Here is a 144,179-nt window from a genome sequence, read left to right on the forward strand (position 1 = left end):
TCTCTTTATCTCTATTTCTATCTCTATCTCCCTATGTCTATATATTTTGTATTGGTTCTGCTTCTCTGGAAAGTTCCATGAATACATTGATCTTATGTTATGTACGCGAAAATCTAGAAACCTGGGGAACTGATATATTATACACATATTTTTTACATTCTTTTTTGTTTTGACCACACCTCAAGGCATGTGGTATCCTAGTTCCCCCACCAGCCAAGGAGGCCTTGTGGAGTCTTAACCACTGGAACACCCAGGGCAGTCTGAGAGCTGATATTTTAAATCATTGCACATGTAATATAGTCACTGTAAAAAGTTCTGAACAGGAAGCATATGTGGAATAAAAAGTAAAACTCACTCTCTCACTTACCTCTACTCAAAATTCTTTTCTTTGTCTAAAGGTTATCATCACCAATATTTTTTCCCCCAGGCATGTTTCCCTACATTTATAACCATTCAGAGAACATAAATATACATACATTTGTTTTGTCTGCCTAAACAGAATTATATTATGCAGATGGTTTTGTGAGTGTCTTAGAGCTCTTTTCATATGAATATGTAGACATTTATTTTACTCTTTCTTTTTTTTGTTTTTAATTGAAGGATAATTGCTTTACAGTATTGTGTTCGTTTCTGCCAAACATCAACATGAATCAGCCATAGGCATATATATGTTCCCTCCCCCTTGAACCTCCCTGCCACCTCCTTCCACACCCTACCTCTTGAAGTTCTTACAGAGTTTACTCTTTTAAAAGGTTTTTTAATATACTATAATATAGAATGAATATACCATATTTATAAAATTGTTCCCTATGATTAACATATAGATTATTTGATTTTTTACTTAACAATGCCATAAGGAAGAACCTTTGAGCATTTGTGAAGATATTTTCATGCATTAATGACAATATATCTGTGGATAAACTCAAAGAGTGGGTATTGCTAGTTGAAAGGGCCGCTTTTTCGTTTTTGGCTGTGTTTGTTGCCGTGCACAGGCTCTTCATTGCTGTGCACGGATTTTCTCTCGTCTTGGTGAGCAGGGGCTACTCTCTAGTTGTGGTGCATGGGCCTCTCATTGAGTTTGGTTCTCTTTGGTTCTCTTTTCGTGGAACACAGGCTCTAGGGCTTCAGCAGTTGTAGCATGCGGGCTCTAGAATATGGGCTCAATACTTGTGGTGCACTGGCGTAATTGCCCCATGGCATGTGAGATCTTACAGACTGAATCTGTGTCCCCTGCATTGGCAGGCAGACTCCCAACTACTGAACCACCAGGGAAGTCCCAGAGCATATATATTTAACACGGTGATGATTTCTGTTAAATTGCCTTCTAGTAAATTATCAAAATTGAAGGTAGTCTTAGGGATCCCAAATTTACAATTAGTCTCAGAACTGGGACTATTCCATCTTTCATGGGAGGAAATTTGTCCTTCCTACTGTATCATGCCTTGAGCACCATGTCAAGGTCAGGGGCACAGCCAGATCAACTCTGAGGAAACTTCCCAGGGCTAAAGGGCTGCCTCTTGGGAGGGGAAAAAAGAAAGAAGAGATGATAACCATTAGATCAACAGGAAAAATCTATATAGGTCTACATTAAAAAAAATAAACAAAACTTTATTGTTCAGAGTTTTTAATATTCATTCTGCATTAAAAAAATAAACAAAACTTTATTGTTCAGAGTTTTTAATATGCATACTCTCAGGTACAGTTTTTAATTTGATTCTTTTTTAAAAATACATTTGTTTGTGTAATATGCATATACATATCAAAATAACTTGTTAACCTGCTTGTTTCTCATAACTTCAATTAATGGAGATTATACATCTAATCTGATTTTGAAAACTACCTTGTGAGGGATGAGAGCCAAGTGCTGCTGGGAGCCAAGTGTTGGCCCCACAGGCTCAGAAAATAATTTGGTCAGGATCACACAGGCTGTGAGTTGCTGAACAGGAACTCAAGTCTACATGTGTGTGTGTGCCAAGTCACTTCAGTCATGTCCAACTCTGTGTGACTCTATGGACAGTAGCCTGCCAGGCTCCTCTGTGCAAGGGATTCTCCAGGCAAGAATATTGACCTCCTCCAGGGGATCTTCCCTACCCATGGATCAAACTTGTGTCTCTTAGGTCTCCTGCATTGGCAGGCGGAATCTTTACCACTAGTGCCACCTGGGAATCCTACATTCTTGACTGCAAATCCAGTGTTTGACCCAGAAAATCATTGCTGCCTTTTTTTTTTTTTTTGGCAGGCAAGTCTTGCATTCTGCCTCCCTTCAGCCCGACTTCAGACACAGTGACTGGAAATGGATCAACAGATGGAAAAGGAGAAGAAGGGCTGAACTGAAGGGAACTGAAAGTATTTTCTGCTGAGGGGAAAGCAGAAGAAAAAGAAGGGCAAAGAACTCTGGGTGCGACCTCAAAGCTATTGAGTTCTGGGGAAAGTGGGATGCCTCTACCCCTCCATGGCAGTGTGAAGAGTCAAAGGCTGCCTGGCCTTTCTGGAGAGTGGGATCAAAGTATGTGTTGGGGGGCAGCAAAAATGGGTCTACATGCTGTTTGGGTGAGAGAAGCTGAGAAGAAAGAACTATTTCAGGAAAGTAGATAAAGAGGAAGGGAAGGAATTTAAAAGTACATCGGAAACTAGGCAAAAGGATATTATTATGGAAACATTTTAATTTGGATGTGCTTAAGGTTGAAACTTTGGTATCAACCTTCAGAAAATCCCAGGCCTGCTAGATTTTTCTAGTGCCTTCACTTGTCTTCTTCGGCATTTCACCTATTTGTCTAGTGATCCACTTTTCAATCTACATCCTTCCCAAACCCTCTCCTTCACCTTCACAATGTCTGTTGGGATTGGACAGGCTTACATAATGGCTGTTTGGTCCCCATATAGTTTTCTCTATATTGCCAGTAGGATGCAGAGAATTGGAAACTTTCTTGGGCATCTGTCCTTTAAACAAAGCAGCTGGGCTGGGGCAGAGCTCAGGACAAGATTTCTAAGTTGGTTTTGTGAGTCACTGTGTATTCTGAGCATCCGCCCACTTGAGGCGAACTTCGCAAGTTTAGCTTGTGGGAACTATCAGACCAGGTCCAGGGACTGGGGCTTCCTCAACAACCCTGCTAGCGTTCAGCTGATGAGAACATCCTTAAGCTGAGGAAATTGTGGCTGAAGCCCGACAGAGTTCTGCTCCCTGTCACCCTTCTGCTGATGGGCGGCTGCTGAGCTTGTGCAGGGCAGAGTATCTGGTGGGAGGGGAACTGGCTTGACCCCTCTGTCAGCTTCTTGCATCTGTTCTATGGGCATGCTGGGGCAAGTGCTTGCCCTCACACTCCTCCTGCTCATCAAGGGACATCAAGGCCAAGGTAAGGAGGCCCAGCCTGGTAGGGGTGGGCTGGCATGGACCAGGTGCTGTGGCCTTCAGGGAAATCAGGATGTGAGCCTCCGGATTGTGCTGCTTACCTGGTCACCTGGACCTGTGACTTGGAGCAGCTCCCTGCAGCTCTGGGCAGGCTGGGTCAGACAGCAAAGGCTGGCAGTGGGTTGGGAGGTCCTTGAGAAGTGTGCATCTGGCCATGCCATCAGCAGTCCAGGCCACCTTGGCAAGGTGAGTCCTTCGCACCGGCTTCAGTTTTCCTTTCTGTCTGGGGGGAGAAAGTGTCCTCTCTGCTGGCTGTAAGAATGAAATATCCTCTCATTTGGTGCAGTTGCCAAAAGAGAGAAGAAGCGGCCATGAACTTGGGTTTCTCAAAGGAAGTCGAGTGGTTCTGGAGCTCAGAGACTGACAGATTATTCTCTGAGGCAGGAAAGTTGAGCCCTGGCAAGCGATAAGCGATAGGCGGTGTGGAGTGGGGGAGGGGGATAGGAGGCATGAGATGAAGGCCCGAACAGAGGCTTTATTTGCAAGGGCTGGTCCCTCTCCATCAACTCTGTCAGCAGCCCAGAGGCCAAGGGAGCCTGAGAATTATTAGGGAAATGTTGGCTGGGGGCTTTCCTAGTGGCTCAGATGGTGAAGAATCTGCCCGCAATGAGGGAGACTGGGGTTCGATTCCTGGGTTGGGAAGATCCTCAAGAGAAGGGAATGGCTACCTACTCCAGTATTCTTGCCTGCAGAGTTTTGTGCACAGAGGGGCCTGGCAGGCAGAAGTCCCTGGGATCACCAAGAGTTGAACATGACTGAGTGACTAACACTTTCACTTTGGCTGGGGGCAGGGGGCGGGGAAGGGAAGAGAAGGAGACACTATTAGGAAGTTCCATCGCAAACTGAAAACTCTCAGCTGGGCCCTGAGCCAACAAATGAGGGGTCAGGGAATCTCAGTGAGGAGTGCTCCCCCTTTCTCTCCAACCTTGTCTAGGATGCTCTGAAACTTGGAGCCTGCATTTTAAATCATTAACTCTTTGCGGGGCATGGTGAATGCAGGTGGAATGAGAGGAAGGCATGCTTGGTTGCAAAGGGAGGAAACTGAGGCACAGGGAGGTGTTTGTTTAGGGCCTGTTACAAGCTGTCCCTGGGTACCCAGTTCAATCACTGAGCCCCTGGCACTCAGATATCCTTCAAGAAGATACAGTCTAGGCTCCAGCATTTGTATGAGTATAGGTGGAGTAGGGCATGGTGTGATGAGGAACAGGGAGCAGAGAGAGAAGTCTGGAGCCTGGGGATCATGTATGTGGGCTAAGGGGGATCCAAAGATACAGGATCCCAGGCAAGAAAGCTAGATTAGAACCTTGAAAGCAGAGGTAGGACCCACAGGGCTTGATGCCTGGCTTTGGGAGTGCAGGAACAGGACGTCCGGGCTGACTCTGAGATCATGAAGCCTGCATGATGCTCCCTCCATCCTTGTGGCACTGTCTCTGGGCGCGGCCACACCAAAGCCATTGCAGGGGGAAGCCAGGTAGTGATTCTTTGAGCACTGGAAAGGATAGACTTGGGCCTTATGGAACTTTTCTCTCTTCTTGCTATACACTGTGTCTGTGGGGCTGGCCTTGTGTAAGTTGACTGAAACTGCTATAGTTATTTGTTTCAATTTTTAAACTTCTTAGTTTAAAATAATTTTGACATTTCAGGGAAGTTGCAAGAATAGTACAAAGAATTCTTGTATTTCCTTCATCTAGATTCACCAGTTGTTAACGTTTTATCACATTTGCTGTATTTCTCTTTCTCTCCAAATATATGCATGTGTGAATAGCTGTATAATAATAATTATTTTTTGTGGAATATTCAAGGGTAAATTGCAGACATCACCCCCTTTTACTCTTAACTATTTTAGCACAAACCTTCAAAAAACAAGAATGTCCCCATATCATGATATCAGCACAGTTATAAAATTTAGTAAATTTAACATCAATGCAATCAAATATATAATACATATTTAAATATTACCAAACGTCCCCCCAGTGCTGTGTGCATGCTTGCTAAGTTGCTTAAGTCATGTCCTACTCTGTGTGACCCTATAGACGTAGCCTATTGGGTTTGTCTGTCCATGAGATTCTCCAGGCAAGAATACTGGAGTGGGTTGCCATGCCCTCCTTCAGGGGATCTTCCCAACCTAGGGGTTGAACCCACATCTTTTTTTCCCATCCAGAATCCAACCAGGATCATGTATTGCATTATTATGTCTGTTTTTAAAATTATTTGTTTATTTGGCTGTATTGAGTCTTACTTGTGGTGCAAAGGATCTTCTTCGCTTCACGTGGCTCTTTCATTGCAGTGCATGAACTAAACTCTCTACTAGCAGTTGGGTCTCTCGGGCTTCAGTATCTGAGACATGCAGGCTTAGTTGCTCTAAGGTACGTGGTATCTTAGTTCCTCAAGGATCACACCTACGTCACCTGCATTGCAAGGCAGATTCTTAACCACTGGACCAGGAAAGTTCCAGTTGCTGTGTCTTTGGTCATCTTTAATCTACAGTCATTCCCTAAACTTTCTGCATATTTTATAACATCAACACTTTTGGAGTACAAGTCAGTTGTTTTCCAGAGAGTTCTACAATCTGAGTTTGTCTGACGTTCGGTCATAAGATTCAGGTCATGCATTTTTGGCAGGAATACCACAAAAGTGACAGCATGTCTTTTTCAGTGCATACAATCTGGAGACACAATGAGAGTGAAACATTTTTTTCTAAAACTTGGTTTACTGAAGAATTCAGTATGCATCACATATGTGTAAGAAGTTCATATTATGCTTTGCACAAGTCTTCCAAAGCTCTTTCACTTCTCACAGAGGAAAAGCCATACATTATACTGTGGTGCGTGTGATCCAGCCTCCCCGGCCATTGCCTCTCCTCTGCTCCTCTCACTGTGTTTCAGTCTCGCTGACCTGTGGCCCTCACGCTTGTTTCACTGGGCCTTTGCACTGTTTTCTGCATGGAATGCTGGTTCCTCCTCATTTTCTGTGAGGTTCGCTTCCTTATTCTGCTCAGGTTACTACCTCCGCAATGATATCTTTTCCATTAAGAATAGCCCCTCCATCTTGCACCTCCTTGTCTCCCTCTTGGCTCATTTCTCTCTGGATGCTCGTCTCCATTTTACATACTATATGTTTATTTTTGTTTTATTTTCTGTCTCCCAGTTTCCACTTGACCTTATTACAATGTAAGATCCGTGAAGGCAGAGCTTTTGTTTTGTTTACTCCTGTATCTCCAGCATCTTGAGCAGTATCTGGCACAAGTATATCCTCAATAAATATTTATTAAATGAGTGAATACATAGAATCCATAGAATAAAGTGAGTTTATCGGAACACTGTTTAAATTTTAAAGCATGTACTATCTCTGTGGCCTTGAGGAAGTTAACCAACCTCTTGTTTCTCAATTTTTCATTCAAATTGTGAAATTAACAGTGGTGTCTGCTTCCGAGGGGATGCGTGAGGATTAGATGAGATATAGTATATAAAGTGCTTAGAGAAATGTTGAGTTATTACAAGAACTCCAAACTGAAAGTTCATGTTATTCAGCTCTTTGGAAGCAGGGCATATATTTCATTTAGTTTTGTAGTCAGAGTGAAGAAGAGATTATTTGGTAATCCTTTGTTGAACTCTAATTGAATAGAAAGTGAGTTAGAGCATGTTGAGATAAGATGATAAAATTTTAAGTGTGACCCTTTTCTGAGGGTTTCTTGTTGTCATAACCAAGATCTGAGGGAGACGTCAACATTTTTTCTTTTACTATTGGTATATGAAAATATTTTTGACATAAAGATCTTTGAATTAGATGGATAGATTGATATTGCATAGTCTTAAAAGAACTTTTATGTTTTATTTTATTAAAACAAGTATTTATTAAAGCTTGAGTTTTCATCGAAAAAACACACAGATAAGTGGTGCACAGGCATTTGTTATTCAAAAAATGACTAATGCATTTATTTCTCATGGAGCCCTGTGTATATAATTTCATATGCAGGTATGCTCTGTAAATTTGTGTTTTTATTCTCTTAAAGTTTCTGACAATTTATCAATTTTATATGCCTCTAGATGGCTACCATGTTGAATTTTTTTAGAAAATGTTTTAGCAATTCGTGTCACTTGCTTCTCTCTTTGACTTTTTTAAAATTGGAAGATAGTTTCTTTACAATGTGTTAGTTTCTGCTGTACAACTTGAATCAGTTATAAGGATACATATATAGATGTCAACATTTTAATCTTAAGGCAACTTGTATTCAAGACATTGAAGCACGTGATTATACTGTATTGTAAAACAGTCTGTTTTCACAATAGCATCTTCCCTCTCTATTCCCATTCCTTCCCTGGATATGCTTTGAACAGCTCTGCACCAGGTGCTGGGCTAGAAACTGAGGATTCAGATGTGAATAAGCACACAACTCCTTCGTTCACAGAGCCTGCACCATTTACGTCAATTAACATACAATTACAGCTGTGGTTAGCGCACAACAAAGTGCCTAACAGAGCAAGTGCTCAAAACATGTTAGTTGAGAAAATGAATGAATTATTTTCAGACATCTTAGAGGACGATTGGGATGATTTGGGGGTCAGATGTGTTGGGGAGCAAGGAACTTCAAATCACCGCTCTTAAGAGTGGACTTGAGCCCTAAAGTTCACTTTGGACCCTAAATTCAGATTTTGGCTATGCATTCTGAGGAAACTCCAAAGGACACACCAGAGACTCAAAGCCCAGGAGCTGCAGGGTTTGGGTTGAGATGTGCTGGACAAAAAAATAAATAAATAAGGGCAGGGACAGCATCTTACAGACAGCTCTGAAGGCTGCAGACTATTCCTGTAGGTTGTGTTGAAACTTTCACTTCTCAGGTGGGAGTCACTGATTGCAAATGCTTTGGCTGGGATCCAGGTAAGTTCTAAGAAGACTGGATTCATTTTTGTCCATCTTTTCCTCTTTGTACTTCCCCTCAAACAAAGCATGAACAATGAAGTTCCTGTGTATAGGAGAGAGATGAGGACTCAGGAAACTCAGGGCTGCAGCACTCCCAGAGGGAACCAGTTCTGTAGAAATATCTCCAGAGGTAGCTGGACCATTGTCTTCATGATATGTGTGCAGAGAAGTGCACAAAACTATAAACATACATGGTAATGAGTTATTGTTAAGTGAATACACCCATGTATCTACCACATGCTCTCTCCCTTTGTTATCTCCTCTGTCTTCCACAAATATAACTACTCTTTTGACTTCTAACATCATAGGTTAGTTTTGCCTGTATATAAATGGAATCATAATTATGTACTCTTGCATTTGGCTTCTTTTGCTCAACATCTGATGAGATTTATCCCTGTTTTCACTTGTAGCTGGTTGTTTTCATGGCTGTACAATAGTTTATTCATGTATTCTACTATTGATGAACCTTTGGGTTGTTCCCAAAGTATTTTCCCTATTATAATCACACTGCTATGAGCCATTTTTCTTTCTTCTTTCTTTGGCTGTGCTGTGTGGAACCCAGGATCTTAGTTCTTGACCAGGGATCAAATTTGTACCTTCAATGGAAGTACAAAGTCTAAACTGCTGGACAGCCAGGGAAGTCCCCTATGGGCCTTTTTGTGCATGCATGTCTGTTGGGTGTATCTCTGGGGGTAGACTCCCTGGGTATGTATATATACATCTAGCAGATGCTGCCAAACTCTTTTCCAAAGTGGCTGAACCAAGCAGTGTGTGAGAGTTCCAAGTAGCTTCAGGGTCACCGCCTTTGTGTTCTCTAGACCTGCAAATGGGAAATGAAAGCGCAGGGCTGTGACGCCTGAAAGGTGAAAGTCAAAGCCAGGGGAACCAAATATCTGTGGCTTCCCTGGTATTCTGCATGAAATTCCTACAAAGAATCATTTCTGGGAACTGAATTTAATTAATTATTTAATCAACTGAACATTTCATTAAACCCTTCCTATGTTCCAAGAACTATGTAAGATTTTGTAGAGGAAACAAAGATGAAACACAATTTGGTTCCATCCTTAAGAATCTTTCAGACAGAAGAAAATAGGCCTGTATAATATCAACTCTAAGGGAAGACAGAAAATACTACGTGTCACTGACAGGAAGATTAATCTCAAGCACAAAGGGTGCAAAGAAGATGGAAATTCCTTCTAGGTAGGGATACTGGGGAAGTGGCCTTGAAGGATAAGCAAGAGTTCAGGATGAGACTTCTCTGGTGGTCCTGTGGTTAAGAGTTTGCCTTGAAATGCAAGAGACACAAGTTCGATTCCTGGTCCGGGAAGATCCCACATGACACAGAGCAACCAAGGTCCTGTGCCACAACTACTGAAGCCCGAGCTCCTAGAGCTCATGATCTGCAATAGGAGAAGCCGCTGCAGTGAGAAGCCTGGATTCTACAATAGAGAGCGGCCCACCCTCAATGCAGCTAGAAAAAGCCTGAGCATAGGAACAAAGACCCAGCACAGCCAAAGATAAATAAATAAATAATAATAATAAGAAGAAAAAGAGTTCAGGAGAGAGTAAGGAAGAAGGACAAGATAAGCAGAGGGAAGAGCCAAAACAGAAGGAGGGAAAACACAGATTTGAACAAGGAAACATGAGAAGCAAACACACGTTTATCTTGGAGAAAGACAGTATTACAAATGGCATGAATCAGTTAACTGATACGAAGAGTGGGACCTAGGCTAGGTAAATTTGACTGGGGTGGGGGTGCGGTGAGGGTGGGGTGGGGAGGAGAAGTTGCTTTATCTGAGAGGAGCAGTCAGTAGGAAGCTCCCAAGGGTGGGGCTAGGCTGAGAAGAAGAGAGGTGATAAAGTGGGTTGTGGACCTGGAGGATATTTTGTGTACTTTATAATTTTGCCTTGACTAGAGCCAGACCTGCCCCAGCGCTTTGGGGAACTCACTGAGCTTTATCCACTCAGTCCACATCAGGAACCCCTTCTGTTGCCTCACCCCAAGCCTGGTGTCATAACTCAGAACTGAGAAAACCTCAACATCCTTTGCTGGGTAGGGGAAGTTATACTTTTCTGAAAGTTGTATTTTCTCTCTCCTGCCCCCTCTCCCGGGGCTCAAGCCACACCCTTCCTCCCGCCTCCCCTTCCTCAGATCAGGACGTCCACATCAGAGGAAGCTGCGCTGACTGTGGACACTGCGTGGCTCTGGAGGCAGCAGCTCTGCCCTCCCTTTGCAGAACTGTTTTCTTTCTTAACCACCGGAAAAGGGGCCTCAAAGCTGCTGAGCACTAACAGCGGGGGCGGCTGCAGCCCCGGGGCCTCCTCTGGCCACCGGAACCTGCTGCGGCCTCTCCCCTCCGAACACCCCGTCACTTGTCACGACCACCTCTACCTCTCACTAAGCAAGTGAGAACTTCTGTTGAGTTACCTTTCTGCACTGGCATTTATTGTCTCTCTCTTTGGCACGCACGGCCCTCAGGGACAGGGACCAGGTCTTTCTGCATCAATTACACTCCCACTCACCTTATTGCTGTATCCCTCCATGGCAACCTCACCCTATCTGCCTCCCAGTCCAGCCCTGCCTCACCCTGAAATATCTTCCTTTCCCCCACACTGGGCTGTTGAGGGCTGCAGAAGAATATTCAACAACAAAGAGCAGCTACAGACTGAGAGTCTTCAATTTCAGCTGGATCCACAGGTGTCCTGGGAATCCTTGTTTCTGATCTAAAGCTTTCCCCATTCTCCAGAGGGCTGATTCCGAACCTTCACTGTCTCTTCAAGATCCTGTTCCATCATCACAGCCTCTATTGGCCTACACTCTCCTTCTCCAAGGAAATGGAGATCCCAGTTAGGGATTCTGCCAACCCCATCAACAATCCCTTAATGTTAGCTGACCTCACCTTATCTCCTTTAGGTGACCACACTCGCCTCTGCTCCGTGTTAGGGAGCTCTCCTCCCGTCCTTGGTCAGTCCCTGTGCTCTGGACATCATGCCTTCTTCTGGGAGGCCATCTGGGACCTGCCCAGTCCATGATATCTCTGATCTTTCTTCAACTGCTCCTTTTCTATTGGTTCTCTGCTCTTAGTTCATTATCCTGCCATTTGAAAATCTGTGTTGGAACGCCACCCAGCTTTCCTCTCCTGTGTTTTTCTTTCCCAAGTGTCTCTTTTACTACTCATACAGGACACTTTCCTTCTGGTACCTCTGGTCACTGAATGTGTTTGTGATTTTTTTTCCCCACACCAAGGCATTTTGTGTGACACCAGCTGTGTGTCCTACAATTTGACTCAGTTCTGACACCATCTGCCCAGAGACAGAGTTAGAGCTCACAGGTGAAGGGCTCTGTTTCCACAAGATTGCCTCCTCCTGATGTTTCAGACACCAGTCTCAAGCCCAGGTTGTAGATCAGAGTTTCCCGTGACCTTGGACTCTGGTTCAATTAATTTGCTAGAGCAGTTCATAGGACTCAAGGAAACATATTTCCCAGTTTATTAAATAATATGAAAAAAGGTACAGATGAACAGCCAGATGAAGAGATACACAGGGCAAGGTCTGAAAGGGAGCTTCTGTTCCCTTGGAGTTGAGGTTCACCAAGCTGGAAGCTCCACTAAACTCATTCTATTGGGATTTTGTGAGGCCTTCTTCACTTAGATGTGATCAGTTATTAACTATTAGCTCCTATTAACTCCATTTCCATTCTCTGTCCCTCCTCTGAAGGATGGGGAATGTGGCTGAAAATTTCAAGCTTTTCATCATGGCTTGGCCTTGTTTTTTGCCCAGCCCCTCCCACTTGAGTCCACCCTGAGTCACCTTTGACATTTTTAAAAAAAATTATTTATTTAACTTACTTTTTGGCTGCACTGGGTCTTCATTGCTACCTGCAGGCTTTTCTCTAGCTGTGGAGAGTGGAGGATGCTCTCTAGTTGCAGTATGAGGCTTCTCACTGCAGTGCCTTCTCTTGTTGCAGAGCATGGGGTCTAGAGTGTGTGGGCCTCTGTAGTTGTTGCACATGGCCTTAGTTGTCCTGCAGCATGTGAGATCTTACCTGAGTAGGGGTTGATCTGTGCCCACTGCATTGGCAGGTGGATTCTTAACCACTGGACCACCAGGGAAGTCCCTAGAGTCATTTTAATAAAATAAAGGATGTTCCTGGTGCTCTTCTTACTAAGGAATTTACAAAGGTTTTAGGACCCCTGTGTCAGGGATGGGGTCAAAGACTAAATGCTAAAGCAAAAGATGCCTTTATCACTGGGAAATTACAAGGATCAGAAACTCTGTGCCAGGAATAGGGAGTGGAGAGAGACTTTTATGTATATAAAAATGACACATATATGTGGATATAAATATACATACTGTCCATATGTGTATATTTCCATTACCTCAGAAAAACCAAACCAACAAAGCAAAATAACACCTGATGTTCTTCCTCTGGTAGTTTCTTTCCTAGCCCCTTTTTATTTGGAGACAGACTCTTTGTAAGTGTACAAACTGGTGCAATTCACATGAAGGTAAAAGAAAATAGAATAGTGTAATTTAAAATGACCACAAAGGCAGCATAGTATCAGAAGTGTAGATCACACATTCGATTCCTTAAGTATTTAACAGTCTAGTCTATAGCTTAATCACTCCTTGTGTACTTTCTATTCAATTTTGTCACAATGAAGGAGAACTAGAATGAAGGCTCTATTTCGTTAATTTATTTTATTTTTGACTTGCACACACTGTCAAACACATTTATTTATTTATTTTACATTTATTTTATTTTTTCATTTTTGGCTGCGCTGGCTCTTCTTTGAGCTTGTGGGCTTTCTCTAACTGTGCAGGGTGGGGGCTATTCTCTAGTTTCGGTATGCGGGCTTCCCATTGTGGTGGCTTCTCTTGTTGCAGAGCATGGGCTGTAGGAGCACAGGCTTCAGCAGTTGCAGAACGCCGGCTCAGTAGCTGCGACTTGCTGGTTTGGGGGCATGTGGGCTTCAGGAGTTGTGGCGCAGGGTCTCAGCTGTGGCTCACGGGCCCTAGAGCTTGCAAGCTTCAGTAGCTGTGGTGCACCGGCTCGGTTGCTCCTCATCATGCGGGATCTTCCAGGATCTGGGATCAGACCTGTGTCCCCTGCATTGGCAGGTGAACTCTTATCCCACTGTGCAACCAGGGAAGTCCTGAAGACTCTATGTTTTGATCTGGTGGTGATTATACAGGAATTTATAATTATTCATTATATTATGTTTATATCTTAGGCACACTTTGATGTTTGTGCTACCTCTCAACTTTAAAAAAGGTAAAAGTAAAATAAAACCATTACAACCCTCTAAAATTAAACTCATGTTCTATCACTCCACTCTCCAAACCTGTTGGAGACAGCTTTTGGCCCATCCTTAGCAGATCTGTAAGTCAGAGACATGGGTGTCCTCACATATGTGGCTGCTCTGTCTCTGATGCCCTATTCTATACACCTTTTGCTATCTCCCTGGCCGGTGTGGATGCCCTAGGCAACAGCTAGGTCACCTCCTCTGGGAAGCCATTCTTAATGCCCCAGGGAAAAATAATGCACGCTTTCCTTATACTTGTGTCATGCCTTGGGCATACCCTCATGGCACAGCTCACATCAAGTCTTTGGTTCTTTTAGGTCTATGTTCCTCTAGACTGTATGCATAGGAAAACAGAGATTGTAACTTTTATGTCTTTTCCCAGTGCCCTTAACAATCCTATTCTCTAAAATAGGAGTGATATTGCAAATATCTACTTGCAGATATGATATGAGCAACAGTAATCATAACAGATGCCAATCTGAGCAACCTGGAGAGCTTTCTTTTGTGTATTGGCTGAACTTCTTCCCTGCCTTTGGGCCAGTAAGATGCCTCCATGCATGCACTAGCAACTGTGGGTCTTCACAGCTTCCATATTATCCGTACATGCTGCTGTTTTGGTCCTGTTCTCTTCTTACTATTTGGCTTTCATTCCTTATTTAAAATCATGCCCTGCCCTACAAATTTTGGTTTTGATTCAAGGACTTCTGGCACCCCTCCTTGAGAGCCCTTGAACTTGTTTTTTTCTTTTTTGGCTGCATCGGGTCTCAGTTGAGGTATGTGAGACCCCTCCTTGTGGCTCCCGGGCTTCTCTAGTTGTGGCCCATGGGCTTAGTTGCCCCATGGTGTGTGCGATCTTAGTTCCCTCACCAGGGATCAGACCCACATTCCCTGCACTGGACAGCTAACTCTTAACCACTGGACCTCCAGGAATGTCCCAAACTTGGCTTTTATTATTGCTCTTGGAGTTACCACCCATGGAATACTCAGGAGCCATCTGCAGCCTGAGCTCTTCACTGCCTTGCATGTGTCCTCAGTCACTTCAGTCATGTCTGACTCTCCGTGACTCTCTGGACTGGAGCCTGCCAGCTTGCTCTGTCCATGGGACTCTCCAGACAAGAATACTGGAGTGGGTTGCCGTGCCCTCCTTCAGGGGATCTTCCCCACCCAGGGGTCAAACCCGGGGCTCTTCTGTCTCCTGCATTGGCAGATGGATTCCTTACCACTAGCGCCAGCTGGGAAGCCCTTTACTGCCTTAGGTGGGGTGGAAATTTGGATACCCATTACTTAGCCCAGTGCCTGGCCAGTAAAATGTGTATCCATTGATGTGGTTCCCTCTCCACTGGGTCTTACCCTTTACCCTTCATTTGACGGATACTACTGCTGTCAGTTAACCAGTCTGGGGAGTTCCATATCTTCCTTTGTGCACGTGTGTGTGTACTCAGTCATGTCTACTTCTTTGCAACCTCATGGACTATGGCCTCCCAGGCTCCTCTGTCCATGGGATTTTTTTAGGCAAGAATACCGGAGTGGGTTGTCATTTCCTCCTCCAGAAGATCTTCCTGACCCAGGGACTGAACTCACATCTCCTGCATTGGCAGGAGGATTCTTTACCACTGAGCCACCCGGGCAGCCCTTCCTTTAGCACTTGCTTGTGATGTACCGGGGGCATTTCCATCTTTCCCTGTACCATTCTATTCACAATTCTCCCCAACTCTGCTTGCCTGGGCTAATGTCTTGGATGTAATTTTATAAAAAAATTGTCTCCTGTTTCCATAGTCTGTGAAGGTGATATCCTGTTTCTAGAAAATTAAGACTTATGATATATATGTATTTCCATCTCTCTTAACTCTATCTCTAATATTCTGCCTAAGGGCTGGACCCTCTGCTTTATTCCCTGTCCCCAGAGGGCCCTTGAAGCTGTGGTTCCCCCTACTTGGAATGCTTTTTCTATAGTTCTCCTCCTGACTGAATTCTTCACACCTTTCATTTCTTAGCTCAATGTCACTTTCTCTGGCCATGAATCTACCAATCACTCCATTACATTATCTTTTAAAACTACTTTCATGGCACTTATGCTTCTCTGAAAGGACCTTGTTTCATTTTTCTCTTATTTATGGTGTGTAACTGAAGTGTAAGCTTCACAAGTGCAGGGATCTTGTCTCTCTTGCTCACTTTTCTAGTTCAATGCCCTTGTACAGTGGGTCTCAATTTTGCCCCCCAAAGAACAATTGGAAATGTCGAGAATATTTTTTTGTTGTTGCTGTTGTCATGACTGGGGTAGGGGTGCTGGCATCTAGTGGGCAGATGCCGGGGATGATATTACATATCCTTATGATTCACAGGCCATCTCCCCTGTCCCCTGCAACAGGGAATTAACAGGCCTCAAAGATCAACTGTTGAGATTAACATATCTTCCCTAGAACAATGTCTGACTCGTAGAGAATATTCAGTAAATACTTGTTGAGTACAGAAGTGAATAGTCTTCTCATTGCCTCAAAGGAGCTTGCTGATTCTTATAGATGTACCATGGGTTTAGGAAATCTTCATCAATCTGCAAATTTACCTAGCCTACTTTCTAGTCTGTTTTACTTGTGAGTTTCCGATCCACTGATTTCTGGTTGTCATTTGAGTTAAGTATCAGGAAGACTTTTCTAATAATTAGCTAAAAGGAGATTTAGAAATCTATTTTTCCACTCTTGCTCTGGTAATGTTTCCACAAGTGGCAATATCACACTTTGCTTTTATCAAAGTACATATTAAATGTACTTTGATAAGAGCTTGTACATATTACAAACCTACTTTGATAAGAACTTGTACATAACTTGCACATATTTTTTTTTTAACTTGCACATATTAAATGTACAAGTTAAATGATCAAAAGAGCTCTCTGAAGGGTAGTAATTACTCTTTTTTAATATTTAATCAAAATATAAGATATAGTAATATACAAAAAGTTTAAGCAAACAGCTTGATGAACTTAAAAAAAATTTATATTACAATGTTATATTATTTTCTGCTGTGCGGCAAAGTGAATCAGCCATAAGGATATATTTACCCTCCTCCTTTATTTAATTTCCTTCCCATTTGGTCACCACAGACACTAAGAAGAGTTCCCTGTGCTATACAGTAGGCTCTCATTAGTTATCTGTTTTATACATAACACAGTAGTGTCTGTATGTCAATCCTGATCTCCCAATTCATTCCTCTCTCCCTTTCCCTGCTTAGTGTCCCTACATTTGTTCTCTACGTCTGTGCCTCTTTCTGCTTTGAAAATAGGTTCATCTGTGTAATTTTTCTAGATTTCACATATATGTGAAACATGTTAGTATGTGTGTTAGTGTATGATATTTGTTTTTTTCTTTCCGACTCACTTCACTCTGTATGACAGTCTCTAGGTCCATCCACATCTGTGCCGTCTGTCCAAATGGCACAATTTCATTCCTTTTTATGGCTGAGTAATACGGCATTGTATATACATGCCTCATCTTCTTTATCCATTGCTCTGTTGATGGACATTTAGTTTGCTTCCATATCCTGACTATTGTAAACAGTGCTTCAATAAACATTGGGTGCATGTGTCTTTTGGAATTATGGTTTACTCAGGTATATGCACAGAAGTGATATTGCTGGGTCACATGGCAGCTCTATTGAGAACCTCCATACCATTCTTCATAGTGGCTACACCAAACCACCTTCCCACCAACAGTGTAAAAGGATTCCCTCTTCTCCACATCCTCTCTAGCATTTATTGTTTGTAGATATTTTGATGATGGCCATTTTGATCAGTGTGAGTTGGTAACTCATTATAGTTTTGATTTGTGTTTCTCTAATAATTAATAATGTTGAGCATCTTTTCACGTGTTTATTGTCCATCTATATGTTTTCTTTGGAGAAATGTCTAGTTAGGTCTTCCACCCATTATTGATTGGATTTTTTTTTATATTAAGCAGTGTTTTTATGTTTTGGAGATTAATCCCTTGTCAGTTGCTTCATTTGAAAATATTTTCTCCCATCCTGAGGATTTTCATTTGTCTTGTTTATGGTTTCCTTTGCTGTGCAAAAACTTTTAAGTTTGGTTGGCTCTCATTTGTTTATTTTTATTTTATATATTCATTACTTTAGGTGGTGGGTAAAAAAAGATTTTGCTGTGATTTATGTCAGCAAGTGTTCTTCCTGTGTTATCCTCTGAGTTTTATAATGTCTGGCCTTACATTTAGATCTTTAATCCATTTTGAGTTTCTTTTTATGTATGGTGTTAGGGAGTATTCTAATTTCATTCTTTTACATGTAGATGAGCTTTTACATATATATGTACATGTAACCACCACCCATCTCAAGAAGTAAAACATTTCTTTATTAATAACAATGTTGATAAGATCCATCCACATTTTTGCTTGTAGAGTAGTTTATTCTTTTTCATTGCTGCATAATTTTTCATTATATGAATATAACATGATTTATTTACTAAGCTAATGATGACTGGTATTTGGGATTTTCCCCCTTCTTGAATTATTATGAATAAAGCCATTATGAGCTTTCTTGTATACATTTTCTTGAGTATTCACAAGAAATACTCTTGTGGGCCATAGGGCATATGTAACTTTAGTTTTAAAAGATACTGTTAGTTTTCCAAAGTGATTGTGCCAATTTGGACTCTCCCTAGCAATGAATGAGAGCCTCAGTTGCATCTCATCCCTGCCAACATTTGGAATTTTCAGTCTTTTAGCCATTTTTGTGCAGATATAGTAGTCTCATCATTTTCTGATCCCCAACAATGTTGGGGACCTTTTAGCTTCTTGTTTGCCAATTGAGTATCAGAGTTTTGTCAAGTACCTGCCTGCCAGTCTTCTGCCATTTTTTGTTGGGTTGTCAGTTACAAACGGCATACCTTGTTTTATTGAACTTCATGTTATTGCATTTTGCAGTCACTGAGTTTTTTATAAATTGAAGGTTTACATCAACTCTGTGTCACAGAAGTCTATTGGCTCCATTTTCCCAACAGCAGCATTTGCTCACTTTGTGTCTCCTTGTCACATTTGGGTAATTCCCTCAATATTTCAGATGTTTTCATTATTATTATATTTGTAATGATGAAGTGTGGTCAGTGATCTTTGATGTCATTATTGCAATTGTTTTGGGTTGCCACAGACTGCATTCATAAGAGATGGTGAACGCAATCAATTGTTAAAACGACAGCAAAAGATTCAGAATATTACATAAATTTAGTTGATAAAGAAGCAGCAGGGTTTGAATGGACTGACTTCAATTTTGGAAGAAGTTCTACTGTGGTTAAAATGCTATCGAACAGCCTTGCCTGCTACAGAAAAATTATTTGTTAAAGGAAGAGTCAATCCATGTGGCAAAGCCTGACTCCCATTCTCTAACCTGCTAACCCCTGAGTGGAGACTACTCTGATGTGCATGGCAGTGTGAAGGTGTGTTCTAACATCATTGATTTGTATTCAACTGTCAAAATTTCCCAGTACCACTTACTGAAGAAGCTGTCTTTTTCCTGTTCTATATTCTTGCCTTCTTTGTTGAAGATTAATTGACTGAAGATATGTAGGTTTATTTCTGGACTTTCTAGTCTGTTCCATTGATCCATATGTCTGTTTTTGTGCCAATACCACACTGTTCTGATTACTGTAGCTTTGTAGTGTTTATCTGAAGTGTGGGAGGGTTTTGCCTCTTGCTTTGTTCTTTTTCTTGAGTATTGCTTTGGCTATTCTGGGTCTTTTATGATTCCATATAAATTTTAAGATTATTTGTTCTAGTTTGGTGAAAAGTGTCATGAGTAATTTGGTAGAGACTGTATTTAATCTGTAGATTGCTTTGGGTAATATGGCCAATTTAACAATAATTAATATTTTAAATTAATTAATCCAAGAGTATGAGACATCTTTCCATTTCTTTGAATTATCTTTAATTTCCTTTATTAAAGTTTTATAGTTCTCAGCATATAAGTCTTTTACCTCGTTGGTCAGGTTTATTCCTAAGTATTTTGTGTGTGTGTGTGTGTGGGGGGGTGATTTTAACAGGTATTTTTTTTTTTTTACATTCCCTTTCTGGTATTTCATTGTTAGTGTAAAGAAATGTAACTGATTTCTGTGTATTAATCTTATATTCTGTTACCTTGCTGAATTCATCTGTTAGTTCTAATTGTTTTTGTGTGTCTATATTTCTGTATTTTGTCATCTGCTAACAATTTTACATCTTTCTTTCCAATTTGGATACCTTTTATTTCTTTTTCTTGTTGGATTGCTGTGTCTAGAACTTCCAATACTATATTGAATAGAAGTGCGGAAAATCAGAATTCTTTCCTATCCCAAATTTTAGTGGGAAGACTTTCAGCTTTTCACCATTGAGTATTATGTTGACTATGGCATTGTCATAAATGACTTTTATTATGTTGAGATACGTTCCCTCTATAACCAGTTTGGTAAGGGTTTTTTTTTTTTTTTTTTAAATATCGTGAGTGGACGTTGAATTTTGTCAAATGCATTTCCTGTGTCTATTGAGATAATCATGTTTTATCTTTCCTTGTGTGAATGTGGTGTATTACATTGATTGATTTATGTATGTTCAACCATCCTCGTGACCCTGGAATGAAAGCAACTTGGTCATAGTGTATGATCCCTTTTTATGTAATGTTGGACTCAGTTTGCAATATTTTATTAAGGATTTTTGCATCTACATTCATTAAAGATATTGTCTTGTAATTTTCTTTTGTTGTGTCTTGGTTTTGTTGTTATCTGGTTTTGGTATCAGGATTATGGTGGCTTTGTAGAATAAATTTGGAAGTGTTTCCTCCTCTTAAATATTTTGGAATAGTTGAGAAGGATAAGTAGAAGTTCTTTTTGGTATGTTCAGTAGAATTCCTTAGTAAAGCTGTCCAGTCTTGGATTTTTGTTTGCAGGGAGTTTTGTTAAATTACAGATTCTATTTCACTTGTAGTGTTCAGTCTGTTTAAATGGTCTGTTTCTTCTTGACTCAGTTTTAGCTGGCTATATGTTTCTAGAAACTTGTTAATTTCTTCCAGGTTGTCCAACTTGCTTGCATATAACTATTCACTGTGTTCTCAGTTTAAAAAAAATTTTTTTTTGTGTGTGTGTGTGTGTGGTTTCAGTGGTTAAAATGTCTTCTCTTACATTTCTTATTTTGTTTATTTGGGTCCTCTCTCTTTTCTTCTTGGTGAGCCTGGCTAGAGATTTGTTGATTTTGTTCACCTTTTCAAAAAATTAATTCTTGGACTTATTGGTCTTTTCTATTGTTTTTTGATCTCTATTTTCTTCTGATCTTAATTATTTTCTTCCTTATGCTGACTTTGTGTTTTGTTTGTTCTTTTTATAATTCTTTTAGGCTATAGGTAGCTTGTTTGAGATTTTTCTTATTTTTTGAGGTGGGCCTATATTGCTATGAACTTCCCTCTTAGAACTGCTTTTGCTGCATAAGTTTGTTAACTCATAAGGTTATAATATCATTATCTTTGATAACTCATAAGGTTATCTCATGAGGTTATAATCTTTGTTATAAAATGTAGTCTAAGACTATGTTTTCATTTTCATTTATCTACGGGCTTTTTCTGATTTCTTTTTTGATTTCATTGCTGACCCATTGGCTTTTTAGGAGCACAATGTTTAGTCTCCATATGTTTGTTCTTTTCTCATTTTTCTTTCTGTGAAAAAAGAAACAGTTTTCATACTGTTACAGTTTCGAACAGTTTCATACTGTTGTAATCAGAAAAGTTCTCAGTTGAGTTAATTTTTCAGTTATTTTATGTTTTATTTCTATAATTTTCATTTTTGCTGTTGTTCAATCACTCAGTCACGTCCAGCTCTTTGTAACCCCATGGACTGCAGCCCATCAGGCTTCCCTGTCCTTCACCATCTCTCAGAGCTGCTCAGACTCCTGTCCATTGAGTCAATGATGCCATCCAACCATCTTGTCCCCTGTCATCCCCTTCTCCTCCTGCCTTCAATACTTCCCAGCATCAAGGTCTTTTCTAACGAGTTGGCTCATTTTCATTTGGCTCTCAGATCTTAGGCTTAGAACTAACAGAACCTAAAAAATTTCATTTTTTCAGGTAATTATTGCTGTACAATGAAGCACCTCCAATCTTAGCAGTTTAAAACAACCACCACTTATTTAGTCAATGAATCCAGTAGTTGGCAATTTGGGCAGAGGTCAACTGAGTTATTCTTTTCATTTCAGCTTGCACCATTTAGGCAAATATGGTCAGCTGCCAGATTGGCTGGGGATGGTGGATCTAAGATGGCCTTAGCTTGCCCCATGTGAGCTCTCATCCTCTAGAAGGCTATCTGAGTCTTGATTGTATGCCATCCATACAGGTTTCAAGAGAACGTGTAAAGGCACATTCCAAGAGGCATGTGCAATGCCTCTGTAGATTTAGGCTTAGAACTAACAGAACCTAATTTTTGCTGCATTCTCTTCAGAAGGCCAGCCTGGTTACAGAGATGGGAAAGGGAACTCTATCTCTTGATGATGGAAGGAGCTATAAAGTCACACTGCAGAGAGCATGGCCGCTTTTGCTTTCTATCACACTTGTTCTTTGCTATAATTCTCAAGCATATTTTATTTCCTTAAACATGTTAAACAAAATTACTTTAAAGCTTATGACTGATAACATTATTATTTAAATGTCCCTTGGGCCTAGTTCTCTTGGTTTATAGACATGTTTCTACGTCTGTTTATTTATTTCATTTTGGACATTGTTGTATGAAAAATTTTAGAAATATTTAATGTGCTGGCTTTTGTTATTTTCCTACAAGAATAATTTATATTTGTCTCTAATAGGCAGCTAGATTAGTAACACTGGAGATTTTTTATAATGTTAATCCAATCCAGGGTTGAGATTATTCAAAATTGGGCTTTAATTTCTACAAGAGCTGGCCTATTCCTTACTCATCCTTACTTTTACTGTGTACCTCTTTGTGGTACCAACCCCAAATATGATGAATTTTAGGTGCACCCACTTCTTAGCAAGATATTCCTGAACTCCATGTTCTTTTAGGTCCTTGAGTTTAGTGTAAACTCTGCTCAAATTCTCAGCTTTTCAGCTGCTTTTTATGGACTCAGAAGATGCCTCTAAGGAGCAGGAGTCAAAAATGCTGGTCTCACTTCTCTGAATTTCCTTCTTACAGATCTTGGACATATAACTTTATATGACTTTATTAGCTCTCTCATGTTGTTAACAACATATTTTTATATTTTGCTCATTTTTCTAGTTATTTTCAGTGGAAGTATTGGCTGTATGTCTTAGACTAGTCTTCCATTATTGGAATTAGAATTGCTTAGATGATTATTTATCTCAATGTTGAAGTGTGTGCTGCAGAATGAAAACATGTTCTATTTCCAGATCACAAATTCTCTAGAATCAAGAATTATATCTTATTCATGAAGACGCTCTGTCTTTTTAGGGCCCTGGGTAAAGGCTGCATAATTGGTGAGTACAGTGCATGTCCTTTTCGTAGGTTTAGTAATTATTTTATTGTTCACCCTTGTTCTCAAGATCTTTAGATAGGGGAAGGATCTCAAGAGACAGTCACAGAGGCGTATAGCACAGTCTCTGCTTTTGGTCTGGTAATGAGCAGAGCCAGTTCAAGTCATAAGAATATGAATAGGAACTCCATGTGTTTTACTTTTAGGAGCGTCAAATCAGAGAAACATATTATCTCCACCAAATAGTAATTACAAGTCCTTTAATTATTTACTTAGTCTCTTGAGAAAATGCCAGTGTGAATGTATGGTTAGGAATGAATGTTTATAATGCATGTGGACATCTAGAAATCTCTGTCCATTGCTCTATTCTCAATGTTCTCCATTTGAAAAAATATGTTTGTATAACTACCTCCATCTTCTGTTCTCTCCTCCAGATTCTCCCTGACCCTTTTCAGCCCACTCAAACAGGCATCCACCTGTCTCTGCATTCACTGGGCCATGCGGCATAGCTTCCCTGACAAAAATGGCCACAGAAATTTCCACTTGTTTACGTTGATTGCAGTGGGGTGCTCTAGCGTAGGCAATGACAAGCAGCTCTAGGTCACATTCCTATGTTCATTAGTCACCTTCTTTGTCCTTTGAGAGTGATGTACTGGGATATGCTTTGGAAGTATAGTTTTATTTTTCTCTCTTGATTTGTTTTCTATGGAACAATCCTGTGGATAATTTCTGGTAACTAAAAAATTGGCAAACCTTAAAGAATAAGGATCACAGTCCTAAAATGAACACTTTAAGTGCTAAAAGAAAGGATTATGAATCTAGTTCTAGTTCTATGGGAGGACAGATGAGGGAGCCATGAGTTCAGCTTGAGGAGTTAACCTTACTGGGTCTGGTCATATGAAACCATGATTGAAAAAGACACATGTACACATACTCACTGCAGCCCTATTTACAATAACTAGGACATGGGAGCAACCTAGATGTCCATCAGCACATAAATGGGTAAAGAAGTTGTGGTGCATATATACAATGGAATATTCAGTTCAGTTCAGTTCAGTCGCTCAGTCATGTCCGACTCTTTGCGACCCCATGAATTGCAGCACGTCAGGCCTCCCTCTCTATCACCAACTCCCGGAGTTCACTCAGACTCGCACCCATCGAGTCAGTGATGTTATCCAGCCATCTCATCCTCTGTTGTCCCCTTCTCCTCCTGCCTCCAATACCTCCCAGCATCAGAGTCTTTTCCAATGAGTCAACCCTTCGCATGAGGTGGCCAAAGTACTGGAGCTTCAGCTTTAGCATCATTCCTTCCAAAGAAATCCCAGGGCTGATCTCCTTCAGAATGGACTGGTTGGATCTCCTTGCAGTCCAAGGGACCCTCAAGAGTCTTCTCCAACACCACAGTTCAAAAGCATCAATTCTTCGGCACTCAGCCTTTTTCATAGTCCAACTTTCACATCCATACATGACTACTGGAAAAACCATAGCCTTGACTAGATGGACCTTAGTCGGCATAAGTAATATCTCTGCTTTTGAATATGCTATCTAGGTTGGTCATGACTTTTCTTCCAAGGAGTAAGCGTCTTTTAATTTCAATGGCTGCAGTCACCATCTGCAGTGATTTTGGAGCCCCAGAATATAAAGTCTGACACTGTTTCCACTGTTTCCCCATCTATTTCCCATGAAGTGGTGGGACCAGATGCCATGATTTTTGTTTTCTGAATGTCGAGCTTTAAGCCAACATTTTCACTCTTCTCTTTCACTTTCATCAAGAGGCTCTTTAGTTCCTCTTCACTTTCTGACATAAGGGTGGTGTCATCTGCATATCTGAGGTTATTAATATTTCTCCCGGCAATCTTGACTCCAGCTTGTACTCAGCCATAAAAAAGAACACATCTGAGTCAATGTTAATGAACCTAGAGCCTATTTTTACAGAGTTAAGTAGGTCAGAAAGAGAAAAACACATATTAACATATGTGTATGAAATCTAGAAACATGAAACCGATGAACCTATTTGCAGAGCGTCAATGGAGATGCAGACATAGAGAACAGCTTATGGACACAGTGGGGGACAGAGCAGGAGATTAATTGAAAAAGAGTAACATTAAAACATGTACGTTACCATATGTAAAATAGATTATGGGAATTTGCTGTATGAGGCAAAGAGCTCAACCTTGGTTCTCTGTAACAACTTAGAGAGGTGAGATGGGGTGGGAGATGGGAGGGAGGTTCAAGAGGAAGGGGACATGTAAGTATACCTATGACTGATACATGTTGATACATGGCAGAAACCAACACAGTATTGTAAAGCAATTATCCTCCAATTAAAACTAAAAATTAAAAAATAAAAAGAATTTCCGGTAGTCACTGCTGGCCACTGTTGTTTACCTCAGCACTACAGGGAAAGAGAGACTTCATATACGATATTTAAAACATATTGGTTAAAGATTTGTCCTCTAAAGCCAAACTGACTGGATTTTAGATTCATCTTTCTCTGTGTAACTTGGTCCAATTACTTTTAAGTTCTTTCTAACTCAGTTTCCTCATCTCTAAAATGGGGCTAAGACCATTTTTGAGTCATTGTAAAGTGAAAAAGTAAAAAATATGTCAAGTGTTTAAAATCTTCCTGTCCCATAATAGGCACTCAAGAGATTTTCACTGTTGTTACTGGTTTGTGGGCTCTTCTGATGAGGGCACAGAGCATGGGGTAGGGGAGGCAGATAAGGGAGATAGACTTTCAGGTTTTCTTAGACTCCGGGCTCTTCATATGCATTTCCATCCTCTTGGTTTAAGGAAGCTCACATTCAACAACCCACATTGCTCAGGCTTGATACCCTTCCTTCCAGCTCCAGCATGGGTTCTCTTTCCTGTAATTCCTAGGTTCTGCTGATCATGTGGTTGGAATCTCAGGAGAGACTGTGCGGTTACGCGCCCCCAGCTTACAAACAAATATATACTCTGTTAAATGGAAGATGCCCTCATACTCAAATTCAAGTAATAATTTTATATTGCCTTGGAAGAATGGTTCTGACGGGATTGAAGAAAGGGGAACTTTGATTCAGACTTTAAATCATTTCAACCAAAGATTCAGTGTTACAAGCAAGGACTTCACTCTTCTCATCAAGGCAGCTCGGCCACAGGACAGTGGCTTCTACGTCCTGGAGGTCACCGACCACTCTGGGAAATATTGGGAACACAAGTTCCAGGTTTCTATATTTGGTGAGTCCTCAGGACAGCTCATCTTGCCCCTGTAACTCTTGCAGGGCTTGTATTTCCAGCATCTTTCTGATCAGAATCTCTGCTTCTAGATCGTGTTGAGAAGCCCCACCTGGTGGAGAAGTGGAAGGTCCTGGATGGGGGCGTTTGTCAAGTGACTCTGTCCTGCTCAGTCACCAGAGGTGGTGATGTGAGCTATGCTTGGTATAAAGGGAGTAATCTGATCCAGATACCTGGGAACATCACAGAACTGGTGGAGAACGTTGATGTCAATAGTTCGCACTTATATACCTGCAATGTCAGCAATCTAGTCAGTTGGGCAAACCACAGCCTCCAGCTAACACAGGGCTGTCAGAGAGACCACCAAGGTAAGTGGAGCACTTTGGGATATAAGAGGGGCTGAAGGTGTGGAGCCCCACAGCCAGGCTCATTGCAAAGAAGACTTGATAAGAGATCCCCTGACTGACTCCCACAGAGCTTTGCAGCCCTTCCCCAGGTAAGCCTTGGCCTCTAGGCATACAGTCCCTATAAAACCAGGGCTGTCTTGGTCAGGGAAGAATTTTATCCCATAAAGAACTTTCTTTCGGGAGATGTGAGTTTCTCCTTCGTATAGGGAATGCTTAGTTGTTTGATGAGTCACTGCCCTGACGTGGGTGCTGATCATTACATTCTTTTTCTGAGAGACTGATGGAGACCTCCTTCCTCCTCCTGAGAGATAACTTCCCCAAGCCATATAGTTTCCCAAGAGGTAACTATGCTGTACACTGTGCCCTGGGTCATGTGGTCATCAGGATCATCTTGGGGGTACTTAGAGGAGTTCTTGTTTTTTTTTTCTCTTTTTGCTTATGTTCATTCTAAGAGTTATCCTAAGTTGTTTTTTTTTTTTTTCTGAGTTAAGTTTACATCACTTTTCATTATATAAACAAAGACTTAATGTGCCATCAGCATAGGTATCAGCATAGGGGACACAGGAAAAAACCTGCTGTCCCCATCCTCAAGGAACTTCTAACCAAACACAGCAGCAAACTAAACACTCGTGAGCAAAAAAGAAACAAGCTGAAGGAATATGGAATGACAAGGACACTGGAGTTTTGTTCATGCCAGCCGTGGCTTCATCATTCACCAGCTCTCAGATCCCAAGCTGATTCATTACCTCTCTGAACCTCAGCTTTTCTTTTGACTAAACTAGGGATGATAATAATAAGTATCTCACAGGAGTGCTGCTAAGATTAAGATTATGTTTGTAAAAAGCCTAGTCAGCTGGCACCTGGAACATTAATTCATCTCCCTTCTCCCCATGTTGGTTGGGTTATGTATCAGGCTTCATTTGTGACACAAATGTTAACGTTTGAATGAAGAAGAGCAGTGAAGGCAGGAATAACAGAAGGTGAAGTGGAAGACTTGCCTGGCACATAGTAGGTGCCCAACAAATGTTTGTTGAGTTAAAAACAAAAGAATGAATGGATGTAACATTTGCTGTGCCAGATGTTTTACATATATTAAAGTCATAATTAACCCCCATGTGTAGATAACACTATCTCCTTTCTCTAAGTGAGAAAACAGGCTCAGAGAGGTTAAGGACATTATCCAAGAGCACAGAGTCTATAGAATTAGAATCGAGCCAGGTCTGTGAGATACTAATACCCATGGGATCTTAGCATCACTCAAGGGAGGTCACCCAAATGACCAGGGAGGTGACTTTGATGGTGAATTCACATGGTGGGAGGAGACCAGCCGTCTGAGAGGGGAGTGTGGTTCTGAAACAGATTCTGCAGCAGACGGATGGGAAGGGAGGAGAGAGGGCTTAGCACTCAAGGCTCGTGTCTTCCATATTCCTCAGGTTTCCCCTTTCTGTTCATTTTGGTGAGCATCGTGATTCTCCTCGTGGCACTGTTCCTGGGCACCCTCACCTGCTTCTGTGTGTGGAGGAGGAAGAGGAAACAGTCACGTAAGTGCAGAATCCCTAGATGTGTCGCCCGATTTGACATCCCCAGTGGCATGTGCCTGGGCCCCCAGTAAATTGAGCAGTGGGTGGTGTGTGTGTGTGTGTGTGTGTGTGTGTGTGTGTGTATGGTTGGTGGAGGGGTGGCAGTGGCCACTGGGCCCTCTTTCTGTTCTTGCCCTCTGGGGTAGCTGCTGGATGCCTACAGCCCATTCCCCAACGTGTAAATGTGCCTGCAGTCTGCCTGGCCTGATAGAATGGGTATGTCAGGCAAGGTTGCTGCCACTGTGCTCTTCAGGTATCTTGGGAAAAACAGTAACCTGCCTCCTTTCTAGAACTTTCCTCAGGGTCTGAGTCTTATGGGATGGAGATGGGGATGCCGGAAGTGGAAGCCTGGATGGAACATCTTCTGGAGATCTCTGCAGCTCTTTTCTTTGCTTCCCTCCTCTAACAGGGACAATCCCAGAAGTTCTGACAATCTATGAAGATGTCAACACCGTGCGAACCAGGAGGAATCAAGTATGACATGCTAGGGGCTGGGATTTCTCTCAGCTAATCTGAGAGATATTTTTTGTAGGACGGCCATTCTGGGCATGGGGAGAGTGAGGACCAGATAATTGTCCTCAGTTCTCTCCATGTATCTTCTCTCCGTTAGCCTCTTAGCTCTGGCCATGGAGGAGAAGAGGAAAATCAAGGGGCAGAGAAGACAAAGGAAGCAGAAGGGGATCTTGGTGCAGAATTTTACCTGCTGGGAAGGGATGGTGCCCTGGTATCCTCATTTTTGCCAGGTCTCACCAGCCAAGATAAGCTCCAGGAAGAGTCCAACCTGCTTGCATTTTGTGTCTGACCACAAATTCTTCAGTTCAGTTCAGTTCAGTCATTCAGTTGTGTCTGACTCTTTGAGACCCCGTGAATCACAGCACGCCAGGCCTCCCTGTCCATCACCAACTCCTGGAGTTCACTCAAACTCACGATAGGTCCTTGCAAATCCGAGTTTATTTTTGTGGGTCCCTTAGTCATTGCCCAGGCTGGGAAGGATGCCAGCCTGACTAGACAAAGCATAGCAGTTTCATAGCTGGCTCCGTCACCTATGCTCATGGTATTTTCAGAAGAAGATGCCTGAGTCTGGCTGAGATGCTAAACAGTAACCAGGTTGGGGCAAAGGTTAGTTCCTCAGGGAACCTCTCTGGCCAGTCAGTATCTGCAGGCTGTGGCCAACTCCGCCTGTCGTCCAGGGGTGTCAGAGAGGAGGAAACCACAGGGGGCTGCGCTGCCCCTGAGCAGGGCAGGATGTGGGGACAGGCCCTGGGGAAAGGCAGTGCCCAGCTGAAATGCAGGAGGGAAGGGTGATGGGTGTAGGGAGGAAGGGCCCTCTTCCCACTCCCATTCCTGATGCTTCACTTCAGGAGGAAGTCACAGCAGTGGGGCTCCTCTTGGTGACCAGTGTGAGGCCTTGTGAGGCCTCACAGAACAGAGAAGCAGCTTCCTAAAGGTCTAGCCTTTGGAATTAGGGAATTGGGAATTAGAGCAGCTCCCCTGGCCTCTTTCCTCGGAATAATGGGGCATGAAAAACTGAAGGAGACTTTGTCTCTCCCATCACTACTGGGTGCTGGTACAGTTCCTGGGAGCAAGTGCATCTTCCAACAGTCACTGATGCCCAAATACTCAGTAAAAATAGCCTTTCCTCCCCAGCAGAATAAAGATGACTTTAAATTAGGTAAAAGGAGAACACAGGGGAAAGTAACTATTTAGTGTAAAAGAGACCTGTTGGGGATTGAAGTCTGTTACTCTGCTTCTGACTCAGGTCTTCCTCCTTCTGTGGCCCCATCTCTCCACGGCCTGTCCCTAGAGTCCCCAGGGTTCTGCTTGAAGGCTTATATCTCAAGCTTCACGTGGTCCTGGCTTTGACCTTTCTGGAGATACTTCAGTCAGGTCTGGGCAGAAGAAAAAACATAAACTTCTGTTTCTTGCCAGATGCCCTGAGTCTAGCCTCCGAGGATGGCTGTTTCCTGCTTCTCTCAGTGCCGTCCTGCTTCCGGGGAGCTCAGCTTGTTCCTTGTCTAGTGGACTGTAATGCGCTCCATGGGCTCTCCCCGGGCCAGACCTGGCAGTGTGTACTCAGGGATCATGAAATGCCACAAGCCCCAGTCTCCTGTGGGGTAGGGCTGAAGAGGGGAGCAGGGAGGCAGTGTGCTCCCTGCCCTGGGCCTTGGCCGGGGCTCCACTCAGCACCACAGCTGCATGGGGCTGGATTGAGGCCAAGGGCAAACCAGCCACCAAAGCTGGGTCTAGAGAGGGGGATTTGGAACAATTAGGGTCCCCAAATTTGTGTCCTTTGGAGTGGGTTGCCATTTTCTTCTATAGGGGATCTTCCTGACCCAGGGATCGAACTCCGGTCTCCCTCATTGTAGGCAGATTATTTATTGTCTGAGCCACCAGGGAAGCCCCTTTTTAATAGGTAACGCTCAGATTAGAGCCCCACCCAAAGCTCAGCCCATTGTCACTAATTACACTGCAAATTTAATCAGAATGTCAGCAAAGGCAGGTTTCTAAGTTACCAAAGTAAAGCAAGTTACAGGAGACTCCTTTGGGCAGGGTCATTTGGTGCGATTCTTTCACATCTGGGTGGTTTCTCACTCCTGACACTAACTGCTGCATGGTGAGTATCTGTCCCCATCCTGAGATGTGCAAGGACCACTTCCTTCCCATGCTCCCCGGAGTCCCTTTTCTTATCCTGTTTCTCCCCAAGTCAATTCAAGTCCAGACAGACACAGCTGTCTGCTCACGTCACCTTATGTCCCTTTACTATCTTTTGTGCAGGAGCAGAAAGCCCCTGGAGAACAGAATACCATCTACTCCATGGTCCAGTCCCAGGTACCACTCTGGTTTTTAGAATCCATTCCATGCCATTAGGGTTTCCTAATGCCACCCTAGAAATTCACACCCTTGAATGGCAGAGTAAGACCTTGGTGCTCCTGGAGTCTGGAAGACAGCTTGGCCTCAGTTGCGTTACATTGTTTGTATAGATGAGTGCAGTTCTGGAATGTCTTGACAGCTGAGCAGGACTGGAAAGTCGGACACAGACATTCTTTTCTTTTCCATGCTTGGTAGCAAGGGTGGTCCAGTGGGAGGGGGAAACTTCTCAGGGGACTCAACTTCTGTTTTCTCTTCCTGATGCTCCCCGTACTTGGGGACTTTGTACTTTTCATTCTTGCCCTTAACTATACCTGTTTTTAGGAGAGAATGCATCTGTGTTGTTCTTTTATCTAATTATGACTTAATAATAACATTTACTAAGCACGTAACATGCCATTTTCTTATTGAATCCCACAAAACAACCTCATGAAATAGGTCTAATAGGAACCTCATTTCGTAGATGAGGAAACAGACTCAAAGTCTAACTAAACGTACTCAAGGCCACATAGCTCTGCTGTGACAAAGCTGAGCCAAATGATTTTCGAGTCTTCTCTCTACCTCTACCTACTTCATCTTTAACATTTTGGGACTGTAGGACTTCGTTCATAGACTAGAGAAGCAACCTCTAAAATTGACTGCTAAAGTGACTATTGATAACCCAGATTGGGGGCATCTTTTTCAAAAGAAATGCTGCCTCCTGGTGGCCAGTGATGAAAATTTCTGGTAAAAATGACTTTTTTTTACGCTAAGACTTCAAGCAACAAACTCTCTAGCTTTGTGGCTAGGCTGCAGGGCAAAGAAAACTCTTAGGGAATGGTGATAAGCTTCCGAGGAAGATCAAGAAAAGAAGGAAGAGAAGAAAGGGAAGGGGAAGAGGACAAGGAGAGGCAATCCAAGGAGAGAAAGAGAGGAGAGAAATGGAAAAGAAAGAGGAAAGGAGGGAGGGAGGCACCCAACCACTCAGAGCCATTCTGGAATTCCCAAGCTGGGTGTTGCTTTCTCTTGTTCCCCTTAAGATGATGTGATTTGCTGGGTCAGAGTGTGTCAAAGAGAGATATAAGGACAATTTCTGGCTTCAGCCACTCTGAATTATAACAAGAGGAATTTAAATAAATGCAAGAGAAGAGCTCCTCTCAGACTGAGATGCTGGTGAGAATGAGCTTTCTTCTCTGAGCAAAAAGAGGGTGGTTACCTGCCTTTGAGAACACCTGGTTCAGGTCCAGAGAGGGAAGGCGTGATGTCAAAGGGAGCTACTGAGTTGTTGAAGAGAGAATCTTGGAGAGTCTGAGGTTTAAATTCTGCTTCTACTGTGAGCACACTGTCTGACTTGGGTTATTTACCCTTTTGGAGTATCATCTGTAGAATGGAGTGAATTTTGATCGTTCTTATTTTGTAGGCTTGTTATAAGGGTTAGGGGAGGATGCACATACAGAGTAAGCACTCAGCAACTAGCAGCTATCTTTAATGGCAAAGCAGGACTAGCATTCAGGTTGTCTGACCTCCCAAATAGTCTGGGGTTCTTTTCACGAACATCTCGAGCTTCCATCTGGGGAAGATTAGGGCGAGGAATGGAGGAGATAGATGCCTGCCTCCCTAGGATTGTGCTGGCTGTTGCTTCTGAAATGGCTTTGTTTCTGTTCTGTTTAGGCTTCTGCTTCCATGTCACAAGATAACGCAAATACACTGTATTCATTGGTACAGACTCCCTGCAAGGTAAGTCTTCTCCATGGGCGGCATGCATATGCAGATGTGTGTTTGCAGAGGGTGTGTTGTGTGTCTGCGTGGGTGTACTTCTAAGTGAGTTGTCTTCCACTGTGTGTATCTGAGTAGCTTGTGTGAAATGACTGTTTAAATGTTAATGGATCAACTAGAAATGCCTTTCTGGTTCTGTTTGGAGAAAAAGAACAGCTCTGAGATTAGGAGGAGAGTTGGATTCTCTGTGAGTTTCTGTGAGAGGCAGTAGATCATCAAAGACAGAGAGGAGGTGCTTTGTGCAGAAGGACCAAGGAGTCCTCATTAGGCCAGCTGAGGCTATGCTGAGAGATCCTGGAGAGGTTTTCAAGGCAGGGGCATATAATCTACAGCTGGAGGAGTAGACTGGGCCAAGAGAGACACAGTGTTGACTTTCAGACGAAGGTTCTGCCCAGTCATCTGCTGCTGGAGGCCTCTAGACTGAGGTAACTCATCACAGTCCCCTTGAAACCTGCTCCAAGCTGAGCTCATGGCTGTTACCTGTGCCTGGGACCATAAAGTAGGGCATCTTAATGCCCCTGGTCATATTTCTACCTTGGAAGAAAGGGGGTGGGAAGAATGTTAAGTCCAAGGCTGGAGTCACAGTATGAAGTCAAAACCTTGCCACTGTAGTGTGGAAGTTAGGAATCTGCCAAACTGTGGGAGTGTTGCACTCATATGGGCCAAGGCTCCTGTGTTTGTGTCCAATGGAGGAGAGGGTTTGGGAAGATCTTTAGATTTTTCATTCACTCCTGTTCTAATAAGTCTTTAAGTCAACTTGGATTTTACCATGCATGTGTACTAAGTTGTTTCAGGCCTGTCTGACTCTGTGACCCTATGGACTACAGGGTCCTCTGACCATGGGATTCTCCAGGCAAGAATACTGGAGTGGGTTGCCATGCCCTCCTTCAAGGGATCTTCTCGACCCAGGGATTGAACCTGCATCTCTGATGTCTTCTGTATTGGCAGGTTCTCTACCACTAGTGGCACCTGGGAAGCCCAGATTTCATGAGAGATATTTATATTTAAATTATGTTGTTGTTGTTTTCTTGTTAAATCATGCCTGACTCTTTTGTGACCCCAAGAACTGTAGCCCACCAGGCTCATCTGTCCATGGGACTTATCAGGCAAGAATACTGGAATGGGTTGCCATTTCCTTCTCCAGGGGATCTTCCCAATCCAGGGATCAAATCCTCATCTCCTGCATTGGCAAGCGGGTTCTTCACTGCTGAGCCATGAGGGAAGCCCATATTTAAATTATACACTGTAGTTTATGAACATACAGTCACAGACATCGTGATCATATGCTTTGGTATTAGGTTTTGAAAGCTCTGTATACTGCTGAGAAAGCTTCTGAGTTCCCATGTCTCCAGTGTTTCTCCGTGTTCAGAGTATGTGCTAAGACTGGTACTTAAGTGTGTGGCAGAATTGTTTACGTGAACCGTGTGTATGTATGTTATGTGTTGAAAAGATACACAGTTTGAGGCAGTATTTGAATTAGATTTGTCTGAAGGGTGTGTGTCTGTGTGGGTGCTGGGAATATGTGTATGCGTGGGAATATGTGTATGCGTGGATTTCAGGGGTATGTGAGTGTGGTTGACTTTGGTTCAGAAATATCATATCATAGGCAAGTGTGTCTTGTGCCTTCTTTGGAAACCATGAGCACCATTGTTTACTCCCAGGGTAGAAAATTCTAGACAATTCTGGGTGAGAAAACTTCAGGGACTTTGTGGGTTCTGAGTCTCCTTTGGGACCTCTCACATCAGTTAAAAGTAAGACATTTCTTAACTTGAAGTTAAGCACTCTTTCCCCTCTGAAATTTCAGACTGGATCCAAGAAGAAGAAACAAAGCCCGTCCTTCAGTAAAACTATCTATGAAGAGGTAAGATTCTGGAATTCTTTCTGAATGGGTTTAGTGCTCACAGCATAGCCCTGAAATCACACGTGAGAAAAGTCATCCATAGCATCTCAGAGGTGGAGGGATTTCAAGGATCTTCTCGGAGAAGGCAATGGCAGCCCACTCCAGTACTCTTGCCTGGAAAAAATTCCATGGACGGAGGAGCCTGGAAGGCTGCAGTCCATGGGGTCGTTGAGGGTCGGACATGACTGAGCGACTTCACTTTCACTTTTCACTTTCATGCATTGGAGAAGGAAATGGCAACCCACTCCAGTGTTCTTGCCTGGAGAATCCCAAGGATGGGGGATCCTGGTGGGCTGCCATCTATGGGGTCGCACAGAGTCGGACACGACTGAAGCGACTTAGCAGCAGCAGCAGCAGCAGCAGCAGCAGCAGCAGGGATCTTCTAATGTGAATCTTCATGTTAGAAATGAGGAAGTGGAGGTTCAAGAAGAGCTATGGTCTAACCCAAGATCTTATCATATTTTGTGGATTTGACTCCTTTGGGGGAGATCTTTCCCCACTATTTGTTTATTTATTTGGCTGCTCCAGGTCTTATTTATGGCATGTGGGATCTTCAGTCTTTGCTGCTGCATGTGATATCTTCAGTTGCAGCATATGAACTCTTAGTTGTGGCATGTGGGATCTAGTTCCCTGACCAAGATTCAAACTCCAGCCTGCTGCATTGGGACTGTGGAGTCTTAGCCACTGGACCACCAGGGAAGTCCCCAAGACTGAGTTTTAAACTAGGGATGTCCCCAGACTGGTTTCCCGGCTGTGGGCCACACATTGGACCTCTCTCTCTTCCATGGATATGTGTGTGTTGGGAAGTGGGGAGCAGAGAAGGGAGGATAAATGAATCTAAATGATTTCCCCAAGTTAGCAAGTAATCGGGCATCACTCCAGGACACATATAATCTTCAGCTGCTGCTGGGATGGACACTGCACAATGGTGACCATTGAGCCTGGTGGCTGGATTGATTCTCATCAAGCCTTTTAGGGAATGGAAAGTAGGCACTCAATGTTTATTGGAGGTTTATTGTGTATATATATCAGTGGTAGCCTGCCAGTGGCTTCATGTACACTATCTCATCTAATCTTCACAGAATGCTATGAGGTAGTATAATTACACTTCCTATTTATACCCAGAGAATTTAAGGCATGGAGAGCACCCCGCTCATCAGTCTCATGTAACACCTGAGCTTCCACCTGTGGCCCGATAAAGATGTTGCCATGGGTCACAAGGGAAAGTGTAGATGGGTGTCTGCTGGAATTTCTGGCACTTGAGCTGCAGCCCCGCATTAAAGCCAGCTGGACAGTCAAGGTTTGTAGAGGACACTGTGTGGGCCAAGGCAAAGTGGGTCATGAAGAAGCATGGTGTCATCAAAAAGCACTAGGAATGGAGCCAGAAGAACTGGATTCAAGCCTCTTACTTCTTACTGGTTGTTGACCTTGAGTTATTTCCCTTACCTGGCTGAGCTTCCTTTTGCTATGAATGATGAATGGGGATAATAATCCATAGCCCACAGGGCTGTTACAAGGATCTCTTAGTGGGAGAGTCTGAAATTCTTCTTTTCTTCCACAGGTTGGAAAAAGAACTTCCAAAGCTGAGAACCCTGCTCGACTGAGTCGTAGGGAGCTGGAGAACTTCTGGATATATTCCTAATTGCCACGGCTGTTCTCACCCCTCTTACAGCCCAACTTCTGCTTTGGGAATTAGCACAATGGATGATGCCAAATGATTCTCTGCAGAGTGGTTCCTAGTCTGGAGATGATATAAGAGTTTGTGCATGGTCTATATTTGTTTTGAAAATGATTTCTTTTTTTTTTTTTAGCATTACTTGTATTTTTTTAAAATATAACTTTATTTATTTGAAAATGATTTCTAACAGCTGCTTTAAGAGCAAGGCTGTTAAATAATATCTCAACTCACAGACCAGACAAGAACAGATAGAGATGTTGGGTAGTTTCCAAAAGACGACACAGCATGTCCCAGTGCTGGTCATCTTCAAGTGCTATGTAAATGTGTGGTGGTGTTACTATCACATTAAGATTCTGTTTCCCTGATTTTCCCCTGGTGACTCATCTTCACTCCTCCCTAATCAATGATGACCACATTTCTAGACCCTTCCTTGGCCCAGACCCATCTTCCAAAAAGGAAGGAAAGATAGCAGGGGCTCAGAGGAGAAGAAAGAGGTCTCTCTGTGAAGGTATACTGAACAGCCCTAAGCCACTGGCAAGTTCTCCAAGGAGGCCAGGCCTGGGCTATATTCAAATACAGAGGAAAAACTTTCCCACTATATATTAAACTTTACCTCTAGCCATCTGGTCACAAAGGGGTGTGGACAGGAGCAAGAGTAGATGATGCAAATCAAGCCCATCGCTGAGTGGGAAAATCACCCAGAGTCCATGCCATCCTAACAATCGGGCAGTGGAAGCAGCTTTGCCTGCAGAATGATGTTTGATTTACAAAAACACATTATTAGACATCTATTTTGGCTTCTTTACACATTCCTCACTATTAGAAACAGTATCATTTAAGTTCTGAGTCCTGATGCTCCCCATGGCAAACACTGGAGGGAGGGCTCAGGCAGCTGGGCACTTAGGAACCAGGCACCTTGCTGGGCTCCCCTGAGCCTTCAAGCCAGACTCTTCCACAAGACTGTGGGGAGCAGGCTGAAAGTCTGGCTGAGCCCAGGAAAAGGGGAACTGGAAGAGGGCCTGGTCAGAGACCCGAAAAGGTAACATTGCATGGAGCCTGATTTTTCAATTGCCCCACTCTGTGCTTAAGGTATAAATTTAATATAGAACTATTACTGTGCTATTACTTAAAGGCAGTCTAAATTTCTTTTCTGAAATTTAGGAAAGAAAATGTAAAAGGGTCTCTTCCCTACTCTGTACTTTTCCTCTCCCAGCCAAAGGGCACTTGTAGGCCATCAATAAAAACACACTGTTTAACTCCTGCTGGAGAGGAGTCTGGACTCCCGGTGAGCTGTCAGTTGTCTCCTAGCCCTGTTCACACTGGAACAGCAGATTCTAGGGTCCCCAGATCCCAGGGGCCACTTAGTCTTGGGGGATAGCCACTTGCTCATGCCCCTCAGATCCTTCTCTCCTGTGGGTGTGTGATTGGTCAAACTAGCTTCTTCCTGGAGACTAGTCCATAGACCACATCTGGGAGAAAGTGTTGGGGTACAAATCGGAGGATATATGCAAAAGGATGGGGAGAGGATCCAAGGCAATTGTGGGCAGCTGAGCAGCTGAGTCAGGAGTTTCATGAGAAGAAGCAGTAGCAAATTATAGGGGTCATAGCAATTCAGATGAACAGCAGAGATACTAACCATTGCCTACTGCTGGCCTTTTACATGTCCTGAGTTGCATAGATCTTGAATTGGGCAGATTTATTTAAGGAGCAGAAGAGATCCTATGGGTCCAGGGACTTCTGGGATGCTCTATTCTGGAGTATAATAATGATTATCATTATCGTCTTGTATGTCTTTGTTGAACTATGTGATAATGTCTTAAAAAGATAATTATCGGAGAAGGAAATGGCAACCCACTTCAATATTCTTGCCTGGGAAACCCATGGACAGAGGAGCCTGGTGGGCTACAGTCCATGGGGTTGCAAAAAAGACACGACTGAGCAACTAAACAACAACCAGCAATGGAGGAGCCTGGCCTGTGCCTGAGGGAGAGGAAAATTCTCTTTCCCTCTTCTTCCCCTTTATTGTGCCCAGTGTGGAAGCAGGGTTGTTGTAAAAAAAAAAAAAAAAAAAAGAAAAAGAAAAAAAAAGAAAAGCTTCATTGATCTACATTAGTTATCACTGATCTACAAATATCATGAGATGCATGGAAGAAAGAAAACTAGGGGCACGATGGGTGACTGAGGAGGAAGAGGGAAAAGTCTGAGCAGAAAGGGAAGGAGTTTGGAGTGACTACAGAACCTTAAAGATGAACGATAGCTACAGAGAGTGGTAGGAAATCTGAATGTGTTTGTGACTGTGCACCCTCCACCTCTTCTGTAACCTCATTAAAAAAAAAAAAAACAGAATGAAAACATTAGTTATTACTCCTTAGTGCTTTATGGAGTTGGGTTTATGTTCTTTTCTGTGTATGGTGCTGGGCTGACACAGGTTTTGAGTTGGAAGCAAGAAAGCTTCATGTTTGAGGAGGTTGAATTATTCACATGGAAACTTATTTCAACTTATTGAAACAAATGGAAACTTATTGAATTATTCAAATTGAAAATGAACCCGGGACACTTTTCAGTATGTTTGATATCTGAGGCACTTGACACCAGCATTTACTTACCAATGGTCATCAGAGGCTTTACAGACCTTTGAGTTGCCAGGTTTTTGTTCTTTATTTTATGAAAAGGGCCACATGGCCATGGTCTTCTATAGTGGAGTCAACTCATAGTCAGGGAATGCAGTTGCAAAATGCATGCAGAAAGCAAAAGTGAAGTATAGTCAAAATTTCCATTTAAAATACTGGAATTCAGGACTTCCCTGACTGTCCAGTGGTTAAGAATCCATCTTGCAATGTAGAATACCTGAATTCAATCCCTGGTCCAGGAACTAAGATCCCACATGCCACTGGAAATGAAGCCCGTGCACCACAACAAAAGATCCCACATGCCACAACTAAGACTCAACGCAGCCTACTGGGGTCCAGCCCCGGTTGGATCCAGGGTATCCAAAGCATGACGGCGTTGGCGACTGAGATTATTTAGAGGTATAGAGAGATAAGAAAAGAATGTTATAGTTAAGAAAATAGAGGAGAGAAAGAGGCTGATATTCCTTGGTTTACACAGAAAGCCAATAAAGCCCCAAGACAAGGGACTTGCACCATTCACGTAGGCCGCAGGCACCCTCCCAGTCTCCTGAGGGAATGAAGACACAGAGTGCCTTCCCGTTCAGGTATTAGAAGCCCAGGCAGAGAAGTGAAGACAGAGGGCCCCTCTGCTCAAAGGGATCAGCCTGAAAAAGAAAGTAAGAGAGAAAGAAAGAAAGAATTGACACGGGGGAACCAGGCTTTCATGGAGCTGGTCCATCACTTTATTTTTCAGGGAAGCTTTTATACTTTGGGCTGTACATAGAGATAAATGTAAGAAACAGAGTCATGCAGGGTCAGCAGGTCTGAGCCTTATTGAGACCAGGCTTTCTCTCTGCATACCTATCTGTATACACAGGTCTTAGGTGATTTACATCATCTTCTGGCCAGGAGGCCTATTAACATTTTATGACCCTTTTCTGATAAGGGTCCGTCAACCAGAAAACTTATTTGCCCTAAAAGTGTTGTTCTTTCCAAAGTCTGGTGCCACTCTCAGAAAGCACTAAATAAAGTTACATTCTTACATAGCAAGGATACAACGATTTATAACAAAGAAAGAGGAGTACAGTGATTTATAACAAAGAGAAAATCCATTAACTCAAAAGTCTAGTATTGCTAACATCAAAACTACTATATTCCTATTTCTGCATCCCAATTACATTGATTAATATCCTCCCAGGTGCCTAAAAGATAAAGGATATGGAGGCCTGGCAGCAATCATTAACTCAACAATGAAGCCCTTCACCAATATAATTCTTAGCTCTTTAAAAGGCTCTATATCTTTAAGATGTTTTAAGCTTCCTGTGCCTCTCGTGGTTGGGAGGCTGTGAACAATCACATGCATAGCTTTAAAAGTCTGGGGAAACCTGTCAGGCAAGTTTGAGAGCCATCAGAGGGGTTTGAGCTGAGACACTCCTTTTATATGCAGGAGACTATTAACTGGAGCTCTAAGTTAATTTTCCAAAGAAAGGTGGTCTGGGATAGCCCCCTGTTAATATCAGAAGAGTATAGTATAGCAGACAGTAAACAGACAAATTTTGGTATCGGGGTAGATGCTCAAGCAGATCCAAGGGACCCCTTGAGACCTGATCTGCCTTGCCTTGTCAGGCTCTTCTGCATGACCTTGTCATGGGTGGGATCGGGGAGTCCCTCGAGTCCTGGTTCTGCCTTGCCCGCCAGGCTCTTCCACATGACCCTGTCATGGGTGGGATCTCCCATGCTGGCTCCTGGCAGCAACCAAATAAATAAAATAAAATAAAAATTATCCATGCAATGGACAGTCAATGAACAAAACAGTAATTAAGCTCCTGCTGTGTATGAAGCACTGCCTGGCTCCCCGGGAGTACCCACTACAGGCCACAGAGGACATTCTGATTCCACAGACCATGTGCTGGGGCAGATGACAGCGGAAGCACAGTATTAAAAAACACAAATGGGCCGCAAAGCATATGTAACACAAGTGCACACAAGAGTATCATGAATGTAAGTCAGTTCAGTTCAGTTCAGTTCAGTCGCTCAGTCGTGTCCGACTCTTTGCAACCCCATGAATCACAGCACGCCAGGCCTCCCCTGTCCATCACCAACTCCCAGAGTTCACTCAGACTCACACCCATCGAGTCAGTGATGCCGTCCAGCCATCTCATCCTCTGTTGTCCCCTTCTCCTCCTGCCCCCAATCCCTCCCAGCATCAGAGTCTTTTCCAATGAGTCAACTCTTCGCATGAGGTGGCCAAAGTACTGGAGCTTCAGCTTTAGCATCATTCCTTCCAAAGAAATCCCAGGGCTGATCTCCTTCAGAATGGACTGGTTGGATCTCCTTGCAATCCAAGGGACCCTCAAGAGTCTTCTCCAGCACCATGGTTCAAAAGCATCAATTCTTCAGCACTCAGCCTTCTTCACAGTCCAACTCTCACATCCATACATGACCACAGAAAAAACCATAGCCTTGACTAGATGGACCTTTGTTGGCAAAGTAATGTCTCTGCTTTTGAATATACTATCTAGGTTGGTCATAACTTTTCTTCCAAGGAGTAAGCGTCTTTTAATTTCATGGCTGCAGTCACCATCTGCAGTGATTTTGGAGCCCCCCAAAATAAGGTCTGACACTGTTTCCACTGTTTCCCCATCTATTTCCCATGAAGTGATGGGACCAGATGCCATGATCTTTGTTTTCTGAATGTTGAGCTTTAAGCCAACTTTTTCACTCTCCTCTTTCACTTTCATCAAGAGGCTTTTAGCTCCTCTTCACTTTCTGCCATAAGGGTGGTGTCATCTGCATATCTGAGGTTATTGATATTTCTCCCAGCAATCTTGGTTCCAGCTTGTGCTTCCTCCAGCCCAGCGTTTCTCGTGATGTACTCTGCATATAAGTTAAATAAGCAGGGTGACAATATACAGCCTTGACGTACTCCTTTTCCTATTTGGAACCAGTTTGTTGTTCCATGTCCAGTTCTAACTGTTGCTTCCTGACCTGTATACAGGTTTCTCAAGAGGAAGGTCAGGTGGTCTTGTATTCCCATCTCTTTCAGAATTTTCCACAGTTTATTGTGACCCACACAGTCAAAGGCTTTGGTATAGTCAATAAAGCAGAAGTAGATGTTTTTCTGGAACTCTTGCTTTTTCAATGATCCAGCAGATGTTGGTAATTTGATCTCTGGTTCCTCTGCCTTTTCTAAAACCAGCTTGAACATCTGGAAGTTCACAGTTCACATATTGCTGAAGCCTGGCTTGGAGAATTTTGAACATTACTTAACTAGTATATGAGATGAGTGCAATTGTGTGGTAGTTTGAGCATTCTTTGACATTGCCTTTCTTTGAGATTGGAATGAGAACTGACATTTTCCAGTCTTGTGGCCACTGCTGAGTTTTCCAAATTTGCTGGCATATTGAGTGCAGCACTTTCACAGGTCATCTTTTAGGATTTGAAATAGCTCAACTGGAATTCCATCAGTTTTAGGTGCTTAAAAATATATAAATAGAGTAATGTGAAAGTGAAAGTCATTCAGTCGTGTCCGACTCTTTGCGACCCCATGGACTTCTCCAGACCAGAATACCGGAGTGGGTAGCCTTTCCCTTCTCCAGGGAATCTCCCCAACCCATGGATTGAACCCAGGTCTCCTGCTTTGCAGGTAGATTCTTTACCAGATGAGCCACAAAGGAAGCCCAAGCATACTGGTTAAAAAGAGTAATACACACAAATGGTTTAAAAAATCCAGCTGTACAAAATATATGCAGTAAAAAAGTCCCCAAACCAATCCAGCTTCATCCCAGAGGCAGTCACTGATAATTTTTTGCATTTCCTTTCAGAATTTTTCTTTATGTAAACATACAGCTATCTATTTCTTTTTTATTCAACTGGTGACATATGATACACACTGTCCAGGGCTTTGTTCTGTCCATCAAATGACGTATCTTAGAGCTCCTTCTATAGCAGAACATATTAGTCTCTACTTTCCTTTTTTAAAAAGGTGGCAGGCTTTGCCATTGCATGGGTACACTTTCATGTGTTTAATCAGATTCCTACTAAATGGACACTTAGGTTATTTCTAATCTTTTATTTGAAAAATACTACAGTGGTCATGATTTCACTTAGATCTTTGTGTTCATAAGTGAGACTACCTTTTGGATTTATTTTAGCAGCTGTTTATAGGACCATGTGAAGATCCTGGTCCCCTTTGATGACATGTCCAGCCTTGGCAGAATTTTGAGGCATACATTTGAGCTGAGAGGTTGTACAGTATGAGCATAGAAGGAGACAAACAGAGCCCAGAGGCTGTCTGATCTGTTAGTGGATGTGGGAATTCATGAGGTGTGAGAAAAAGAGGAGGCACAAATCCATGCAATTCTGAGACAATGAAGGAAATTCTGTAGTTCTTCTGTCTGCAGGGGCCCGGGCCTTATTAGGTCTAGCAGCCTCTCCAACCTCACTGAGGGAGGTAGCTGCTTTTCTTTTCAGGGGGGCATTTTCATAGGTAGGTATTTCAGGAGACTTAAGGTCATTCTGTTGCAGTGGTGGCACAACCTGTGAGCCAAAAGACACACAAGGATATGGTTAATAAAGCCTGGAAGGTACCAATTTTCTCAGCCTTGTGCTGGGAGGAGAGAGGAAGGTGAGGCCAGGCTATGATTGGTCCATGCTATAGAAGTAAGGTCATATGGATTGGCCTAGGGATGGAGCAATCATTCAAGCTGATGATAAGCATTTATGGAAAATCTCCTAATGGTAAGCACTATGTGCCAGGCTCTCTGGAAGGGAGATTTAGGACAGTTTTGTGCAACAAGTTGAGGGGGTTCATAAATGACAATAAAAGGCCTTGCTCTCAAGAAGCTACAGTTTAGGATCCCAATCTTCACCCTAGCGAGAGAAACATTTATAAAGATAATTCAAGTTTTAGAGGTTGGGTTCCATAGTAATAGTCCAAACCATTAGACCTTCATGTTCCAAGGGTTCTGGGAATCCCTTGTTTGTGAGTGTTCAGGAACGGCTCAAAAGAGCAGATGAGACATAAGCTGAGGCAGAGGGAAGGTCTGTTGTTCTTTAGTCACGAAGTCGTGTCCATTCTTTTGCCACCCCATGGGCTATAGCCCGCCTGGCTCCTCTGTTCATGGGATTTTCCAGGCAAGAATATTGGAGTGGGTTGCCATTTCCTCCTCCAGGGAATCTTCCCAATCAAGGGATCATACCTGAGTCTCCTGCATTGTAGGTGAATTCTTTATCACTGAGCCACCTGGGAAGCCCAGAGAGGAGGTCAGGTACCAGCAATAGCTTGGGAATAGCACAACCTTCTTTGAGATATCATGCAGATACAAGTGTTAGAAAATAATAACTAAAGAAGGCTTGAGGATTTCCTGATCAAGTGGGAAATAGTGGCTTTAGGAAACCCAGACTAGGATTCCTTAAAATTCTGAAGGTAAAGAATAAATTTGATCTGGAGGTTGGCTCAGGAAATGCATTGATTTTTCACTTATATTGTGGGTGAGGGTGCTTTTAGGGACCTTAAGTTCCTAGAGTGGTGTAGGAGTCATTCAGGACTGACCAGACAAAGGGGGTCTCATGACCTGTCTGAAACTTGGAGCAGGGACTGATGTTCATGACTTTAAGATTGACTAGGATTGATGCAAACACAAAGGGCCAGGCCCAAGCAGCTTTGGGAATGGTGAATAATAGATTTGGGTTCAAGGCCAAAGATAAAGTTCTTAGCTGGTTAAGCATTAGGCCATGCTCTAGAAATCAGGACATGAGGCAGAAGATGGTTGAATCAAACTATATAGTTGCACAAGTGTTTACCAAGAAAATTCTATCAGTCTTTTTAAGGTCTAGTCCAAATTATTTTTTCCATGAAGTCGTTCCTTTCTACCTCTGTGTAGTGCTATCTACCATTTCCAATGTATGAAAAACCCTTGGAAACTGCATACATAATATGTAGTCATGTGGAGTAATTTTTCTCCCCATCCAAGTTACTAAATCACTCCAACTCTCCTACATTAAAGATAGATAATATAACAAGTCTTAAAAGTCAAGGCTAGTGCCTTAAACATATCTGAATCCCCAGAGCACTCAGCCCAGTTCTGGGCAAACAAAAGGTATTCAATAAATATCTACTATTTGATTCATCAGCTATGGAGAAGGAGCATAACTGAAAAACTTTGAGAGCTAAAAAAAAAAAAAATCTTATTTGAACATTTTACAGGGAGGGAATTCTTGGGGGGGGGTTAAAGCAAAAGTATGAATGGGCCCAATATTTTCAGGAAAATGAAAGTGGAACAGACAGCCAGATTCAGATCAAAGTTAATCGTTTAAGAGTTTTCGGATTAATTAAAAACTCTGGTTTCCTAACCACTAGCTCTGTGTACTTAGGCAAACTTAGTTTCCTCAATCTCAGCTTCCCTGGCTATAAAATTTGCACAATAGCACACTTACAGAGATATTAAAAGGATCAGATGAGACTATGTTTGTCAATGTTTTATAAACTATAAAAGTTCATATAAACTTATGATTAATGGGAATTTCCATGCTTAGTGCTCAGTCACTCAGTCGTGTCTGACTCTGTGCGACCTCAAGGACAGTAGCCCCCCAGGCTCCTCTGTCCATGGGATTCTCCAGACAAGAATGCTGGAGTGGGTTGCCATTTCCTTCTCCATTTCTATGCTTAAGGGATCTTTTAACACTATAAAGAGACCAATGTGCTGTAATTAATAGCACATTTTCCAAAAAATCTTGACATTATACTGTTGGTTATATTCCAATTGTTTTGGAAAGTTTCTCCATTTTGATGGATGAGAGATAGATTTAGAAACATATATGGACCATATAGTGTTTGTGTTTAGAGACTCATTTTCGTCAGTGTTAAGACCAAGCAATATAAGATTATTAAATTACTTAGAAATGTTCAGCTTTTGGCTGCACAGATGTAAATCAGGAATAATTGTTTCTAAGGACCAAGGAGTGTGTCAGGGGGTGTACAGTGGGTGGAGCTTAAGTTCCTCTCTTTCAGTTAAAATGGTCTGGGTCTTGCTTTATGGACCTCAGGATACAGAGGAAATTGTTCTCACCATCTGAGGTTTCTGTATAGAGTAGTAGAGCGTGGCTGAATCCTCTTTCTTCTGAGGAACTGGAGTCTTTCCCTGTAACAGATCAATGCCAGACTGTCCATAATCACCCAAAAAGTTTTCCAGAGGTTCACCCTCAGTCCTTGAGGTGAAGGAACACCTCACCAGGTTCTGATTTCACACAGAGGGTAGCACTGCCTTAGTGCAGTGGAGACAGCACCTCTGTTTTCCCACCACCTTCCTTATTTATGGCAGAAGATTGGGAGCTGAGGGATGGGTTCCTTTGCTTTGAGGGTCCCTGAGGTTGGTAAACATGGATAGAATCACAATTCTCTACCCATGCACCACTGTGCCTGTCCCCAAATTTGGAGGGATTAGCCTTCCAGGATATTGGATGGTGCTCGAAGGGAAGGGCGAGGGAAGGTGTACTGATCAAAAGAGCTCACCTGCAAATTAAGGAATACGTGTGTGTACACCGTTTCCCCTTCAATGACAAGCGCTGGTGCCATATCATCTGGAGTGACGAGATCATACTCTGCTTGGCCCTCAGAGTCTGAGTCAAGTCCGGCTTCTTCCTGAGTGACTGAGTCACACACCCGGTCTCTTCCATTGATGGGCTGGTGCATCCCTGTCCTCCCCTCATCCTCCTCAGTCGCCCCATTGCTGTCAGAGCTGCTGTCGGAGGCGTGCCTGGCAGTCTTAGGGAGAGTGTCCAGCTTCTCATACCCTTGTGAAAGCATGGAGTATGGTGTGTGGCCAGCAGTGGGCTCTGGGACACATTGTTCAGGGTTGGTAAAGGATGTACCAGCAGCCCCCTCTCTCTTGCTTTGTGTAAGGATTCAGGCTGCTCTGACTCTTACCCTAGATGAGGCCTAGAGAGCTGGAGGAGAAGGAAGGTGTTTTCCTGTCTTCCCTCATGGGGCTCCATTCCCCTTCCCCTCCCCCTTCCTCCTCTCTTTCAAGCACTCACTTATTCATTCATTTGATAAACATTGATTGAGTGTGACATGTGATGGGCTTAGCATCTCTCAGTGAGCAAAACTGGTCTTGTTGAATAAAGTAAACTAGGTATTCTGGGGAAACATAAAGGTGAATTAGACCTGGTGTTGAAGGAGTACACTGTCTAGCTGGGAGTCAGATACATACATAAATCAAATTATGTCAGGCCAGATCTGACAATGTCACAGGAAAACGAGGAGGAAAGTGCATGAGTGAGAGGACATAGTCTCCAGTTCAGAAGCAGAGAAGAGCTTATGAAAGGATGGAATTAAGGTGGGCCTTCACAATGGGATTTCGATGAGTGAAAGTGGATTCTTGGCAGAGAGAACAGCATGATTAAAGGCAGGTATGAAACTTGAGGCACCCTCTCTTTTGGGAAAGGATGATATTTAAAATATTTAGCAATCACCTGGTTTGGGCATAGGACAATCAGAATGTGTGGCTGCTTTAAACAACTGGGTGGACCTCTACTGCCTTTGGAGCATATCAATCAACCCATTTGATCTACATGTAGAATAATAATGGTTTACATTTTTTAGGTGCCAATTGTGGTGTCAGGCACTGTTCTAAAAACAATGCTTGTCATGAATAAATTCATCAACCTGCATAAAACCCTGTTAAGCATAGATAATAACTATCCTTATTTATGTTTCACAGGTTAAGAAATGGAGCACTTTAAGGTTGAATATTTGCCCAAGTTTAAGTGGGAGAGCCAGGATTTGAATGCAAGTAGTCTGCTCCTGATGTTCTTACCTGATACTCAGTACTACCCCCTATGACTTTTACATAGGAAAAAAGTAGACTAAAGGTAACCTGGCCCAATATTGAGTGATAATAGTACTTATCTACCTGGGAAGAACATGTAAAGAACATGTCTGCCAATGCAAGAGACACAAGACATGCAGGTTCGATCCCTGGGTCAGGAAGATCCCCTGGAGAAGGAAATGTCAAGCCAGTCCAGTATTCTTGCCTGGAGAATCCCATGGACAGAGGAAGCCTGGTGGGCTTCTGTGTCCACGGGGTCACAAAGAGTCGGACATGTCTGAGCCTCCCTGCTCCGACACACAGAGTTATCTCCTATTGAGTGTATACTGTGGACTCCCTGTTGTCCCTTGCAGTCCTCACAGCAATGCTGAGAGGTTGGTGCCCTCATTTTGCAAAGTAAGGAAACTAAGGTTTAGAGACTGAAATGCCCAAGATCACTACAAAGGAGGAGAGCTAAGATTGAAACACAGGATTATCTGACCTCAGATCTTATACACCTGGGAGTTCCCTGGTGGTCCAGTGGTTAAGAATCTGTCTTCCAACTGAGGGATGCAGGTTGGATCCCTGATCGGGAAACTAAGATCCCACAGGCCACAGGGCAACTAAGCCTGTGCATTGCAACTCCTGAGCCCATGCTCCTCAACTAGAGAGCCTGCATACCACAAATCACAAAGCCCACATGCTCTGGAGCTTTTGTCACAGCTAGAAAGCAGCCTGTGTGCCACAAAGAAGATCCAGCGTCTGCAACTAAGACTGGACGCAGCCAAAAATAAATACATAAATAAATATTAAAGAATTTACATACATGACCACTAGGTTATCTTGCCTTTTGAGTAACAGACAAAGACCACAAGGAGCCATGATGTTTATAGAATAGTCATAATTGGGCTTTGCAAAGTGGGATCAGAAGGGCTAAAAAAGGAGAAAATCTGGAGAGAGAATGGCTAGTTAGGAAACTATTATAGTATTTTAGAGAGGAAGTTACAAGGAATGGGAATGTCTGTTAATAAAGACTTGTTACGGTATATCTGTAGAATGGAATAAATGAGAGTCAGTCTTAATCTACAATTAAGTTAAAAAAGCAGACTCAGAAAAATGTAATAGATTACTCTCGCATGTGTGATCAAAGGAAAACTGTATAGCTTGTAAATGCATGAAAATGCTCTCAAAGGATGTAGACATACACATATCTTAACAATGGAGGTCTTTTCAGGGAAATACCTGGGCATTGGAAGGAGGGGATTATTTTTAATTTATACCATGTGAATATTTGACTTTTCAATGAAAAAAAAAAGAACCTATTCAATAAAACAAAAAATTGGTGACAGTATGAACTCAGGCAGTGGCAGAGTCTTTAGAGAAAAGGAAGCTGAAGAGATAGTGGAGAAATGAAAGAAGCAGGACTTGGGCACTGGGGAGAGGTGCTGTGGGAGGCAGGGGTCCATGGATGACAGTGGCATCCCCAGTACTTTTTCACTCTTCCTCTTGTGCCCAGGATGCCACAGAAGGAGACTTCAGGCTAGCGGAGACCAGGGTCTGTCCTGCCAGCTCTAAGGAGAAAGCTGGGGGGAATCTCCAAAGTCCAGTTTTATTTCCATTTCTTGCCTCTTTTTTTCTTGGTTACACTTTCCTATCAGAAAAGGCTACAATGTTAGACACTGAGCCCCTGGCTCCCCCCAACAGGCCCTCTTCCTATTCTACCTCCCTGGTTCATCCCCTCCATGAGAGGTGACACGGGATTTTTTAAAGAAGGGTTTGACTGAGTGGTCAGGGTTTGGGGATTCCTTAGAACTCCAGAGTTCCAGAGTTCAAGGTGGCAATTTAGAACATCGAGATTCTGGAGTGGGACAGTAGGGTGCAGGCATCTCAGCTCTCCATCCCAAGGCTCAGCAGAACAGCTCCACTTTTACATGCATTGTATTTTTGGGGTGTTGCATAATATTTTGTTTGAAGAAAGCATTCCTTAGCTTTTTCAAAAACCTGAAAACCACTGCTTCAGTAATACTCTTGGCTACTAGGTAACTAGAAAGTCTTATGAATTTCAGTAATACTCTTGGGTACTAGGTAACTAGAAAGTCTTATGAATTTTAATTTCAATGAAGTGTTAATTTTGCTTCTGTCACAGATTTGCTATTGCATTTGGTCTTTGTATCTCCATTCTTGGAGTGGAGCCAATAACTTCATCCTCATCATGGGGCACACTGCAGTAATGACAGTCAATGCTGAGGAATACTAGAGATCCCAGAGGACAGACTACTTCTCTTAGCTCTGGTTACCATCTTTCAGGAGTCCAGCCTCCTTGTGTCTTTTGTTCCCCAAATCACCTTCCTTTAACACGTTGCTTCTCAAACTTTAACAGTCTTGTGACTCACCTACAGATCTTATTATAACAGATTCATGTTCAGTATTATGTGGTGGTGCTCAAGATTTGCATTTCTAACAAGCTCCTGGGGATACTCATGTTGCTGGTCACACATGCAGATCACACTCTGAGTAGCCATGCTCTGGAGCTTTTGTGTGGCCTGGGACCCCATAGCCTGTGTCATTGGTGACACATTACCTGGTGTGTCAACTGAGGTCTCAGCTTGACTGGAACTGAAAGCTGGGGCTGAACCTAGGAAACCAAGTTAGAGAAGGAGTGTCAATAGGGCTGTGAGAGGAGAGAGTCTCTGATTTTGTGAAAGTCAGAGGAGAGGGAGAGAGATTTCTGAAGATGTAGACAGGGAAAAGGCTTTTGGGAGGAGGGTGAACCCTGATGTGAGTACAAGCCCACAGGAAGGGATGGCCAGAGTCTAGGGTCATTTTCAGCTGAGGAGAATGCTCTGCAGCCTTCTGCCATCTCTCTGGAAGGAAGAGCTATAATCCTTCTGTGGTAGCCACTTATCTGTTTGGTTTGGTGACTCACAGTAATTCTTCCAGGGACCTTGTGTTTTAACCAATCTGTTCTTCCTGGAAACTACTCCATCTCTCTTCAATATTCCAGAAAGAGCTGCCAATCCCAAAAGTTCATCCTATTGCCCACAGTGATTAGTCCAAGCAATAGTCACATGACTTAAGTGGAGCCAATCAGGTTTCTAAGGTTCTGCAAACTGGAGTTGGTGGGGAAACATCTTTCTCCCCCTCCTGGTGTCTGAACTACTAGTACCTGTGCGCCTGGAGCTGCTAGCTGCTCTGTTTTGGTACATTTTACCCACCCTGCCCTTCAGTTGGCTGAGGAAAGAGAGTTAAGCTGGCTCAAAGGGAAAAATAGGGATGAAAGATGGAGTACTCTAGTGACTTTTGAGTCTCTGGTGATGTTTGTCTCTAGGCCAGCTCTTCCCTTCCTTCCCCAAAGACTGACATATGAGCCCTCAGATAACAACTCACTCCCCTTACGCTTCTCCTCACCCTTTTTTGTCTAAGCTAGTTTGAGCTGGGTTTCAATTATTTGCAACTAAAGAGTCCCCACTGACACCCCTCCCTGATCACTCTGAGAAGAAATGAGGTCTTGAGAGAGAAGGGGTAGGAGGGGATTATAAGAGGACAAGGACGTCTCCAAAGGTTCCAAGGAAATGGCCTAGTACTGGCAGATGTCCCTGATCTCAGAAACTCACATCGTCTTTGTTGCTGCCAAAAGCACCAGCCAGAAATCCCAAAGCCCAGAAGGATGAAAAGAACCACCAGGGAGAGCCCGATCCAAAACTCTGTGCTTCTTTCAGGTCCTGTGAAGAGGAAACGGGGGGGGGTATTAGTATAAGTAATAACAAGAGAGTTAGGGCAAACTGTGGACAGAACAGAATGGGCATCCTACCTGCCTCTTAAAATCCCACACTATTGCAGAAAATATTCCTTTTCATTCATTCGTTCTACAGCTATGTATTGAGCAGTCATCCTCTAAGCAAGAAATTATAGCAGTAAGGCAGGCGCCACCCCTGAGGGAGAGGTTTATCTTGCCCAGTGACACAGAGAACCGGAGCTGGGACTTGAATGCAGGCTGCCAGACTCTAAAACACCCTCATCCGTCACACCACTGCCCTTCTCTAAAAACGGCATAAGGAGAGTTCTAGGTAGGTAGTTCTAGGTCCAGATTACTATTGATCAGGGCTCTAAACCCATTTGCCGGTCACAGCCTGACTCAGCATTTTCACACCCTGGGTGACCTTCCCTTCCCCCCCCCCACTTCTCCCTAGGGAAGAGCAGAGCACAGAATGTTGAATCTCAATTCTGCTTTTGCTGTGTGATCTTGGTTAGTATGACTGAGGAATTAAACTATTTAATTTCAATTAATTAAAATTTAAATTTAAAAATAGTTACTCAATTCCTAATTGAAAAACTGTTAAGTATATTTGGAACAAGTTGGATATAAGTATATTTTTTCAATGGCAAATTTTATTAAATTTGAATTCAGATCAAGTACTTCCCATGAGAATTTAGCATCTTCATTGAGATGTGCCATAAGGGTAAAGTACATCCTGGATTTCAAAAGCTTCATACAAACTGAAATGCAAATTATGTCATGAATTAATTATTTGTATTGATTACATGTTGAAGGATGATATTTTGGATATGTTGGGTAAAATAAAATATATGATTAAAATTAATTTTACCTTTGCTTTTGCCTTTTCCATATGACTTAAAAATTTAAATTACCTATGTGACTTCTGTTATGTTTCTATTGGCATGTGCTGCTCTAAAGACTCTCACTCCGCTTGCTGCACTTCATAAAGAACCACTCGGAAGGAAAACTCTTGGGTCCAAGGACCCAAGGCTCTGAGGTCTGGCTGAACAGAGATGGGGAGCAACCTGGACAGAGGTCCCTAGAAAGAAACTGCTGGGAGCTGTTGCTGACAGGGTTGCTGGCTGTGCAGGTGAAGTTGGGGTGTTTTTCTCCACTTCTCCAGGAGATGCTGAGGTGAGCTCCCCCTTGGGAAATGACAGCTCCTTTAGGCAGAGGGGTCCATCCATATGTTACATTGTGTCCACTGTCCTCCACTGAGCATGTCAGGCTGACTTTGCAGATGCCATCCTTTGTGAGCCTGAGGCTCCTCGTGACTTTTGGCTTCTTCAGCCTCTCTGTGTGAAGAGAAAGGCAGACCAGATGTGGAGTCAGGCCTGCCCACTGGGCAGGGACCATTCAAAATATATTCATAAAATTGTGTGTTGACACTGCCTTAGGGCTGGGAAGGTTCACCTGGCCTTTCCTTTGGTTGCTATGAAATCTCAGCTTACCACTTGATGCTCAGATATGTGAAATAGAGGAGTTAATGAAAGGTGAAAAAACATACTGCATCATTCTATATTGTATATCGTGAAGAACAAGCAAACCAATTAGTGCAGATAAGCACAATGCTTCCACCTGCCCTGAGACCCTCCAAGGCTTACATTCTGAGGTCCCATCATCTAATTTGTTTACTTACACAAGATAAGGAACACAGAAAGGAGAGCAGAGCACTGTTGCAGAGTAAGTACTTAATAAATACTAGCAATTTTAAAAGCAACATATGGCTGGCACCCTTTGTTCCCAGTTTCTTGTTCCTTTTACTTGGTTTTCTTCCTGGTTCTTTGATATTTGAGTCACAGTAGGCAACAATAGATGTGAACTAGCTGACTTACATATTTTAACAGGTTCATGGATTGTGACTCTTTTCCCAAGTACTGAGACACCAACATGCCCAGGCAGGAAATAGGTCGACCATGTCTGAATGGCACAGGTGAAGGAGCTGGCAAATATAAATTATACAGTGTCCTAGCCAAGCTCCAGTGAAGCCCAAGGTGGAGGAGGGATACTATGAGTTCTGCACCCCACACTTAGGGAAAGTGAGTACCCTTCCAAGATCTTGAAGCTCACAGGATATTAAAGACTTTGTCCACAGTCTTCTATGATTTTATCCCAGCCAGCCTTGCCTTTATACAAAATTGCAATGTTCTATAAAAATACATGTTGGAGAGTTCCTGGTCCTACCCAATAATCAATGCAGGAGGACAGGGCAAGTACCGAAAGTTGCTTGGTTGAGGCTTAACTGGAAACCTAGAAGAAGGGGGCTCTGAGCAGGGAGATTTTGCCCATCTGCTGGTTGTATTGTCCTCCTGTGAACTGACTGGTGTGAACTGAGTAGTCGTCCTAGTGGTCTGAGGCATTTTGTAGGAGGAGGGAGGTGGGATAGGAAACAAAGAGAGAAATCTTTCAGGAAAGGAATCTAATGATGGGTGCTCAACTCAGAAACTCACGGTAAATGCGCAGATTGATGTGCTTCACACTGGCAAGTCTGGCATTTGAGCACATGTAGGCATGGTAGACGCCAGTGTGCTCCATCTTCAGCTGGACAATCTTTAGAGAGTAGTCTTGGCTCGAGACCCACACTGTGTTCTGATCCGGATCCTTGAACTCAATGAGCTGATTGGCTGTTGCTTCTTCTCTCCACTCTTGGCTGATAATAGACGTGTTAAACATCCAGACAACATTGTCTATGTGCTGACTGTCCAGGAGTGCCAGGGACAGGGTGATTGGCTCCCCAAGGACCCCCAGCACCATATCCCCCATTGGTCCTCCTCGGGAGGCTCCTAGATCTGTAGTCAGAGATGAGATATTGCAATTTCAGCCACTGGTCCTGACCCTTTGACCCTTAGCCTGCCTGAAGGGACTGAAGTCCCAGAGACCCTCCTGCCCAGGATCCCTTCCCTGCTTTTCTGATGAGGCATACCTACTGCTTTCACATGTCATGCCAAGTAAGCACCTGGCTCTGCCTAGTGCATACCCAGGCCTCTCCTGCCTCTCTGCCCTTTTGAGGACACCCTAGGAGACATGCCTACCCCAGCAAAAAGCAATGTAGATTTCTGCATCCATACTTTCTTTCCCTCTCTCTGAAGACTCTTAGGGTTTCACAGTGCCCTGGGAGTGCTGTTCCTGTGGGAAGTTTTCTTTCTTTTTTACTTAGTTTCCCACAAATGTTGAGTGCCTTTCCTCTGTGCGCTTACCTAGTACCCTCTACAGGTGTTATCACTGTGACTCAACATGACAATAGTCTGAATACTCTCTCTCCCCCACCAGTCTGTGAATTCCTTAAAGACAGAGCCAGTATCCATACCTGAACATCCAGCATCTGCCTGACCCATGAAAGGCACTCATGAATCTTTGGTAAATATTAATAAATAAATGAATTGAGCTAGCCTCAGACTCTAGAGAGCTGGAAGCTCTGCCTCTATAATTTGAGTTGCCCTTGCCTTTTGGTCGAAATTTGGTATCCATTTTGCTTTCAGACTTTCTTCCTGGTCCTCTCCTTCCCTTTTGTTCCATCTCCTCTGTTTACAGTGTGTGTGTGCATGTGTGTGTGTGTAAGTTCACTTACTTTTTTTTTGGAATAGGCAATATATAAAACTGAAATTGCAAAGATACAAAAGGGATGCATACACACACAAAGAAACAAGCTCTTTTGCCCCTAGCAACCTAATTTTTCTCCTTAGGAATTATTGTTCTTGGGTGGAATTAGTGTTATGAATTTCTTGTTGATCTTTTCAGAGATATTCTTGTTATAGACACATGTATGATAGCATATTATACATATAGTCCTGAAGCTTTAAATTTTTTAAATAATATATTTTGGAAATTGTTATATATTAGTATATATTAAGTTGATTATTTCTGTTTCTCTTAACTGCATAGAGTTCCATTTCCTTAATATACACAGAGCTCCCTACAAATCAGTAAAGAAGTTCAAACGATATGATAGAAAAATTAAGCCAAAGGCTTAATTTTGTCCCCCCGCCAAATGCATATGTTGAAGTCTTAACCCCCAGTACCTCGGAGTGTGATTGAATATAGGACTGTATTTGGAAACAAAGGTAATTAATTTAAAATCAGGTCATTCGGATGGTCCCTAGTCCAACATGACTGATCTCCTAAAAAAAAAGTTGCAGGATATAAAATTAACACACAGAAATCCCTTGCATTCCTATACACTAACAATGAGAAAACAGAAAGAGAAATTAAGGAAACAATTCCATTCACCATTGCAACGAAAAGAATAGAATACTTAGGAATATATCTACCTAAAGAAACAAAAGACCTATATATAGAAAACTATAAAACACTGATGAAAGAAATCAAAGAGGACACAAACAGATGGAGAAATATACCCTGTCATGGATTGGAAGAATCAATGTAGTGAAAATGAGTATACTACCCAAAGCAATCTATAGATTTAGTGCAGTTACTATCAAGCTACCAATGGTATTTTTCAGAGGGCTAGCACAAATAATTTTACAATTTGTAAGGAAATACAAAAAACCTCAAATAGCTAAAGCAATCTTGAGAAAGAAGAATGTAACTGGAGGAATCAACCTGCATGACTTCAGGCTCTACTACAAAGCCACAGTCATCAAGACAGTATGGTCCTGGCACAAAGTCAGAAATATAGATCAATGGAACAAAATAGAAAGCCCAGAGATAAATGCACACACCTATGGACACCTTATGTTTGACAAAGGAGGCAAGAATATACAATGGGGAAAAAACAAACTCTTTAACAAGTGGTGCTGTGAAAACTGGTCAACCACTTGTAAAAGAATGAAACTAAAACACTTTCTAACACCATACACAAAAATAAACTCAAAGTGGAATAAAGATCTAAATGTAAGACCAGAAACTATAAAACTCCGAGGAAAACATAGGCAAAACATTCTCTGACATAAATCGCAGCAGGATCCTCTATGACCCACATCCCAGAATAATGGAAATAAAAGCAAAAATAAACAAATTGGACCTAATTAAACTTAAAAGCTTTTGCACAATGAAGGAAACTATAAGCAAGGTTTAAAGACAGCCTTCAGAATGGGAGAAAATAATAGCAAACCAAGTAACTGACAAAGAATTAATCTCAAAAATATACAAACAACTCCTGCTGCTCAACTCCAGAAAAATAAATGACCCAATCAAAAAATGGGCCAGAGACCTAAATAGACATTTCTCCAAAGAAGACATACAGATGGCTAATAAACACATGAAAAGATGCTCAACATCACTCATTATCAGAGAAATGCAAATCTAAACCATAATGAGGTACCATTTCACACCAGTCAGAATGGCTGCTATCCCAAAGTCTACAAGCAATAAATGCTAGAGGGTGTGTGGAGAAAAAGGAACCCTCTTACACTGTTGGTGGGAATACAAACTAGTACAGCCACTATGGAGAACAGTGTGGAGGTTCCTTAAAAAACTGGAAATATAACTGCCATACAACCCAGCAATCCCACTGCTGGGCATACACACTGAGGAAACCAGAATTGAAAGAGACTTGTGTACCCCAATGTTCATCACAGCACTGTTTACAATAACCAGGACATGGAAGCCACCTAGATGTCCATCAGCAGACAAATGGATAAGAAAGCTGTGGTACATATACACAATGGGATATTACTCAGCCATTAAAAAGAATGCATTTGAATCAGTTCTAATGAGGTGGATGAAACTGGAGCCTATTATACAGAGCAAAGTAAGTCAGAAAGAAAAACACCAATACAGTATACTAACACATATATATGGAATTTAGAAAGATAGTAACGAAGACCCTATAAGCAAGACAGCAAAAGAGAGACAGATGTAAAGAACAGTCTTTTGGACTCCATGGGAGAAGGCGAGGGTAGGATGATTTGAGAGGGTAGCATTGAAATGTGTATATTATCATATGTGAAGTGGACTGCTGGTCCAGGTTCGATGTACTGGGATGACCCAGAGGGATGGGATGGGGAGGGAGGTGGGAGGAGGGTTCTGGATGGGGAACACATGTGGGCCTGTGGCTGATTCATGTCAATGTTTGGCAAAAACCACTACAATATTGTAAAGTTATTAGCCTCCAATTAAAATAAATAAATTAATTAAAATTAAAAAAATAAAAAAGGAGACTGAGATAAAGACAACACAGACAGAGACAACCATCTGAGGACATAGGGAAAGAAGGTGGCTGTATGCAAGCCAAGGAAATAGGCCTCAGAAGAAACCAAGCCTGCTGACATCTTAACTAGCCTTCTGACTTGTGAAAAAAAAACAAACAAACTTTTCTTGTTTAAGTCACTCAGTCTGTGCTGTTTTGTTATGACAGCCCTAGCAAACCAATACAGACTTTTGTACCAGACCTGGGGTGCTACTGTGACAAATTCCCAAAAATGTTGAAGTGACTTTGGAACTGGTTAATGGATAGAAGCTGGAAGAGTTTTAATATGCATGTGAGAAAAAGCCTAGATTGTCTTCAAGAGACTGTTCATAAAAATAGGGATGTTAAAGGTGATTCTGGTAAGAGCTTAAAAGGAAAGAAGACAGCTGTAGAGAAAGCCTCTATTATCTCAGAGATAGACATATTATCATTAACATAACATTGGTAGAAATATAAACATTACTGGTGTTCCTGATAAGGTATTAGTTGAAAATGAAGAACATGTTATTGGAGGAAAAGTGATACTTACTATAAAGCAGCAAAGAACTTAGACAAATTGTGTTCTACTTTTAAACGTTTAAGTGATGAACTTATTGTTCAGTTAAGGAGATCTCCAAGCAAAGTGCTGAGGCCACTACTTGTTTTCTCCTTTTGTGCTGTGCTTAGTCGCTCAGTTGAGCCCGATTCTTTGCAACCCCATGGACCATAGGCTGCCAGGCTCCTCTGTTTGTGGAATTCTTCACGCAAGAATACTGGAGTGGGTTGCCATGCCCTCCTCCAGGGGATGTTCCCAACCCAGGGATTGAACCCAGGTCTCCTGCATTGCAGGTGGATTCTTTACCAACTGAACTACCCCAGAAGTCTGTTTTCTCCTTTTGCTAGTAGTAAAATGTCAGAAAGGAAAGATAAATTGAGGAAGGAATTGTTAAACAAGAAGAAACCAGAATTTGAAGATTTGGAAAAGTCTCAGCCTATCTATATTGCTAAAAAATGAGAATTTGTGTCTGGAGAAAACACTGAGAGTATGGATAGACAATGGTGTGATTGATGGATCCAATCAACTATCTAAGTAGAAATTCTGCCAGCTTGGACTAAACAGACACAGATGGTACTAAATGAAGGAAGGCTATCAGATTTGGGGGATTTTCAAGAATAAGCCAGTAGAGATATCCAGCTGAGATCATCCCTTATCCTTCAGGAAAAGGGAAGAATGACCCCATGGGAAGTTCAGAGGTTAATGGGTCTGCCACTGGCATCATGGGCCTAAAGGATGTAGGCCCAGGGCATGTTGCTAGGGGTGGTTCTTGAACCTTAAAAAGATGTAGCACTCAGTCATTTAAAAAAAAGAAATAATTCCATTTATAGCAACATGAATGGGCCTAGAGATTGTTGAACTGAGAGAAGTAAGTCAAACAGAGAAAGATATCATATGATATTGCTTATACATGGAATCTTAAAAATAAACTTATCTGTAAAACAGAAATAGAGTTACAGATGTAAAAAATAAACTGGTTACCAGAGAGGGAGAAGGATAAATTAGGAGATTGGTATTGACTTATACACAGTACTACATATAAAACAGATTAACTAATAGGGACCTACTGTATAGCACAGGAAACTACTGTATAGTTCCCTGTGTATAGCACAGGAAACTACTGTATAGTTCCCTGTGTATAGCACAGGGATTCTACTTATTTTCTGTAATGGCCTATATTGCAAAAGAATCTAAGAAAGAGTGGATATACATACATGTATAACAGATTTACTATGCTGTACATCTGAAACTAACACTACATTGTAAATCAACTATACCCCAATAAAATATTTTTAAAAAATCTAATGGAATTTGCCTTAATAGGGTTAGACTTGCTTGGGATCTGTGACCCCTTTCTTCTTTCCAATTTCTCCCTTTTGGAATGTAAATGTCTATCGTGTCCCTGTGCCAACATGAAAGCAGGTAACTTGTCTGGTTTCACAGGTCCATAACTGGAGAGGAATTTTGCCTCACATCTCACATACATTTGATTTAGATGATATCTAGATAAGATTTTGAATTTGATGATGGAATGAGTTAAGACTTTGGGGGCTGTTGAGAAGAGGTGAATGTATTTCATGACAAAGACAAGCGTTTTGGGGGACCAGAGACCACAGTGCTATCTTTATTTTTATTCAGTGGGCCGAATGAAAGTTCCTATGTTGAAGTCATAATCCCTAGTGCCTCAGAATGTGGCTGTATTTGGAGACAGAGACTTTAAAGAGATAATTAAGTTAAAGTGGGGTTGTAATGTGGGCCTTAATCCAGTATGACTGGTGTCCTTGTAAAGAGAGGAGACTAAGACAGTGCAGACAGAGGGACCACCATGTGAGGACATGCCAAAGTGCTGGCCATCTGCAAGCCAAGCAGTGAGGCTCAGAAGAAATCAAGCTTGCTGACACCTTGATCTCGGGCTTCAACCCTCCAGAACTGTGAGAAAATGAATTCCAGTTGTTTAAGTGACCCAGTCTGTGATATTTTGTTATGGGAACTCTAACAAGATGGATAAAGTATATTAACAGAGAGAGACTCTAAATGGCTCTTAACCATATTTTGGTTGTTTTTCACTCTTGACATCTGTATTTATGGAATTGGGTGAGAATGGCCAATATCATTGCTCTCTTCATCTTAGATAAATTCCTGAAAAGGAAAAAAGACTGCTTTTAAAAATAAAAGGTCAAAGCTCACACATGCTCTTTAGAACTCATCATAGATATATAAGATGAATCTCTCATTGATGTCTTTAGATCCCTTTTGGTTTATCCGGGCTTTGTATGAACCAGCATCTTTCAGAGTCAGATTGTTAATAAACAAATAGTTGTTTTCTGGGATGTTTATTCGCCCTTGGTAGCTTTTGTCTAACCAAAAAATCTGTCCACTTGGGAGTGCTAAAGCAAAAGCTTCTTTGGGACCACTCCAGGTGATGTGCTCAACTTCTGCATCCACTGAAATGTTCAGGGAGAGAATCACTGAACCCCCTACAATGCCTTTCACCACTGTTGGGGATGAGTGCTTTTCAGAGGCTCCTTGCCCTGCAGAGACAAAAGAGGGACTTGGAGAAGCAGCTGGGATCCTCTAGCCAGCATTCATTCATTTGTTCGTTTATTCATGCATGCAGTCATTCATTCATTGTAAAAACACATGTTGATAATAAATGCTAGATGTTGAGAAATGAGATGATATTTTGGCCGTCCTCCTTCTAGGTCCATTGCTTAGCAAAGTTATTCATTCACTCACCTGACATTTTCTCTCATGAATGTAGCTACAATAATCAGTACAAAAGACTTTATAGGCTTCCATTCCACAAGGAAGTGAGAATAGTGATTTTGGATGAATTTCTGAATTTCCCTGAGAATGAGTTTACTCATCTATAAGCTAGAAATGTCCCACCTGTACCATCTTCTTCCAGAAATGTGTTAGAGATGAAATAAAACCAGGTTGCTATAAATCATAAAGGACTAATAAAGTAATAAAGCAGCACCTTTTAAAAAACAAGATGTATTGATGGATGACTAAACCAGTGGATAGATGAATAGGTGTGTGATATAGCAAGAAAAGTAAAACCCCAATGGGAGAACTGAGATGGTAGGTATCTGAGTGTTCACTGCAAAATTCTTTCCAGTTTTCTATATGTTTGAGAGTTTTCATAATAAAATATTGGGAACAAAAAAAATCTTTTCACCTTTCACCTTACCTTTTCCTCAATGTCCAGGGAATCTCTACTTAAATTTGGCAAGGCCAGGAAAATCTGGTCTATCCTTAGGAAAAAGACTTGGGGTTGGGAATAGTAGGTAGCATTGATTAAGCACCTAATTTCCTCTTCTCAGGAAAGACTCAGGTCACGGATAACCATTGTTTCCAAGGCTTCCAGAGGCCTGACGTTTGGCTACAGCAGCTTATTTCCTTGGAGAGGCCTTGTGCATTCTGCTGGGTGACTCCAGCTTGGATTCTCAGATTCCAGGTTTCTACAGCTCTCAAGAGTGCTCTGCAAACCCTAGACTAAAGCAGATGGGTTCAGGACTCAGGCTGTTCCCACCAGGAATTTTGGGTAGAAAAATATGTAGAGAGGGGGCAGTCCTTAGATGGCAGAGGAATAGGATGGGGAGACCACTTTCTCCCCCACAAATTCATCAAAAGAACATTTGAATGCTGAGTAAATTCCACAAAACAACTTCTGAATGCCGGAAGAAAACATCAGGGACCCAGAAAAGTAGCCCGTTGTCTTTGTTAAGGAGTCAGGAAAAAATATAAAAGATAAAAAGAGAAACAAAAGAGGTAGGCATGGAGCTCCATCCTGGGAAGGGAGTCTTAAAAAAGAGAGACGTTTCCAAACACCAAGAAACACTCTCACTGCCAAGCCTGTGACGAGCCTTGGAACCACAGAGGGCAACATAACCGGGAGGAAAAATAAATAAAAAATTAAAACCCACAGATTACGTGCCCAACGGTAACTCCCCCAGCAGAGAAGCAGCACAGACGCCTGCACCTGCCACTAGCAAGCGGGGGCTGGGCAGGGAGGCGCGGGCTGCATTGCTTAGAGTAAGGACTGGGCCTGAATGCCCTGAGGGTAATCAGAGCGAACTAACTTGGGCTAGCAAACCAGACTGTGGGATAGCTACCAGGGGAAAAGCCCTAACCTAAGACACCACCAGGCCCGCTCACAGAACAAAGGACTGAACAGAGCTAGCCGGCTGCAGACCATCCCCCTCCGGTGACAGGCAGCCAGAGCCAGAAGGGGGCAATCACGGCCCCAGAAAGGCATTATTTACCAAACTGCAAGCAGGCTTCTTTGCTAACCAAGACTTCGTGGGATTCTGGATGGTCAACATCCGCCTGAGAAGGTGCGCCAGGTGTACACCCAGAAAACCAAGTGGCAGGGATGGAGGAGGCAATAAATCGCAGCAACCGCACTCGCCATACACCTGGTCACCTGAGCTGCTCGGACTTGGAAAGGGCACAAAACGCAGGCCCAACTGAGTCTGCACCTCTGAGGAGTACCCCAGTACCTGAACCTGAGTGGCTTAGACCTGAGAGTTGCATGCAGCCCAGGGCTGGCCTTAGACAGTTCCCGGCAGAGCAACCTAGAGCCTAAGCCTAAGCGGTAGTGGGGGCAAACCCAGTGTGGCCGAGACACTGCGAGCACATGCCAATGTTATTTGTTTGAAGCGTCCCTCCCTCCCCACAGCAAGACTGAACAAATGAGCCTAAAAAAAGTGTCCACCACCGCCCCCTTGTGTCAGGGTAGAAATTAGACACTGAAGAGACCAGCAAACAGAAGAAGCTAAAACAGAGGGAACCACCTTGGAAGTGACAGATGCAATAGATTAAAATTCTGTAGTTAAAACAAACAAACAAACAAACAAACACCCTGTAGTTAGTACCAACTACATAGGAAGGGCCCTATAGATGTTGAGAAATATAAGCTGGTTCAAGGAACTATCCAAAAATAAACTGACCCCACACTGCCCACAACAACACCAGAGAAAGTCCTACATATATTTTTACTATCATTCTTTAATATTTTTTATTTTTTAATTTTAAGTCCTCTATAATAACAACCCACTCCAATACTCTTGCCTGGAGAATCCCATGGAGGGAGGAGCCTGGTAGGCTACAGTCCATGGGGTCACAAAGAGTCAGACACGACTGAGCGACTTCACTTTCTTTCACTTTATTATTGCTTTAATTTTCACTTTTATAACCGACTATTACTTTGCATAAAAAAGAGAGAGAGACCCTATTTTTAAAAGTAAACTTCATATATATATATTTTTATAATTTTTGTGACTTTTTTTCTCTAATATTGTATTTTTGAAAATCCAACCTCTTCTCTAGATTTGTAATCTTTGCTTTTTGGTATTTGTTATCAATTTTGTACCTTTAAGAACCCAATCTTCAGTACCCGTTTTTAGTTGGGAGCGAGATTACTGGCTTGACTGCTCTCTCCTCCTTTGGACTCTCCTTTTTCTCCACCAGGTCCCCTCTATCTCCTCCCTCCCCCTTCTCTTCTCTACCCAAATCTGTGAATCTCTTTGTGTGTTCTGGGGTGTGGAGAACACTTAGGTAACTGGTAACTAGCTAGATCTGTCTCTCTCCTTTTGATTCCCCTCTTTATCTTCCTGGCCACCTCTGTCTCCTTCCTCCCTCTTCTCTTCTCTGTGTAACTTCGTGAACATCTCTGAGCAGTCCAGACTGTAGAGCGCACATTAGGAAGTGATTACTGGCTAGCTTGCTCTCTCCTCTTTTTATTCCACCCCATCTCATTAGGATTACCTCTAACTCCCTCCTCCCTCTTCTCTTCTCCATGTAACTCTGTGAAGCTCTCTGATGTCCCTCACTGTGGAGAAACTTTTCATCTTCAGCCTAGATGTTTTATCAGCAGTGCTGTATAGATGGAGAAGTCTTGAGGCTACAGTAAAAATAAGACTGAAAACCAGAAGCAGGAGGCTTAAGTCCAAATCCTGAGAACACCAGAGAACTCCTGACTCCAGGGAACACTAATCAACAGGAGCTCATCAAATGCCTCCATACCTACACTGAAACCAAGCACCACCCAAGGGCCAACAAGTTCCAGAGCAAGACATACCATGCAAATTCTCCAGCAACACAGGAACATAGCCCTGAGCTTCAGTATACAGGCTGCCCAAAGTCATTCCAAACCCACTGACATCTTATAACTCATTACTGGACACTTCATTGCACTCCAGAGAGAAGAAATCCAGCTCCACCCACCAGAACATCAAAATAAGCTTTCCTAACCAGGAAACCTTCACAAGCCACCCGTACAACCCCACCCACAGCGAGGAAACTCCACAATAAAGAGAACTCCACAAACTGCCAGAATACAGAAAGGCCACCCCAAACATAGCAATATAACCAAGATGAAGAGACAGAGGAATACCCAGCAGGTAAAGGAACAGGAGAAATGCCCACCAAATCAAACAAAAGAGGAAGAGATAGGGAATCTACCTGAGAAAGAATTCCAAATAATGATAGTGAAAATGATCCAAAATCTTGAACACAAAACGGAATCACAGATAAATAGCCTGGAGACAAGGATTGAGAAGATGCAAGAAAGATTTAACAAGGACCTAGAAGAAATAAAAAGGAGTCAATATATAATGAATAATGCAATCAATGAGATCAAAAACACTCTGGAGGGAACAAATAGTAGAATAATGGAGGCAGAAAATAGGATTAGTGATGTAGAAGATAGAATGGTAGAAATAAATGAAGCAGAGAGGAAAAAAGAAAAATGAATTAAAAGAAATGAGGACAATCTCAGAGACCTCCAGGACAATATGAAACACAACAACATTCAAATCATAGGAGTCCCAGAAGAAGAAGACAAAAAGAAAGACCACAAGAAAATCCTTGAGGAGATAATAGTTGAAAACTTCCCTAAAATGGGGAAGGAAATAATCACCCAAGTCCAAGAAACCCAGAGAGTCCCAAACAGGATAAACCCAAGGCAAAACACCTCAAGACACATATTAATCAAATTAACAAAGATCAAACACAAAGAACAAATATTAAAAGCAGCAAGGGAAAAAAAACAATAACACACAAGGGGATTCCCATAAGGATAACAGCTGATCTTTCAATAGAAACTCTTCAGGCCAGAGGGGAATGTCAGGACATACTTAAAGTGATGAAAGAAAATAACCTACAGCCCAGATTACTGTACCCAGCAAGCATCTCATTCAAATATGAAGGAGAAATCAAAAGCTTTACAGACAAGCAAAAGCTGAGAGAATTCAGCACCACCAAACTAGCTCTCCAACAAATGCTAAAGTATCTTCTCTAGACAGGAAACACAAAAAGGGTGTATAAACTCGAATAAAGTACAAAACAATAAAGTAAATGGCAACAGGATCATACTTATCAATAATTACCATAAACGTAAATGGGTTGAATGCCCCAACCAAAAGACAAAAACTGGCTGAATGGATACAAAAACAAGACCCCTATATATGTTGTCTATAAGAGACCCACCTCAAAACATGGGACACATACAGACTGAAAGTGAGGGGCTGGAAAAAGATATTCCATGCAAATAGAGACCAAAAGAAAGTAGGAGTAGCAATACTCATATCTGATAAAATAGACTTTAAAACAAAGGCTGTGAAAAGAGACAAAGAAGAACACTACATAATGATCAAAGGATCAATCCAAGAAGATATAGCAATTATAAATATATATGCACCCAACATAGGAGCACCACAATATGTAAGACAAATGCTAACAAGTATGAAAGTGGAAATTAACAACAACACAATAACAGTGGGAGACTTTAATACCCCACTCACACCTATGAATAGATCAACTAAACAGAAAATTAACAAGGAAACACAAACTTTAAATGATACAATAGACCAGTTAGACCTAATTAATATCTATAGGACATTTCACCCCAAAACAATGAATTTCACCTTTTCCTCAAGTGCACATGGAACCTTCTCCAGGATAGATCATATCCTGGGCCATAAATCAAGCCTTGGTAAACTTTAAAAAATGGAAATCATTCCAAGCATCTTTTCTGACCACAATGCAGTAAGATTAGATGTCAGTTACAGGAGAAAAAGTACTAAAAATTCCAACATATGGAGGATGAACAACACGCTGCTGAATGACCAGCAAATCACAAAAGAAATAAAAAAAGAAGTCAAAATATGCATAGAAATGAATGAAAATGAAAGCAAAATGACCCAAAACCTGTGGGACACTGTAAAAGCAGTGCTAAGGGAAGGTTCATAGCAATACAGGCATACCTCAAGAAATAAGAAAAAAGTCAAATAAATAACCTAACTCTACACTTAAAGCAACTAGAAAAGGAAGAGATAAAGAATCCCAGGGTTAGTAGAATGGAAGAAATCTTTAAAATTGGGGCAGAAATAAATGCAAAAGAAACAAAAGAGACTATAACAAAAAAATCAACAAAGCTAAAAGCTGGTTCTTTGAGGAGATAAATAAGATCAACAAACCATTAGCCAGACTCATCAAGAAACAAAGGAGGAAAAATCAAATCAGTAAAATTAGGAATGAAAATGGAGAGATCACAACAGACAACACAGAAATACAAAGGATCATAAGAGACTACTATCAGCAATTATATGCCAATAAAATGGACAACTTGGAAGAAATGGACAAATTCTTAGAAAAGTACAACTTTCCAAAACTGAACCAGGAAGAAATAGAAAATCTTAACAGACGCATCACAAGCACAGAAATCAAAACTGTAATCAGAAATCTTCCAGCAAACAAAAGCCCAGGTCCAGGCGGCTTCACAGCTGAATTTTACCAAAAATTTAGAGAAGAGCTAACACCTATCCTACTCAAACTCTCCCAGAAAATTGCAGAAGAAGGTAAACTTTCAAACTCATTCTGAGGCTACCATCACCGTAATATCCAAACCCGACAAAGATGCCACAAGAAAAGAAAACTACAGGCCAATGTCACTGATGAACATAGATGCAAAAATCCTTAACAAAATTCTAGCAATCAGAATCCAACAACACATTAAAAAGATCACACATCATGACCAAGTGGGCTTTATCTTGGGATGCAAGTATTCTGAAGAATACTATTTGTGGATATTGAAATATCCAGAAACCAATCAATGTAATACACCACAGTAACAAACAGAAATAAAAGCCATATGATTATCTCAATAGATGTAGAGAAGGCCTTTGACAGAATTCAACATCCATTTATGATAAAAACTCTCCAGAAAGCAGGAATAGAAGGAACATACATCAACATCAATTCAGTTCAGTCGCTCAGTCGTGTCCGACTGTTTGCGACTTCATGAATCGCAGCACGCCAGGCCTCCCTGTCCATCATCATCTCTCAGAGTTCACTCAGACTCACGTCCATTGAGTCTGTGATGCCATCCAGCCATCTCATCCTGGGTCGTCCCCTTCTCCTCCTGCCCCCAATCCCTCCCAGCATCACAGTCTTTTCCAATGAGTCAACACTTCGCATGAGGTAGCCGAAGTACTGGAGTTTCAGCTTTAGCATCATTCCTTCCAAAGAAATCCCAGGGTTGATCTCCTTCAGAATGGACTGGTTGGATCTCCTTGCAGTCCAAGGGACCCTCAAGACTCTTCTCCAACACCACGGTTCAAAAGCATCAATTCTTCAGCACTCAGCCTTCTTCACAGTCCAACTCTCACATCCATACATGACCACAGGAAAAACCATAGCCTTGACTAGACGGACCTTAGTCAGCAAAGTAATGTCTCTGCTTTTGAATATACTATCTAGGTTGGTCATAACTTTTCTTCCAAGGAGTAAGCGTCTTTTAATTTCATGGCTACAATCACCATCTGCAGTGAGTTTGGAGACCCCAAAAATAAAGTCTGACACTGTTTCCACTGTTTCCCCATCTATTTCCCATGAAATGATGTGACTGGATGCCGTGATCTTAGTTTTCTGAATTTTGAGCTTTAAGCCAACTTTTTCGCTCTCCTCTTTCACTTTCATCAAGAGGCTTTTTAGCTCCTCTTCACTTTCTGCCATAAGGGTGGTGTCATCTGCATATCTGAGGTTATTGATATTTCTCCCGGCAATCTTGATTCCAGCTTGTGCTTCTTCCAGGCCAGCGTTTCTCATGATGTACTCTGCACAGAAGTTCAATAAGCAGGGTGACAATATACAGCCTTGATGCACTCCTTTTCCTATTTGGAACCAGTCTGTTGTTCCATGTCCAGTTCTAACTGTTGTTTCCTGGCCTGCATGCAGATTTCTCAAGAGGCAGGTTAGGTGGTCTGGTATTCCCATCTCTTTCAGAATTTTCCACAGTTTATTGGGATCCACACAGTCAAAGACTTTAGCATAGTCAATAAAGCAGAAATAGATTGTTTTTCTGGAACTCTCTTGCTTTTTCCATGATCCAGCGGATGTTGCCACTTTGATCTCTGGTTCCTCTGCCTTTTCTAAAACCAGCTTGAACATCAGGAAATTCACGGTTCACATATTGCTGAAGCCTGGCTTGGAAAATTTTGAGCATTACTTTACTAGCATGTGAGATGAGTACAACTGTGCGGTAACTTGAGCATTCTTTGGCATTTCTTTTCTTTGGAATTGGAATGAAAACTGACCATTTCCAGGCCTGTGGCCACTGCTGAGTTTTCCAAATTTGCTGGCATATTGAGTGCAGCACCTTCACAGCATCATCTTTCAGGATTTGAAACAGCTCATTTGGAATTCCATCACCTCCACTAGCTTTGTTCGTAGTGATGCTTTCTAAGGCCCACTTGACTTCATTTTCCAAGATGTCTGGCTCTAGATGAGTGATCACATCATCATGATTATCTGGGTCGTGAAGATCCTCTTTGTACAGTTTTTCCGTATATTCTTGACACCTCTTCTTAATATCTTCTGCTTCTGTTAGGTCCATACCATTTCTGTCCTTTATCGAGCCCATCTTTGCATGAAATTTTCCCTTGATATCTCTAATTTTCTTGAAAAGATATCTAGTCTTTCCCATTCTGTTGTTTTCCTCTATTTCTTTGCATTGATCGCTGAAGAAGGCTTTCTTATCTCTTCTTGCTATTCTTTGGAACTCTGCATTCAGATGCTTATATCTTTCCTTTTCTCCTTTGCTTTTTGCCTCTCTTCTTTTCACAGCTATTTGTAAGGCCTCCCCAGACAACCATTTTGCTTTTTTGCATTTCTTTTCCATGGGGATGGTCTTGATCCCTGTCTCCTGTACAATGTCATGAACCTCTGTCCATAGTTCATCAGGCACTCTATCTATCAGATCTAGGCCCTTAAATCTATTTCTCACTTCCACTGTATAATCATAAGGGATTTGATTTAGGTCATACCTGAATGGTCTAGTGGTTTTCCCTACTTTCTTGAATTTAAGTCTGAATTTGGTAATAAGGAGTTCATGATCCAAGCCACAGTCAGCTCCTGGTCTTGTTTTTGTTGACTGTATAGAGCTTCTCCACTTCGGCTGCATAGAATATAATCTATCTGATTTTGGTGTTGACCATCTGGTGATGTCCATGTGTAGAGTCTTCTCCTGTGTTGTTGGAAGAGGGTGTTTGCTATGACCAGTGCATTTTCTTGGCAAAACTCTATTAGTCTTTGCCCTGCTTCATTCCGTATTCCAAGGCCAAATTTGCCTGTTACTCCAGGTGTTTCTCGACTTCCTACTTTTGCATTCCAGTCCCTTATAATGAAAAGGACATCTTTTTTGGGTGTTAGTTCTAAAAGGTCTTGTAGGTCTTCATAAAACCGTTCAACTTCAGTTTCTTCACTGTTACTGGTTTGGGCATAGACTTGGGTAAGTGTGATATTGAATGGTTTGCCTTGGAGACGAACAGAGATCATTCTGTCGTTTTGAGATTGCATCCAATTACTGCATTTCGGACTCTTTTGTTGACCATGATGGCTACTCCATTTCTTCTGAGGGATTCCTGCCCACAGTAGTAGATATTATGGTCATCTGAGTTAAATTCACCCATTCCAGTCCATTTTAGTTCGCTGATTCCTAGAATGTCGACGTTCATCCTTGCCATCTCTTGTTTGACCCTTCCAGTTTGCCTTGATTCATGGACCTGACATTCCAGGTTCCTGTGCAATATTGCTCTTTACAGCATCGGGTCTTGCTTCTATCACCAGTCACATCCACAACTGGGTATTGTTTTTGCTTTGGCTCCATCCCTTCATTATTTCTGGAGTTATTTCTCCACTGATCTCACAGGTCATTGGGCACCTAATGACCTGGGGAGTTCCTCTTTTGGTATCCTATCATTTTGCCTTTTCCTACTGTTCTCAAGGCAAGAATACTGAAGTGGCTTGCCATTCCCTTCTCCAAGCTATATATGAGAAACTCACAGCAAACATTATCCTCAATGGTGAAAAATGGAAAGCATTTCCCCTAAAGTCAGGAACAAGAAAAGGGTGCCCACTTTCACCACTACTATTTGACATAGTTTTGGAAGTTTTGGCCACAGCAATCAGAGCAGAAAAGAAAGAAAAGGAATCCAAATTGGAAAAGAAGAAGTAAATCTCTTACTGTTTGCAGATGTCATGATCCTCTACATAGAAAACCCTCAAGACTCCACCAGAAAATTACTAGAGCTAATCAATGAATATAGTAAAGTTGCAGAATATAAAATCAACACACAGAAATCTCTTGCATTCATATACACCAATAATGAAAAAATAGAAAGAGAAATTAAGGAAACAATTCTATTCACCATTGCAATGAAAAGAATAAAATCTTAGGAATATATCTACCTAAAGAAACAAAAGACCTATATATAGAAAAAAAAATCAAAGAGGACACTAACAGATGGAGAAATATACCATGTTCATGTATTGGAAGAATCAATATAGTGAAATTGAATATGCTACCCAAAGCAATGTATAGATTTAATGCAATCTGTATCAAGCTACCAATGGTATTTTTCACAGAGGTAGAACAAGTAATTTCACAATTTGTATGGAAATACAAAAAACCTCGAATAGCCAAAGCAATCTTGAGAAAGAAGAATGGAACTGGAGGAATCAGCCTGCATGACTTCAGGCTCTACTACATAGCCACAGTCATCAAGACAGTATGGTATCGGCACAAAGACAGAAATATAGATCAATGGAACCAAATAGAAAGCCCAGAGTTAAATCCACGTGCCAGGAGCCAGCGTGAGGAACTTCGCCCATGGCAAAGGTCATGAGGAAGGAGGCTTTGGCACATGCAAAGGTGTGATCAAGCCTCAGGAAACCCCCTGTCCCCGAGCATCTACCCCCAAAACCAGAGTCTACCTACTTTACTGTTTCATGCTCTCACCTACACCTCTGACTCTATGGGAGGCTGACCCCCATTACCTCTCTTGGAGAAGGAGTTAACTTACAGCTCCAAGTCAATAAAAATTCCTGGGCATGACAAAAGTGTTTCAACTTATGAACTCCTCTGAAGGTTATCTAGCCTGCCTGTACAGGTTCGTCCAGCCACATGTGATTGTTTACAGCCTCCCAACCGTGAGAGACACGAGATGTTTTAGACTTACTAAAGGCAGATTCTTTGGGGAAACTAGAAATTACTAGTATAGTGGGTTGGTTAGGAATTATATTGGTGAAGGGTTTTTCATTTGTTGTGCCAATAATTGCTGCTAATTCCCTGCCCTGGGTGTGACAAGGGTGTCTCAAGTCAAATGTCTCTGCAGACTAGCTTGTGTGACAAGATTATCCATACTCCTGCCAAGCACATGATTGTTTACTACCTCTCAACCATAAACAGCACAGAGAGTTTGGAGTATTTTGAAAGTCTTAATTAGTATAGGGCTTTTCTTATTGTTGAGTCAATGCTTTTCTCTCCTACTATTTTCTGGCCGAATTCCCATCTGGTATGTGGGTACTCACCAAGCCTACTAATTTTGCCTAGGCTTCTAAGATCGGACCAGGGAGGCCTCAGTGCCTCCTTTCCTTCGGGAGAACGGAAAGATGCCTGTGGCTTACGTAGGTGGTGACTGGTATTCCATGTAAACCAAGTAATTCAGCCTCTTTTTCTCCGCTAATTTTCTAATCTCTCTCTATCTGTAATTAGATGTTTTTTCCTAGGATGCCGATTCCGTCCCCACCTTCAAATTACCCTGGATCCACCGGGGAAGGACCCTGGCATCCACGCATCTATGGACACCTTATCTTTGACAAAGGAGGCAAGAATATACAATGGAGAAAAGACAATCTCTTTAACAAGTGGTGCTGGAAAAACGGGTTAACCACTTGTAAAAGAATGAAACTAGAACACTTTCTAACACCATACACAAAAAGAAACTCAAAATGGATTAAGGATCTGACCAAAAACCATAAAACTCTTAGAGGAGAACATAGGCAAAACACTCTCTCACATAAATCACGGCAGGATTCTCTATGACCCACATCCCAGAACATTGGAACTCAAAGCAAAAATAAACAAATGGGAACTAATTAAAATTAAAAGCTTCTGCACAACAAAGGGAACTATAAGCAAGGTGAAAAGACAGCCTTCAGAATGGGAGAAAATAATAGCAAATGAAGCAACTGACAAAGAATTAATCTCAAAAATATACAAGCAACTCCTGCAGATCAACTCCAGAAAAATAAATGACCCAATCAAAAAATGGGTCAAAGACTTAAACAGACATTTCTCCAAAGAAGACATACAGATGGCTAATAAACACATAAAAAGATGCTCAACATCACTCATTATCCGAGAAATGCAAATCTAAACCACAATGAGGTACCATCTCACGCCGGTCAGAATGGCTGCAATCCCAAAGTCTACAAGCAATAAATGCTGGAGAGGGTGTGGAGAAAAGAGAACCCTCTTACACTGTTGGTGGGAAGGCAAACTAGTACAGCCACTATGGAGAACAGTGTGGAGATTCCTTAGAAAACTGGAAATATAACTGCCATATGACCCAGCAATCCCACTGCTGGGCATACACACTGGGGAAACCAGAATTGAAAGAGACTTGTATACCCCAGTGTTCATTGCAGCACATTTATAATAGCCAAGACATGGAAGCAGCCTAGATGTCCATCAGCAGATGAATGGATAAGAAAGCTGTGGTACATATACACAATGGAATATTACTCAGCCATTAAAAAGAATACATTTGAATCAGTTCTAATGAGGTGGATGAAACTGGAGCCTATTAAACAGAGTGAAGTAAGCCAGAAAGAAAAACACCAATACAGTATACTAATGCATATATATGGAATTTTGAAAGATGGTAACAGTAACCCTGTGTGCGAGATGGCAAAAAAGACACAGATGTATAGAACAGTCTTCTGAACTCTGTGGGAGAGGGCAAGGGTGGGATGATTTGGGAGATTGGCATTGAAAGATGTATAATATCATATGTGAAACACATCACCAGTCCAGGTTCAATGCATGATACAGGATGCTCAGGGCTGTGCACTGGGATGACCCTGAGGGATGGTATGGGGAGGGAAGTGGGAGATGGGTTCAGGATGGGGAACACATGTACACCGTGGCGGATTCATGTTGATGTATGGCAAACAAATACAATATTGTAAAGTAATTGGCCTCCAATTAAAATAAATAAAATTTATATTAAAAAGAAATAAAGAAAAAAAAGAAAAATATGTAGAGAATGTTAGAGAGAGTGGAGAGGCCAAAGAATAGCTGGGAAAGATTGGAAAAATTTGAAGTGTGTTATTAAAGCCTAAAGGTCACAGAAAACACAGATGCAGAGTAGAGTCTGGTGCAGGCCAGGGGAGTGGTCTCTGCCTAGACCCCCATCAGCTGAGCGCTTGGACCTTCTGGAGAGACTGCCAGGGAGGACACAGGACTAGACACCCTGGACATGAGAGGGTCTGTTCAGGTGGACTCTGGGGCAGATTCAGAAGACAGAAGCTCAGCTGATGTGATGGTGATTTGAGGTTGCCTAAAAGAGATAATCATGATGATGTGATCACTAATATAGAGCCAGACACCTTGGAATGTGAAGTCAAGTGGGCCTTAGAAAGCATCACTACGAACAAAGCTAGTGGAGGTGATGGAATTCCAAATGAGCTGTTTCAAATCCTGAAAGATGATGTTGTGAAAGTGCTGCACTCAATATGCCAGCAAATTTGGAAAACTCAGCTGTGGCCACAGGCCTGGAAATGGTCAGTTTTCATTCCAATTCCAAAGAAAGGCAATGCCAAAGAATGCTCAAACTACCACACAATTGCACTCATCTCACATGCTAGTAAAGTAATGCTCAAAATTCTCCAAGCCAGGCTTCAGCAATATGTGAACCGTGAATTTCCTGATGTTCAAGCTGGTTTTAGAAAAGGCAGAGGAACCAAAGATTAAAGTGGCAACATCCGCTGGATCATGGAAAAAGCAAGAGAGTTCCAGAAAAACAATCTATTTCTGCTTTACTGACTATGCTAAAGTCTTTGACTGTGTGGATCACAATAAACTGTGGAAAATTCTGCAAGGGATGTACCAGACCACCTAACCTGCCTCTTGAGAAATCTGTATGCAGTCCAGGAAGCAACAGTTAGAACTGGACATGGAACATGAGACTGGTTCCAAATAGGAAAAGGAGTGCATCAAGGCTGTATATTGTCACCCTGCTTATTGAACTTATATGCAGAGTACATCATGAGAAACGCTGGGCTGGAAGAAGCACAAGCTGGAATCAATCAAGACTGCTGGGAGAAATATCAATAACCTCAGATATGCAGATGACATCACCCTTATGGCAGAAAGTGAAGAGGAGTTAAAAAGCCTCTTGATGAAAGTGAAAGAGGAGAGTGAAAAAGTTGGCTTAAAGCTCAACATTCAGAAAACGAAGATCATGGCATCTGGTCGCATCACTTCATGGGAAATAGATGGGGAAACAGTGGAAACAGTGTCAGACTTTATTTTTTTGGGCTCCAAAATCACTGCAGATGGTGATTGCAGCCATGAAATTAAAAGACACTTACTCCTTGGAAGAAAAGTTATGACCAACCTAGATAGTATATTCAAAAGCAGAGACATTACTTTGCCGACTAAGGTCCGTCTAGTCAAGGCTATGGTTTTTTCTGTGGTCATGTATGGATGTGAGAGTTGGACTGTGAAGAAGGCTGAGCACCAAAGAATTGATGCTTCTGAACTGTGGTGTTGGAGACGACTCCTGAGGGTCCCTTGAACTGCAAGGAGATCCAACCAGTCCATTCTGAAGGAGATCAACCCTGGGATTTCTTTGGAAGGAATGATGCTAAAGCTGAAGCTCCAGTACTTTGGACACTTCATGCGAAGAGTTGACTCATTGGAAAAGACTGTGATGCTGGGAGGGATTGAGGGCAGGAGAAGGGGATGACCCAGGATGAGATGGCTGGATGGCATCACTGACTCGATGGACGTGAGTCTGAGTGAATTCCGGGAGATGGTGATGGACAGGGAGGCCTGGCATGCTGCTATGCATGGGGTCGCAAAGAGTCGGATGCGACTGAGCGACTGAACTGAACTTAACTGAAAAGAGCTCTTGTCATCCAGAAGACCCTGCTTATGATTGCTACGTGTGTATTAGGCCTTTTGTAGAAATCATTCATTTGAATTCTCAAAATTAATCTCATAAGCAGCCTTTTTTTCTGACAAGGAGCTCAAATTTAGAGTTTAAGCCACTTGCCTGAGATTACAGGGTTGATCAGTGGCAGAACCCAGATTATGGGTAGATGATACCCTGGGGTATAGAGGCTGGGAGCACTGACTACCCCATTCTGGGAGCTCAGAAGGTGGTAGGTCTTGGCTGGGAGCATATGAATGTGTCTTGACCTTGTCTCTCTTCACAACAATGGTAAACAAAACTCACACATGTTGGTGGGAGGAGCAGGATGTGGTTCCCACAGGTCAGATCCTATTGCAGCAAGCAGTGCTACATAGGTCCCATACAGGAGTTGTGGGTATCATCCATCTTATCTTAAACTACATCGTTTGACACATTATTAAATGGAGGGTTTAAAGACTGTGATAACTGAATTTGACTTGCCTATCCTTTAATATTTTCTGAATAATGTACTTATAACAGTGATTATTATAATAACAAACATAGCTTCCACCAACTGTATGCCAAGCATTTACACATACATCCTTAATCTATAAAACAGTCTTGCATAGTACATTTTATTGTTTGTATTCTACACTTAAGAAATAGAGTCTCACACACCTGATAAATGATGAAACAAGGACTTAATTTTGAATATTCCTTATATTAAAACTGGGGGCAGGGGGTTGGACTTGTTCACCCTACTGCCTCCTAAGTTCCTGAAATCACTCCTTGGAAACACAGAAGCATCAAGAATACTGCCTTCTAGATCAAAACAGTGAGGCTTGAGGTCACCCTAACTGGTGATGTCGGACAGAGGGAGATGTCTCTTTGCCCCGAACTGTTTGAAATTCACTGTGTTGACCATCTGGATGCCGTTGAATGTGGCTAATTCCAGGTTTATCCAACACAACCAGGAAGCACCCCAAGAGTTGAGTGTGAATATAAATAGCCTTGCTGCTACCTGTGTTCTTATGGTGAACAAAGATGAAATAGAAAGTTAAGAGAGGTTAGACTGAAATCCAGCCTGAGGTCTAGGGTCCCTTTACCCTATATATGCACCTGAGAGTTTTCTAGAGTTCTCCTCACTGCTCGGCCACTAACTTCATCCTTACTGCTGTCAGGTCCCTGTCCTGCATTATCCTCCCTAAATCCCTGATGAGGAACCAGAATTCCAGAGGGACAGTAGCTGCCACAGTGTCAATCGTTGAGACCCTCTGGGTACTGGGTCAGCTCTGCCCACTGGAGAGAGGTGGCTCAGGCCATGTTCCTGAGAAAAGTTCCCAGAAACTAGCAGAAATTGGGCCTTCAGAGGGAGCTAGAATGTTGGGAAGAAAGGATATTCAGATAGAAGCCAATTAGCTGAGGGCCACCAGACCATCTCCAGATCCCCAGTGAAGCCTCCAAACATGTGGTAAACAAGGCAGGATATAAAAAGAAGCTCCAGCAGTCCTATCCGGAGAAGACAATGGCACCTCAGACCAGTACTCTTGCCTGGAAAATCCCATGGACGGCGGAGCCTGGTAGGCTGCAGTCCATGGAGTTGCTGAGTTGGGCACGACTGAGAGACTTCACTTTCACTTTTCACTTTCATGCATTGGAGAAGGAAATGTCAACCCACTCCAGTGTTCTTGCCTGGAGAATCCCAGGGACAGAAGAGCCTAGTGGGCTGCCATCTATGGGGTTGCACAGAATTGGACACGACTGAAGCGACTTAGCAGCAGCAGCAGCAGTCCTATCCCTCCCTTGGAAACTGGTAGGTGATTTGTTATCAGGACAAGTTTCCTGTATCCCTCTGCAAGTCTTACCCACATTGCATAGGGAACAAACTCATCGTGCAGCATTTCTTATCCTGAAAATGTGAGAGCAAGAGGAATGGACTCTGAATCTGGGGTTATTTGAGTCTGGGGCTAGATATTTACCTACTCATGGTGTGTAACTATGTATACTCTCTCTCTCTCTCTCTCTCTCTCTCTCTCACACACACACACACACACACACACACACACACACTCAGTTCCAGGAGGAACTGAGATCATCTCCTGCCGACACCAAAGACTTGGCCAATCAGTATGCTCCCCGTAGCCTGGTTCAAGCCTATCAGGATGAGGATAAACCTCCCCCAAGAAAGCCCACGTGTGCAAAAATCTAGCCAATTAATAAAGACCAGAAAACTCCTGCAGCCAATAAGCCCTTGCCAACTCTCTGTCTTTGTCCTTAACCTATAAATACTGCTGTAATCCAGGGCTCAGGGCTCTTGCTCTACTCCACTGTGTTGGATGTGACAGGAGCCCTGGCTCGAGCTAGCAATAAAACCCCTTCATTTTTTTGCATTGCTGTGGACGTCTTATTCTCTCAGTTTTGGGGACTCAGATTCTGGGCACAACAAAGACCAGTATCCTCAGGTAGACCATACACAAATGAGAAGACAACTGCAGTTACAAACATTCTCCCCAGGGAGTGAGTGGTCTGAGCCCCATGTCGAGATCCCCAGAGCAGAGGCCCTGCACTGGGGGAAGATGAGCCCCCGGAATGTTTGGCTTTGAAGATCACTGGGGCTTACTTGTGGGAGAGCCAGAGAGCTGTGGGGAATAGAGACTCCACTCTTTAAAATTTTTAAAAATTTTATTTATTAATTTTTATTGAAATATAGTCAGTTACAATACTGTGTTAATTTCAGACATACAGCAAAGTGATTTATCACCCCCTCCACCTTCTCCTTTGGTAACCGAAAGTTTGTTTTCTATGTCTGTGAATCTGCTTCTGTTTTGTAAATAAGATTTGTGGTTATCAGAAGCAGTAAGGTAGGAGAAGGGAGAATTGGATGAACTGGTGTTTAAAAAGTGCAAACTTTCAGTTATAAGATAAATAAATACAGGGATGTAATATACAGCATGATAAACATAATCAAAATTGATGTATGTTACATGTAAAAGTAGTTAAGAGGATAAATCCTAAAGTGAAATTTTTTGAGGTCACATATTATGAAGCCCTACTGGCAGGATTCAGACTGAAGGCACAGAAAAGGTGGAATTGCTAGATTACTTGATGCCTGTATTTGACCACATTAAGCTAAGTTTTACAAGTGGAAGAAAGAAATGATTGGCTTGAGGAAAAACCAAGAGCTGTTAGAAAGGAAATGCAGTCGTAATGCTCTATGTGACTCAAATGTGAGTATATATTATCTTTAATATTGAATATTAGTTTAACAAAAAGGTATGTCACCACTCTCCTGGTAGACTTTGTGGAAAGTTTTTGTGTTGTTAAGGGGGAATGTGGGGTGGCAGTGAGCAAGGCGAAGAAGCATAGGGTATAAGACATCCAAATACCCATTCCCATAGCATGAAGTCAATAAATAGTGCCTGAACTCAAGAAATAGCAGAACCAGATATATTATTTCTATATATCAAGGGAATATAAGAAACAAAGAATTGATGATAGTTACCTATGTGAGAGAGAAATTCTGTCGTGTGGCAGAGGTTGACTATTTTTTGTTATGTTTTATGTTACTAAGTTGAACTTTAAAGGCCATATGTGTGTATATATGTAATATTTAAAAAATTAAAATACTAAAAAACATAAAGAGATAAGGAACAACAAGACAATTGAAAGTTCTAGGAAACTGACTGGGGTTGGGAAGACTTAGATCGGAGATAGGAGTTCCTCAGAACAGTTTAAACAAAGGTGCAGGGATAACCAGTGAAGCTTTAGTTGAAACAAATAAACTTAATCACTGTTGGATATCTTTTCAGTAAATCCAGCTTCAATTATGCATTCAGCATAATTCAACATTATTAACGAGCTAATATTTATGCTTATTGAAAAGATAATGAAATGTCCTAACTGAAGAAGTCATTCTGGGGCTGTCAGTGATCTTGTGTACTGCTCACACAGCTGTCTATCAGGCACCCCACACAGCATGTTCTGCGGCAGGACATACATAGTGATTGACGGCACAGACTTAGAATGTGAACCTGTGCCACTCTCTGCATCTGAAGAGACCCAGCACCCTTCACTCACGGGCTGTAGGCTGGCACTGGAATATGGAGGAGAAGGAAGAATTTGTTCAGGGTTTGTTTTAGAGACTGTGCAGAAGTCACCAGTGTTTATGGGAGCGGAGTACTTCATCACTAACCTCAGCTGGGTAGCAACATGGGAGGCTTATTCCTGATAGAAACGATCCCGAGGTACTTCCGTTGTGCAGTGGATGGGAATCAGCCTGCCTGTGAGTGCACACATGCCGCAGAGCATGAGTCACAACCACTGAAGCCCAGGTGCTGCAGGACCCCCCAGCCACAATTACTGAGCCATGCTGCAGCTCCTGAAGCTCTTGCACCTAGAGCCTGTGCTCTGCAACAAGAGAAGCCACAGCAGAGAAGCCTGCACACTGCAACAAAGAGTAACCCCCACTTGCCGCAACTAGACAAAGCCTACGGGTGGCAAAAGAAGACAGCACAGGTCGTGTATACATACATATATATATATATATATATATATATATATATAAACATCCTGAGTTATTGTAGCCCTCAGAAATCTAGATGTGAAGAGGCTCAAACCCTGGTCTTTACCCATAAAAAGCTGAGGAAAGTGCGTGTTTATTACATGCTATTTTATGTGTGAAGTGTGACCTGAGTGTTGTCTAAGTGTTAGGTACAGCCAGAAGCGCTTCCTGTGTTGCAAAAAGAGATGAGAACACGAAGGAATGACTGACTCTCAGAAGTACATTAGTTACAGTTGTATTATTGTTGTTCAATTGCCCAGTCGGGTCTGACTCCTTGTGACTCCATGGACTGCAGCACACCAGGCTTCCCTGTCCATCACCAACTTCTGGAGCTTGCTCAAACTCATGTCTACTGAGTTGGTGATGCCATCCAACCATCTTGTCCTCTTTTGTCCCCTTCTCCTCCTGCCTTCAACCTTTCCCAGCATCAAAGTCTTTTCCAATGAGTTGGCTCTTTGCATCAGGTGGCCAAAGTATTGGAGCTTCAGCTCCAATTCAGTATCAGTCCTTCCAATGAATATTCAGGATTGAGCTCCTTTAGGATTGACTGATTTGATCTCCTTGCTGTCCAAGCGACTCTCAAGAGTCTTCTCCAACACCACAGTTCAAAAGCATCAATTCTTTGGTGCTCAGCTATCTTTATGGTCCAACTCTCACACCCATACGTGACTACTGGAAAAATCATAGCTTTGACTATATGGACCTTTGTAGGCGAAGTGATCTCTGCTTTTTAATACACTGTCTAGTTTGGTCATAGCTTTTCTTCCAAGGAGCAAGTGTCTTAATTTCATGGCTGCAGTCACCATCTGCATTGATTTTGGAACCCAAGAAAATAAAGCCTGTCACTGTTTCTATTCCCCACCCCCCATCTATTTGCTATGAAGTGATGGTACCATATGCCATGATGTTAGTTTTTTTGAATGTTGAGTTTTAGGCCAGCTTTTTCACTCTCTTCATTCATCTTCCTCAAGAGACTCTTTAGTTCCTCTTCATTTTCTGCTATAATGGAGGTGTCATCTGCATACCTGAGGTTATTGATATTTCTCCCAGCAATCTTGATTCCAGCTTGTGTTTCATCCAGCCCGGCATTTCTCATGATACACTCTGCATATAAGTTAAATAAGCAAGGTGATGATATACAGCTTTGACATAATCCTTTCCCGTTTTTGAACCGGTCCATTGTTCCATGATTAGTATGAAAAAGTAAATTGGCAGTCTAGACTATGGAGCAACAAATTGTTGGGAAAGCCCCCTTAGCTTTTCTCCATTGAAAAGTAAACAGATTTCTACAATGTGGCTTCTTTACCCGCCTGTTCTCTCTCTGCACTCCAAAGTACAGCCATTAATGCCCCGTGGCTGCTATGGTGCCTCTGTGCTATCATACCTGCTTCTCCCCTTGCCCAGAGGGCTGGTTGCCCTTGCTCCATCTGGTTGGCTCTCTCTTCTCTGTTCCCATAATTCTTTATCCAAACTCAAATCTGTCTAGCTGCTTCTTGACTCATTTATTTTTCTCATCAGATCAGGGCTCTTTGAGGTTAGGAATCACGCCTTATTTATCTCTGTTTCTTGACCATAGCACACAGTGCTGTTGTTCTTTAGTTGTTAAGTCATGTCTGATCCTTTTGTGATCCCATAGGCTGTAGCCCAGCAGGCTTCTCTGTGCATGTGATTTCCTACTCAAGAATATTGGAGTGGGTTGCTATTTCTATCTCCAGGGGATTTTCCCAACCCAGGGATTGAACCCACGTCTCTTACATTGACAGGCAGATTCTTTACCACTGAGCAACCAGGGAAGCCCATAGAACACAACAGGTGGTCATTAAATGCTTCTTGAGTGAGTGAATTAAAAAAAGAATGAGTGAATTATTAATAAAATCTCTGTGGAAGAAGGAGCACAATCATTTCTGTTTGTCTACACTGCAGTGGGTAGAGTCTAGTTGGGCAGTATCCTCAACTTTACAGATGTTTATTTTAAATTTTGAAGCAATAAGAAAGTCCAGAAATAGACATGAAATTCCAGAGTATCTACATCCTCTATCCCACAATTCCTATCAGTCTTCCAGGGCAATTATGTGTCTTCTATAACAATTACATTCTGCCTTCTTTTCTCTGTGCTCTTTTTGGACTTCTTTCCTGATTATGTTACCTCAAATTCTTCCCTCAGAAGGATTAAGTAGATACAATTTGGCAGCTTTACTCCATGAAAATACTGTATGTGTTTTTCCAGTTCTCATGAAGCTTAATGTACAGATATTTTTCATATGGTTTTATATTTCATTCAAAGAGCAAATATAAAAACAACTGACTATAATGAGAATCTATGATCAGCAATCTATTAATATGTTCTTAGTTCAGATAAATACAATCCTCAGTTCAATTCTGTTCAGTTCAGTTGCTCAGTTGTGTCCGACTCTTTGTGACCCCATGAATCACAGCATGCCAGGCCTCCCTGTCCATCACCAACTCCCGGAGTTCACCCAAACCCATGTCCATTGAGTCAGTGATGCCACCCAGCCATCTCATCCTCTGTTGTCTCCTTCTCCTCCTGCCCTCAATCTTTTCCAGCATCAGGGTCTTTTCAAATGAGTCAGCTCTTTGCATCAGGTGGCCAAAGTATTGGAGTTTCAGCTTCCACATCAGTCCTTCCAATGAACACCCAGGACTGATATCCCTTAGGATGAACTGGTTGGATCTCCTTTCAGTCCAAGGGACGCTCAAGAGTCTTCTCCAACACCACAGTTCAAAAGCATCAATTCTTTGGTGCTCAGCTTTCTTTACGGTCCAACTCTCATATCCATATATGACCGCTGGAAAAACCATAGCCTTGACTAGACAGACCTTTGTTGGCAAAGTAATGTCTTCCCTTTTTAATATACTATCTAGGTTGGTCATAACTTTCCTTCTAAGGAGTAACCTTCTTTTAATTTCATGGCTGCTATCACCATCTGCAGTGATTTTGGACCCCCCCAAAATAAAGTCAGCCACTGTTTCCACTGTTTCCCCATCTATTTGCCATGAAGTGATGGGACTGGATGCCATGACCTTAGTTCTCTTAATGTTGAGCTTAAAATCCTAGTATCTAAATATTTCAATTTCTTTTTATTGTGTTTTTAAATAAGAGATGGGGCTTCCCAGGTGGTGCAATGGTAAAGAATTTGCCTGCCAGTATAGGAGACACAAGAGAGCTGGGTTTGATCCCTGAGTGGCAAGATTCTCTGGAGCAGGAACTGTCAAATGTCTATTATTTAAAGCTTGTGTTTCCTTATTGATTTTCTCTTTGGATTATCTGTCCATTGGTATTAATGAGGTATTAAAGTCTCCCACTATTATTGTGTGACTGCTAGCACCCTTGTCCCCATGGTGAGTCCCTGACACCCCATGCCTCTGCAGGATGCCTTCTAATACTAGTATGCAGGTTGGTTCAGTCTTCTATGGAATCACTGCTCTTTTCCCCTGGGTCTCAGTGTGCACAAGATTTTGTGTGTGCCCTCCAAAAGTCTCCTTTTCCCCCTCTCCTGTGGAAGTCTTGCAATAAAATCTTGCTGGTTTTCAAAGTCAGATTCCCTGTGGACTACTACTCCCATTGCTGGCCTTTCTTGGGGCTCAGAATCTTCATAACAGTGGAAGAACCTCTGTGGTATAATTGTTCTGAGTTTGTGGGTCACAAATAGAGCAGGTATGGGATTTGATTTTATTGTGATTGTGTCTCTCTTTTACCACTGAGATCTCAACTCAATCCTCACTGCAGTGGAGAAGCCTTCCTAGACCCTTGCAAAATCCCCCTTTATAAGGTTGACATAGTACCATGCACCTTTCTTTCATAGTAGTCATCACTGCTATGTTATTTGAAGAAGAATTTGATTGATGGCCTCTAAAAAGTGAAGTCCCTTTTCTCTCTCTGTTGCACCAGTGAAAGGGAAACTTCTTTATTTCCTTTTACTGACAACCAATACATCTGACACCAAATGTGTGGGCTTTGTTTCCCACATCAAAAAATTGGCTTAAAGCTCAACATTCAGAAAACTAAGATCATGCCATCCAGTCTCATCACTGGCAAATAGATAGGGAAACAGTGGAAACAGTGGCTGACTTTAGTTTGGGGGGCTCCAAAATCACTGCAGATGGTGACCGCAGCCATGAAATTAAAAGACACTTACTCCTTGGAAGAAAAGTTATGATCACATATTAAAAAGCAGAGACATTACTTTGCCAACAAAGATCTCTCTAGTCAAGGCTATGGTTTTTCCAGTGGTCATGTATGGACCATTGGCCTATAATGAAAGCTGAGCACTGAAGAATTGATGCTTTTGTATTGTGGTGTTGGAGAAGACTTTTGAGAGATCAAACCAGTCTATCCTAAAGGAAATCAGTCCTGAATGTTTATTGGAAGGACTGATGTTGAAGAGGAAACTCCAATACTTTGGCCATCTGATGCAAAGTACTGACTCATTTGAAAAGATCCTGATGCTGGGAAAGATTTAAGGTGGGAGGAGAAGGGGATGACAGAGGATGAGATGGTAGGATGGCATCACCAATTCAGTGGACTTGAGTTTGAGTCAACTCCGGGAGTTGCTGATGGACAGGGAGGCCTAGTGTGCTGCAGTCCACGGGGTTGCAAAGAGTCGGACATGACTGAGCGACTGAACTGAACTGAACTGAACTGAACCAATTCTATGACACAAGCTTGGTGTCATTTCAATTCTGAAACAATTTATACCTAAACCAATTCTATGACACAAGCTTGGTGTCATTTCAATTCTGACACTATTTATACCTAGAATTAATGTCATATTCCACAAGTTAAGTGCTCAGACCCACAAGACTGCCCCACTTCTGAGATCAGTCTTAAGTCTGGGCTTCTTGTACTTCTGACCAACCCTTTATGAATGGAGCATTACCTCTTTTTTTCCCCGAATAATTTGTTAGAATGGCTCACAGAATTCAGGAAAATAGTTTACTTACTGGATTACTGGTGTCAACAAAAATTTTAATCAATGGTCAACCTGAGGAAGAAATGAAAAAATTTTATTCAAGCCAGACTGAGGATGCAACTGAAAGGACAGTCTAACTGAAAGCTCTGAGGACTATCCTAAGAGGTGAAGGAAGAGACTAGCCCATATGGATTTTGGCAAAGGTAATACAGGCAATTAAGCACACATCTCCTTGCTGCTAGTCACTAGGAACAGACATCTCAGTTAATGGTTTTAGTGGTTTTCTAAGTATGGGAAGATGCAAGGATTCAGGTTCATAAGAAGTTTCTCCTGAGAATACCTCACCTTCTGAAGGCCAGTTCTGTCAGTTTTACCAGGGTATAGAGTACCTCATCCTGATCAGTTCAGTTCAGTTCAATCGCTCAGTCGTGTCTGACTCTTTGTGACCCCATGAATTGCAGCACGCCAGGCCTCCCTGTCCATCACCATCTCCTGGTGTTCAATCAGACTAACGTTCATCGAGTCCGTGATGCCATCCAGCCATCTCATCCTCTGTCGTCCCCTTCTCCTCCTGCCCCCAGTCCCTCCCAGCATCAGAATCTTTTCCAATGAGTCAACTCTTCACATCAGGTGGCCACAGTACTGGAGCTTCAGCTTTAGCATCATTCCTTCCAAAGAAATCCCAGGGCTGATCTCCTTCAGAAAGGACTGGTTGGATCTCCTTGCAGTCCAAGGAACTCTCAAGAGTCTTCTCCAACACCACAGTTCAAAAGCATCAATTCTTCAGCACTCTGCCTTCTTCACAGTCCAACTCTCACATCCATACATGACCACTGGAAAAACCATACCCTTGACTAGACGGACCTTAGTCGGCAAAGTAATGTCTCTGCTTTTGAATATGCTACCTAGGTTGGTCATAACTTTTCTTCCAAGGAGTAAGCGTCTTTTAATTTCATGGCTACAATCACCATCTGCAGTGATTTTGGAGCCCAAAAAAATAAAGTCTGACACTGTTTCCACTGGTTCTCCATCTATTTCCCATGGAGTGATGGGATCAGATGCCATGATCTTCGTTTTCTGAATGTTGAGCTTTAAGCCAACTTTTTCACTCTCCTCTTTCACTTTCATCAAGAGGCTTTTGAGTTCCTCTTCACTTTCTGCCATAAGGGTGATGTCATCTGCATATCTGAGGTTATTGATATATCTCCCGAATTCTTTTCAGGATATATTGTGGGTCAGTGACTATGGCTATTATGGAACTTATAGACTATGACTATGACTCTTATAGAACTGGATGACAGGCAGCATTCTTTACAATCACATCTCTTTTAGTTTTAATTTTGACCAAGATTTGGGAGGCATTTTGTGACCAGTTTGTCCCATGGCACTAGGACTGCTCATTCCCATATTTCCATATCTAGAGTTACATCATTACAATCCTTGATCTTATAGGAGTATATACTTGGTCAATCATTTCAAGTCACTAGTCAACATAAACTTTATCTGAGGCTCAGATATACATATGGTAATTCAAGAAACAATAATCTTATAAAATAGGCAGAATATAGGTAAGATAGCTAGTAATACTAATGTGGTCTTAAGTTAATAGTTTAGCTAAGAACTTTCATTAATTGTGGCCCAGCATCCCCTCAGGTTGTCTGACCATTCTGTTCTGTCCCACTACTATCTTTATGAAAAACTATATATTGCATATGCATATAATCTACATGCATAAGATGGATGCATCTCCAAAGATGTATGCATAGACAAGGTGAGTAGTGGGTTATTGTGACTCCTTACAGAATTTAAAGGAATATTATCTTCTAAGGAGTGACATGGCTGGTCCCAGAAGGAGAAAATTTTCTTTATGGTTGAGTAGATATTTCTGCCATTGGTGAGCTCTGGTTAACACATATGCAGCGGCACAATGCACACTAGAGGTGGGGGGTGGGTAGTGAGGGGACAAGGAGGTCAAAGGACAGAGGAAATCATGTATGCTTAGTTTTCTTCTTGTCTTGCCTTAAAAGGTGAATTTTTATTTCATCAGTGGTTTATTATAAAAGATACATTTCAAGAACAGACAAATGGAAGAGATGGACCGAGCAAAGTATGTAAGGAGTGTGAAGCTTCCATGTCCTCTCCAGGCTCACCACCCTCCCAGAACCTCCATGTGTTCACCAGCCTGGAAACTCTCTGTACCCTCTTGGTGGGCAATTTTTTAAAAGAGAGGCTTCATCATGTAGGCATGATTGATTAAATCATTGAACACTGGTGACAGAACTCTGTCTCTAGCCCCTCTCCCATCCCTGGAGATTGGAGGTGGGTGGGTAGGAGAATTGGGTGATGATGGGGCTGAAATTCCACCCCTCTTACCATGTGGTTGGTTCCCCTGGTGACCAGCTAAAATCCTGAGACTATCCGGGAACTTCAGTCATATGACTGTAATAAGATCAGTCATCTTATTACACACACATACACACACAACACATCACTTTGAAGATTTCAAGGATTTTTGGAGCTGTGTGTAAGGAACGTGGGAGAAGACCAACATATATTTTTTATTATATCACAATATCACAGCTTCTCACATTAGAATATAAGCACTCTGATGGCAGAGACCTCTGTTTTGGGCTCACTGCTTTATTTTATTTTCAGCACAGTTCCTGGCACTGTGTGATGCTCAATAAGTTCTGCTGAATGAGTAAATAATGAAGGCATGCATGAATGAACAAATATCTGCCTGAAATGGTATAGATGCATTTCTTATATTTCTATTTCCATTTAAGCACCTGGGATCTACAGCTCACAAGCCCTAAACTACACAGCCAGGGGCTGCAAGTGTTGGATCTTGATGTAAAAAGTCATTTCCTGTCCTTATCAGCTGGTGATTTCCTTTGCCTGCTGGTTGAACTCTTGAGGTGAGGTGTCCTTCTGAATCTGGCCTTTGGAAAGATCTTGCATGTCAGGATTCCAGATCTATTGGCATCCTGGGTCCAATTTCAGCTCTGGTGGGAAAGAAGAAGTGGGGAGAGTAATTCTAACCATTTTAGCACGTGAACTGGCTTAGAGGAGAGAGGAGGTGGGGGAACGGATGCAGTTACAACTCTCCCCCTCTTAATCATCACCCCTTCTGAAGTTCCTCCAACCTCAAACCGCCCTCTCATAACCTTTTCTTCTGATGAATCTTGAGGGGCTTCTTCCCACCCATCCTCCTTCAGAGAAGGCACTTTCCATCTTCTGCCATCTCACCCCAACATGTGGGTCTCAGATTTTCCCTTGCCCCTCACAGTGGGCAACACTTCTGTTTTCCTCACGGAATGTTTATTTAAAATTTCTTCCACTCCATTATGTAATATGCGTCTTCTCATTAAAGAACATTTGAACAATGAAGACAGCAGAAGAAAATGATGCTACCTACCACCCCTCCCCCCAAAAGACAGTGTTAATATTTTGATGGTTTTTTTTCTGATGAAACAAATTCATATTTTATGGCAAGTCAAAAAACAAACAAACAAACAAACTTAAACATAAAATTTTTCTTTGCCCACTTGGGGCTTCTCCTTCTCTCTTACTGTGTATTGTGTGTCTGCATAACCAGACCTCCTAAGGAATAACACTTCGTTTTAATATTATAAAGCATCATAACTCTTTAGGAGATAATCTTCCTTCTTAATCTTGTAAGGGGTCAGGACCTATGACTCACTTACTTTCTTTGTATGCATAGATCTGGATTGAGTAAACTGTCAATAAGCCATCATTTAACTATAACCGTTTGTCTCAAAATCATATATAACTGTGGTTTGACTTCTACAAGGGATGAACAGTCCTCAGAACTTTCTTAAAGAGCATCTCCTGGGTTATAATTCTCAGGTTGCCATGAATAAAATTTTCTATTTCTTTTTTAGGTCAACTATTGATTAATTTTTTCATTGACACAATTTTTTTTTGCATAGGCCTTTAAAAAATGCAATTGTAATCATACAACATATTAAAATTTGCATTCTACTTTTTATACTTGTGATGTTGTAGGGGATGAAACCCAATCTTCTACACTTTCCCTTTCTAGGTTCTGTGACTGAGACCCTCCCCTTAATCAACGATTAACAAGAGAAAAATAGACAGAAGTGTAATAACATGTATACCCTCTATGTACATGTGAGATACCTAGGAAAATTAAATAACACCCCCTACCCCCAACATGGCCCCTTCCAACTCCACCTCTAGCTAAAGAGAAAAGATAATGTGAAGGGCAGTCATGGGAGGTTTGGGCAAAGCACAGTAATGCATGGTTGTTATGCAGTTTTAGATCACTGCCTTCTTGCCTGGATGGGAGGGGAGTTTGGGGAGAATGGATACATGTATATGTGTGGCTGTGTCCCTTCCCTGTTCACCTGAAACTATCACAACATTGTGTGTTAATCGGCTACATTCTATTACAAATGAAAAGTTAAAACAATTAAAGAATCAACTATGAGTAACATGTTCTTTTATTGGACAGAGAGGTTTGCTGGTATTTGAAACTCTGTTGTCTGCTCATCTGTCACATGCACATGGGTGGCCCTATTCAGAGGGAAGTCCAGGCTCTGGTTTAAACTTGATCCTTCCTTGCTTTTCTCTCCATGATCCTGGAGTCAGAATGAGGAGGCTCTCTTGGGGAAGCCAAGATTGAAGGATCCGTGAGGGTGATAAGGTGGAGATGTACACTGGTGGTTCAGGGGAGCTTTCCAGAGCCAAGTCACAACATTACACTGTTTGGGGAGTAGTCCTAAAACCTAATGTTGGCATGGTTCCATCTTAGCTTTTATCAGCTGGATGTGAACGAGGCTTCATTGTCATATACTTAATATGTTTGCTTGCTGCTGCTGCTAAGTCACTTCAGTCGTGTCCGACTCTGTGAGACCCCACAGACGGCAGCCCACCAGGCTCCCCCGTCCCTGGGATTCTCCAGGCAAGAACACTAGAGTGGGTTGCCATTTCCTTCTCCAATGCAGGAAAGTGAAAAGTGAAAGTGAAGTCGCTCAGTTGTGTCTGACCCTCAGCAACCCTGTGGACTGCAGCCCACCAGGCTCCTCCACCCATGGGATTTTCCAAGCAAGAGTACTGGAGTGGGTTGCCATTGCCTTCTCTGAATATGTTTGCTTAGATCTTTGGCTAACCAACTTTTTCCCATGACTTTCTGACAGCTATTTTTGCTCAATAATGAATAATGAAGTGAGATTTACTGTAAAAAATAAATTACCACCTTTTCCACTGTTAAGAGTTTTTAGAGATTTAGTCACCCTCCTTTTCCTGGTACAAAGAGGAGACACCCTTCACATGGAGATTTCCTTATAAATATAAATGTCCCTTACAAAAGGATAACTTCTGCTTGGTTTTCAGAGCTTCTCCTGTGTCTGTTGTTTCTTAAAAATAAACAGCTCAAGGAAAGTCCCTGGTGGTCCAGTGGTTAGGATGCTAGACTTTCACTGCCAAGGGCCAGGGTTCAATTCCTGCTCAAGGAACAAATATCCTACAAGCTGTGTGGTGTGGCCAAAACAAACAAACAAAACACACACATACAGCAAATCAGCTCAAGGTAATCATGCTCAAGAGGCATATTTTTGGGTGGTAAAGTTGGTTATCCTTCATAACATTTTATAGTTTTATAATGCATAATTCTCTACTGTAAGTTTTAAAATCACTGATTCAATTTCATTACTGGTAATTTATCTGTTCACTTAGTGAGTGATCAACAACAGCAGCAACAAAAATTGATCTGTTCATATCTTCTACTTCCCGGTTCAGTTTTGGGAGATTTTCCTTGTCCATTTTTTCTAGGTTGTTCATTTTACTGTCTTATGATGTTCACTGTAGTTTCGTATGATCCTTTATATTTCTGTGGTGTCATTTGTAACTTCTCCCTTTTTCATTTCTGATTTTTTTGATTTTGGCCCTTTCTCTTTTTTTCTTGGTAAGTCTGGCTAAAAGTTATCAATTTCATTTGTCTTTTCAAAAAATCAGCTTTTTTCTTTCTTTCTTTAAAAAAATTTTTTTTAAAGTTTTTATTTTTTTCTATTTTTACTTTATTTTACTTTACAATTCTGTATTGGTTTTGCCATACATTGACATGGAGGCTAATTACTTCCACCTCCCTCCCCATCCCATCCCTCAGGGTCATCCCAGTGCACCAGCCCTGAGCACCCTGCCTCATGCATTGAACTTGGACTGATGATCTATTTCACATATGATAATATACATGTTTCAATGCTATTCTTTCAAATCATCCCACCCTCACCTTCTCCCACAGAGTCAAAAGTCTGTTCTTTACATCTGTGTCTATTTTGCTGTCTCGCATATAGGTCATCATTACCATCTTTCTAAATTCTACATATATGTGTTAATATACTATATTGGTGTTTTTCTTTCTGACTTACTTTGCTCTGTATAATAGGCTCCAGTTTCATCCACCTCATTAGAACTGATTCAAATGCATTCTTTTTAATAGTTGAGTAATATTCCATTGTGTATATGTACCACAGCTTTCTTATCCATTTGTCTGCCGATGGACATTTAGGTTGCTTCCATGTCCTGGCTATTATAAACAGTGCTGTAGTGAACATTGAGGTACCACGTCTCTTTCGATTCTGGTTTCCTCGGTGTGTATGCCCAGCAGTGGGATTGCTGGTCATATGGCCGTTCTACTTCCAGTTTTTTAAGGAATCTCCACACTGTTCTCCATAGTGGCTGTACTAGTTTGCATTCCCACCAACAGTGTAAGAGTGTTCCTTTTCCTCCGCACTCTCCCCAGCATTTATTGTTTAGACTTTTGGATAGCAGCCATTCTGACTGGCATGAGATAGTACCTCATTGTGGTTATGATTTGCATTTCTCTGATAATGAGTGATGTTGAGCATCTTTTCACGAGTTTGTTAGCCATTTGTATATCTTCTTTGGAGAAATGTCTGTTTAGTTGTTTGGCCCATTTTTTGTTTGGGTCATTTATTTTTCTGGAATTGAGCTGCAGGAGCTGCTTGTATATTTTTGAGATTAATTCTTTGTCAATTACTTTGTTTGCTATTATTTTCTCCCATTCCAAAGGCTATCTTTTCACCTTGCTTATAGTTTCCTTCATTGTACAAAAGCTTTTAGGTTTTATTAGGTCTGATTTATTTATTTTTGCTTTTATTTCCATTACTCTGGGAGGTGAGTCAGAGGATCTTGCTTTGATTTATGTCAGAGGATCTTTTGCCTATGTTTTCCTCTAGGAGTTTTATAGTTTCTGGTCTTATATTTAGATATAATCCATTTTGAGTTTATTTTTGTGTATGGTGTTAGAAAGTGTTCTAGTTTCATTCTTTTACAAGTGGTTTACCAGTTTTCCTAGCACCACTTGTTAAAGAGATTGTCTTTTCTCCATTGTATATTCTTGCCTCCTTTGTCAAAGATAAGGTGTCCATAGGTGCATGGATTTATCTTTGGGCTTTCTGTTTTGTTCCATTGATCTATGTTTCTGTCTTTGTGCCAGTACCATACTGTCTTGATGACTGTAGCTTTGTAGTATAGCCTGAACTCAGGCAGGTTGATTCCTCCAGTTCCATTCTTCTTTCTCAAGATTGCTTTGGCTATTTGAGGTTTTTTATAATTCTATATGATTGTGAAATTATTTGAAAGAACCATCTTTTAATTTCATTGATTTTTTTCTATTGTGTTTTAGTCTATATTTTATTTATTTCTGCTCTGATCTTTATGATTTCTTTTCCTTCTATTAACTTTGGGGTTTTTGTTTTTGTTTTTGTTTTTGTTCCTCTTTCTCTAGTTTATAATCCTTAATTCCTAATGTAAACATTCATGTATCTTTCCCTTGTGGTGAGACTCTTAGGTGTTTTCCAAAACTTCACCATCACACATGGCAAAATAACACATTTCTGTAGGTAAGCGTTACATTCCTTTTTGAGACGAGATAACTCTCAATCCAACTTCTTCAAGAAGCATTGTTTTTAAGTTCTTTTAACACTTGGTAGGGGGAGAGATTAATTCCCATTTCCTCCCTCTCTTCCTGCCCCTTTTTGCTGTAAGTCAGTGTTAAAATAAATTTCTTGGTCCAAGATGGAGCTGCTTCAGCCCAGGGTGTCAAGTGAGCAAAGTGAAACTCAAACTTGTGTGTCTCCAAATGTTTCCCTTGATCAAAAATGCAGTGTATCTGGTCAGCCAATCCCCAAAGGCCAAGCCAACTTTGGGTCTTCTCACCCCAAACAAGGTTGATGACGTGGCTCCAGCCAATCAGATATTTTCTGTTTCCTTGTTCTTTATTCTTTATCCTGTAGAAAGTGTCCTGTCTCCTGCCCAATTTGCAGTTCTCCAAATGGAGACTGTACTCTTCATGAAGTGTTTGTTTGTATCACCTAAGCTGTTCATGTTTTAATGCCAGTAAACGGGACTAGGCTATGCCACCCTAGAATGTGCCACTTTGGAAGGTGAATTATTTTGTGCTGAAGTCAACTAAGTTCCAGCCATCCAGGAAAAACTTTTTATCACTCCTTAAAATTGCCTAAAGTAATTTAGAAACGTGGTCTGTACCAGAAAGAGGGTTATTACCAGAGACAGCTTTCTCATCTGAGACACGTATCTGTACAGCAGGCAAATATCTGTTAACCAAATATTTGCTCTTCTCGTCTTCCTGTGAGCTGTCTTCTACCCCTATGAAGTCCTAGCTCCCCATTTCTTTTATTAGCTTAGGATGGTATATAAGCCTTAATTGCCTGACTGCCTTTGAGTCTCATATTCCTATGGGTCTCCCATACATATAAAATTAAATTTGTTTTTGTCTTGTAACTCTGTCTTCCATTGATCTAATTATTCCAGCCAATAAACCTAGAAGATAAAAAGAGGAATTTTTTTCTCTCCTACAATAGACATCTCTCTTTTAAAGGCTGAGTATTCATTTTAATGCTTCTGTTATCTTATCCTGAGCTGACTTTTGGGAAGTTAACCATTTTTTAAAGAAAGTACTATTTATTGTCTTTACTAAGCATCAGTACCATATATGAATCCGACTACAGACCAAGAGCTTATTTCATATAATCCCCACCACTGGAAGCACTGTAAGGGTTTTAGAGATAAGAAACTAGAGGCTCATGGAACCCAAGTCTGGTGAGAGTTGCTCTGCTAGTAACTGTTCTCAACCCCAAGCCCGCCTGTCTCCAAAGCTATATCCTTTCCTCCATCTAAAGTTGGGAAGAGGGGGATTCACCCTTCTCAAGCTTTGAGCCACATCTTCCTCTGCAGTGGCTAATAGGTGGTGGAGAGGGCTTTGCTTTTGTTCTAGCCTTGGTTGCACCCTGAAGTGTGGAACTTTAGCAGGTCTCCTAGTTTGTCTTGGTTTCAGTTTCAGCATCTGCAAACTGAATATACATACCCCAGAATAGCTTGCCTCACAGGCATCATATGAGGAGCCAATGGGACAAAATTTATGTGAAAGTAACTGGCCCCTAGTGAGGGACTGTTGGATGGGGAAGTGTGGTGAGAGAGGGGAGTCTAAGAAGACTCACTTGTTGAGAGGGTTAGGTGGGTGTAAAATGCTAGTGGAATCTCAATGACAGATTCTCTCCAGTGGAGTCAGGCAAACACCCTGAAAGGTTATCATCTCAGTCTAGGGAATACTGTAAAGTAGTATTTTTTTCCAGTTAGAATAATAAGGGAGTCACACTCTTGCCTAAAGACCCACCTGACTTTGGACTGAAGGAGAGAGAACAGCGCAGCTCAGAGAATAAAGCATCAAAATTTTAACTAAAGACAGAATCCGAGCAGATTATTTCAAGCTGAAAATTAGTCATCAGTTAAGGAGGTTAGCCATCAGTTAGGTCTATTAAACTGTAACTTGTCTTCTGATCAAACTTGCTTTAATTGTCTTTACAAAAACTTTGGTGTCCTTCAAGCATCATGTAGCCTACATAAAATGTTTGCCCTAATTGTTTTTTAGGAACTCGGAGTCATCTGTTGAGTTGGAGATTGAGCCAGTTAAGACTGATTAAGATCTCTGGTTCTCCAACTGGGCATGCATGAGTGTCCTCTTGGTGACATTTTAACATTAGCGGGTTCAAAAGTCCACTCTTGGAACATGCTCATGCAGCCATTTTCAGAACATGCGTCCAATGAAGAAGCCTGTAGCTTAGTTGTAGTGCACAATGATTATTATCTCACTTTTTTTCTTATTTCTAATTACCTTTCCCCACATTCCTCATGCCTCAGGCTACCTGCCTTCTTACCTGAGCCCTTCACCTTTGGAGAAGTAGATTTGAGATTTGTTCTCCTGTCTCCTCACTTGGCTGTGTTATGAATAAACCTTTCCTCTACTTCAAACTTTGGTGACTCCGGAACAACACTGATGCCTAAAAGAATTTAAGATAAGAGGCCTATCCAGGAAAGTTCCGCACCCCCAATCTTTCTGAGAATTAGAAAAAAACCTCTTCCTCAAGATTTGCTGATTTTATCTTTTAAAAGTAATTATATAGCTGAGCGTGGCCCGCCACGTGGGCTGCGCCTTGTGGGTGGCCTGCGGAGGGACCCGGCCCTGGGGCGGAGGGCGGCAGTGCACCTGGTCTCGGGTCAGCCAGGTGGGCGGACGGGAGGGGGGCTCCGGAAGGAGGCCCTGCCGCATGCTTTCTGCACGGGGCTGTGCGCCCTGGCTGCCTGAGACTTCTCCCACGTGGCCCTTCCAGGGCTGAAAGGAGCGGGTTGGTAACCTGGGAAAGGAAGTCTTAATAGAAGACTACGGGTTAAGACTTTTTTTTTTTTTTTCTTCTAAAGCTGCCTTATTTTAAATTCAGACGAGGGTGGTGGGATTTGTGCCACAATTTACCTCAAAGGCTTTTCCAAGGTGGTTTTCCTCACGTGAAGGGCCTTGAATTGTTGACAGTTACAGTGGTCCAGTTGTAGCCCTAATTGAGAAACGGTATGGTAAAGCGAGGTTCGATTCTGGCTGGAGGTGTAATTTTTAAAACGTGTGTGCTTAAAGAACGTAGCAAGAAGAGAGTAGCCTTTTAATCCAAAGCAAAGGCTGGTAAAAATCAAGGTGACTCCAAGAAAATGGCTTCTCCTCCAAAAGAGGTAGAAGAAGACAGTGAAGATGAGGAAATGTCAGAAGATGAAGACGATGACAGCAGTGGAGAAGAGGTTGTTATCCCTCAGAAAAAAGGCAAGAAGGCTACCACAACTCCCCCAAAGAAGATGATGCTTTCCCCAACAAAAAAGGTTGCAGTTGCCACACGGGCAAATAATGCAATTGTCACCTCTGCAAAACAGGCAGCAGCTACACCAGCCAAGAAGACAGTTACACCTGCCAAAGCAGTGGTAACACCTGGCAAAAAGGGAGCCACCCCAGGCAAAGCATTGGTAGCACCTTTGGTAAGAAGGGAGCAGCCGCCCCAGGCAAGGGAGCAAAGAACAGCAAGAATGCCAAGACGGAAGACAGTGATGAAGATGAAGATGACAGTGAAGAGGAAGATGACGATGATGAAGAGGAGGAGAAGGATGAGGAGGAGGAAGAGGAAGAGGAGGAGGAGGAGGAAGAGGAAGAGGAGGAGGAAGAAGAGCCTGTCAAAGAAGCACCTGGAAAAGGAAAGAAGGAACAAAAAGCAGCTCCTGAAGCCAAGAAACAAAAAGTGGAAGGCACAGAACCAACTGCATCTTTCAATCTCTTTGTTGGAAACCTGAACTTCAATAAATCTGCTCCTGAGTTGAAAACTGGTATCAGTGGCCTTTTTTGTTAAAAATGATCTTGCTGTTGTCAATGGCAGAATTGGTGTGTCTAGGAAGTTTGGCTAAGTGGATTTTGAATCTGCCAAAGACCTGGAAAAAGCCTTGGAACTCACTGGTTTAAAAGTCTTTGGTAATGAAATTAAACTAGAAAAACCAAAGGGAAAGACAGTAAGAAAGATCGAGATGCAAGAACACTTTTGGCTAAAAATCTGCCTTACAAAGTTACTCAGGATGAATTAAAAGAAGTATTTGAAGATGCTGTGGAGATCAGATTAGTCAGCAAGGATGGAAAGAGTAAAGGGATTGCTAATATTGAATTTAAGATGGAAGGTGATGCAGAAAAAACCTTGGAAGAAAAGCAGGGAACAGAGATAGATGGGTGATCCAGGCGGATTCATGTTGATGTATGGCAAAACCAATACAATATTGTAAAGTAATTAGCCTCCAATTAAAATAAATAAATTTATATTAAAATAAAATAGAACATAGTAAAAAAAAAAACAGAAAGGTCAAAGTCAAGACCATAGAGATGGAAAGAATAGCACTTGGAGTGGTGAATCAAAAACCCTGGTTTTAAGCAACCTCTCCTATAGTGCAATGGAAGACACTCTTCAGAAGTATTTGAGAAGGCAACTCATATCAAGGTGCCCCAGAACCAAAATGGCAAAGCTAAAGGGTATGCACTTATAGAATTTGCTTCATTTGAAGATGCTAAAGAAGCTTTAAATTCATGTAATAAAAGGGAAATTGAGGGCAGAGCCATCAGACTGGACTTGCAAGGACCCAGAGGATCACCTAATGCAAGAAGACAGCCATCTAAAACTCTGTTCGTCAAAGGTCTCTCTGAGGATAAAAACAGAAGAGACGTTAAAGGGGTTGTTTGATAGCTCTATTCAAGCAAGGATAGTCACTGACCGGGAGACTGGATCCTCCAAAGGGTTTGGTTTCATAGACTTCAATAGCAAGGAAGATGCCAAAGCTGCCAAGGAGGCCATGGAAGATGGTGAAATTGATAGGAACAAAGTCACTTTGGACTGGGCCAAACCTAAGGGTGAAGGTGGCTTTGGTGGCCGAGAAGGAGGCAGATGTAGCTTTGGAGGCCAAGGTGGTGGCAGAGGTGGCCGAGATGGATTTGGTGGCAGAGGCTGGGGAGGCTTTGGAGGGTAAGGAGGCTTCCAAGGAGGCAGAGGAGGAGGAGGAGACCACAGCCACAAGGAAAGAAGACGAGTTTGAATAGTTTCTTCTATCCCTGTCTCTCCCTCTTCCATTGGAACGAAAAGACTCTGGGGTTTTTACTGTGTTACCTGATCAATGACAGAGCCTTCTGAGGACATTCCAAGACAGTATACAGCCCTGTGGTCTGCTTGGACGTCCATATAGATAACATTTCAAGGGAGATAACCCTGTTGGTGTTGACTGGATATTCGTATAAACTTTTTAAAGAGATGGGTGATAGAGCTAACTCTTATCTGTAAGTTTTGAACTTATATTGTTTATTCCCATGTACAAAACCATTTTTTTCCTATGGAGTTTTTTTCTTTGTGTGTGTGTGTGTGTGTGTGTGTGTTGGGGGTGTAAAGGAAAGCAGAATGTTTTATCATGATTTTGCTTCAGCAATTTTGGGACAAATTAAAAGTCCTAGAACTCTGAAAAAAAAAAGTAATTATAGTAATAAATACAATCACTTACAATATTTACCATGTGAATATCACTCCACAAAGGACACATCTATGAAGGGGAGCAGAATTTGTCACCTCAAAAATGTGTCTCTTTGGCATAAGGATTATTTTGTGCTGATTGTTTTTACAGAAATAGCAAAAGCTCTGAAAATGAATAGACCGTCCTCTTTTGTAAGTGACATTTATTTTTACACTTTCCCAATGCGGAAGTTGTTTTCCCTTAAATAAAGGAGACACTTCACACCCCCAGACCTGGGATCTCAGATCTGTTCCCAACATTTCCATTCAAGTTGTGTATCCAGAAAGACATCCAAAAGCAACCTTCCCTCTCTGCATGTTCCTTGTTTGAGTTTCCAGTCAGCCAAACTGTCTTCCACCTGGCTTCTCTTTCCTTGTGCACTTTGACTCCCAAGTCTTGTGTATCCACACTTGACCCCCTGGGTTTCAGAAATCTGTGGTCAGGCCTGCTGCCACTGCCCAGGGAAGTAGTTCCTGAAGGGTCAGTTTCAGGATAGCAGAGAGCATGTCTGACCAAAATCAGTGTGTGCTCAGCACAGCACTTGTGAGTTCAGCATGTCACTGATGAGTCAATAAATCAATCCCTTCAGACTGCTGTCTTCTGCTTCTGCTGCTAAGGTCGGCTGGCCACCCTGAAGATCTTGCCCTCTTGGCAACCAAGCACTTGGTGTATTCCTCATCTCCAAGCCCTGGAAAGGGAGCTGTTTGAATCTGTGTTAACATTTCAACAGAGATGCTTCTAAGCCCCTTGCTATGAGTTGACCAATGAATTCCTAGTCAAATTTCCAGGAACGGATTTAGGGTTTGAAGAAATTTGTCAGCAGTGGATAGGATGTGGGACTCTTTTTTTTTTTTTTCCTCACTCCATGGCTTCTGGGATCTTAGTACCATAACCAAGGATTGAACCTGGGCTCTCAGCAGTGAGAGCACAGAGTCCTAACCACTGGACCACATGGGAATTCCTAGATTAGGAACTCTTAATTCTGAAGGAGCATAAGGTATAGTTTATTCTGGAAGGAAGTCAGAGTTCTTCATTCTTTCTTGATGTTTTTGGTCCAGTCAGTGAATTCTTATGGTCATTTTCTTTGGAGCACATGTCTGTTTAGATGACATTGTTATAGGTAGATGATCTTGGTGTATCTGACGACATGGGCAGGGAGTGGGGTTCTGTTACCTGTTGGGCAGACATAAAGATGCAGAACGCTGTAAGGGAGCAGGGCTCTGGATCCTCCCAAGAGACCCCAGCATCCTAGACACTTCACTGCCAAGGGTACTCAACCCAATCTCCCCACTGTGCTTACTCCTCTGTTTAATCATTTTGACCTTAGAAAAACTGTCCCTCAAGTGTAACACACATTTATCTTGAATGCTTAATGGACTGAACTTTCCTTGTAACAATCTATCCAAACCAACCTTTCCTATTACTAAGCACAGTGCCTGCCCCATCCTCAATTTTCTGATCTGGTTTGAAGACAAGAAAGCAAGGTATCCCTGCTTCCACCAAGCGTGATCTCTGTAGGAATAAGATTTACAAACTTACTGTGTTGGTAGTAATTTGACTGTGGGGGGAGGAGCAAACTAGATGTAACATAGCTAGATCTTGGAAAAGAAGAGGAATGTTCTCCTGCCTCCAGTTGTCAAGTGACTCAAATAAGCTGGAGTTGTCTCCCCAGCCATCCCTTTCTCCCGGCACAGTCTAAGCTGTGGACCTTTTCCCATGCCCTCAGGCAGGATCCTGCTGATTTTCCCTATCACTCCTAACTGGAACCTCTCTCCTACTCTATTTGTTCCACTTTATCCCCACTTCAACTCCTAAAACACAATTCTCTCCTTTTCCCCACATACTTGTAAACTTAAGCGACGGGAATGGGATATACTGGGTGCCTTTTAGTACCAGGGAAAATGAGATCCCTGGGGCCCAAGAAATTTTAGGTAATCTTGAATAAGAAAAGAGGATGAGACATCTAAGATGAAACTCAGCCCTAAGGGATCTTACCTTTGCGGGTATGTGCACAGTGGAATAGACGGTATTTGCTGGGTTTTCCTCTGGAATAATGCTCTGTTAGAAAACAAAGAACAAACAAAAGAAATCATCACCTACACCCTGGGTCCTTAGAAGAAAAGTTATGACCAACCTAGACAGCATATTAAAAAGCAGAAACATTACTTTGCCAACAGAGATCTGTCTAGTCAAAGCTATGATTTTACCAGTAGTCATGTATGGATGTGAGAGTTGGACTGTGAAGAAGGCTGAGCACCGAAGAATTGATGCTTTTGAACTGTGGTGTTGCAGAAGACTCTTGAGAGTCCCTTGGACTGCATGGAGATCCAACCAGTCCATCCTAAAGGAAATCAGTCCTGAATATTCATTGGAAGGACTGATGCTGAAGCTGAAACTCCAATATTTTGGCCACCTGATATGAAAAGCTGCCTCATTGGAAAAAACCCTGATGCTGGGAAAGATTGAAGGCAGTGCCGGGAGCCAGTATGAGGAACTCCGCCCATGGCAAAGGTCATGAGGAAGGAGGCTCAGCATACACAAAGGCGGGATCGATCCTCAGGAGACCCCCTGTTCCTGAGCATCTACCCCCAAAACCAGAGTCTGCCTACTTTACTGTTTTATGCTCTCACCTACACCTCTGACTTTACGGGGGGCTGTCCCCCACCACCTCTCTCTGTAAAGGAGTTAACTTAGGACTCCAGATAATAAATTTCCTGGGCGTGACAAGAGTGTTTCAGGTCAAACCCCTCTGCTGGCAGACTAGCTTGTGTGACAGGTTTATCCACACTCCTACCACTACACACATGATTGTTTACTACCTCTCAACCATAAATAGCACAGAGAGTTTGGAGTATTTTAAAAGTCTTAATTAGCATAGGGCTTTTCTCACTGTTGAGTCAATGATTGCCACCAGGCCTCCATATCCTTAGGCACCTGGGAGTATGTTAATCGATGTAACTGGAATGTAGAAAAGGAAATATAGTAGTTTTGATGTTAGCAATACTGGGCTTTTTGAGTTAATGAATTTTCTCTTTTGTTATATCACTGTACTCCTCTTTCTTTGTTATAAATCACTGTGTCCTTGCTATGTAAAAATGTAACTTTATCACTATCTTAAGACTAAGTAGATCTTAAGAGGAAACAAGTTTTCTTAAATTGAAGAAAGTAGGGAAAACTGCTACACCATTCAGGTATGACTTAAATCAAATCCCTTATGATTATACAGTGGAAGTGAGAAATAGATTTAAGGGCCTAGATCTGAGAGATAGAGTGCCTGATAAACTATGGAATGAGGTTCGTGACATTGTACAGGAGACAGGGATCAAGACCATCCCTATGGAAAAGAAATGCAAAAAAGCAAAATGGCTGCCTGAAGGCCTTACAAATAGCTGTGAAAAGAAGAGAAGCGAAAAGCAAAGGAGGAAAGGAAAGCTATAAGCATCTGAATGCAGAGTTCCAAAGAATATCAAGAAGAGATAAGAAAGCCTTCCTCAGTGATCAATGCAAAGAAATAGAGGAAAAGAACAGAAGGGGAAAGACTAGAGATCTCTTCAAGAAAATTAGAGATACCAAGGGAACATTTCGTGCAAAGATGGGCTCAAAAAAGGACAGAAATGGTCTGGACCTAACAGAAGCAGAAGATATTAAGAAGAGGTAGCAAGAATACACAGAAGAACCGTACAAAAAAGATCTTCATGACCCGGATAATCACGATGGTGTCATCACTCACCTAGAGCCAGACATCCTGGAATGTGAAGTCAAGTGGGCCTTAGAAAGCATCACTATGAACAAAGCTAGTGGAGGTGATGGAATTCCAGCAAAGCTATCTCAAATCCTGAAAGATGATGCTGTGAAGGTGCTGCACTCAATATGCCAGCAAATTTGGAAAACTCAGCAGTGGCCACAGGACTGGAAAAGGTCAGTTTTCATTCCAATCTCAAAGAAAGGCAATGCCAAATAATGCTCAAACTACCATACAATTGCACTCATCTCACATGCTAGTAAAGTAATGCTCAAAATTCTCCAAGCCAGGCTTCAACAATATGTGAACCATGAACTTCCTGTTGTTCAAGCTGGCTTTAGAAAAGGCAGAGGCACCAGAGATCAAATTGCTAACATCTGCTGGATCATGGAAAAGCAAGAAAGTTCCAGAAAAACATCTATTTCTGCTTTATTGACTATGCCAAAGCCTTTGACTGTGTGGATCACAATAAACTGTGGAAAATTCTGAAAGAGATGGGAATACCAGACCACCTGATCTGCCTCTTGAGAAATCTGTATGCAGGTTAGGAAGCAACAGTTAGAACTGGACATGGAACATGAGACTGCTTCCAAATAGGAAAAGGAGTACGTCAAGGCTGTATATTGTCACTCTGCTTATTTAACTTATATGCAGAGTACATCATGAGAGACGCTGGGCTGGAAGAAGCACAAGCTGGAATCAAGATTGACGGCAGAACTATCAATAACCTCAGATATGCAGATGACACCACCCTTATGGCAGAAAGTGAAGAGGAGCTAAAAAGCCTCTTGATGAAAGTGAAAGAGGAGAGTGAAAAAGTTGGTTTAAAGCTCAACATTCAGAAAACAAAGATCATGGCATCCGGTCCCATCACTTCATGGGAAATAGATGGGGAAACAGTGGAAACTGTCAGACTTTATTTTGGGGGGCTCCAAAATCACTGCAGATGGTGACTGCAGCCATGAAATTAAAAGACGCTTACTCCTTGGAAGAAAAGTTATGTCCAACCTAGATAGCATATTCAAAAGCAGAGACATCACTTTGCCAACTAAGGTCTGTCTAGTCAAGGTATGGTTTTTTCAGTGGTCATGTATGGATGTGAGAATTGGACTGTGAAGAAGGCTGTGCACCAAAGAATTGATGCTTTTGAACTGTGGTGTTGGAGAAGATTCTTGAGAGTCCCTTGGACTGCAAGGAGATCCAACCAGTCCATTCTGAAGGAGATCAACCCTGGGATTTCTTTGGAAGGAATGATGCTAAAGCTGAAACTCCAGTACTTTGGCCACCTGATGTGAAGAGTTGACTCATTGGAAAAGATTGTGATGCTGGGAGGGATTGGGAGCAGGAGGAGAAGGGGACAACAGAGAATGAGATGGCTGGATGGCATCACTGACTCGATGGATGTGAGTCTGAGTGAACTCCAGGAGATGGTGATGGACAGGGAGGCCTGGCGTGCTGCAATTCATGGGGTCACAAAGAGTCGGACATGACTGAGCGACTGAACTGAACTGAACTGAACTGAACCTTTATCAATAGAAAGTAAGGTGGGACCATAAAAAGTTGATCGGCCTCCAGACCAGAAGATATTGTGAACAAATGTAAGACCTTTGTAAGAACAAAGATATGCTGATAAAGGTTGGAGCAGCTGACCCTGCGTGACTCTGTTTCTTACATTTATCTTTATGTGTAACTAAAAGTATAAAAGTGGACCTGGAAAATAAAGAAACAGGACCAGTTCTTGGAAAGATTGGTTTCCCCCGTGTGGTCTTTTCTCGTTCTCTTCTTTTCTGGCTGAATTCCCATCTGGAGCGTGGAGGCTCACCATGTCTACTTACCTCCCCTGGCTTCTAAAACCCAAGCGAGAGGGAGCCCAAGGCAGGGCACCCTCTGCTATTCAAGCGGGCACTTGTGGCCTATGAAGATGGTGCAAACCTCTTGTCTTGAGGTTTTATTGGTTTTCCACGTAAACCAAGTTATTCAGCATCTTTTTCTCCACTTATTTTCCTACTACACTATTTCTTTCTAATTTCCCTCCATATCTTTTATTAAGCAATTAATTCCTAGGACGCCTACTCTGTCCCCACTTCGAATTACCCTAGATCCACTGGGGCTGGACCCTGGCAAGGCAGGAGGAGAAGGGGACGACAGAGGATGAGATGGTTGGATGGCATCACTGACACAGTGGACATGAGTTTGAGTAAACTCAGGGAGTTGGTGATGGACAGGGAGGGCTGGAGTGCTGTAGTCCATGGGGTTGCAAAGAGTTGTACATGACTGAGCAGCTGAACTGAACTGAACTGAACACCCTGGGTCACATAGACAAGGCTAAAGAGACATCCAGAATCTGGAGAAGGGAAAGCAGAGGTGGGAAGAGATGGTGAGAGGGAAGAGAGGGTTCTGGAGCAGGAACAGGGAGTGAGAAGTATTCTTGCCCGTGACTGCCATTGTAATTATTAATGACTTTTTTTCAAGAAGCAACTGCATTATTTTTAAACTGTGTTCTGTTTAAATCACTTAATAAATATGTAAGATAAAGAAGTCCTGTGAGCTATGAATCTCCCAAGTGATTAAAGAATAATTTGAAATAATTCTGCTAATGTTGCAAACAAATTCAAATCAGAAAGGGATAAAACAATGATGACAAAAATAACAAAAGCTCCTTCCAGGGCAGAGAAAGATATCCTCGGTCAGTAAAGTTTATTCTTGAACATCAAGGACAGTGCTGTGGTCTCCAGGGAATGTGTCTTGAGCAGGAGAAGAGGAGGATGTTGGGAAAGTGATCAGTTTTGACAAAAGTCAGGCTGAGTGGAGCACAGAGAGGTCTGTCCTGTGAGGAAGGAAGGAGCTCTCAGGACATCAACAACTTGAAAGAGGAAACGTAATGACTCCTCTTGGAAAAGTTGTAGATAAGTGTAAGAAGATGCATCCTGATCCAGAGGCATTGACGGCTGGAGTGACACTAAGATTTTTGAGGCTCTAAAGTGCTTTCACTTTTTCATTAAGTGGGCCAATGTGGAAAGAGCACTATGACCCCTAAGGAGCAAGCCCAGCCTTGGCTACAGTGATTGCTCCTAGGGGACCTTTTGAATCTGTCTATCTAGTTCTTGTCTCAAAACTGCATCTCTCTCTCTTTTCTATAATCAATTAATCAATTTAGCTCCACTGTATCTTAGTTGTGGCACACAGGATCTTCACTGCTGGGCACAAGCTCTCTTAGTTGCAGCATGTGGGATCCAGCTCTCTGATCAGGGATTGAACCCGGCTTTCTGCTTTGGGAGTGTGGAGTCTTAACCACTGCACCACCAGTGAAGTCCCCAACTTTTCTCTTGTTATTTGGATTAATTTCAACTTTATCTTGGGATTTTCTTTTCAAAGAGTTTTCTTTGAGTTAACCTTGTGGTCACTGAAATTTGATAACCCACACATGGAAAGTCTTGGGTGTGGAACATCTGAGCCCCGTCCTGCTGGTTCCTTGAATTGCCTCAGAGGAAAAAGCATCTCTGAAGTCCATCTTCTGACACCATAACTCAAATATCATGTTAAAGTCACATTTCTATCTCCACCATCCTATACTAAAGGAATCAAGCCTGTTGAGTGGCCATTGTGCCGGGGGCGGGGGGTGGTGGGGGAGGAGGAGTGATTCCATGGATCACAGTGTTAGCATTCATGGCTGGGTCAAAACCAAAGGCCGTCAATTCCTGCACAGGAAAGAATCCATAAATATGGAAGAGATAAAGTGCATTGGGTTTCAAGGATTATACATTCTCATTTTTTATGCTGCTCAAATCCTTGGAAAAAGCTCAACTAAACAAAGGAGGGGCTCAGAGGAGAATCAGGCCCCAGAAAAAATGGGAAAGAACTCACATTAAAATTAGAGATTGTATCATACTCGGGCATCTCTTCAGAAATGGGAGGGAAGCGAAGAGTTTCCTGATGAGTGTCCAGTTCCTTTGTCTCTTCAATGATCTCTGAAACTAAGTTGAGAGAGAATCAGAGCTGGTCCTCTTTTCACTAGCCACCCCTATTGGTCCACCATCCCATTTGAATAACCCACTTAGGGTGATTTTCAAGCATCCTGACTTTCCTATAACTGAAGGGTTTTCCAGAACATGAGACTTTCAATGCTAAACCCAGGAAAACTCCAAGATGAACTGGTAACCCTCATCACTTTGCTTCCCAAACTCTAAATAGGAAGGAGAGGAGATCATAAATGCTTCCTCAGTGTTTCCAGGAGGGAAAGAAGATCTCAGTGTCTGCAGTTCATTCCTAACCAATGCTTAGGTCCCTCCCTGATACCCTGAGTGGACGGTATCAGTGGAAACCCCAAAAGACAAATCATCAGGGTTTAGGGACATGGGGTATAGCATAGAGAAAGACAGACAATGCCTTCTCCAAGAGGAATGTATCTAGACTGGGTGGGGAGGAAAGAGAAGTCTCTGGAGTTGATCCAGTGGAGGAATTGGGATGGGCTGGGGGCTCTGACAGGGATGGGCTGACTGGAGTGTGCTGGTCTGTGGACCTCAGTGTTGGAGGCCATGGCCTCCCAGTCAGGGGAGCAGAGTCAGCTGTATGGGACCTGTGTCAGCAGAAGGGCTACACTAGCAAGTCCCTCTGGGGGGAAGGAGAAGGCAGGCACTGGAGAAGGGACTGAGAAGACCTTGGCCTCAGGATAGAAATTAAAGTATTCTCTCCACTCCAGAACCAAGGGCCAATGGATTGTGCTGTCCTTTAGGACAGACTGTGGCTTCTTCGTTTCTGCATCCTTAGTGCCAGGCACAAAGCTTGGCACACAGTCCAACATATGCTTGTTAAATGAATGAGGGAAAAGATTGAGGTAAACAGTACATACTCTACCTTTTCTCCTTTCTCTTTGTATGATCAAAATAATTAACACCAGTGTGAGCAAACAGAGCAGGAAGAACAACAGGACATAGAGGATCACATAGGCAGTCTGGCCCCCAGCAGCACCTTTAGAAAGAGAATGGGTGGAGACACAGGGCAGGGAGAAAAGTCAGCTAGGGAAAATGGCACAGCTTTTGGAGCAATTGCAACCTTCCTCCCAGTCTGATGATTTCCCCAGGGCTTCTAGTTTTCACAAAAGGTTTGTTCACATGGGAACCAGGAGAAGATATAGGTCTTAAGAACAGGGGCTCCTGGAGAAACAGGAGAGACAGTCACCTTCACAGAGATTCTGGGCAAAGATAGGGTTTGAGGAGTTGCTGCTGATGGGGTTACTGGCCATGCAGATGAAGGTCATGTCACTTTTCTCCCACCTCCAGGATATGGGGAGGACGGAGCCACTGTGGGATTCATTGGTTGCCTGGTCCAGAGACTTCCAGCTGTAAGTTACATCCTCTTCTCCATGTTCCATGGAACATGTGAGATTGGTTACACAGGTGCCATTCTTATTTTCCTGCAGACCTATGATGACTTTGGGCTTTGACAGGTACTCTGTAAGAGAAATAGACAACCAAATAGACATGCAGTCTTTGTTTGAACAGCTTCAATATCAGGGAGTTCACCACTTTATGAAGGCAGTCATCCACCTTTGGACCTGATTCTGCTCACCATAGACATGCAGCTCATACTCCTGGGTGAGGGGATCCTGGAGGGTTGAGTTGTGTAACTCCACACGGTAGACACCTGAGTCATTCTTCTTCAGTCTGCTGAGCTTCAGGGAGTAGCCTTCATGTGGGAAATTCACTCTTTCCATGTTACGCTTTTGGGTCACTATGATAAGGGGTTTTTTGCCTGCCATTTTTGGCTGTATGGTGACGAGAGTGGTTGAATTGAAGACCCAGAAAATGCTGTCAACTAGATTTACTGAGAGATTCAGAGGGAAGATCACAGACCCACCAATGGCACCAACCAGCTTCTTTGGGATTCCAGAGGCTGCTGGCCCTGCAGAAACAGAGAAACATAAAATAAATCTGAGTCCCTGCCTTTGCCACCAATTACTCACTCCCTTTGGGTCTTGGAAAGGTCCCAAGAAAGCCTTTTAGTCTAACCTAACCAGCCCCAGGAAACCTTTTGTGACCTCCTCACACAAAGACATTGAGGTCAGAACTCTCTGCCTGAAAGTGGTGATGGCAGGTAAATCCACCCCATTTCCAGAGACCTCTGGTTGAAAAGACCAAGCTCTGAGGTACACCATGAAACCCAGCTCCAGCCTTGACAAGTTCCCATAGAGGGACAAGTAGAGAAGTTACTATTCAAGCTCCACTTAGGACTTCCATGCTGCTCCTGGGAGAGCCAATTTTGATGCAGATGAGGAAGGTAGCAGACTATGTGACCTGGGGCAGAGGTTCTCAAGCACAAGCCAGAGCATTGAGAAGAAAGCTATAAGTTCTTAAAGACAATGGTAACATAGAATTTTGTGGATGATTTATTTTTCTATTTTTTAAAATTAATTAATTTTTTATTGAAGGATAATTGCTTTACAGAATTTTGCTGTTTTCTGTCAGACTGCAGCATGAATCAGCCATAGGTATACATATATCCCCTCCCTTTTGGAGCTCCCTCCCATCTCCCTCCCCATTCCACCCCTCTAGATTGATACAGAGCCCCTGTTTGAGTTTCCTGAGCCATACAGCAAATTCCTGTTGGCTCTCTATTTTACATATAGTAATATCACCTCACACCAGTCAGAATGGCCATCATCAAATAGTCTACAAACAAAATGCTGGAGAAGGTATGGAGAAAAGGGAATGCTCTTGCACTGCTGGGAATGTAAATTGATAACAGCCTCTATGGAAGACTGTATGGAGATTCTTTAAAAAACTAGGAATAAAACCACCATAAGACCCAGGATTCCCACTCCTAGGCATATACCTTGAGGAAACCAAAATTGAAAGAGACACATGTATCCCATTGTTTCTTGCAGCACTATTTACAATAGCTAGAACATGGAAGCAACCTAGATGTCCATCAACAGATGAATCGATAAAGAAGTTGTGGTCTGTATACACAATGGAATATTTTTCTATTTTAAAATAGAATGGAGGGAATTCAAGATCATCCCCAAATGAGGTTCTCATTCACTTGAGTTCCAGTATCCTTTCTTGAGGGAAAAGGAAAAAAATGAGTGACTGGAAGCTCTGGAATATGCCCAGGCTACCTTGTGATGCTTACTCTGAACTCTCGGGAATTGTAGTAGGGTTTTAATGCCCACTGTTTCCCCAACTTTTATTTCACTGCAATATTAATTCACCTCAAAAAGGATGACTTGCAAACAACCATCACTGATTTTTTTGTCTCCAGGTGAAAAATAGCTAAGAATGGCCGCTGAAAAAGCTTCCAGAAGTGGTCAAGTGAGTATTTCTAGTAAACAAGTATGAGGAGTAAGTCACCTTCTACCTATTAAAATCTGAAGGTTGGTCTCTGGATATAGCAGTGAGGGAACTTAGATAAGGACTAGCTGTTTGAAAGCCCCTACTCTGATCTTATGTAACCCAAACCAATGCTTAGAGGAAGAATTTTTTTTTTTTTCCACAGTCTCATTTTACAGACCAGGAACCACAGCCACAATGAGTTTAAGTGACTTACTGAAATACATGGTAAGACGCAGACACTACCTCAGTACTCACAGGTTAAGACCTTACACAGCATATTTTACAAATGAGAAAACTCAATAGTAGAAGATATTCAAGGTTCAGAAATAGTGGAAACACTAAAACCAGAACCAAAATATTCTCCTTAAAGATGTTCTCTGTGAAAGTAAAAACACAAAGTTATTTTTTCTTCCTAGTTGGTCATTATTCCATAAAATATTAAAATTTATATTTTGTGCTGTGTTGGTATAAAAATGAATGTAACACCTGTTAGATTTATTACTACATAGTCATTATTATCGCAATATTTTTTTCTTCAGATTTAAAAAAAATATCAAAATGAAAACTAATGTGGGTCCCAGGCACTGTGCCTAATTGGGCCTGTGTGATTGACCAAGCATTCAGATTCTTTTTTGTTTCACAGCTAGATCTCCTGCCATAGTATTTTCTACCACCTCAGCACTCATGTAACTCATAACTCTTCTAGTAAAACACAAATTCCTGCAACTGGCTTATTCAGATATCTAAAATCATGAAAGCCTGAAAGTGAAAGTGTTAGTTGCTCAGTCGTGTCAGGCTTCTCTGTCCATGGGATTCTCCAGGCAAGAATACTGGAGTGGGTAGCCATTCCCTTCTCCAGGAGATCTTCCCAACATAAGGATCAAACCCAGGTCTCCCATATTGCAGGCAAATTCTTTACCATCTGAGATACCAAAAGAAGTTTTTTATCTAAAATTATAGTTCCTATTAACACTCAACTACCCTGCTGCGGCTGCTGCTAAGTCCCTTCAGTCATGTCCGACTCTGTGCGACCCCATAGACGGCAGCCCATCAGGCTCCACTGTCCCTGGGATTCTCCAGGCAAGAACACTAGAGTGGGTTGCCGTTTCCTTCTTCAATGCAGGAAAGAGAAAAGTGAAAGTGAAGTTGCTCAGTCGTGTCCGACTCTTAGCGACCCCATGGACTGCAGCCTACCAGGCTCCTCTGTCCATGGGATTTTCCAGGCAAGAGTACTGGAGTGGGGTGCCATTGCCTTCTCCGACTCAACTACCCTAGAAAATATTATTCCCAAATAACTATATTGCTGTTACTAAGGGTTTATTCTACGTCAAATGTTTTTTTGTAAATATTACACCTGTGACTTAGAGCAATCCTGAAAATTAGTTTTGATCCTTTTATCAGGGATCAGCAACCTTATAGGCCATGGGCCAAATCTGGTCTGCCCCTGTTTTGAAAATAAAGTTTTATTGGACCTCAGCCATGTTCTTTCCATAGCAGCAGTCTATGACTGCTTTTCCACTACAAAGGTTGAATTGGATAGTTGTGATAAAAATCATACTGCCTGCAAAACTTAAAATATCTACTATTTGGTAGCCCTCAGAGACAAATCACAGGCATATCTGGAAGATACTGTGGTTTTTCTTCCAAACTATCATAACAAAACAAATTTTACAATAGAATGAGCACATTAATTTTTTGGTTTCTGAGTATGCAACAGCATTATGTCTAAAAAGACAATGTAAATGTCTTAATTAAAAAAAAGGAGGTGGTATATGTATACCTATGGCTGATTCATGTTGAGGTCTGACGAAAAACAGCAAAATTCTGTAAAGCAATTATCCTTCAATAAAAAATAAATTAATTAAAAATACTTTATTGATAAAAATGCTTACTATCATCTAGGCCTTCAACAAGTCATATTCTCTGTGCAATAGGAACATCAAAGATCACTGATCTCAGATCACTATAATAAGTATAATAATAAGGAAAAAGTTTGAAATGTGAGAATCACCAAATGTGACATGGAGACATACAGTGAGCAGATGCTTTTGTAAAAATGATGCTGATAAACTTGTTTGGCACAGGGTTGCTCCTGGCCTTCAATTCATGGAAAAGGCAATATCTGTGAAGGGTAATAAAGTGAAACAATAACATGAAAAAAAATTTACTATTTGGCCCTTCATAGCAAAAGTTTGTAAACTGGATTTGATTTTAAAAAAACAAAACCTCAAGTAACTTGTCCAAGAGCACAAAGCTAGCAGGTGATAATTTGAGGGTTTAACCCAATGTCGTTCCAGCCCTGGAGCCTGAACTCTTTACACTACAGCTCAGTTTGAAGGTCCCTTGGCATTTGTTACAGCTCCAGACCTTTCCATTACTCCCCATCCTCAGCTCCCTCCAGGGTTTAGGTGTCCCCTCTGAAGCCCAGGGGCCTCACTGAATCCCAGTTTCCCATTCAAGTTCTTTCTTGATCTTCCTTCAGATGCAAGCAGTTCTATCAATGCCCCAGAGTAAGGGAATCTGTTGCGACCAAATGTTGACCTAGTCTTCTGATTACAGGTCTTGGATCTTGACCAACTTATTTGCTAAATTTATCTCTGCAAGAACTGGTTTCTCTTCCTGGGTGAATGATCTTTAGGAGTTGGTTTTTGCTTTCAAACATTTTCCTCTCTATAATTTATCAGTCAGTGGATATATACTTCGGATCACTCGAGCCTTTCTCAAATCACTCTGTTAAGTAAGCAGATTTTTTTTTTTAATTGCCTCCTTGCTTCTCTAATACTAAGGGAAAGATGATTTTTCATTGCTTTCTCTTTGGTCATCTCATGAGCTGTCAGAATAGTCCCAGTAAATGTTACAGACAAAAATTAATTTTATTTTGAATTTTTGATTTATCAATGAATGCATTCGTTCTTTTACTTCAATCACAAGATGGAAGGGGTGAATATTTTGAAGTCAAGTAATGACTATGACTTGCCCCTAAGTAGGTGAATTTGCTGGATTAGGGCTCATTTCAGTATGTATATTTTTTCACTTGAGGTGTTAGGGGGATGTTTAAGTTGGGGAGTGTGACTTTAAGTAAGTGTGATGTTTAAGTAAGAGTGTGACTTTAATGTTTTAGCACTCATGCAGCACTTAAGCCAAGAGTAAATAATTGTTCTTTTTACACCTCTACATATGTAGTTCTATCTCCCCAGGGTACATTTTAAGAAATGTGAATTTTGTGAACATATAAAAAATGTCTTCAAATTCATTGTTCCTTGTTAGAATGAAACTGGAGGGCAATACAGTGCAAATTGCCAGTGGGAACCTAGATGGAGGACATTGTTCTGTCTTTATTGTATCTTCAGGATGAGAAGCATTATAAAGGAGGAAGGTGGCTCCATGCCATTCCCGTATGTGAGCTCAGAGGTTAGGGGGCTGGACTGACGAATCCTAACCAATTTTGCTTCCTCTTCCCAGTTGACTGTTTCTTGATCCAGAAACAAGACACTTCTCTTCTCAGGTGTTAAGACAAAACTAAAGCTTCCCTTTCTTGGATGGCTTCCCCACCTTCAGTATGTGGCCCTCTGTAGGGTTTTACCACATCTAGGTAGGTCATGCTCTGCTCATTCAGTCCTTCCTTCTTTTAACAAGAGTTTGTTTAGCTCCATATTTTGGCCAGATATGTTTAGGAACTGGAGGGTACAAATGGGGAGCAAAATAATCATGATCCTTGCACTCATGGAGTTGGAAGAGAGTCATTAAATAAGTAACAACATGTGTTGTGAAACGAGAAGTGACAGGTACTTCGGGAACAGACAGTGGGGGATGGGGGATGTAACGTGTGATCAGAAGAGCCTAGAGAATGGGTGGCTATTTCCATTTATCTACAAGGCCTGGAGGTTTGGGCCCTGTGAGATTATCACCTGGAACAGTGCAGCGAATACTGTAACTTTCCTCCTCTGCATCCATTTCACTCCCACCTCATTTTGTAGCAGCAAATGGTTTGGATAAGACTGACAGGCACTCAACTCAAGTAGTAGCCTTCCTCTGGCATTAGTTCAGGGGCATCACACGTCCCAGGTTGATTGTATCTAGAGAAGCCTAGGATTTTTGCTCCTAGCAAGCAAAAGTTGATGCTGTGGGATGATATGAAGCCTTGGATGGCCACTCACTTAACCACCAGACAAGCAACCAGGACTCCCCCCTCAGTTGACCCCCCGTTTATGTCCGAACTCATGCTTTTGTTGGTGCTTTATCCTTTTCTCTATCCATCAAAATCATATTTAATACTCATAAAGCCTACTTCAAAGCCCTTCCCTGAGAAAGTCTTCAACTCTTTCTCACACTTAACCCCTTGAAATTCCACCATGATTGTCATTTTATTTTCCACTTTAAATTCCCCAGAAGGAGCTATTCCCCTGGCAGTTGACTAGACATACCATTTTGCTGTGAGTTAGGAGATGACTGATCTACAGGCATTAGGTTCCAGATCCCATGGTGATGGGGTCTGGGATCTTATCCAGGGATGAGTGGAGATGACTTCTCCTCTCAGGCAGCTTGGGGCAGTGTAAAAAAGAACTCTGAGCTAACTGGGTGTCAGGAGACTCGGGTTCCATTCTGGTTCCTCTGTGATAATAATTCCAGCAATGAATACTTGGTGTAATGAGTACTTTCTTGATCCTCAAAGCAACTCTGTGTGATAGAGGTTAAGCTGCACTTTATAGATAAAGAAATTGGGGCTCCAAGATGCTGAGTCACTTTCCCAAGACCCCAACCTGGAAAGTGGCAGATGTGACAAGAGGAGATAGTTTGTTCCTCGGCCTCCTCATTCTTTCCACTTCTGCCTCCCACTACTGCTTTGAGTTGCAGTATTCTAAAGCCTCACAGGAGAAAAGGCATAACCTTTATTTACCAGAATTTGGGTGAGGATGAAGGGTGAATACAGATGTGAGGGCTGTTTCTGAGAAGCACAGAGCAGTCTGAACCATGGTGGGGGCCACAGGGGAAGCAGGCAGTAGTGGCATGAGACAGGATTTGAAAACGCTTCCGATTTTTTGGTCTCATTTCTACAAGAATGGCTAAAAGTGAGATTTCCCCAAACCTCTTTTGGGTGGCTTCTCACAAGGTAAGCTTTTTAGAAGATGGTTTGGGCCCTAATGCATACACATCAGTCACTGGCTAATGCACAACAAAAGAGTATGTCCAGCCATCGCACAGGGAGATAGCTCCTACAGTGAGCATTCCCACCTACTTTTGGAAGTGGAGGGAGCTGGGAGAGAAGGTCCTTTGCTTTCTGCCATGGCCAAGATATTTTTTGCACCAGGAGAGTCAACTCTAAGATGCTCTTCATAACAAGAAGGCACCACAGCTTCTCCCCTTTTGCTGCATGCCTTTCCTTTGAGTTGTCATCTCCCAAACCTTCCTTCTTGTTTTTCTCATCTTGTCTTTTTCAACACCTCCCCAATACCGTCTCACCCACTTTTTCTAATTTCATTTTATTAACTTTCTCCTCAACACTACTGTATAATAGAATCACCATAAAATTGTGCCCATTTTCCAGATGAGAATACTGAGGCTGCAAGAGTTACTCCTTAGCCCCTCTGAATTTGGCTAGGGTGATTCTTGGTTGATGCATCCACATTCTGACAATGGAGTTACCTATTCTTCTTGGGCATTTCCAGCACCTACCTTAGCTTCATGTACCTGGAGAGGGAAGGAATCCCTGGGGAAGATTCAGCTCAAGTACACGTTTATCAAGCACTTTTCCTCGGAGTACAGTGTTAGCCAGTTAGTTTGCTGTGATGAAATGAGCACTAGCTTTGGAAACTCAGTCTCTGCTCTACCTCCTCTTGCCTAAGACATTTGACCTCTCAGAGCCTACATTGTGGGGATAATAATACCTATCTTGTAAACTTGTGAGGAAATTGTATGAAAAATGCTTTGTGTAATAGGAGCTTAATAAATGGTGATTTATTATTATATTGTTTTGCATTTGATATCTCGTTTAAAACATCACAATAATTTGCAAGTTAGGTTTCATTTTTGTTATGTATTTGTAAGCAAAAAGTTTCAGAGGCCAAGAAACCTATTCACAATAATATAGTTACTATCAAACTCAGAACCCCTTGTCCAGGGCAGCACTCCTTCCATGGTCCTACTTCCTGGAAGCTCTAGAACAATCTTGGATTGTCTTTTCAATCACAGGAGGTATAGCATGCAGGCTGCCACAGTCTCTTGGAGCAGGGCTCACACTTGCAACCTGCTGCCCCAGGTCAGGTTTCAAGTGAGCACCTGGGTTTCGAAAAGTCCTCCCATGTTTCCCCCCACATCACCATCCCCAAGTTCCACTTCTGATCACCATTTCTGTTCAGGAGTGGTTTTTAAAGTGGGGGTGTATACCAGGACCAGGTGCTTCCTAAATATGGAAACTTCTAATGAACTCAAGGAGGGTGAGAGTCTGTTGACGCTTCAAGAGGTCTGGTGGTGGGGAGGAAAGGATTGGTTTTCTAAGCAGAGACTGATTGCATTGCTTGGGTTAAGAGAGAAAATTCAAATGTTCTCTGTCGTTAAAATGATTATTAAATGCATAATCATTTAAAATACTTTTCTAAATAACATATATTTATATTGATGTAAATATGAAACATGGGCTTCCCTGGTGGCTCAGTGATAAAGAAACTGCCTGCCAGTGCAGCAGATGCAGGTTAGATTCTTGGGTCAGGACGATGCCCTGGAGACAGAAATGGCAGCCTACTCCAGTATTCTTGCCTGGGAAATACCATGGATAGAGGAGCATGGCAGGCTACAGCCCATGTGATCACAAAACAGTTGGACATGACTTAGCGACTAAACAACAATGAAAATATAAAACATAGAAATATATGTATAAATGTTATAAATATATTTAAATAAAAATATTTAAAATACATATTCCTAAGTAAAGAAATATACACTTGTATCATCTCACCATCTCATTTTGTTTTTAAAATTACTCTCACAATGTGGGAGAGCTGAGGTCTGGAGAAGATGACATTCTTCATCTAATACATGGCATACTCCAGGTTAGAACACAGGTCTTCCTGATACCCAACATCACTTCTCTCAACCCTTCCTTCCCTGGGACAGTCAGAAGAGCAGTCAACCCCCAAAGTCATTCCTTCTCCTGTCCCTCCACTCTCTTTCTGCCCTCTGTGATTCAGATACCACAGGAAACGAAAAGCAATATTACATGAGTGATAGAGCCCGCTGAGTTGAGCCAGAGGTCCAGAGTGGAGCCAGGAGCCTGGAGCTACACCCAGGATGGGGTAGACAGTCAGGAAAATAAGAGGATCTGGTTGCACTCACCTGCCAGCTGGCAGAGGAGAAAGATGAAGCATGCTGGGGCGCCAAGCATGTTGCTCTCTGAATGTTAGTCACTGAAACAAAAATCACTTCCTGTCTGTAGTGCTTATATTTCCTCCCCAGATGGAAGGGGAGGTCATGGGATAGTGAATCACTTTAGTGACCTTTTTCCTCCTATGTTCACAAGGAATGACTAAATCACTAATGATTAAAGCTATATGGTCAGCTCTTTCTGCTATACCATAGGACCTCTCAGAGATTTAGAAGAGAGAACATGGAAGGAAATAGAAGGTTATATGGAGAATGAGAGAGTTGCACTGGAGATAATAATAATATCTCTTGAGCTTTTCAGAGTACCAGGGGTACCTGAATTCTTTTATGTATTCCTCATAACAATCTTGTGAGTAAAATACTTCCATAATCCCTAGTTTTACTGATGAGAAAATGAAGGCTTACATTATATTACAGCAAAATCAAGTAGTTCTTTAATCAAAAGAAATCATTATAATAGTAAAAAGAAAAGCCATGTGGTGGTAGAAGATATTTGTGTTCAGTTCAGTTCAGTTCAGTCGTTCAGTCTTGTCCGACTCTTTGCGACCCCATGAATTGCAGCACGCCAGGCCTCCCTGTCCATCACCATCTCCCGGAGTTCACTCAAACTCATGTCCATCGAGTCGGTGATGCCATCCAGCCATCTCATCCTGTGTCATCCCCTTCTCCTTCTGCCCCCAATCTCTCCCAGCATCAGAGTCTTTTCCAATGAGGCAACTCTTCGCATCAGGTAGCCAAAGTATTGGAGTTTCAGCTTTAGCATCAGTCCTTCCAAAGAACACCCAGGACTGGTCTCCTTTAGGATGGACTGGTTGGATCTCCTTGCAATCCAAGGGACTCTCAAGAGTCTTCTCCAACACCACAGTTCAAAAGCATCAATTCTTCGGTGCTCAGCTTTCTTCACGGTCCAACTCTCACATCCATACATGACCACAGGAAAAACCATAACCTTGACTAGATGGACCTTTGTTGGCAAAGTAATGTCTCTGCTTTTGAATATACTATCTAGGTTGGTCATCTTTTCTTCCAAGGAGTAAGCGTCTTTTAATTTCATGGCTGCAGTCACCACCTGCAGTGATTTTGGAGGCCCCCCAGATAAAGTCTGACACTGTTTCCCCATCTATTTCCCATGAAGTGATGGGACCAAATGCCTTGATCTTAGTCTTCTGAATGTTGAGCTTTAAGCCAACTTTTCCACTCTCCTCTTTCACATTCATCAAGAGGCTTTTTAGTTCCTCCTCACTTTCTGCCATAAGAGTGATGTCATCTGCATATCTGAGGTTATTGATATTTCTCCTGGCAATCTTGATTCCAGCTTGTGCTTCTTCCAGCCCAGCGTTTTTCATGATGTACTCTGCATATAAGTTAAATAAGCAGGGTGACAATATACAGCCTTGATGTACTCCTTTTCCTATTTGGAACCAGTCTGTTGTTCCATGTCCAGCTCTACCTGTTGCTTCCTGACCTGCATATAGGTTTCTCAAGAGGCAGGTCAGGTGGTCTGGTATTCCCATCTCTTTCAGAATTTTCCACAGTTTATTGTGATCCACACAGTCAAAGGCTTTGGCATAGTTAATAAAGGAGAAATAGATGTTTTTCTGGAACTCTCTTGCTTTTTCAATGATCCAGTGAATGTTGGCAATTTGATCTTTGTTCCTCTGTGCTGCACTCAATATGCCAGCAAGTTTGGAAAACTCAGCAGTGGCCACAGGACTGGAAAAGGTCAGTTTTCATTCCAATCCCAAAGAAAGGCAATGCCAAAGAATGCTCAAACTACCACACAATTGCACTCATCTCACACGCTAGTAAACTAATGCTCAAAATTCTCCAAACCAGGCTTCAGCAATACGTGAACCGTGAACTCCCAGATGTTCAGTCTGGTTTTAGAAAAGGCAGAGGAACCAGAGATCAAGTTGCCAACATCTGCTGGATCATCAAAAAAAGCAACAGAGTTCCAGAATACTTTTATTCTACAAGGGTCTTGTATCCGTAACACGTGGTTGTCCCACTGTTCCAACACCATTTATTGAAAAGACTGTCCTTTCTGTATTGATTTGTTTTTACACCTCTTTCAAAAAGCAGCTAATCATACCTGTGTGTGTATATTTCAGGGTTCACTATTCCATTCCATTGGTTTATATAATGTAGTTATTGATTTATCATGGCTTAAATCTGCCATTTTACTGTTTGCTTCTGGTTTCTTCTGATTTTTTTTTTGTTCTGTTTTGCTTTCTTGGCCATTCTATGGGTTACTTAAATTAAAAAAAAAATCCATTTTGATTTGAAACTACGATCATGGCATCTGGTCCCATCACGTCATGGGAAATGGATGGGGAAACAGTGGAAACAGTGTCAGACATTATTTGGGGGGGCTCTAAAATCACTGCAGATGGTGATTGCAGCCATGAAATTAAAAGATGCTTACTCCTTGGAAGGAAAGTTATGACCAACCTAGATAGTATATTGAGAAGCAGAGATATTACATGGCCAACAAAGGTCTGTCTAGTCAAAGCTATGGTTTTTCTAGTAGTCATGTATGGATGTGAGAGTTGGACTGTGAAGAAAGCTGAGCACCGAAGAATTGCTTTTGAACTGTGGTGTTGGAGAAGACTCTTGAGAGTTCCTTGAACTGCAAGGAGATCCAACCAGTCCATCCTAAAGGAGACCAGTCCTGGGTGTTCTTTGGAAGGACTGATGCTAAAGCTGAAACTCCAATACTTTGGCCACCTGATGCGAAGAGTTGCCTCATTGGAAAAGACTCTGATGCTGGGAGGGTTTGGGAGCAGGAGGAGAAGGGGACAACAGAGGATGAGATGGCTAGATGGCATCACCGACTCTTTGTGACCCCACAGAGTGCAGCACTCCAGGCCTCCCTGTCCATCACCAACTCCCAGAGTTCACTCAAACTTATGTCTAAGTAGGTGATGCCATCCAAACATATCATCCTCTGTCATCCCCTTCTCCTCCTGCCTTCAATCTTTCCCAGCATCAAGGTCTTTTCCATTGAGTCAACTCTTCACATCAGGTAGCTAAAGTATTGGAGCTTCAGTCTCAGCATCAGTTCTTCCAACAAATATTCAGGGTTGATTTCCTTTAGGATTGAATGGTTTAATCTCCTTGCTGTCCAAGGGACTCTCAATAGTCTTCTCCAGCACTGCAGTTCAAAAGCATCACTTCTTGGGTGCTCAGCCTTCTTTATGGTCCATTTCTCACATCTGTACATGACTTCTGGAAAAACCATAGCTTTAACTATATGAACCTTTGTCTGAAAAGTGTCTCTGCTTTTTAATACACTGTCTAAATTTGCCATAGCTTTCCTTTTAATTTCATGGCTGTAGTCACTATCCACAGTGATTTTGGAGGCAAAGAAAATAAAATCTGTCACTGTTTCCCCTTTTTCCCCATTGAAGTTTTAAGGCAGTTTTTTCACTCTCTTCTTTCACCCTCGTCAAGAGGCTCTTCAGTTCCTACTTGCTTCCTGACATTAGCATGGTATCATTTTATTATCTGAGGTTTTTAATGTTTCTCTTTGGAATCTTGTGATTCATCCAGCCCAGCATTTCACATGATATACTCTGAATATATGTTAAGTAAGCAGGGTGACAATATACAGCCTTGATGTACTCCTTTCCCAATTTTGAACCAGTCTATTGTTTCATGTCTGGTTCTAAGTGTTGCTTCTTGACTTGCATACAGTTTTCTCAGGAGGCAGGTAAGGTGGTCTGGTATTCCCATCTCTTTCAGAATTTTCCACAATTTGTCATGATCCACACAGTCAAAGGCTTTAGTGTAGTCAATGAAGCAGAAGTAGATGTTTTTCTGGAATTTCCTTTCTTTCTTTATGATCCATTTACCAGTTCAACTAATGTGTAGAAATATTATCTGTACTAGATTCTTTTACCATCACTCCTTAATATCTTATCTTAAATAAAACCTCTCCATACATTGAGAATCATGTCAGGTAAAGTTGTAATTTTTGCTCCAGTTATCAGACATAATTTAGAAAACTCCAGAGGAGAAGGATAGGAAATTACCTATTTGTCCAGTGGTTAGGAGTCAGTGCTTACACTGCAAGGGCTGGGTTCAATCCTTGGTTAGGAACTAAGATCCTGCAAGTTGCATGGAGTGGCAAAAAAAAAAAAAAAGGAAAGAATAGAGAAAGATAGTCCATTATATTTTCTCATGTATTTTTACTCTTCCCATTGCTCTTTCTTTATGCTTGATGTTACAAGTTTATTTCTTTTTTCTTTCTGTTTCTAGATATTCCTTTAGCCATTCTTTTAGGGTAGGTCTGTTGGTGACAAATTTTGTTAGTTTTCCCTCACATTAAGGATGTCTTGATTTCACCTTCATTTCCTGGGTATAGAATTCTAGATTGACAGTTCTTTTCTTCCAGCACTTGAAAAACATTATGCCACTTCTCTTGCCCATATTAGTTTCTGATGAGAAATCAGCAGTCCTTTAAATTACTTTCCCCTGTAGTTTATGTGTTATTTCTCTCTGTTATGAAGATTTTTTTTCTTTTTTGTTAGTTTTCAGCTGGTTGATATTAATGTGCTTTGGTATATAGTTCTTTGAGTTTCTCCTGTTTGGGGTTTATTCAGTTTATTGAATCTGTAGGGTTTTTTGGAGAAATTTAAGTGTTTCTTTGAATACTTTTTCTTGAGACAATAAAAATAAAAATATATGTAAGAGGAAAGACAAATTATCATGTTTTCAGATCATATTACTGCTGATGTAGAAAATCCAAAGGAATCTGTAGACAAAGTATGAGAACTAATAAGGCAGTGAACAGGACTCAAGCAAACAACCATATTGTATACAAGATATTCTTCTAACTTGGTGCTCACTTGTTTATTAATCTTGACCTAGTTCAGTTAAGAGACAAAGAGGTATTTTCCTCATGGTAACACAGCATTTTATTAGCAGAATCAGAATATTATGGCTTTTCTTGTTCTAAAAATGACCATGCTAAGGCTTCTGGGAAAATAAAGAGAAAATATTTTTGAAATGGTAAAGGGCATGGATGAGGTGGAATGAGATCAGTAAAAAAAATCCAAGGGATGCCCCATTAGGACACAACTGAAAAAAGAAACTAAAAGAAGTTTATGCTTTTAAAAACAGAAAGTAATTACGTTTGAAGAGGGAAACTTAGCAGCAGAAACTTATTATTCAGTAGTCACTCCCTCAAATATTCATGGAATATTTTTGCTTATGGAACTTTGTTCTCGCCTGGTTTTCTCCTACCTCAGCCTTCTCTTATATAAATTTGTTGCAAATTTCTCCCATCTATAAATATTGAAAAGTCTCTGAGTTCAGTCCTTTTTGCTATTGTTGTTTAGTTGCTAAGTCATGTCTGACTCATTGCAACCCCATGAACTGTAAGGGCTCCTCTGTCCATGGGATTTCCCAGGCAAGAATACTGAGTGGGTTATCATTTTCTTTTTCAGGGGGTCTTCCCAACCCAAGGACTGAACCCATATCTCCTGCTTGGCAGGCAGATTCTTTACCACTGAGCCACCTGGGAAACCCTCAGTCCTTAGACTTACTCATTTCTTTATCTATCCCAATTTCCTTAGTCCATCTCATTCAGCCTCCTGATTTGAAATGCCCAATTTTATTTCCAGGCCTGACTTTTTCCTTAATTTTTGTCTTGTATATTCAGCAACTTACTCAGCATCTCCATCTGAATGTCTAACAGGTATCTAAATACCAAATCAAACTGTTGCTTCCCTATCTTCTATTTCTTTCTCCATCTCTCTTCATCTCAGTAAATTGTCACTCATTCTTCAAGTTTTCAAGCCAAAAAATTTAAATTATTCTTGACTCCACTTTCTCCTATGCTATGTCCATTTGTCAAAAAAATTCTATTGGCTCTACTTTGGAAAATCCAGAACTTAATCACTTCTTATCACCTTTACCAACTTTTGCCAACACCATCTCTTCCTGTACTATTGCTGCAGCTACCTAGCAAATCTCCTTACGTGTACCTTGGCCCTCTGTAATCTACTCTTCACAGACTAGAGTGATATTCTAGATCACTAGATCACTAGAGTAATATTTATATCAGATCATCTTATTTCTCTGTTTGCTGGTTGTTTCCTATATTACTTGGGATAAAGTGCAAACTCCCTTTCAGGGCTTCTTATTAGGCTTTATGATAGCCCTTGGCTACCTTCTGACACATTTTCCTAGCTCTTTCCCCAACTTAGTTCACATCTGTGACACTCACCACCTCATTGTTCCTAAAATTCTCCACTACACTCCCACCTCAAGGTCTTTGCAGTAGAAGAAAGCTCTTCTCCTAGATGCCCACATGGCTATCTCTTCCTTAAGATTCACTCAATGTTACCTATTAAAGAGAGTCTCCTGATCCCCTTGATATAACAACACTGCTTGATCTTTTACTCCCTACCTCTTTATCCTGCTTTATTGTTTTTTTCTATGAAAAATTGATAAATAGAAATCTCAATTAGAGTTGAAATACCAGAAAAGGGAGCTCTCATGTCCTGAGATGAAAACAGAGCCCAAGAGGAAAAACAAAGACTTCCTTCCCTGGCAAGGATCAGCCAGTGAAAAGACATGAACTTTGTTTAGAGCAGCCGTATCAAATTATCTTTACTCTTTTTAAAAGCATTTTCCTTCTTTGGCTGTGTGGGGACTTGCACATGGCTTGCCATGATTGCAGACCCCAAATTTCAATTTTCTACTAATTTCTAAATAAACACATCTTTGCTAGAGAAATATCAGGCAGTCTATCTATTTCAGGTCAGCATTCTATAGGATCTACCATGCTAAAACTTAAGAGTTCTAAGAAGAGAGACTTTCTCTGCCTGTTCAGAACTCCATTCTCAGCACTGGAATAGTGCCTGGTACACAGTAGATCTTCAACACATAGTTGAATAAACAAGTGAGTGTCCTGAGCATTAAGAGTTGAGTAATTATGAATGATACCCAGAATTTCCCTCTTTCTATTTGGAAAATAAAATTGAAAGCAGAAAAGATATGGGATTTCTTGGGACCTCAGGACTCAGCCTTCTGTGAAGATTGGTACAGTGGCAGAGAAGAATATGAAAGGAGGATTCCCTCAGTTTAGAGAGGTGAGAGAAAATTTATTAAAAAATAGAATGCTTGTATATTTCCAAAAGGAAATCTATGTCATCTGAAAGTGAGAAATGGTTATTGCTTTAAACCATGACTGTATTGTTAAGAATCACTTATTTTAAAATTTTCCTTTCAATAGTATTTTATTTTCAAAACATCAATAATTAGAGTATATTATGCAAAAATAGCCACAAAGCAAGCACAGCAGTCACATTTCTTATGGTGTGATTTTTCATTCAATTGTCATTAAATTTTTTCATTGTAAAATAACTAAGCATGATACTAAAATGTGAAATAGAGAGCCTAAAATTTCAAGTCAGAAAATGCAAGAACATCTTGATACCTTTATCACTAACATGTTAATCACAATTTGACCAAAATTCTGAACATTTTCATTAGAATGGTTCTTCAAACTCACTCTGAAATGTTTACATTAGTGTTAAAATGTCTCTGGGAACGCACATAATTGTAATCATGTAGTGCTTTGAGACTTTCTAGAAACCAGCTGCAGTGAGAGTGTCATGCTTTCACTGGTCAGTGGCTCCCTTGTTATACACCACACAGTGCACTCCTATTGGCAGAGCTTCACAAGGAAATCTTCAAGTCCAGTGCCTAAAGAGGGAAGCACACCCACATTCCTCTGTGTGCCCTTGTTCTCCTCCTGCCTACTCGGCCAGGTTTGGACTCTGCTGATTGTCACGTCCTGTGTAGATTAGTTGATATGAACCTGTGACTGTACTTTCCTGGAGTTGCCCCCACTTTCTACAAGTGGGCAGAGGTGAGAGAATCATTAATAGATCTCACATCTGTATTGTGAATTCCAGTCTTCACACTTATTAACTTACATTCTCTCTCTGGGTCCCACCAATCACATGGCATGTCCTTTGGGGAAGGCACCTCTGGGAATGAAGGTAATCCCTTTCTTGTCCCAATTACCATGGCCAGACCACTCCACCCCCACATGCTAACCCCAAACACCCAATGACCTACAGCAAGTACTATGGTGAAGGGTCCTGAACCAAAACCCTGGTGCTCCTCATTTGTCATCAACATAAAATGTGTCACTCACTGTATTATCTGTTGAAAATACAGTTGAAAGACTTTTCTTCTTTCAAATAAACCATGCTTTATTGGGGGAAATCCACACATAAGGCAACAATTACAAAGCAGAGGGCAAAGACTGCAATGGATAAAGTCTAAGGGGCTTTTGGAGTACAGAGTATTTCTAGTAATAATTGCCTCCTCTTAATGACCTCATGGGTTGTTGTAGGGTCAAAATTGTAGAATGGATGTGAAAGCACTTTATAACTCTAAAGGGCAGTACTATTGTGACTGCAAGACATTGCTCCTGCTTTAATGGATGGTAATTTCCAGATATGCTTGGAAGACAAAACAATTACAAGTTTTCTCTGTTATCTCTCCATTCAATCCCTTTGAGAAGGTGGGACATAGGAGGGGAAGTGATATAAGTAATGCTCAGTGTGCTCTTGTCAGTCTATTTACCCAGAGATTGTCCACATTCCTTGTTACTCACAGTACAACCCTCCTCACTTCCCCTGGTAGAACTCCTGCCTCTCTCTCTCTCACACTCTGGAAGTATTACCCAGTGAGTGGATGAGCACACAGATGCTCCAGCCACACTTCCTAGACTTGAGTCCTGATTATGTCCCTTCTCCCTGTTTAGTGTTGGCCACAATGACTTTAATGCTCTATGCCTCAGTTTACTCACATGAGAAATGGGGATAACTATAGTTCTTAGTCCACAAGATTATAAATATTAAAAGAGATAATGAGAGACTTCACTTGTGGTCTTGTGGCTTAAGACTCCATGCTCCCAATGCAAAAGTCCTGGGTTCAATTCTGGTCAGGTAACTAGATCTGACATGCAGCAACTGAGTTTGCATGCTGCAACTAAAGATCTTACAACCACAATGAAGATCCTGCATCCTGCAACTAAGAACTGGCGCAACCAAATAAATAAATATTTTTTTAAATAAATAAAAATTTAAAAATGTGTTAAAAAAGATATAATAGATACTAAAGTGGCGTAGAGACTACCTCCTAGTAAAGTGAAAGTGAAAGTGAAAGTGAAGTCGTGTCCGACTCTGCGACCCCATGGACTGTAGCCTACCAGGCTTCTCTATTCATGGGATTTTCCAGGCAAGAATACTGGAGTGGGTTACCATTTCCTTCTCCAGGGGATCTTCCCAACCCAGGGATCGAACTCAGGTCTCCCGCATTGGAGTCAGGCACTTTAACCTCTGAGCCACCAGGGAAGCCCAAGTCCTTAGTAAACATTAGCTATTATGTTAATTAATTCATTTAAAATATCTTCTAATCAGTTACAAAGAGCCAGGCCTTGAGCTTTAAACATAAATAGATGAAGTCTCAGCCTTTATGTGAGGAATGCTGGTGAGCCATATGCCAACTGTGCATCTCCACTTGCCCTCTGTCCTCTCTGTTGGTATTCCAGCTTCCTCCCCACTGCAGAAAAGCCACTTGAACCCTTCAGACAGGCCATAGCACTCCTAATAGATACCTCATCTCCAATTCCCTGACTCTTTGCTGCTCTCTGCTGGCACAGATATGTGTGCCATGTGCCAGGCTTACCTAAGAGGATGGGGGGACGTAGGTGGGAGACTGAAGGTGTGTATAAAGTGACAGACATGGAGATGTCTGCTATACCTAGTCTCTGCCTTCACATAGCTCATGCCACCAATTATAAATTATGACACTATATTCATATACAGCTGTCCCTTGGTATCATAGGGGGCTGGGCCTAGGACTGCCCACCTCATATTAAAATACCCTGGTTTCTTAAGTCCCTTAATCACCCTTGGTATTTGCATGTTCTGGAGAATCACAGATACGGAAGGCTGACTGTGATATAAATCTTTTTCAGAAAGGGTAGGGAGTCAGGGGGAACTTATTAGAAGGTCAACATTTGTCAGTTACTTAGCTGTGCAGATTAGTATGAAGGGACTTATAAATCACTTTGGGAGCCGTTTTGTGGAAATTAAGGGTGATTTTTTTTATAACATACTATATTTTGAAGTAAAGAAGACAGGCTAAGTTAGCACATTAAGATGATTATCACATCAGATCGATACAAGACTAGAAAGCACACTGGAAGGGCTTGCCACCATGTGCCCCTGACAAGCTGTGACCAGCTCTGATCTCATATACGTTGTTGGTATTGACTCCACAGCTAAACTGAGCAAATGAATACAGTTAGTAAAAACTCACAAAAAGAACACAAAGGTATTGTGGATTAGCAAGTGTATAGAAAAGTTCTGTCTTAGAAGAGACGAGGAGTAACATTAACAGTATGGTGGTATAGTTCAGTGTAGCTGATTTATGATGTTGTGCTACTTTCTGCTATACAGCAAAGTGAATACATTATACACATATCCACTCTTTATTAAATTCTTTTTCCATGTAGGCCATTACATAGTATTGAGTAGAGTTCCCTGTGCTGTATAGCCGGTCCTTATCAGTTATCTGTTTTACATATAGTAGTATGTATATGTCAATCCCAGTTTCCCAATTTATTTTTCCCCTCCTCTCTTCCCTGGTAACCACAAGACTGTTTTATGCTTCTGTGACTCTATTTTGTAAGTAAGTTCATTCATATCAATTTTTAGATTCCACATATAAGTGATATCATATGATATTGTTTATTTTTGCTTTTGTTATTATGCTATTGTTGTCATATTTAAAAAAAATCATTATCAACACCAACATTAAGGAGATTTTCCCCTATGTTTTCTTATAGGAGTATATCTATCTTCTCTCTCTGACTTCCTTTACTCACTATGACAACCTCTGGGTCTATCCATGTTGCTGAAAATAGCATGATTTTGTTCTTTTTTATGGCTAATATTCCATTGCATATATGTACTACATCTTCTTTATCCAATCCTCTGTTGATGGATTTTTAAGTTGCTTCCATATCATGGTTATTGTAAATATTGCTGCAATGAACAAATAGTGTGTGGGTTGCATAAATTTCTTAAATATTTAGACGTTACTCCCTTATCAGATAGATGGTATTCAAATACTTACTTCCATTCAGTAGGTTGCCTTTTCAATTAGCTGATGGTTTCTTTTGCAGTACAGAAGCTTTCTAGTTTGATGTAGCCCCACTTGTTTATTTTTGCTTTTATTATTTGTGCTACTGCTGTCATATTAAAAAAAAAATCATTACCAAAGCAATTTCAAGGAGACTTTCCCCTATGTTTTCTTATAGAAGTTTCACAGTTTTGTATTTAAATCTTTAATCCATTTTCACAGTTTTTGTGAGTGGTATAAGATAGGGATCTAATTTCATTCTTTGGCATGTGAATAATCAGCTTTCCCAGCACCACTTATTGAGGACTATGCTTCTCCCATGGAGAAGGCAATGGCACCCCACTCCAGTATTCTTGCCTGGAAAATCCCATGGACAGAGGAGCCTGGTGGGCTGCAGTCCATGGTATTGCTAAGAATTGGATACGACTCAGCAACTTCACTTTCACTCTTCACTTTCATGCGTTGGAGAAGGAAATGGCAACCCACTCCAGTGTACTTGCCTGGAGAATCCCAGGGACGGGGGAGCCTGGTGGGCTGCTGTCTATGGGGTCGCACAGAGTCGGGCCCGACTGAAGTGACTTAGCAGCAGCAGCAGCAGCATGCTTCTCCCATTGAGTATTCTTGGCTCCCTAGTCAAATATTTGTTGACGGTATTTACATGGATTTATTCTTGGATTCTCAATTCTGTTCCACTGGTCTATGTTTGTTTTTTTATGCCAGTACAGTATAGTACAGTGTTTTGCTTGCTATGGCTTTGTAATAAAGTTTGAAATCAGATATGTGTTGTCTTCAACTTTGTTCTCCTTTCTCAGGATTGCTATGTATATTTTCTCAGGATTGCTATGGTCTTGTGGTTTCATGTAAATTTTTCTATTTCTGTGAAAAATGCTATTGGAATTTTGTTAGGGATTGTACTGAATCTATAGGTGGTTTTGGGTAATGCAAATATTTTAACAATATTAAATCTTCCAATTCATGAACACAGAATTTTTTTGTGTGTCTTCAATTTCTTCATCAAAATCTTATAATTTTCAGTATACAAATCTACCCTTTGTTAAATTTGCTCCTACATAGTTCATTATTTTTGATTCTATCACAAATAAGATTGTTTTCTTTATTTTTCGGTTAGTTCATTGTTATATAAAAATGACTCATGAATTTCCCTTGCCAAGCAAACCAAAAATATACTCATAAAACAGCTCCTGACACATTCATAACCATCAAATGAATAGCTCAAATGATTCTTCAGAAAGATTGATGTACAATAAAATTTTATGGCTAGTGAAAAAATGCAATTGGTTTTTATGTGTTGATTTTGTATACTGCAACTTAGCTAAATTGCTTTGTAAGTTCTAATAGTTTTTTGGTGGAGTCTTTAAGACATTTCAGACAAATTTACTTCTTGCTTTCCAACTGGATACATTTATTTCTTCTTGTTGTCTAATGGATCTGGTGAAGACTTTCAGCTCTATGGTGAATGAGAATGGTTGGTATGGGCACCATTGTTTTATTCTCTAGTGTTGTCAGGAAACCTTTCAACCTTTCACCATTGAGTGTAATGTTAGTTGTGATTTTGTCATATATGGCCTTTCCTGTGTTGAGGTATATTCATTCTATACCCCAGTTGTTGCGAGTTTTATTATGAAAAAATACTGATTCTTTTCAAATTTATTTCTGTATCTATTAAGATGATTATATTATTTTTATCTTTCATCCTATTAATATAATTTATCACATTTATTTATTCACATGTATTGAAATCCTAGGGATAAACTTTGCTTGATCATGCTGTATAATTCTTTTAATATGTTGTTGAATTTGGTGTGCTAGTATTTTGTTGGGAATCTTTGCATCTATATTCATGAGGAATGTGGGCCTATAGCTTTCTTTTCCTTTAGTTCTTTATGTGGTTTTGGTATCAGGGTAATGCTAGTGTAATAAAAATGAGTTTAGGGATGTTCCTTCCTCTTCAATTTTTGGGGAAGGATTTGAGAAGAATTGCTGTTAATTCTTTTTTAAATATTTGGTAGAAATAACCAGTAAAGCTGTCTGTTTGGCTTTTTCTTTGTTGAGAAGTTTTTGATTACTAATTCTATCACCTTTCTTGCTATCGGTCAGTTCAAATTTTCTGTCACTCAACTGTATCCTACTCTTTGCTACCCCATAGGCTGTTAACCCACCAGGCTCCTCTGTCCATGGGGATTCTCCAGGCAGGAATTCTGGAGTGGGTTGCTATGCCCTCCTTCAGGGAATCTGCCCAACCCAGGGATTGAATCTAAGTCACCTGCATTGCAGGCAAATTCTTTACAGTCTGAGCCACCAGGGAAACCTCCCTGAGATATAGGGGAAGTTCATTTTCTGTCTCTTCATTATTCAGTCTTGACAGGTTGCACATTTCTGGGAATTTATTGATTGCCTCTGAGTTATCTAGTTTGTTGGTATATAGTAGTTCATAGCAGACTCATGATGTTTCATATTCCTGTGGTGCCAGTTGTAATGTCCATTACTTCATTTGTTTTATTTATTTGAATCATCTTTCTTTGTTTCTTAGTCTAGATAAAGGTTTGTCTATCTAATCTTAAAGGGAGATGGCACATTTACTGGAATATACAAGAAGTTTACCTCTCAAGAACATAACAGCACAGTCAGAGTTATAAACTATTCTACTCAAATAATGGGAGCGGTGGAGTGACTAGAGAATAGTGTGATAAATGAATGGAATATAATATCTTCCAGAATAGTCACAGAAAAGTAGAAAACCTTTTTTTAAACCCTATGGTTATGATTCCCTCACCAATGATAAGCTTGTCTGCAATTCTGAAAAACCCAAACGGGGAGAAGGTGTTGGGACTTCAGTCTACACTTTCTCAATTTCCAGAGAGTCTCTATGAAGGTTAGCCAACTGTGAAGGGGGCAGTCCCTAAGAATTTCCTTACTTTTGATTACTTCAAATTGAGGGGTTTCCCCAAACTATATTTTGATAACTCATTAGAATTCACGTGAAACGTTCTTGATCTGTAACCAGGTGGAAATACCAGGCTCTCCAGGTGGTTCTGTACTCAAACCAAGGCGGCAGGTATGAACCTCAGCATCACAGGCCCCTGTTAACAACAGCACTGGACCCAGGGAATTAGTGCACACGGCAGGGCTTGGTATTGAATCCTGGCTCTGCCCACTCGGCCACTATGTGAGTTTCTTGCTCTGCTGATCTTTCTGAATCTCTCTCTCCATTTGTTAAAAAAAATTCCCTGAAAGCTTCTATACTCATAATTACAGTTTATTATAGGGAAAGGATACAGATTAAGATAAGCAAAAAAAAAAAAAAAAAAAGAGAGAGAGAGAGAGATGTTTCTGGCAGTGTCCAGAAGGATTTTAAACATGGATCTTCCAATATTTCTTTGCCTTGGAGCCATGGACAGTGTTAACTCTTCCTGGCAGTGAGGTATGACAGTACTCATGAAGTATTGTCAGTCAGAGATGCTTACTCCAGTCTTGGCATGTACACTCAGTACTGTTGGGGTTCCATCATTTAGGCTCCAATATGTCTGATTTTATGGAGAAGGCAATGGCAACCCACTCCAGTACTCTTGCCTGGAAAATCCCATGGATGGAGGAGCCTGGTAGGCTGCGGTCCATGGGGTCGCTAAGAGTCGGACACGACTGAGCGACTTCACTTTCACGTTTCACTTTCATGAATTGGAGAAGGAAATGGCAACCCACTCCAGTGTTCTTGCCTGGAGAATACCAGGGGTGGGGGACCCTGGTAGGCTGATGTCTATGGGGTCGCACAGAGTCAGACACGACTGAAGTGACTTAGCAGCAGCAGCATGGCTGATTTTAATTTTCACCCTTTCAGGAAATTGAGTTAATATGTATGATCCAAAGCTCCCACCTTGAATCATATTTTTGATATGGCTCAAATCCCCAGCCCTAAATCATATTATTATCATCTGGAGCTGAAAGCCCCCAGACACTCCTATCATGCTTGACAATATCCAAGGGTTTAGAGATTACTTCTCAGAATTTAAGGAAAACCATCTTTGACTGGGTTTGCTTGTTAGAGAGAGTAAACTGTGTTAACCAGACAATAGTGAGGGTACAGTGAGGCCTGCCTTAAGATTCACTCACCTATGAGAGAACTATACATCGAGGAGGTAAATGATGGTGATTTCTACAGTCAGCTGGATAGGGGAGCACCACAAAGGCTGAAAGCTCTACTTTCTGCCTCAAAAATGTCATAAAAGACTTGAATAACATCTACAGAGTTGAGGAAGGTGCAGGTGATGACCCAAGAACTCTATAGCCATTTCAAGTCAGCATTTAGTACAAGGGAAAAGGAGGAGCATTCTTGAATGCATGAAAAATATGCCAGTCTTGTGAAGCTGTAATTGAATGAGCTAGACCCAATGCATGTTTAGACTGGTATGCCAATTGCCTATACTGATATCAACAGTATCTTCTTTCCTTTTAATAATTTTATTCTATAAATTTGTGGGTTCTTGCATCAATGTTATTCCAACACTATCATCTTGATATTAGAAAAATTCCATCATGAATATAAACATGATAGGGTGTAGATGAAGCCACAGAAAAAGAGTAAATCATTCAGGGGCCATATGTGAGAAGAGAAAGGATGAAGGATACAATTCTGGGAACTACCAATAATAAAAATGAACACAAGAAATAGAATCAGAGGGGTGAAATAAAACAGGAATGGGAATTTTGGATTAGTAGATGCAAACTGTTACATATAGAATGGATAAGCAATGAGGTCCTACTATCCAGCACAGAGAACTATCCTCAATTATTGTTGTTTAGTTGAGAAGTCATGTCTGGCTCTTTAATGACCCTGTGAACAATAGCCTACCAGGTTCTTCTGATCGTGAGATTTCTGATGAATACTGGAGTGGATTTCCATTCCTTCTCCAAGGGATCTTCCCAACCCAGGGACTGAATCTGTGTCTCCTGCATTGGCATATGGTCTTCTTTTTACCACTGATCCACCAAGGAAACCCAATTATATTCAATATCCTGTGATAAATCCTGGGATAAGGTTCTCATTTTACCCGAAATAAAACTTAATTCAAAAAGAATATTTAAAAGAATGTCTATCTATTTATAGCTGAATCATTTTTTCTACAGCAGAAATTAACACAACACTGTAAATTAACTATATTTCAATAAAATCAATTTTAAAAAAGATCTTGTGTGTATTTGTTTACAATTTTTCCTCAACAATATGTAACAGATTTCTTTTAGATCAATATATTCTTTTCTATTTCATTCTGTATTATAGCCTCATATTGTCCCACGGCATATTAATACCATGATTTATTCTTTTTTATAATATAAATTTATTTTAATTGGAGGTTAATTACTTCATAATTTGTATTGGTTTTGTCATACATCAACATGAATCCACCACAGGTGTACACGTGTTCCTCATCCTGAATCTCCCTCCCACCTTCCTCCCCATACCATCCCTCTGGGTCATCCCTGTGCACTAGCCCCAAGCATCCTGTATCATGCATCAAACCTGATTTATTCTATTTCTTTATTTCTGTATATATATGAGATGACAGGTGTTCCCTAAATTTGTGTAATAATCATTCATGAAGTATAAAAGTCAAATTTATGGTGTACCCCTTAAACTTATATAATGCTACATGTCAATTTCATTGCTTTATGTCACTGAAACTTGAAAGTAAAAAAGAGCACTAAGCCACAATGAGGGCTCCACCCTCATGATCTAAACATCTGCCAAAGACCCCATCTTCTAAGAGATTGTTGTAGTTATTCAGTTGCTCAACCATGTCTGAGTCTTTGGGATCCCATGAACTGCAGTATGCCAGGCTTTCCTGTCCTTCACTATCTCCCAGAGTACGCTCAAACTCATGTCCATTGAGTCAATGATGCCATCCAATCATCTCATCTTCTGTCACCCCATTCTCCTCCTGTCCTCAACGTTTCCCAGCATCAGAGTCTTTCCCATGAGTTGGCTCCTCACATCAGGTGGCCAAAGTATTGGAGCTTCAGCTTCAGCATCAGTCCTTCCAATGAGATTCAGGGTTGATTTCCTTTAGGATTGTTTGGTTTGATCTCCTTGCTGTCCAAGCGACTCTCAAGGGTCTTCTCCAACACCACAGTATGAAAGCCTCAATTCTTTGGCACTCAGCCTGCTTTATGGTCCAACTCTCACATCCATACATGACTACTGGAAAGACCATAGCCTTGACTATCTATATGGACCTTTTCAGCAAAGTGATTTCTTTACTTTTTAATAAACTGTCTAGGTTTGTCATAGCTTTCCTGACAAGAAGCAATCATCTAATTTCATGGCTACAGTCACTATCCACGGTGACTTTAGAGCTTAAAAAAAAAAAAAAAAAAACGGAAATCTACCACTACTTCCACATTTTCCCCTTATATTTGCCATGAATTATTGGGAACAGATGCCATGACCTTGGTTTTTTTAATACTGAATTTTAAGCCGGCTTTTTCACTTTCCTCTTTCAGCCTCATCAAGAGGTTCTTTAATTCCTCTTCACTTTCTGCCATTAGAGTAGTATCATCTGCATTTCTGAGGTTGTTGATATTTCTCCTGGCAATCTTGATACTAGCTTGTAACTCATCCAGCTCAGCATGTTTCATGATGTGCTCTGCATATAAGTTAAATAAACAGGATAACACAACAACAACAAAAGCATTGCCATACTTCTTTCTCAATCTTGAATCAGTCAGTTGTTTCGTGTAAGGTCCTAACTCTTCCTCAGAAACCTGTATGCAGGTCAAGAAGGAAGAGTTAGAACCCTACACAAAACAACTGACTGGTTGATCAGTTGTCTCACTGGTTGTTGAGACAGGTGAGATAGTCTGTTATTCCCATCTCTTTAAGAGTTTCCCACAGTTTGTTATGACACATACAGTCAAAGACTTTAATCAATGAAAGAGAAGTAGATATTTTTTCTAAAATTCCTTTGCTTTCGCTATAATTCAGCAAATGTTGGCAATTTGAACTCTGCCTCTTCTAAACCCAGCTTGAACATCTGGAAGTTCTTGGTTCACGTACTGCTGAAATCTAGCTTGAAGGATTTGGGGCATACTCATACTAGTGTGGGAGGTGAATACAATTGTCTGGGAATTTGAACATTTTTTAGTACTGCCCTGCTGAGGAATTGGCATGATGATTGACCTTTTCCAGTCCTGTGGCCACTGCTGGGTTTTCCAAATTTGCTGACATATTGGTGCAGCACTATAATAGCATTATCTTTTAGGATTTTAAATAACTCCGCTGGAATTCAACCATCTCAACTAGCTTTATTGGCAGCAGTGCTTCCTAAGGCCCACTTGATTTTACACTCCAGAATGTCTGGCTCTGGGTGAGTGGCCACACCATCGTGGTTATCTGGGTCATAAAAATCTTTTTTGTGTAGTTATTCTTTTCATTCTTGCCATCTCTTCTTGATCTCTTCTGCTTCTATTAGGTCAGTACTGTTTCTGTCCTTATTGTGCCCATCTTTGCATGAAATACTCTTTTGATATCTCCAATTTTCTTGAAGAGAACTCTAGTCTTGCCCTTTTTGTTGTTTTCCTATATTTCTTTGCATTGTTCATTGAAGAAGGCCTCGTCTCTCCTTGCTATTCTCTGGAACGCTGCATTCAGTTGGGTGTATCTTTCCATTTCTCCCTTTCTTTTCACTTCTCTTCTTTCCTCAGGTATTTGTAACACTTTGCCTTCTTGCATTTCTTTTTCTTTGGGATGATTTTGTTCACTGCCTCCTATAAGATATTATGAACTTCTGTCCATAGTTCTTCAGGCACATGGTTTGCTAGATCTAATACCTTGACTCTACTCCTCACCTCCGCTGTATAATCATAGGGGATTTGATTTAGGTTATCCCTGACTGACCTAGTGGTTTTACCCACTTTCTATCATTTAAGCATGAATTTTGCCATAAGGAGCTGATGGTCTGAGCCACAAGGTGTTGTTTTTGCTGACTGTGTGCAGCTTCTCCATCTTTGGCTACAAAGAGTATAATCAATTCGATTTCAGTATTGACCATTTGGTGATGTCCATGTGTAAAGTCGTCTCTTGTGTTGTTGAAAAAGGGTTTTGCTATGACCAGTGCATTCCCTTGGCAGAATCTGTTAGCCTTTGCTCTGCTTCATTTTGTACTCCAAGACTAAACTTCCCAGTTACTCCAGGTTATCTCTTGACTTCCCACTTTTACATTCCAATCCCCTATGGTGAATAGGACATCTTTTTTGGTATTAGTTCTAGGAGGTCTTGTAGGTTTTCATAGAACTGATCAACTTCAGCTTCTTCATTACTGATAGTTGGATTACTGTGATGTTGAATGGTTTTCCTTGGAAACGAACTGAGATCATTCTGTCACTTTTGAGGTTGCACACAACTATTGCATTTCAAACTCTTTTGTTGATTATGAGGGCTACTCCATTTCTTCTGTGGGATTCCTGCCCACAGTAGTAGATATAATGCTGTGATGTTCTTAGTCACTCAGTTGTGTCCAACTCTTTGTGACCCCATGGACTGTAGCCCACCAGGCTTCTCTGTCTGTGAGGATTCTCCAGGCAAAGAATACTGGAGCGGGTTGCCATGCCATCCTCCAGGGGATCTTCCCAAGCCAGGGATCAAACCCACATCTCCCACATTGCAGGTGGATTCTTTACTATATGAGCCACCATGGAATCCCTGATATAATGGTCATCTGAGTTAAATTCACCCATTCCCATCCATTTTAGTTCACTGATTCCTGAGATACTGATGCTTATTCTTGCCATCTCCTGCTTGACCTTGTCGAATTTACCTTGATTCATGAACGTAATATTCCAGGTTCCCATGCAGTACTGTTCTTTACAGCATCAGTTTTTATTTTCATTACCAGACACATCTACAACTGAGCATAATTTCTGCTTTGGCCAAACTGCTTCATTCTTTCTGTTGTTGCTGCTGCTGCTGCTGCTGAGTTGCTTCAGTCGTGTCTGATTCTGTGCGGTGCCATAGACGGCAGCCCACCAGGCTCCCCCGTCCCTGGGATTCTCCAGGCAAGAACTGGAGTGGGTTGCCATTTCCTTCTCCAATGCATGAAAGTGAAAAGTGAAAGCGAAGTCACTCAGTCATGTCCTACTCTTAGCGACCCATGTACTGCAGCCTCCCAGGCTCCTCTGTCCATGGGATTTTCCAGGCAAGGGTACTGGAGTGGGGTGCCATTGCCTTCTCCCATTCTTTCTATAACTATTAATAATTGTCCTCTGCTCTTCCCCAGTAGCATATTGGACACCTTCTGACCGGGATGGGGGGTGCTCATCTTTTGGTGTTATACATTTTTGCCTTTTTACATAGTTCTTGGAGTTCTTGTGGCCAGAATATTGCATCTTTTTCAATTATGGTTTTCTCAGAGTATATGCCCAGGAGTAGGATTGTTGGCTCATATGATAGTTTTATTCTTAGCCTTTTAAAAGGAATCTCCATCCTGTTTTCCAGAGTGTCTGTATTAATTTACATTCTTACCAACAGTGCAAGAGGGATTTCCTTTTTCCACATCCTCTCCATCATTTATTGTTTTTTAGATATTTTGATGATGTCTATTCTGGCTGGTGTGATGTGATATTTCATTGTAGTTTTGATTTGCATTTCTCCAATAATGGGCAATGTTGAGCATCTTTTTATGTGCTTGTTGGCCAACTGTATGTCTTTGGAGAAATATCCTGTTAGGTTTCCCATCCATTTTTTGATTGATTGTTTTTCTGGTGTTGAGCTTCATGAGCTGCTTATATATTTTGGAGACTAATCCTTTGTCAGTTGATCCTTTTGCAATTATTCTCTCCCATTCTGAGGGCTGTCTGTCTTATTTATGATTTATTTTATTGTGCAAAAGATTTTAAGTTTAATTAGGTCCCACTTGTTTCTTTTTCATTCCATTACTCTAGGAGGTGGGTGAAAGAGGATCTTGCTGTGATTTGTGTCATAGTGTTCTGCCTATAGTTTCTTCTAAGGGTTTTATAGTTTCTGGCCTTACATTTAGGTCTTTAATCTGTTTGTTTTTTTTTTTTTTTAAATTTATTTATTTATTTTTAATTTTTACTTTACAATTCTGTATTGGTTTTGGCATAGATTGACATGAATCCACCACAGGTGTACATGCGTTCCCAAACATGAACCCCCCTCCCACCCCCCTCCCCACAACATCTCTCTGGGTCATCCCCGCGCGTCAGCCCCAAGCGTGTCATATCCTGCATCAGACATAGACTGGCATTTCGATTCTTACATGATATTATACATGTTTCAATGCCATTCTCCCAAATCATCACACCCTCTCCCTCTCCCTCTGAGTCCAAAAGTCCGCTATACACATCTGTGTCTTTTTTGCTGTCCTGCACACAGGGTCATCATTGCCATCTTCCTAAATTCCATATATATGTGTTAGTATACTGTATTGGTGTTTTTCTTTCTGGCTCACTTCACTCTGTATAATCGGCTCCAGTTTCATCCATCTCAGCAGAACTGATTCAAATGTATTCTTTTTAATGGCTGAGTAATATTCCATTGTGTATATGTACCACAGCTTTCTTATCCATTCATCTACTGATGGACATCTAGGTTGTTTCCATGTCCTGGCTATTATAAACAGTGCTGCAATGAACATTGGGGTACATGTGTCTCTTTCAATTCTGGTTTCCTCTGTGTGTATGCCCAACAGTGGGATTGCTGGGTCATAAGGCATTTCTATTTGCAATTTTTTAAGGAATCTCCACACTGTTCTCCATAGTGGCTGTACTAGTTTGCACTCCCACCAACAGTGTAGGAGGGTTCCCTTCTCTCCACACCCTCTCCAGCATTTATTGCTTGCAGATTTTTGGATCGCAGACATTCTGACTGGTGTGAAGTGGTACCTCATTGTGGTTTTGATTTGCATTTCTCTAATAATGAGTGATGTTGAGCATCTTTTCATGTGTTTGTTGGCCATCCGTATGTCTTCTTTGGAGAAATGTCTATTTAGTTCTTTGGCCCATTTTTTGATTGGGTCGTTTATTTTTCTGGAATTGAGCTGCAGGAGTTGCTTGTATATTTTTGAGATTAGTTGTTTGTCAGTTGCTTCATTTGCTATTATTTTCTCACATTCGGAAGGCTGTCTTTTCACTTTGCTTATGTTTTCCTTTGTTGTGCAGAAGCTTTTAATTTTAATTAGATCCCATTTGTTTATTTTTGCTTTTATTTCCAGAATTCTGGGAGGTGGATCATAGAGGATCCTGCTGTGGTTTATGTCAGAGAGTGTTTTGCCTATGTTCTCCTCTAAGAGTTTTATAGTTTCTGGTCTTACATTTAGATCTTTAATCCATTTTGAGTTTATCTTTGTGTGCGGTGTTAGAAAGTGATCTAGTTTCATTCTTTTACAAGTGGTTGACCAGTTTTCCCAGCACCACTTGTTAAAGAGATTGTCTTTACTCCATTGTATATTCTTGCCTCCTTTGTCAAAGATAAGGTGTCCATATGTATGTGGATTTATCTCTGGGCTTTCTATTTTGTTCCATTGATCTATACGTCTGTCTTTGTGCCAATACCATACTGTCTTGATTACTGTGGCTTTGTAGTAGAGCCTGAAGTCAGGCAAATTGATTCCTCCAGTTCCATTCTTCTTTCTCAAGATTGCTTTGGCTATTCGTGGTTTTTTGTATTTCCATACAAATCTTGAAATTATTTGTTCTAGTTCTGCGAAAAATATCGCCGGTATCTTGATAGGGATTGCATTGAATTTGTAAATTGCTTTGGGTAATATACTCATTTTCACTATATTGATTCTTCCGATCCATGAGCATGGTATATTTCTCCATCTATTAGTGTCCTCTTTGATTTCTTTCATCAGTGTTTTAAAGTTTTCTGTATATAGGTCTTTAGTTTCTTTAGGTAGATATATTCCTAAGTATTTTATTCTTTTTGTTGCAATGGTGAATGGAATTGTTTCCTTAATTTCTTCTTCTACTTTCTCATTATTAGTGTATAGGAATGCAAGGGATTTCTGTGTGTTGATTTTATATCCTGCAACTTTACTATATTCATTAATTAGCTCTAGTAATTTTCTGGTAGAGTCTTTAGTGTTTTCTATGTAGAGGATCATGTCATCTGCAAACAGTGAGAGTTTTACTTCTTCTTTTCCAATTTGGATTCCTTTTATTTCTTTTTCTGCTCTGATTGCTGTGGCTAAAACTTCCAGAACTATGTTGAATAGTAGTGGTGAAAGTGGACACCCTTGTCTTGTTCCTGACTTAAGGGGAAATGCTTTCAATTTTTCACCATTGAGGATAATGTTTGCTGTGGGTTTGTCATATATAGCTTTTATTATATTGAGGTATGTTCCTTCTATTCCTGCTTTCTGGAGAGTTTTTATCATAAATGGATGTTGAATTTTGTCAAAGGCCTTCTCTGCATCTATTGAGATAATCATATGGTTTTTATTTTTCAATTTGTTAATGTGGTGAATTACATTGATTGATTTGCGGATGTTGAAGAATCCTTGCATCCCTGGGATAAAGCCCACTTGGTCATGGTGTACGATCTTTTTAATGTGTTGTTGGATTCTGATTGCTAGAATTTTGTTGAGGATTTTTGCATCTATGTTCATCAGTGATATTGGCCTGTAGTTTTCCTTTTTTGTAGTATCTTTGTCAGGTTTTGGTATTAGAGTGATGGTGGCCTCATAGAATGAGTTTGGAAGTTTCCCTTCCTCTGCAATTTTCTGGAAGAGTTTGAGTAGGATAGGTGTTAACTCTTCTCGAAATTTTTGGTAGAATTCAGCTGTGAAGCCGTCTGGACCTGGGCTTTTGTTTGCTGGAAGATTTCTGATTACAGTTTCAATTTCCGTGCTTGTGATGGGTCTGTTAAGATTGTCTATTTCTTCCTGGATTAGTTTTGGAAAATTGTATTTTTCTAAGAATTTGTCCATTTCTTCCAGGTTGTCCATTTTATTGGCATATAATTGCTGATAGTAGTCTCTTATGATCCTTTGTATTTCTGTGTTGTCTGTTGTGATCTCTCCATTTTCATTTCTAATTTTATTGATTTGATTTTTCTCTCTTTGCTTCTTGATGAGTCTGGCTAATGGTCTGTCAATTTTATTTATCCTTTCAAAGAACCAGCTTTTGGCTTTGTTGATTTTTGCTATGGTCTCTTTTGTTTCTTTTGCATTTATTTCTGCCCTAATTTTTAAGATTTCTTTCCTTCTGCTAACTCTGGGGTTCTCTAATTCTTCCTTTTCTAGTTGCTTTAGGTGTAGAGTTAGGTTATTTATTTGACTTTTTTCTTGTTTCTTGAGGTATGCCTGTATTGCTATGAACTTTCCTCTTAGCACTGCTTTTATAGTGTCCCACAGGTTTTGGGTTGTTGTGTTTTCATTTTCATTAGTTTCTATGCATATTTTGATTTCTTTTTTGATTTCTTCTGTGATTTGTTGGTTATTCAGAAGCGTGTTGTTCAGCCTCCATATGTTGGAATTTTTAATAGGTTTCCTCCTGTAATTGAGATCTAATCTTAGTGCATTATGGTCAGAAAAGATGCTTGGAATGATTTCGATTTTTTTGAATTTATCAAGGTTATATTTATGGCCCAGGATGTGATCTATCCTTGAGAAGGTTCCATGAGCACTTGAGAAAAACGTGAAATTCGTTGCTTTGGGGTGAAATGTCCTATAGATATCAATTAGGTCTAACTGGTCTAATGTATCATTTAAAGTTTGCGTTTCTTTGTTAATTTTCTGTTTAGTTGATCTGTCCATATGTGTGAGTGGGGTATTAAAGTCTCCCTCTATTATTGTGTTGTTGTTAATTTCCTCTTTCATACTTGTTAGCATTTGTCCTACATATTGTGGTGCTCCTATATTGGGTGCATATATATTTATAATTGTTATATCTTCTTCTTGGATTGATCCTTTGATCATTATGTAGTGGCCTTCTTTGTCTCTTTTCACCGCCTTTGTTTTAAAGTCTATTTTATCGGATATGAGTATTGCCACTCCTGCTTTCTTTTGGTCTCTATTTGCATGGAATATCTTTTTCCAACCCTTCACTTTCAGTCTGTATGTGTCCCTTTTTTTGAGGTGGGTCTCTTGTAAGCAGCATATAGAGGGTTCTTGTTTTTGTATCCAATCGGCCAGTCTTTGCCTTTTGGTTGGGGCATTCAATCCATTTACGTTTAAGGTAATTATTGATAAGTATGATCCCGTTGCCATTTGTTTTATTATTTTGGGTTCGGGTTTATACTCCCTTTTTGTGTTTCCTGTCTAGAGAGTATCCTTTAGAATTTGTTGGAGAGCTGGTTTGGTGGTGCTGAATTCTCTCAGCTTTTGCTTGTCTGTAAAGCTTTTGATTTCTCCTTCGTATTTGAATGAGATCCTTGCTGGGTATAGTAATCTGGGCTGTAGGTTATTTTCTTTCATCACTTTAAGTATGTCTTGCCATTCCCTCCTGGCCTGAAGAGTTTCTATTGAGAGATCAGCTGTTATCCTTATGGGAATCCCCTTGTGTGTTATTTGTTGTTTTTCCCTTGCTGCTTTTAATAGTTGTTCTTTGTGTTTGATCTTTGTTAATTTGATTAATATGTGTCTTGGGGTGTTTCGCCTTGGGTTTATCCTATTTGGGACTCTCTGGGTTTCTTGGACTTGGGTGATTATTTCCTTCCCCATTTTAGGGAAGTTTTCAACTATTATCTCCTCAAGGATTTTCTCATGGTCTTTCTTTTTGTCTTCTTCTTCTGGGACTCCTATAATTCGAATGTTGGAGCGTTTCATATTGTCCTGGAGGTCTCTGAGATTGTCCTCATTTTTTTTAATTCGTTTTTCTTTTTTCCTCTCTGATTCATTTATTTCTACCATTCTGTCTTCTATTTCACTAATCCTATCTTCTGCCTCCGTTATTCTATTATTTGTTGCCTCCAGAGTGTTTCTGATCTCATTTATTGCATTATTCATTGTATATTGACTCTTTTTTATTTCTTCTAGGTCCTTGTTGAACCTTTCTTGCATCTTCTCAATCCTTGTCTCTAGGGTATTTATCTGTGATTCCATTTTGACTTCAAGATTTTGGATCATTTTCACTATCAATATTCGGAATTCTTTCTCAGGTAGATTCCCTATCTCTTCCTCTTTTGTCTGGTTTGGTGGGCATTTCTCCTGCTCCTTTACCTGTTGGGTATTCCTCTGTCTCTTCATCTTGGTTATATTGCTGCGTTTGGAATGGCCTTTTTATATTCTGGTAATTTGTGGAGTTCTCTTTATTGTGGAGCTTCCTCACTGTGGGTGGGGTTGTATCAGTGGCTTGTCCAGGTTTCCTGGTTAGGGAAGCTTGTGTTGGAGGTCTGGTGGGTGGAGCTGGGTTTCTTCTCTCTGGAGTGCAGTGGAGTGACCAGTAATGGGTTATGAGACGTCTAAAGTTTTGGAGTAACTTTGAACTGCCTGTATATTGAAGCTCAGGGGTGTGTTCCTGTGTTGCTGGAGAATTTGTGTGATATGTCTTGCTCTGGAACTTGTTGGCCCTTGGGTGGAGCTTTGTTTCAGTGTAGGTTTGGAGGCATTTGATGAGCTCCTATTGCTTAATGTTCCCTGAATTCAGGAGTTCTCTGATGTTCTCAAGCTTTGGACTTAAGCCTCCTGCTTCTGGTTTTCAGTTTTATTTTTACGGTGGTCTCTAGACTTCTCCTTCTATACAGCACCAATGATATAGCATCTAGGCTAAAGATGAAAGGTTTCTCCACAT

At 41.5% G+C, this 144,179-nt stretch overlaps 2 protein-coding genes across 2 annotated transcripts; one reads left to right on the forward strand and one right to left on the reverse strand.

Annotated features, from left to right (window-relative positions):
• Window positions 1-3,034: 3,034 nt before the first annotated feature.
• On the forward strand, window positions 3,035-39,049 carry CD244 (CD244 molecule). Its single transcript, XM_040230092.1, has 9 exons — window positions 3,035-3,353; window positions 25,974-26,312; window positions 26,402-26,677; window positions 28,150-28,257; window positions 28,706-28,770; window positions 31,072-31,125; window positions 32,815-32,880; window positions 34,724-34,780; window positions 36,381-39,049. The coding sequence occupies exons 1-9, from the start codon at window positions 3,287-3,289 to the stop codon at window positions 36,459-36,461; spliced, it is 1,113 nt and encodes a 370-aa protein (XP_040086026.1). The 5' UTR covers window positions 3,035-3,286; the 3' UTR covers window positions 36,462-39,049.
• A 3,688-nt stretch (window positions 39,050-42,737) lies between these two features.
• LOC120855422 lies at window positions 42,738-117,273 on the reverse strand. The gene is made up of 15 exons (XM_040229893.1): window positions 117,192-117,273; window positions 108,100-108,432; window positions 107,710-107,982; window positions 107,386-107,499; window positions 106,396-106,505; window positions 100,785-100,847; window positions 99,893-99,962; window positions 98,007-98,395; window positions 54,145-54,493; window positions 52,720-52,989; window positions 51,531-51,638; window positions 50,498-50,551; window positions 46,620-46,900; window positions 46,177-46,248; window positions 42,738-43,645 (listed from the first exon to the last, which is right to left on the reverse strand). Exons 1-15 carry the CDS (start codon window positions 117,238-117,240, stop codon window positions 43,409-43,411), a joined length of 2,772 nt encoding a protein of 923 aa, XP_040085827.1. The 5' UTR covers window positions 117,241-117,273; the 3' UTR covers window positions 42,738-43,408.
• Window positions 117,274-144,179: the final 26,906 nt, after the last annotated feature.

The sequence above is a fragment of the Oryx dammah genome, unplaced genomic scaffold (genome assembly GCF_014754425.2).
Source record: "Oryx dammah isolate SB20612 unplaced genomic scaffold, SCBI_Odam_1.1 HiC_scaffold_28, whole genome shotgun sequence".
NCBI lineage: Eukaryota > Metazoa > Chordata > Mammalia > Artiodactyla > Bovidae > Oryx > Oryx dammah.

Excerpts from the sequence above, each read along its gene's own strand:
- CD244 (XM_040230092.1), top strand. The coding sequence starts at position 3,287 with ATGGGCATGCTGGGGCAAGTGCTTGCCCTCACACTCCTCCTGCTCATC. Across the intron at positions 26,313-26,401 it reads GTTCCAGGTTTCTATATTTG|ATCGTGTTGAGAAGCCCCAC; the intron begins GTGAGTCCTCAG and ends CTCTGCTTCTAG. Across the intron at positions 32,881-34,723 it reads TGGTACAGACTCCCTGCAAG|ACTGGATCCAAGAAGAAGAA; the intron begins GTAAGTCTTCTC and ends CTGAAATTTCAG.
- LOC120855422 (XM_040229893.1), bottom strand. The coding sequence starts at position 117,240 with ATGCTTGGCGCCCCAGCATGCTTCATCTTTCTCCTCTGCCAGCTGGCA. Across the intron at positions 106,506-107,385 it reads ACAAAGAGAAAGGAGAAAAG|TTTCAGAGATCATTGAAGAG; the intron begins GTAGAGTATGTA and ends CTCTCAACTTAG. Across the intron at positions 50,552-51,530 it reads TTGGCAGCAACAAAGACGAT|GTTCAGCCCCAGCTTTCAGT; the intron begins GTGAGTTTCTGA and ends TTGGTTTCCTAG.